This window comes from Eleutherodactylus coqui, chromosome 3 (assembly GCF_035609145.1).
Source record: "Eleutherodactylus coqui strain aEleCoq1 chromosome 3, aEleCoq1.hap1, whole genome shotgun sequence".
NCBI lineage: Eukaryota > Metazoa > Chordata > Amphibia > Anura > Eleutherodactylidae > Eleutherodactylus > Eleutherodactylus coqui.
The window spans coordinates 199853592-199997770 of record NC_089839.1 but is presented as its reverse complement, the minus strand read 5'-3'; the positions used below and the strand labels follow the sequence as shown (position 1 = coordinate 199997770).

The following is a 144179-nucleotide window of genomic DNA, read 5'->3' as shown; positions in this document are numbered from 1 at the left end:
GTCATTACAAGTCCAGCCTTCTAGCCTGTTTCCGATGATACAGACTTTGACCTAATTTAAGAACTGGGTCTTGTCAGTTGTTTTGGAACAGTGTCTTTCCATCAATAGGCATGTTCTTATTAATGTATAACAACATGGAGTTATCTCAGTAGGCGCTACCACTTTCTGGTCCCTTGTATACCTGATAACGGCCCGCTACGGTCACCACCTTATCTGGTAGCCCCTCTTATCATTATCAATTTAAATGATATATTAAAATTCTGTATTTGAGTCATTCTAATTACTTAAGCAAATTGCGCTAATCCCATAGGCAATTAATTTTGTGGTTGTTTTGTATGGTTGTCTGTCATTTTGTGTCCGTTTAGGTCGGAACCATCCTGCCTTAGCAGTATTGGTTTTTTATCATTAATATTAATAAAGGTTATATTTTAGTTTCAGGCACTTTCAGTGACAAATAGTTTAAATTGCTCGAAGAGGCTTGGTTGTCACAGTGATTAGCATCTAGTTTATACAAATCAATAGACATTTTACGCTAATTAATCATCATTTCTACTACAAAACCCCCCTTGAAATGTCTAGTCTCTAACTTTCCCTGGTAATTTTTACAGTCTTCTCCGGTTGACCCTCCTCGGCAACCCAAATCTAGGCAGGCCCTTTGAGCAAACCAAGGCAAGCTCTCCGAGCCAACCATGGGTCTTTCACATCCCTTGTGACTGGACCACAGCTAGCCCAGTGGTCCTCCGCAGTCACCGACTCGTAATTTCAAGGAGGGTGATTTGACCCTATAACTGGAGTGCTTTGTAGGTTAGATTTATTGTCTTCAAGGGGGTGTAGGACTTGTCCACCCCTTCTGGGGATGCATCAAGCAAACTCATCGTGGGAGCGTTTTTTTTTCCATCAGCAGTTTCACAGCTCTTCCTGACACAGAGCATAACATAGCATGCTAAAACGGCAAAAAATAATCAGTACACATGAAACAGCGACGCCTATCTGGGCCAGGATCCTTTGCCACCCACTCATCCATGTAAAGTACTGGTCCCAGGGGTCAGTTATCCCTGAGTTTCTTCTTAGTTCTTCCAATAGTGCGGTCAGCTTCTTAATGGCAACTGTGATTTTACCTGTGGGTCCCGTGTTGCCTGGGATGTAGGTACAACAAGTTTCCTGTATCATCTTACAGACACCCCCCTTGGCCGCCCTATGGCGTCAATGTACACGTGTAGATCAAAACTACCGCCAGGAGCCTCTGTTCTCACTCTATAGTAACTATTGAGGGTAACCTCATTATCCTCAACACTGTCTGACAGGATGTGGAGGAGCATAAGAGCTTTTGCAAAGGCACACTCCCTGTCCAAGTCCAATTACCTTCCAGGTGGGTCCTCAACCTCATGTCCCCACAAAGTCAGTAAACATCTCCTAAGGACTGGACCTGGTTCTGCGTCCGTTCCCCTCCTAGTGTACTGTAGGAAGAGCAATACCCATTGGTGAGTTCCCCAAAAATCTCCATTCACCCTACCTGTTTGCATAGCAGGTGTAGTTTCCGGGGGAAGACAGTAATGCTCTCCCAGGGGCAAGGCACTTGAGTAGTTAGAGTATTCCTATTTACACTTCTCACAAGTAGTGTAATTAGTGGAGGTGTTAGTGAAGAGACTAAGGAAACACTCTTCAGCATATACAGGGAGATTTAGGGGGACCGTCCCCAAGTGTGGTCGGGAACTACTGCACACGAAACAGACTTGTTGCTCTTGTTAGCATTGTACCTCATCGACTCCAACCAGAGATTCTGGTCAGAGTAGCCAGTGTCTACTGTCATGGTGTCCTCAAAGGTAGGGTCAGCTATGGCCGTCATGTCCTCCAAAGTCTTTATTTTAGGGTGTAGGGGGTTAATTAAGGGCATGGGGCTAGGTGAAGGCTTCCTTTCGGGAGCATCTACCATATCCCTTATAGCCCCAGTCTTCTCCCAAGACGTTATCAGTGATGCAAACATATTGTATTCCCAGGTATATTAGTCATATAATAAGCTGGACTGGGCTGGATCTGGCCCACGGTGGGAACCACAGTACAATAGTCGAAGGAATATGTGGCTACTTAAGTGTTAGATGAGTTATACAAGAAGGTAACTGTACCCTCATATTCCTTCGACCAAGGATTCCAGTTGCCACCCTCCTCTCTCACTAGCCCCAACAAGAGTAATGTCCACAGCATGACTAAGCCTGGTCTCCCGGATCTGAGGCTTCCTTACAGTGTGAAGCATGGATCCAAATGGGTCTTCCGGCTAGTTTCACAGCTGTGGCAGTAGTCAGAAGCACCTGGTAGGGACCATCAAATCGAGGCTCAAGAGGGTGCTTCCTGAGGAACCTCTTGACATACACCCAATCCCCAGACTGTAAGATATGTGTCCCAGTGTCTGCCTCTGGGTCTGGAAGAGAATACCTGTGCATAGACTTTGGTTAGTGCTTTGGCAAGGGAAATCACATACTTAGTCAATACATCAGATTGCAATTGTAACTGCTAGGGATAGTAGCAACCTAGCCTTGGGGCTGACCCAAACAGAATCTCGTAGGGAGATGATCCCCCCTGGATGTATATCTAACACTGAATAGGGCTATTGGGAGACAGTCTGTCCAGGGTAGCCCTATTTCCTGCGTAATTTTAAGCATCTTGCTTTTTAGCGTGCCATTAAGTCTCTCCACCTTTTCACTACTCTATGGGCGGTAGGGTGTGTAAAAGGCTTGGGATACACCCAGAGCAGACATGATATGTTGCATTATTTCACCTGCGAAGTTTGTACCTCTGTCTGACTCAATCACTTCTGGTACCCCATATTTGTAGATTACCTCATTCATGAGTTTCTTTGTGGTCACCTACTCATTTACCTTGGTAACAGGGTAGGCCTCCAACCTGAAAAGACATCAACAACAACAAGCACATATTCATACTTCCCAACAAGTGGGAGCTGAATGTAGTCAATTTGCAATCCCTGAAATGGGTAGAGTGGTCTAGGCAAGTGTCTTTGGGGCACCTTTACCTTCTGTCCTGAGTCACCTATGGCACAGATCATGCCAGTTTGGACAGAGAACCCAGGAGTCACCCATCCTCGTTCAAGCGTTGATGTCATTTCTGCTTTTATTAGGTGCATCTTTCCGTGCATCAGCTGGGCCATTATGGGATACAAGAACCGTGGTAGGCAAGTACTGTTGACTGTTTGCCATACGTTGTCCTGTTTCTGCTGCTCCCATTTTTAGTCCATTTATCCTTTCCTTCCTTGCTGGCTTGTAACTGTAAATTCCTTAGCATATTAATGTCCAAATTTTTGTCAATGTCCAAGTTTTTGCCTGTGACTCGTGCTGTCATTATTTTCTTTTCTTCTTTCTTCCATGGCTTCAGGGCCGCTGCCTTTGCTGTGCTGTAGGTGAGGGCGTTGCCTCTTGCTTCCTTATTAGGTAGAAGTGGGGCCTCCATGAAACTCTGTACTGCTGCACCATTCTTAATTGGTTGTCCTTCTGAGGTAAGAAACTGTCTGGCCTTCCATATTGGGCCGTAATCATGAGCTATGCCAAATGCATACCGGGAATCAGTGTAAGTGGTTGCCCTCATACCTTTCGCCACTCTACATGCCTCAGGGAGGCCTTCAGTTTCATTTCTTGTGCTGAGACATGTGGAGGCAGAGCTTCTGCTTCTAGAACATCTTGTTGTGTGACCACTGCATATCCGATGTGGAGTCGTCAATCCTCACCCTGGTACATCTACAAAAAGCTCAAAATATGCATTGTCAACAGGGGGTTCCAGTAACTGTTTGCATACCTGCAGTTTCTTGCTGCATCAGTACTAAATAATCATGTTGATGTTCTATTTCAAATAGATCAAAATCTTGTAGCAAAATGTTTTCCTTTAAAAAAACAAAACAAAAAACAATAGCTGATCTACAATACCTAGATCATCTATGCCCTAGATCACCTATGCCTCCCCCCCTTTTGAACCAGGATACTTAATTAAAAAAAAAGAGTAGCCAGGTTCAGGTATTACAACGTTAAAAATAGATGCCAGGAGGCACAAAAAAACCACATTGTAAGTCAAGATGACATTGTATGCAGCAAAATTGTTAAGGTGACATTGTATGCGGATGAAGTGACATCCTACTCTGAGCGATTAAGTCCCACTTTCTCAAACAAAAACAAAGACTACTTTTGGCAAATTGCGTGAAAAACCCCATGTGGGGTTTTGAACATTGTAAACGCGGCAAGTCCAGCAGGGATGTAGTCCACACAAAGGCTGTTACGGTGTACTACCCTTGATAGGCCAGCCCGGGTGCCCTAGCTCTCACCCACAACCCCTGTCCTTGCCTGCTTGCCTCCACTCCTGGCTAAACCAAGGCGGGCAACTGGGCGGCGGTCGCTACTCTCACTGGGGACTGAAAAGGGACGCTGGCGAACCTGGATAGAAAGGGTAGAATACTGACAAAAAAGACAGATGAAAATAACCAACACGAACAGTATACTAAGCAGAGCAGAGGCAGATGGAAAAACCTGGCGGACAATAGCAAAGTATGCAGACGAGATGACAGAAGCAGGAGACCAACAGAGGCAAACTAGCTAGCACACTGAGGGAAACCAATAACTGGCAGTGATTGCCAGTCTCTGCCCAACCTTTAAACAACAGCCTCCGCCCAGGGGCGGAGAGAGGGAGACAGCCAACTCCCAACAGAAACTCCCTCACCGAAGGGACAAAAGGTTTCAATAATGACTTATGAAAAACCCTCCATGTAGCTGGCAAATCAAGTTCATAAGCAAGCGGATTTACTACTCGCATGATGACAAAGAAACCCACGTAACGCCGCACCAGTTTCAAAGACGGAACCCTCAATTTGAGATTTCATTATATTTTGATAAATATACCTTCTGTTCCATCCTGTAAGGTTCAGATACTGACAGACTCCTCCCACTACGCAACTGCATATGAGCCCCCATTGCTTCCAGGTTCTTCTGTACTTGTTTCAATACCCCCTGCAGTGCATCTGTGGTGACATCAGTTGCAGGACAGGCCGACGGAGTAGAAATAGCTGTAAGGAAGCGAGGATGCTGACTATATACGCAAAAGAATGGAGATACCCCAGTGGAAGAACAAGTGCGGTTGTTTAGTGCAAACTCTGCCAACTGCAGGAATTCTGCCCATTGATGAGCCTTTTCACTAGCAAACAACCGTAAATATTGCACTAAATCCTGGTTCTTCTGCTTAGTCTGACCATTAGTCTGCGGGTGGAATGCTGACGAGAAGGAAAGCGACGTTCCCAGGTTTCTACAGAAGGCTCACCAAAATTGTGCAACAAACTCAACACCGTGATCAGATACAATGTTCTCGGGAACCCCATGTAGAGAAATGATTTCTTTTACAAAAATCTTGGAAAATTCTATTGCAGAAGGTAGCTTCTTTAATACCACGAAATGTGCCATCTTTAAGAAACGGTCTACAACAACTAGAATGGTGCTGAACTTCTGAGACTCAGGTAGATTGGTGTTAAAATCTGTCGATAAATGCGACCACGGACGAAAAGGCACCGGCAATGGTCTCAGAGGCCCCTCCAGAGGACGTCGACGACTCTTACCACATGTACAGACAGAGCTTCCCTTAACTAAGTTGCAGATCTCCCAAGACATGCCTGGCCACTAGTAGTGTCTAGTACAAAGATCCAGAGTCCCCTGAGCACCCGGATGGCCTGTGAGAACAGATGAGTGAGACTCTTCAATGACTCAAGGTCTCTGGCACAAACCATCTGCCCTCCGGCACCCCCGAGGGAGCGTCCAGCTGACAATTTTGTAGATGAGGAATGAGATCAGATTCTACAGCTGCCACCATCACCCCAGGTGCCAAGATATTCTCGGGAGCCATTGTCTCACTTTCCGGCGAACCGAAACTCTGTGAGAGGGCGTCTGCCTTCACGTTCTTCTTCCCTGGAATAAATGTAACGACGAGGTTAAAGGGGTGGTCTCGCGAAACCAAGTGGGGTTATACACTTCCGTATGGCCATATTAATGCACTTTGTAATGTACATTGTGCATTAAATATGAGCCATACAGAAGTTATTCCACTTACCTGCTCCGTTGCTAGCGTCCTCGTCTCCATGGTTCCGTCTAAATTCGCTGGCAGCTTGCTTTTTTAGACGCGCTTGCGCAGTCCGGTCTTCTCCATTCAGCACGAGCCGCTTCAGTGTGCTCCCCGCTACAGCTCTTCTGCGCATGCGCAGACGAGCTGTCACTGCTCGGGAGTGCGCTGGAGCGGCCATTCTGTACCTTCCTCTGTTAGAGGAAGGTGCAGAAACTGGAGCTGCCCAGCGGAGAAGACCAGCCCAGCCCAGCCGCCCCGAGAAGCCTCCCAGGTAAGTGATGGGTCGGGGGGGGGGCTGCCGCTGCGCCGGGCTGCGCCGGGGGGGGCTGCCGCTGCGCCGGGCTGCGCCGGGGGGGGCTGCCGCTGCGCCGGGCTGCGCCGGGGGGGCTGTCGCTAGGCCGGGGGGGCTGCCGCTGCGCCGGGGGAGCTAGCGCTAGGCCGGGGGAGCTAGCGCTAGGCCGGGGGAGCTAGCGCTAGGCCGGGGGGGCTGTCGCTGCGATGGGGGGGGCTGTCGCTAGGCCGGGGGGGGCTGTCGCTAGGCCGGGGGGGCTGTCGCTAGGCCGGGGGAGCTAGCGCTAGGCCGGGGGGGCTGTCGCTGCGATGGGGGGGGCTGTCGCTAGGCCGGGGGGGCTGTCGCTAGGCCGGGGGAGCTAGCGCTAGGCCGGGGGGGCTGTCGCTGCGCCGGGGGAGCTAGCGCTAGGCCGGGGGGGCTGTCGCTGCGCCGGGGGAACTAGCGCTGGGGAGCCGGGGGCTAGCGCCGGTTACCTGCTGTCTGGTCGGCGGCTGCGGGGCGTCTGGTCGGCGGCTGCGATGCGTCCGGTTGCCATGGAGACACAGCTGGCGGCGTCTCGGGAGCGCGCACGTCGGGCTGCAGCGAGCGACTGGGAAAGAGCCGGCGGCCATCTTGAGGAAACTTTTATAACTTGCTGAAACGCTGGAACGGTAAGTACGAACCAGCTAGAAATGTCATTTACAGGGGGGCTTAGTTATGTATGCTTAATGGGGGGGACTGGGCAAAAAAAAAAATTAACTGCTTCCTCGAGACATCTCCTTTAAGCCTGGCAAAAAACAACGCCCATCTGTCCTGACGAGCCGTGAGTCTCTCAGCATTGGTGAGATATACCAAGTTTTTATGATCAGTATACACGGTAATGGGATGTCTTACCCCCTCAAGATGGTGACGCCACTCTTCTAGAGACCACTTAATCGCCAATAACTCACGATTGCCCACATTGTAGTTATGCTCTGCCGAACTGAACGTCCACAAGAATGCACATGGACTATACCCAGGTCTCCCGCTGACTTCCTGAGAGAATACAGCCCCCAGCCCCACCTCAGACGCATCGACCTCAATGAAGAGCAGTCGCTGCGCGTCAGGCTGTACTAGCACCGGGGCAGCAGTAAACACCCTTTTGAGACGACTAAAAGCCTCTAGGGCCTCAGGCAACCATCTTACCAAGTCGGCACCCTTCATAGTAAGATCGCTCAGGGGTTGAGCTATAACAAAATAATTCTTAATTAATCTACGGTAGAAATTTGCGAAACCTAAAAACCGCTGGAGAGCTTTCAGGTTATCTGGTCTGACCCATTGGGAGATTGCTGCCACTTTTATCAGACTCCATTTGATATCCGTGGGTGAAATCACATAACCAAGGAAAGACACTTGTTTAGTACCAAAAGTGCATTTCTCCAACTTGACAAAAAGTTGATACTCATGCAAACAGGTCAGAACCAACCTCAGGTGCAGCACACGTGAGTCCCAGTCTGGGGAGTACACCAGAAAGTCATCAAGATATATGACCAAAAATACCCCCAGGAAGTCATGGAAGACCGCGTTCATAAATCCCTGGAACACAGTGGGGGCATTACAAAATCCGAAGGGCATGACTAAACATTCAAAATGTCTGAACGAGGTGTTGAAAGCGGTCTTCCACTCATCTCCATTTCGGATGCGTGCATTTCTCCAACTTGACAAAAAGTTGATACTCATGCAAACAGGTCAGAACCAACCTCAGGTGCAGCACACGTGAGTCCCAGTCTGGGGAGTACACCATAAAGTCATCAAGATATATGACCAAAAATACCCCCAGGAAGTCATGGAAGACCACGTTCATAAATCCCTGGAACACAGTGGGGGCATTACAAAATCCGAAGGGCATGACTAAACATTCAAAATGTCTGAACGAGGTGTTGAAAGCGGTCTTCCACTCATCTCCATTTCGGATGCGAAGTAAATTGTAAGCCCCCCTCAAGTCCAATTTGGAAAACCAGTGGGCCCCTACCACCTGATTCAGTAAGTCAGGAATCAGGGGCAAGGAGCACTGGTTCTTCACTGTAATTTTATTCAAAGCCTGATAATCCACACAAGGCCTCAATGCCCCATCCTTCTTATCTACAAAGAAGAGACCTGCTTAGGGATAGGGAGGTTAACATTTGGAAATCAGTTCACACAGGCAGATTAACGTAAAGCAATCTTACTGTGCTCTGTAGATATTGTGCCCACTGATTCTGTCTGTTAATCTCCCGCTCTCTCTTATCCAGGCCACTGCGGATCACAGCCTACTCGCCCACCCAGGAACGCCACTGTTTTGGATATGAATTTCTCCGGCAGGTTCTGGGGTATTTCTATAGCCTCCTAATTGCAAAACTGTGATATACGCGCGTAATAAGAATTCAGACTGAGACACATGTCCAGTGTGAAGCTTAAAGAGAGTTCTGCCCAGTTACAAGTGGGTGAGTCTCTTTTATTAAAAGACATAATACCTGCCCTTTATGGGTGTATAACATATGACATACGTAGTGTATGGAACTTGGGCTAAAACACACACATATATATATATATATATATATATATATATATATATATATATACACATATCCTTTCATCATTCCACTGTCCAGCAATTGCTGCAACAAATTATACCGCTATCAGCCTCTGTAGAGTCGAATCACTACAGCTGTGCAATACATCTAGTTTATACAAATCAATAGACATTTTACGCTAATTAATCATCATTTCTACTACACCCCTAGCCCCCACTCAGATTAGATACACTCCCCCCTCCCCACAACACTCGGATTAGATACTCTACCCCCCTCCCCCATACTCAGATTAGATACACTACCCCCCCCCCCCCACAAACTCCGATTAGATACACTACCCCTCACTCGGATTAGATACACTATCCCTCCCCCCACGGATTAGATACACTACACCTCACTTGGATTAGATACACTACCCCTCACTCGGATTAGATACACTACCCTTCCCTCCACATGGATTAGATACACTACCTCTCACTCAGATTAGATACACTACCACTCCCCCCATGGATTAGATACACTATCCCTCACTTGGATTAGATACACTACCCCCAATGGATTAGATACACTACCCCTTACTCGTATTAGATACACCACCCCTTCCCCCACAGATTAGATACACTACCGCCCATGGATTAGATACACTACCTTCCCCCCAGATTAGATAACTACCCCTCACTCATATTAGATACACTACCCCTCACTTGGATTATATACACTGCCCCTCCCCCACACACTGATTAGATACACTACCCCCCCATACTCGGATTAGATTCACTAACCCTCCCCAACACACATGGATTAGATACACTACTCCTCACTTAGATTAGGTACACTACCCCTCACTCGGATTATATACACTACCCCTCCCACCCCCACACACATGGATTAGATACACTACCCCTCACTCGGATTAGATAAACTACCCCTCCCCCACACGTATTAGATACACCACTCCTCACTCGGATTAGATAAACTACCCCTCACTCAGATTAGATACACTACCCTAACCCTCCCACTTGGATTAGCTACACTACCCCTCCGCCCCACACGGATAAGATACACTACCCATACCTCCCTCCCCACTTGGATTAGCTGCACTACCCATACCCTCATCCCCACTTGGATTAGATGTACTACCCAAACCCCCCTCCCCACTCAGATTAGATATACTACCCCTCCCCCCACTTGCATTAGACACACTACCCCTTCCCCCATGAATTAGATACACTACCCCTCACTCAGAAAAGATACACTACCCCTCACCCCCCACTGGGATTAGATATACTATCCCCCCCCCCCTTCAGATTAGATAGACTACCCCTCACTTGGGTTAGATACACTATTTTCCCTCCACACACGGATTAGAAACACTAATGTGAAAAGTCACTCAGCTATGTAGCAAAGCTCTGCTGTCACATTGGAGAGAAGCCACGGTAGTAATACAGGCCCCCAATGTTTTCACCAGTAGTAATAGCGACCCCCAATAGTTACCTCAGTAGTAGGAGTGATCCCCAACAGTTGCCTCATTAGTAATAGTGACCCCAATATTTGCCCCAGTAGTAATAGTGACCCCCAATAGTTGCCCCAGTAGTAATAGTGACCCCCAATTGTTGCCCCAGTAGTAATAGTGACCCCCATTGTTGCCCCAGTAGTAATAGTGACCCCCCATTGTTGCCCCAGTAGTAATAGTGACCCCCAATAGTTGCCCCAGTAGTAATAGTGACCCCCAATTGTTGCCCCAGTAGTAATAGTGACCCCCAATAGTTGAACCAGAAGTAATAGTGACCCCCCAATAGTTGCCCCATGGTGGAATACATGCCAAATTGATTGCTGGGAAAACTAAACCACACCTCCTCCATAGCCACCAATACAGATAGGAGGAAAAGGAGGTAGTTTAAGAACTATACATAACTATAGCTCCTGTATTTAATCAAACTGTGCCTAATAAAGGAGGTTTTATCCTCTGAAACGCGTTGCATCTTTGTTTCCTGTATGCTACTTATACAAAAAAAATGGCATTAATGTATTACCGCGGATCTGGAGTTTAAAATGCAACATCAACGGTGTGTTTAAGGTGCACTTGGATTTTAGATGGGTTCACTATTTTGATGCCCCCCTATGAAGTAAGTTTGAAGAACCTATCATTCCCTTTTGTCAGCAATAAACCCCACTTGAACCCCATAGAGAAGCTTTGGTGGGATGTGAAGAAGGCAGCTGCAGCACAGAAACCCAAGACTATTAGTGACCTGGAGGCCATTGTCCATGAGGAACGGGGTAAGATTCCTCAGGCTGCCAGAAGCTGCCATCCGGTGATGCATCACGTCTGCAGGAGGTCATAACAGCAGAAGGGGCGTCACTAAGTACTAAAGACGCTTGTCATGAAGGGGGGAAGAATTCTGATACTGCAAGAGTCAGTAAAAGTGGCATTTGTGGTGAATTTGGAGAAATTGCTTTGTGTGCAGCTATTTAAATTGTCGTACTGTTGACTTTACAAAGGTGCCACATGTGCAGTGGCACAGAGTGCTTCATTTTATCATTACTAGAAGGGGCAGCACTGACTCTGATCACCTGGGCACCCAGAGCTTGCTATCCCCCGGTTCCACACTTGTTGCTGAGCCTGTGGGAAGGCAATTCTACATTCTCTAATACTGTATATAGATTGGACACTGTATGATACAGTCACTTATACACTGCATGACTGTATTTGCACAGTATGGTGCACTAAAATGGGGAGAATCAACAGAGAGTTCTACACGGAACAGCAACATAAAGCTCACCCTGGTGGTCCTTGTGGTGGTAAGAGGTTAGTTCTGATGAATAAGACACATCATATCATCTTATCAGCTTTCCTGCCAAGAACAAGTCCAACTAATGAATAAGGTTTCTGGAGAAATTCAGGGAACATTTGGGAGAGTGTATAAGTTCCTTCAGAAGATTTGATAATGAATTATTTTCTTCAAAATGCATCATCACTCCGGGGTGTTTCTGCTCCTTTGTGCTGCCTGCAGTCTACTTCAGGCTTTCTCCGATGACGGTGAGTACATTGCATCTGACTTCAGGATGACAATTTATAGAAATATGGTTTCATGTGATAATGTATTTTAGCTCTAGGAGAATGCGCATCTACTTGTTGGAGGAGATTGATATGTAGATAGTGCATAGAGTGCAGCACATTTATTGTATTTTACATCATTTTAAGCCTCCTTACATGTCTAGTGAATTCTGCTAAATTCTCATATACATATAAAGTGCTGTGGAACAAGTTGGCGCTATACAAATAAATTATTATTATTATATACTAAAAGTGTAGGGTCCATATGTACCCAGTGGAAGCCCAAAGAGTGTATTCTTCTCATCCATTGGTTTGGAATATGTCATTATAGCTCTTTAAGTAAATCATAGTTTGCTACACTGTCCTATAAGTCAGATAATTGATCTTCCCTGTAATTTACCGCAAAATCGCGATTTTAACATTACAAGTCCTATAGACCCTTGCAGAAAAAAAACGCTGCGAATTTCGCAGTGAAAAAAAAATCCTTCCCTTTATAAATGGGAGTGATGCAAAAAAGGAATAGACCAAATCATACTAGATGATTGCTGATGAATCGTTCAGAGAGTGCAGAGATTTATTAATGCTATTGCACTGGTTTTCTGGTATAATCGGGTGGAACATATGGGCTCACTCACACGGGTGTATATGTCCTGCATATTTTTTACACACGTAAAATACACAGCAAATACATATGCACATTTGTATTTTCTGCATATGTAAAATCCCCATAGCCTGAAATGGTGCATATTACAAACAGAAATGAAATAATTGCAGGTGTGTATGGCCCAATAGAAATCAACGGTCTTCTAGCATCACAGATTACACGCGTAAAAAATCTATGCGTAATATGCAGGTGACATACGCTCGTGTGAGCCCTGTGGCAAACATTTTTGTTTCTGTCCAAAGTGTCCTAGCTTTCAAGTTGTACTAAATTGAACTTGGTTATGAAAACTAAACAGAATTTTCTAATAGTCATGCAACCTGTGGTATAATGTTATTGGTAAAGTGTCACCCAGCTTTCCGTGTCAACTTGCCATCATTCTGGACTAGGGGAAGCTGGGTTGAACTCCTCAATATTCATTACCCCCTCCTTCACATCTGCAGGGACATTTAATGCACATTTGTCCCAGGAAATTATTTATCCTGATGGCAAGGAAGTTAGCCAGTGACAAGGGAATGTTAATTAGCCCCTGCTCACCAAACTGGTATTTCTTAGAGATGTTCTGGCACAATGACTTGCTAGTGTTCTTATCAAAGGAGAATTTTATATTGGGTCATCCAAAGGCCCCAGCTCAACATCAGGTACATCAGTGTAGCCAATCATCTATCTCCTTCCATGTTTGGTATCTTATATTAAATTTTGCACAATGTCTTATTTTCGGGAGGGGGGGGTGTCTTATAATACTTAGCTAACAGACGGCATTCGGGTCCCTTGCGCTGGTCTCTGTTGCAGGCTGCCATGTCCTCCGGCATGCTGACAGTGCATTACTTCCTGATAGCAGGGCTTGAATACCCCGCCTGCAGCAAGCTAATGCTCTCATTGGTTAATCCAGCACCGCGTCAGACACTCAGACACGGCACTCAATTTACCAATCACAGCCATTCATTGAATGACATCATTGAATGGCTGGGATTTGTTAATCGAGCACTGGCTCTGATTGGCTGATGCGGCGCTGGATTAACCAATCAGAGCATTAGCTTGCTGGAGATGGGGTATTCAAGCCCCGCTACCAGGGAGTAATGCTCTGCTGATGTTCAGGAGAGCACGTCAGCCTGCAGCAGCACTGCAGCCCGGCTGGTAGGTGAGTATTGCTTTTTTTCGCTTTCCATGTAAGCTAGCTATGGCTTATTTTCAGGGGGAGGGCTTATATTTCGAACCCCCCACCCCCCAAAAATCAGGGTAGGGCCAATGAATGGGGAAACACGGTAGTGATTAAGCCAATAATCTACATACCAAATAACAGCATTATAATCACTGACTTTATAAGGGCACAATCACATCAACAGACACAGGTAGTTCAATTATCCCTGCAGAACAACAAAAATAATTATTTTATGGGATTAAGAATATAGCACTATGTGGGGGGAAGACACAGGGACCATGGGATGCAGGAGGGTGCAGAGTGCCTCGGAGCACCCGATGGAGCTAGAGAAGGGACGTCTGGAGCAGTTCTTTTGCCAGACATCAGACCCGGCTGGCGGCCCCATGAGATCCAAGATGGCGCCGACAGGAGAAGAAGGAGCGTGGGGTGGCTGTGTGGATGAAGCGGAGCTGACAGGTGCAGAGGGCGGGGCTCAATGGAGTGGAAAAGCCAGGGGTCCAGGGAGGAAGAGGCTGTCTTGGGCTCCACAATAGATATGCCTGATAGACTGTTACCATGCAGCGCGGCACGGGGTACCGCGGTCGACGCACGTCGCTCCGGCGTCGGCTCCGGTGGCCTGGAGCCCTGTGTCGGGGTTATCCCAGCGGCTTTGGGTGGCCGGTGGGCGGCGGCGTGGGCGTGTCCGCCCGTAGGGTGCCGCCCGCACTCCTCCGTTCTTCTTATACAGCAGTGGGTGGAGTGGCCTCCTCCCACTCTCCGCCCCTGGGCGGAGCCTTGTGGTTAAAAGACTGGCAGTGAATTGAGCTCACTGCCAGTTATTGGCTCTGCGTGCACCTAGCCAGTCTGTCTGTGGTTATCCTCAGCCAGTCCCTAGTTGCCGGTCAGCTCCTTTTGGTTCCCTACTGCTCTGTCTGTTCTTGTTGGTTCTGTTGGCCTCTAGTCTAGTCTGGCTCAGTCTGCACTAGTTGCTATCCAGTATCCTTCCAGTTTGCCTGTGAGCTCCATCTCCAGCCTTGTAAGTTTTGTTGGTCTGTTCCATCTGCCTCCCCTGTCGGCACTCTGTTCCCCCCATTAGGTAGCTTCCTTCTTGTCAATCGCCAGGTCCCTAGCCAGGGCAGGGACCGTCGTTCAGTTGTCCGCCTGGGGTTAGCCAGGGCCGAGGCAAGTAGGCAGGGACAGTGGGGTGCGGGAAGATCAGGGCACCCCACCTGGCGCTCGGGGGGCAGAGTGCCGTAACATAATAACTGGCCCTTAAAATACTGTTTTTCTTTTCATGGCGGCTATCAGCGCCCTGGCAAACCAGCTGCAAGACCTGGTGCCGGTGATCCGGGACTTGTCAGCTCGCATAGTGGCCCAGGAGCAGTGGGCGTTGTCGCAGGGGCAGAACGCCTTTACCAGCCCCGAACCCAAGTGCCCTCTTCCCGAGGTGTTCTCTGGGGAGAGGAACAAGTTTTTCGTTTTTCAACAGGCGTGTCGCCTGTTTTTTCGGATGCATCCCCGTTCTTCCGGCTCGGAGGCCCAGAGAGTCGGGCTTATAATGTCCCTGCTGCGGGGCTCTGCCCAGACCTGGGCCTTTTCCATTCCCGAGGGTTCCCCCTCCCTGCAGTCGGTGGACTCCTTTTTTCAGGAACTCGGGGGTATCTTCGATGAACCGGACCGAGTGGGGTTGGCGGTTTCGCGGTTGCTGGTGCTGCATCAGGGGCCGCTTTGTGTGGAGGATTATTGCTCCAATTTCAGACGCTATGCGGGTGATACTGCATGGAACGATAGTGCCCTGAAAGACGTTTTTCTGCAAGGTCTCTCGGACGCGGTCAAAGAACTGTTGATCTCCCATCCCGTTCCCGGGTCCTTAAAGGAGGCTATGGAGCTAGCGGTGAAGGCAGATAGGAGGCTCAGGGCTGGGAAGCAAGATAGACCGACCCGTAGAGTCAGGGAGGTCGTTTGTCCTGTTCCCTCCTCTTCCGTACCAGTCTCTGTTCCCGAACCTAAGGAACTGGACCCGCTGGACCCCAAGGAGCGACGCCGGGTTCGGTTATTGCATCATCTCTGCCTCTACTGCGGGAAAGCTGGACATCGGGTGATAACCTGCCCCCTGAGGCCTCAGCGTCCACAGTCTGAATCGGCAGAAAGACCCAAGTCCTAGGCGATTGCAGGGAGGATCGCCTAGGACCACAGGTACGTCCTAGACTTCTGGTATCCTGCCAGGTTAGATTCCGGAACGTCTCCCGCCCAGGGCAGGCTTTTATTGATTCCGGAGCAGCCGCTAACCTGATAAGCATGTGTCTCGTTGAGCCCCTGAGGGCTGAATTTGTGGCGCTGAAGACGCCAATTCGTTTTGCTAGCATTGATGCTACCCCTCTTGCTTCGGGCTTGGTACGATGGAGGACCCCAGTTTTACAACTCACGGTGGGGGGTCGCCACTCGGAAGGTCTATCATTCCTGGTGATGGAGAAAATGTCGGTAGACATGGTACTAGGGATGCCGTGGCTGGCGTTGCACAACCCCCAATTTGATTGGACCACTGGGGAGCTAACCCAGTGGGGGCCGTCCTGCCATAGCCATCGTGCTCCCCTTCCTCCCTGCTCAGTCGACACCGCACTCAGTCCCCGAGGTCTCACTTCCCTTCACACCTCGTCCGCCGGTCCTGCTGCTGATGTCGCCACCGATGCACTGCAGGGGGGATGGAAGAAAGTGGTGGTGTCTCGTATGCAGTTGCGTAGTGGGGAGAGTCTGTCGGTATCTGAGCCGTACAGGGTGGGACAGAAGGGGTACCGGTCCTCTGGAAATCGCAAAAGGAGGGGTCGCAGGGGGTTCCATAAGTCGTTGTCGAAACTTGCTGTCCCTTCTTGTCAGTCGCCAGGTCCCTAGCCAGGGCAGGGACTGTCGTCCAGTTGTCCGCCTGGGGTTAGCCAGGGCCGAGGCAAGTAGGCAGGGACAGTGGGGTTCGGGAAGATCAGGGCACCCCACCTGGCGCTCGGAGGGCAGAGTGCCGTAACATAGACAGTGCAGGAAACACAGCCCTTTGCAGCAGCATTCCCAGGCTGACAGGCAGTTAACCCTTGATCAGCCAGCCTCCTATACTGGTCATGAGTGGGTCTGCCCCCCCCCCTCCTCCCTCTGGACAGTGCAGGAGTAGTGCAGAGGATATCAGCCACAATTAGGTGCCTTATGAACTGGGCAGGAAAAGCAGCCCAATGCAGTAGCGTCCTCATGCTGAGGGGCAATTAAACCCTGACCAGCCCGCCTCATATTCTGGGGAGGTGGCAGATTGTTCCCCCTCTGGAGAGTGCTGTGGCAGTGATGGGGCCCTCAATCAGAATAATGTTCTGCCCAGACAGTCCTAGACACTCGATCAGAATAATGTTCCGCCCAGACAGTCCCAAACACCAGAAAGAAGGGGCGACTATCAAGCTCTTGCCACGGGTCCCACTGACAGCGAGGATTGGGGCTGGAAGGCTCACCTGTGATCTCTGCCCACGAAAGGAGAGTTAGACAGCTCTCTCCATAAATTAGAGATGTCCCGCAGGAGAGATATTTCAGCCCTGCAAAAAGACATTATACATGTGGGTCAACATCTCTCCGAAGTGGAGGAAGTTCAGGAAAACCTACTTGAGTCGGTGGAATCCCACAGAAAGGTCATATAGGAGCAGTCTTCACAAATATCAGAATTGTTCATGCACTTGGACGACCTGGAGAACCACCATAGGAAGAATAACCTACATATCAGAGGCCAGTCTTGGGCCCGCAAATTCTTTAACAACATCCTACAGAGACCTCCTGACAATCCAATTGAAATTGATAGAATTTACCGCACACTGGGCCCAAGGTCCCCTGACCCTGCGAGGCCCCGCGACATTGTATGCAAGATCCATTTTCTCAGGAGAAAGAACTAATCATGCTCAGAGACAGAGAGTTAGAGAACTTATCCTACCAGGATGCCCCCATTCTTAACCTTCAAGATTTGTTTCGCCGCACTCTTCAACTCTGAAGATCCCTTAAGCCACTTCTTTGAGAGAAAGGGACATCCAATATCAATGGGGGTATCCCTTCCAACTGCAGGCTCACAAGGGCAATAAAACGGCCATCTTTAGGTCACTTTGAGACATGCGGGGCTTTCTGGGATCCTTCACGCTTCCGATGGTCACACTTCCAGACTGGCCTGGCCGGAATGGAGCACTGGTTCCGGCTCTAGGCCTGATGTGGCGGAGAGCCGGCGGAGAAGTTAAGCGCTGAACTCCAGCTTTCTAACTTGCTTTATTGCAAAGTCCTCCATTTGTCTCGGTCATATCCGTTTGGTTTGGTTCTAGTTTATTGTTCCTTTTAGGATATTTACGATGTTGAACCCCAAATGTAAGGTCAAAGCACTGCGTCGGTGCTGCCTAAAATTATATCAACCATTCTATATTATGTAGCTGGGGCCGCTGGACTAGCCGCCGTGCCTTTGGTTCCCTCCACCCTCCCATAGGTGTAGCAGCTAGTGCGCTGCTGGGAAAGGTTATTTAATTTAATGTGTTCTGCTCTTATTGGAGGTTTTAAGCCACAAGAAGTTATGGTTTTCCCCTCTTTACCTCCTTCTCTGCCTTTTCTTCTTTCCCTTCAAATCGGGGGAGGGGGGGTTATGGGTCCTATTGTACGCACGTCCTGCTTATACACTAATGGCCAATGTGACCTTATGCACTTACAACATAAAGGGCCTTAAAGGGGTTTTGTCATTAAAAGAAAAATTATCTAAACTTACCTATTCCTTCCCTGTCTGTCCCCTTATCACATCTTCTCCTGGTTGAGCTTCTCCAGTGCCCCAGGTCAGCTCACTGCAGGCTGGGACCAGCTTGTTATGAAGGCTGCTTTATCACAAACTCCTTCCTGCTGGGTCAGTGAAGGTCACATCCCTGTGCTGTAGCTTCACTGCCTAGGAAGGAATTGTAATCTATTTCAGAGATAGCTCGCATGAGCAATCTCTGAAGAAGATAGGCAGTCCTCCTGCTGGCCTGTGAGCTGTGACATAACGTACATTGGCAGACTGCCAACCTAATGTACGTAACCTCAGAGGAAGGAGCAGAATCAGGCAGCTGCAGCTGAAGTGAGCACCGGACTGCAGGAGACAGAAGAAGATAAGGGAGGTGAGGATCTGGTAAATAGACTGATGGGGGAGGAATAGATAAGTATAGCATTTTTCTTTTTTAGTGACAGAACCCCTTTAATACTCCAGAGAAGAGAAACCAGATCCTATATAATTTACAAAAGAAGAGAATCATGGTGGCTATGCTACAGGAGACTCACGGCTGATAGTGTTCCACGTATGTAATCCAGATTTTACACCACCTGGTTTCAAAGTACACATCCATTCAAGAAGGCTGGAGGGGTCTCCGTGGCACTACACGTCACTCCAACACATAGTGGTCGATTATGCTGTTGACACACTGGGGAGATACATTAAGAGGATAATACCGGTTTTCCTGTGTAATGGGAGGCCCTTAAGTGCGTCCTAAAGGGTATTTTTATTTCTCATGGGACTCGTCTCAAGAAGGATAGATCTAAGTTGAATAGACTCCTCAAAGAGTTGCACATCAAAGAAACCTTAAATAAGAGATATCCCACAGATCCCACAAAAGCAGAAATCTCCACATTACCACATCAAATTCTATCAATATTAAATCAGAAGTCAATGGGTTACAGAGATAGAATGCACAGAAGCATTTTTGAGTATGGGCACAAATGTGGGAGGTGGTTGGCTAGGACCTTACATCCCAGAGCTTCTCTGACACATATCCTCAAGATTCAGACTCAAAAAGCGGGAGTTGTGCGCTTGACCTCGGATATTCTCGAGGTATTTCATACCTGTTATAGGGGCCTATATAATATTAAACAGAAGCCCTTGCTGGGGAATGGGTCGGAGGATAACAGGATTGAGGCCTACCTCGACAATAGTGCTCCTAATTCAGTAGAATTTGAGGAGTCGCTGGATCTAGAGGGGGACTTCACAGTTTCCGAAATAACAGAAATAATAAAGAAACTTAAGGTGGGGAAGAGCCCGGGCCTGAATGGGTTCACTTCAAATTTCTATAAACTATTTAAAGAGTTATCCCCGTTAATTCTTAGGGCCTTCAACGCGATAGCCAGAGGGTGCGCGTTACCGGCTCAGGCCGTACAGGCCCTTTTGGTAGTATTACCCAAGCCAGGGAAAGACGCCACGGTTTGTGGGAACTATCGACCCTTTTTGCTTATAAATCTACATATAAAGTTATTTGTCAAATTGTTAGCGAATAGACTACAACCTTTTATACCGAGACTGATACATAGAGATCAGGTGGGGCTTGTCCCAGGGAGAGAGGGTAGGGACAACATGATAAAATCTATGTCCTTGGTGTCGAAGGCCAGGGGTGAGGTGTCCCCGCTTTGTCTCATGGCGGTTGATGCCGAGAAAGCCTTTGACAGAGTAAGATGGAGGTTTTTGGAGTTTGCTCTGCAGAGGGTGGGGTTGGGGACCTGAATGAGGGAATGGATAATGGCGCTGTATACAAACCCTTCAGCTCGGGTCAGGGTCAATGGATTCCTGTCGGATACGTTTACCATTCAAAACGCAACAAGACAGGGCTGCCCATTATCACCCTTATTATATATCTTAACAATGAAAACTTTGGCCAACGCCATCAGAAAGAATGACTCCATCCGAGGCACGCGGGTAGGTCATACGGATCATAAAATATCACTATTCGCAGATGACCTTCTCCTCTACCTGTCCTGTTTGAGGGTGGGGATCGCGGTCCTGATGCAGGAATTTAATAGATTTAATACATTTAGCGAAGTCAGCAACTTCAAGATTAACATGCAAAAAACTGAACGTTACCCTCCCAAAGTCTGAGGAGCGGCTTATACAGGGCCAGTTCCCTTTCAGATGGCAAGATACCTCTATTAAATATCTAGTCCAACTCCTGGTGGTTCCATCACAAGCGTTTGCCCTTAAAATTTTAAACCATTTTTGTCAAATTTAGAAAAAGATTTAAATAAATGAAGCCCACTTTTTTTTCTTGCATTGGTAGAATCAATTCGATTAAAATAGACACTCTTCCAAGATTCCTGTATTTATGCTAGGCATTCCCCATCAGACTAAACAGACCCTACTTGAAGCATATCTGCTCCCTGATCACCAGATTTATCTGCAGAGGCCGCAGACCTAGACTAAAATATAGCATGCCTACTAGGGCCAAGGAGTCAGGAGGTCTTGGTATGCCAGACTTTTCCATATACTATAAATCCAATATAGCAAATTGTGTTTTGAACCTTCTCAAATATCATGAATCTAAATTATGGGTCGAAATCGAATTGCGACTTAGACCCCAGGCTTACACAGGGGTTGTTTTGGATTCCGGGGGATCTGCTTAGGGACTTCCCTGGTTTATCTCCCCTACTTACCAATTGGTAGATGCCTGGGCGGGCTTCGCTGTAAAGAGCTCACTGGTGTCGGTCCCGGGTCCTCGCACGCCACTGCTGGCTAATCCACAATTCAAAGCCTTTGAGCAAAATGGGTCCTTGCTGCTTACGCCCATGATCCCTTTTCTGTGCTTGAAAGACATGGTGGGTCAATTGGGGTTAAAATCATTAGCAGAATTCTTTGTAGAATCCCGCCCCCACCTGGAGTGTGGATAATTTATTTACAGTTGAGGGGCTCGGTGGATTCCCTGATACCCGGGTCTGGTCTGACCAAAGCTCTTACTCCTTTTGAGGTTATCTGCATGTCCTCGAACTCTACCAGACACTTATTTTCACTCCTTTACAGGATGCTGCTGGACTGGGAGGTGGGGGACGGCCCCCCGGGCTATGTGCTGACATGGGAGAAAGAGGTGGGAAGACATTTTCCTTTGGTGACCTGGCAAAAGGCCTTTACCCTAACACATAAGGGGACAGCATACTCCAGGTTACAGGAACTTAATTTCAAGATCTTGCCCCATTGGTACAGGACCCCGGATACACAAGATGTTTCCTCAGTCCTCCCCCACATGCTGGCGTTGTCCCAATAGCAGGGGAAGTATGCTCCATATTTGGTGGGAGTGCCGTCCTGTGGCTGCACTGTGGGCAGACATAGTGAGGCTATGCAATGATATATGTGACCTATCTGTGGTCCTTACCTTCGAGATGGCTGTACTATTCATGTTCCTGAGATCCGTTACAAGCGTAAAGAAAGGCGTGTTGCATTTCTTTATCCAGGCGGTTCGACAGGTAATCCCGAGATTCTGGCGTTCCAGCTTGCACCCCTCCAGGGTCCATTGGATGGAGGCGGTCAACACTTTAGCCCGGTATTAGGAGATGAGGGCTGATGAGGACATGGCCAAAGCAGGCTTTTATGCAGTTTGGCAGCCTTGGCTTGATTTTAGGACAACCGCTAGAGCTGGGGAATGGGTATCCTCAGGCTCAAATATGACATAGTTTCCTTACCCTCCCTCTTCTCCTTTACTACTTGGGGTGTTTGATGCTCTCTGTGTGGGGGTAGTTGGGGATTGTGATCCCCTTTGTCATTACTTGGTTTATATCTCACCAGGCCAGTATTTTGTGACAATAAAGAGCAATTTCACATATATGTTAAAGAGATTCATCTCGGACCCTCTCAAAACCCTCTCCCTTTTCTCTGTCCTTCCATCCCCTGGTCTAAAAGTCGTGATTATTTTCTTTCTTTTTTTTCCCCTCTCTTTTGGGTTTGTTTTTTTTGTTTTTTGTCTCTTCATTTTTCTGTTTCCTATTTTATTTTAGTTTTCTTTGGTTAGTTCTGATATATTTTATTGAAAAAGTTGGATGGAATTTGTTCTATATTTGTAGGGACTGAGGGCTGTATATCTATAGTGCGAGGAAGCTATGCTAATGTCATGGTTATGTATGCACTGTTTACAGACCCTCACTCTATTATTATTTGTACACTGTGTAATCTATTCAAATAAAAACTTTTTGAATGAAGAATATAGCCCTGCGTAGTATAAACATACCCATTTAGTGAACTGAATTCCCGCTCTTAACACCCCAACAAACCTTTTGTATTACTTCCTCAGGGAGATGTGTGCTTGACTATCCTGAGCTACCTTTAATTTCACCAAATTTTAAACTGTTTTCAGTTGCATTGTGTTTGATCTCAGGTTACAATTTGGCTTCCAACGGAATCACCTCGCAGTCCAGCCTCTATGAGACTATTGGAGCTTCTGAAAATGCCATAGATGGCTCCCCCAGTGCCGACCACATGTCTGGACATTGCACTCATACCAAGTTGGACATAGAGCCCTGGTGGATGGTGGACCTCATGAACACCTTCAACGTCACCAAAGTGAAAATTACAAATCGAGGTGATTGTTGTTCAAAGAGGCTAGACGGAGCAGAAATTCGAATTGGAAATTTTCCAGAAAATGGCGGAACTCGGAATCCCACGTAAGAGCAATTGTCCTGGTAGTATGTAAACGTCATAGGAGAGTCCAAGGATTCAGATAATGTCAGCTCCACCTTTCTCACAGATGTGCCAAGATAGAATCACTGGGTCCTGGTAAGGAGGAGGAATACATTTGCAGGATGGTGGGTCAATATGTAACAATCACAATCCCGGGGAGAGCTGAGTACCTGACTCTGTGTGAGGTGAAGGTCTATGGCACTATCGTTTCAGAAGGGTATGCAGGTAAGAAATGATTGCATATGTCCAACATCAAGGTTCCAGAATTTAAGGATTATATGATGACTCTCCAGATTTAAAGGGATTATCCACTTTTAAACTATTGTTGGCCTACCCTCAGGATAGATAATCAATAGTAAATTGGCTGTGGTCCATTGCCTGAAACCCATGCTGATCAGCTGTTCGCCAGGCCGTACGCTTTCAGATACTTTTTGCAACTTGTCTTAAAATGGGGCATTCCTTCTTGGAAAATGCAGTGTGGCGAAAATGCAACATTGTGCACCAAAGATTGTACCAATTTTTTGCCTAAACTAAACAAACTAATAGGTGGTATAATGTTCAGCTCAACAATCTATATATTCAACAGATTTTTCTGATAAATCTGATAAATCTGGCACATTTTTAGACTATCTAGTCTAAGTTTTCAGTGTCTTACTATTAGGAAAGAATAGTAAACCTGCTCCATTCTGTCTTTCTGCAGCCACCACAAGGGGAGGCTCAGTACTACGTACAGATATTTACAGCAACCAATAGGGGGAACTCATTGTATGTAGATATATACAGCCACCACTAGGGGGAGCTCACTACATACAGATCTATACAGCCATCACTAGCGGGAGCTCTCTGTATACAGATCTACACAGCCACCATTATGGTGAACTAACTGCATAGAGATTATCCATTGATATAGGGAGCTCAGCAACTACAGATACACTCTATGGAGAAAAGTATTTGGACACTTCAAAAAAGCAGCAAATATGCAAATATGAGTTTGCTGAACAGTGGGAAGGGCATGGGTAAAATAAAAAAACAACTCTCATTTTGTAATAACCAGTCATTCATCCGATCGAGCACTTGTGGGACGAACTGGAGCGACGGGTACGACGCCCACGCCCATCTTCATAACAATCTCTTCTCACAGCCTTGTACGAAGAAGGGCGCGCTATTCCTGCCCAGACTTACAGAGAACTTGTGGGAAGTATGCCTCGACGTGTTACCACTGTAATACAAGCAAAAGGAGGGCCGACACCTTGCTAAATAGAGTGATTAGGCACTTTTTTCTGAAAACCATACAGTGTCCAAATACTTATGTCCATATAGTGTATATACCGCCACCACTAAGGAGAGCTCACCACATACAGTTATATACTGTCACCACTAGAGAGAGCTCACTACATGCAGATGTATACAGCCACCACTAGGGGAAGCTCAACTACTTACTTTATACTGAGATAATATTCAGTTCTGTGTGTATACAGTGAACTGCTTCTAGGTGTGGCTGCAGGTAGGAAGGATCCTACCATGTTATTCTTTGTGCAGAGGATTCACAGCCATCACTGAATGGCTGTGAATGATCGAACGTCAGCTCTGATTGACTGGCACTCGATCCAGTCACAAATCTCGCTTGCTGGAGGTGGGGTATTTAAAGCCCCATCACCAGAAAGAAAGTGATATGTCAGCGCAGGGCACACGGCAGCCTGTCGCAGCGCTGGAGGCCGACGCGAGGGACTCAGACGTCGCCGGCTAGGTGAGTATTAATGTTTTTTTACCCATGTAGTTTAGCTGGGGCTTATTTTCGGGGGTGGCTTATATTTCAAGCCTCCCCCAATAATCATGGTAAGGCTTATTTTTGGGGTAGGGTTTTTTTTGGGAAAGCACAGTAAAAATCAATACTATAATAGTCTCAGGTAGGTTCCACCTAGTGGCAGCTACAGGCAGCCACGACTTATCATTAAACTGTATGTCTAAAGGCCCTTTAACACAGCATGATTATTGTTCAGATTCTCATTGGATCATAAGAATCTGAACCATTAAGTGTAAATGCTGCCAGCGACTGAATAATGAATGAAAATTTCTTAGCTTATCTTTCCTAATTCAGTTTATGCAGGCATGAAAATCAAACAATGATCGGCCTGTGTGTACAGACAGCCATTCATCTGTGATCCACTGGCTGTTTAATGTGAATGGTGGGAGGCGGCCAGAGCAATTATCAGCTCGCTCTGCCTCCGTTCACTGAGCGATCATAGCTTCTGCATGAAAGCATATGAGCAATAATGACTGGGACTGACTACTAAAGGATCTGACAATCATCCTGTGTAAGGACCCTAACACAGACACTGATCCTTTAGGGAGTCTAGGACCCCACTCAGAGCTACTGACCATCCGTCAATTTCTAGGCGCTCGCTGGAAATAGGGGACTTTTCCCCGTATCTGTAAAAAAATCATAACTGGTCCAGGATCGTTTTTGAAGCTGGAGGATCATGGGCCAATTATTATAAATTTCATTGTTCTACAGGTCACAGCAAATGCTACTAGCGTGTATGTATATATTCTGCGCTAATGAAATGTAAATGTATAATTTATATCTTTTATAGGTTTTTTTATACTTGCCCCTATAAAATGTCGACAGCCTGTGGTTTTTGGATAAACTGGGAAGAAAAAAATTAAAAATCAGATTGGCAACTCTGACGCACTGTCACATAAGAGAGCAGCTGTATTATAAAGGAGACGTACAGCGATACCATGTCCGTTATAACCTGCCTTTTAAAATTTATAACTGTAGTCATAGCTGTTTTTCCCTTTTTTTCCACAAAGACAAACTCAAAAAACATCTGCAACTACTTTCATGGCAAAACAACAGACTAGAAACACAATTTTCCAGCTGTATCTTGTGACCTGTAATGAAGCGGCTACAGTCACGGCGACGCTGTCTCAACCATCCTTCAACAAGAGAGTTCATGTTCACAAAGACAGTAGTAGCCTGGTAAACCGGGACCATTGGCATACTGCTAGGGGTTGCAATGGCAACTGGACCCCTTAACAAACGGGGGTCTGTGGACCCCCTGACAGATGCTGTCTCACCGCTGCGGCCTGTGAACCGGCACTCAGGAAGGGGGTGAGGGCCATTACCAGGCTGCAGACTCCCTGGGCACGGACTCCTCCCACTGAGAGACTGCAGTTGTGATTGGTCCTAACTGCAGTCTATTACTGCACTTCCGGACGCGTGATTGGTCCGGCTGGCAGTGCACTGACCAATCACATGGCCAGCAGTGTCGGGGTACGTAGGAGTATGGAGGAGGTGACAAGTACTGTAATCGGTCCCTCTCCCCCCCTCTTTCCCTCTGCCTCTATCTATCTATCTATCTATCTATGGCAGGTATAAGTTCAAAAACACATGTGATATTTAGTAGTGTATGCAGTTTCTTAAAAATGCATATGATCTTTGAATACCGCATGCAGGTTTTTTAATGCGTTTTTATTAATTGTGGTTCAAAAGAACAACAAGAAACATGAACACACTCTAAGGCTACTTTCACACATGCATTCGGAAAATGCAGCTCAAAATCCGGCATTTTTACCGCAATTTCGAGCTGCGTTTTTGAAAGCATGGCACAGCATTTAATGAACCCCATCATTGTGGTGGGTAAGGGGGTGCATTAAAAAAACATGAAAATAGAACAGACAGCTCTAGAAAAGTGCAACGTTAGAAACACCACTTTCAAGCTCAGGTCGGAGTAATCCCATTAAAATCAATGGGAGCATTGTACCGCGGTTAGCACGGTGCTTAGAGGACAGCGTTAATAGCAGTAAAAAGCAGTATGTGTGTGGCCCAAGGGGTAGAAATACATTTTTTTATGTAGTGTAGGAAATGCATCATGTTTGGAAAGAATACGCCAAGAAGCTAGCTCTTGTATGGAAATTGCTACAATTAGTACGAGCAATTAGTTCATGGATTGGCCAAGTCACTTTAGCTGCGAGTCCACTTCAAGGGTCCTCGTTGTCTTGCGTTCCTACTCTAATGAGACAACTAACCCAGGATACCTGCCTGGAAGCAGGGCGATTGCTGATAGGGACAGCCCCGCACTGGAACCTAAGGACCTAACTTGCCCTAGATGATAAATGCTCCATGCAGCACAGGACACAGTTCATACTAACACAGAGCAACAAGCAAGAATGCAGACACAAGGGAATGAGGAAAACAACCTTCTCCAAGCCACATGCACAGACACCTCATATCCAGCCACATACACAGAAGATACAGAAGACTGCTCACACTGCAGGAGGGAAACCAGAAGACACTGACAAAGGAGCTGGTACATATAAGCAACAGACCTGTGAGATTGGCTGACTAGAGCAACCTACACCCAGCCAGCTCAATCAACCCCACCCATGGAGCTGTGCTGCTAGAAACACTGTGGTACAACAGATCCCAGCCAGCACAACCCTTACAGCAGCTGTATGCAGCACGCTTTAGGTATGGGTACAGGGGGAAGTTGGGGCCGCAAGCTGAACTTTTGCACCTGGGCTCCTGAGCCTTTAGTTATACCCCTGAGCTGGACTACATATGTATGATCGGTGAGAAGGATGTCACTTCCAAGGTGATATTGGTGACATCTGATGTGGCCATATCTGTATTTGAATTCAATACTTACAGTTTTAGCTCTGACGCCATGACCTGTCTACCACAAGAAGAACTGGGTAATGAATACTATATAACTACTCCTGGAGGAACTGTAAACAGCAAACAATTTGTAGTGGTCACTGGGTTTGAAGATGAAGTCCAAGTTCACATCACAGTCTCCGGATCCATCACATATAAAGGGAAATCCTACAAAACTGGAGGATCATTCACATTATTGCTGGTAGGACAACAAGTCATTCAGTTTCAAAGTTCTGATGACCTCACAGGAACCAAAATCTCATCCTCAGCCCTGATGGCTGTATTTGCTGATCATTCCGGCTTTACTGGGATCAACAATGCATGTGCCACCCTTTTTGAACAGCTCCACCCTGTGAAGCACTGGGGAGAAGTCTTTGCTGTGTTCCCATTCTTTTCCAATACTAAAGATGTCATCATTATAGTTGGAGGAAGTCCTGATAGCCTTGTGACTATTGATAGCCTAAAATGTATCATCCAGCATGGTCTACAGGAAGATGGCCATGTCTGGATCACTGTAGAGAAAATCCTGCTCATGAATGCCACCAAACCTGAAGAAAGTATGATGGCAGCATAAACGGTGATATTTCAAAAAAGGTATTCCTTTTATTTCTTCCACAAATGGTTACAACGTTTCGACTTACGTCTTTGTCAACTTGACAAAGACGTAAGTCGAAACGTTGTAACCATTTGTGGAAGAAATAAAAGGAATACCTTTTTTGAAATAGCACCGTTTATGCTGCCATCATACTTTCTTCATCTTGGAACCTACGGATCTGGCCGGATCAGGAACTTTACAGGTGGCTATGCATGTATGGTCCATCCCTTATGGGTATATGGAAGTGTGTTGCTGACATATCTTTATATATTGAAATGCCACCAAACCTGTTATGGTCTCATATTTACTCCAAGAAACAAAATCAACTGATCCAAAATATGATCCCTTCGTTACTAATGTCCCACCATCATTACTGGGAATGAGATATTACAGGTTTGTGACACAGTCCTTCTACGACAACTTCATCATCATAAGTTTTTACCCAACAACTCTGAAAGAATTCAATTGGTTTAGAGGATGCCAAGTCTTATTGGGTAAAACTGAAGGCCAACATGCCCATGTTCTGAGAAGATGTAATTCCTTTTCATGTTCACAATTATATTCCTTTAGATTATATATATATATAAAGCTGAAAGCCCTCACTGACTCACTGACTGACTGACTCACTGACTGACTGACTGACTGACTCGCCAAAAGTTCTCCAACTTCCCAATATCGTAGAAACATGAATTTTGGCACGAGCATAGATTATCTCCAAAATAGGAAAAGTAATTGGGTCCCAACTCGATTATTCAATTCTAGCGCAAAAGAATTGGCGTTGAAATTTTACGTACATAATCTAAATCTCTCACTTCCCAATGTCCTAGAAACTTAAAACTTGGCACGGGCATTGAATATGTCATAAATAGGAAAAGTTAATGGGTCCCAACTTGATTATTCAATTCTATGCGCAAAAGATTTAGCGCCCAAATTTTACGTACGGAATCTAATTCTTTCACTTCCCGGTGTCATAGAAACTCGAAATTTGGCACGGGCATTAATTATGTCATAAATAGGAAAAGCTAATGGGTTCCAACTCGATTATTCAATTCTATGCGCAAAAGAATTAGCGTCAAAATTTTACGTACAGAATGTATTTTTCTCACAATTCAGTGTCATAGAAACGTGAAATTTGGCACGAGCATTGATTATGTCCTAAATAGGAAAAGCTAATGGGTCCCAACTTGATTTTTCAATTCTATGCGCAAAAGAATTAGCGTTCAAATTTTACATACGGAATGTAATTTTCTCACATAGAAACTTAAAATTTGGCACGAGCATTGATTATGTCATAAATAGGAAAAGCTAATGGGTCCCAACTCGATTATTCAATTCTATGCGCAAAAGAATTAGCATCAAAATTTTACGTACGGAATGTATTTTTCTCACTTTCCAGTGTCATAGAAACGTGAAATTTGGCACGAGCATTGATTTTGTCATAAATAGGAAAAGCTAATTGGTCCCAACTCCATTTTTCAATTCTATGCGCAAAAGAATTAGCGTTCAAATTTTACATACGGAATGTAATTTCTCACATAGAAACTTAAAATTTGGCACGGGCATTGATTATGTCATAAATAGGAAAAGCTAATGGGTCCCAACTCGATTATTCAATTCTATGTGCAAAAGAATTAGCGTCCACATTTTACGTACGGAATGTATTTTTCTCACTTTCCAGTGTCATAGAGACGTGAAATTTGGCACGAGCATTGATTATGTCATAAATAGGAAAAGCTAATGGGTCCCAACTCCATTATTCATTTCTATGTGCAAAAGAATTAGCGTCAAAATTTTACGCACGCAATGTATTTTTCTCACTTTCCAGTGTCATAGAAACGTAAAATTTGGCACGAGCATTGATTATGTCATAAATAGGAAAAGCTAATGGGTTCCAACTCCATTATTCAATTCTATGCGCAAAATAATTAGCGTCCAAATTTTACGTACGGAATGTAATTTTCTCACTTTCCGGTGTCATAGAAACGTGAAATTTGGAACGAGCATTGATTATGTCATAAATAGGAAAAGCTAATGGGTCCCAACTCCATTATTCAATTCTATGCGCAAAATAATTAGCGTCCAAATTTTACGTACGGAATGTAATTTTCTCACATAGAAGCTTAAAATTTGGCACGGGCATTGATTATGTCATAAATAGGAAAAGCTAATGGGTCCCAACTCGATTATTCAATTCTATGCGCAAAAGAATTAGCGTCCAAATTTTATGTACGTAATGTAATTTTCTCACTTTCCAGTGTCATAGAAACGTGAAATTTGGCACGAGCATTGATTATGTCATAAATAGGAAAAGCTAATTGGTCCTACCTCGAATATTCAATTCTAGCGCAAAAGAATTAGCGTCCAAATTTTACGTACGGAATGTAATTTTCTCACTTTCCGTTGTCATAGAAATGTGAAATTTGGCACGAGCATTGATTATGTCATAAATAGGAAAAGCTAATGGATCCCACCTCGATTGTTCAATTCTAAGCGCAAATGAATTAGCGTCCACATTTTACATATGGAATCTAATTCTCTCACTTCCTGATGTCATTTTATATAAAGGAAACGTCGCATGGTTACCTCCCGTGGTGTTTCCTGGGTAACACAGAGAACTATGCAAAATGGTGAACATATGTTTTTCCGGTAGCTCTAAAGTAACCACGACTTCATAAGATTTCCATGTGAACACCAGATAAACACCAGTACCAAATTAACTCGGGCGAAGCCGGGTATATCAGCTAGTATATATATATGTATGTATATATATATATATAAATTTTTTTTTTTTTTAAGAAGATCATATATGTGATATATATGAATGTCTGAATTCGTCTTCACTATGGTGTCTCTAGTGGCTAGGGGAAAATATCAGTATTCTAAAATAGATTCCCAGGATTCTAATATTAATGACTTATCATAAGATTGGTCATTAAAGGGGTTGTCCCGCTGGTAAATTTCTTTTTTAAGCATCTAGTCTTGATCTAAAACAACAAAAGAAACCATACTCAATCATCTCTTTTTTTTCCCCTAGTAAGCAGCACTACGGCTCCCATGGATCTTCCGGTCTGTCTTTACAGTGGCGGTCAGGAAACCGCTGCAGCCAATTAGAGGCTGCAGTACCGGTATCTATTCTCCTAGCATCAGCGATTACACCCAGGGTGCCATGATACCAAGACTTCAGGATAGTGACAATTCAGCCAATGATTGGCTGTAGTGGTCACCTGACTTTGGCTACTTACCAAGGTGGGAAGGTGGGGGGAGATAGAGGTGAGTATTGCTTCTTTCAGGTCATATCCAGCTTTTTAACTTTTTTTTATAGTGGGACAACCCTTTTAATTTCTGATCATTGGGGGCCACAGCACCATAGTTTTTTCATTCAGCTGAACAGCAGGGGTTGCAGGTATTAATGATGATTCTAAAGATAGGTTCTGAATATCTGATCATTGAGGACCCCAGCGCCACAGTCTTTTCAAACAGCTGATCAGGATAATCCCTATTTGGAAGAAAGATGCCCTGATAATAAGCTAATCACATGTGTCCTGCTACTAGGATCACCAGCGATCAGCTGTAATCCGTGAGAAAATCTGGCAACACATTTTCAATTTTGCAACAGCGCCACCACAGAAGAAATGAAGCACTGCACAGTGTCCATTAAATCGTTGCACTGTTTGGGTGTCTTTCAAAGCACAAGATATTCTTTGTAGCCATTTTCTGCCTAATAGTTGAGGGTCTTGAACTAGAGACTTGTACATGAAATTTTTTTTAAACCAACCCCCATAGACTATGACGGCTGACTAAAGAGGGGACAGGGATTCAGAGCTGTATGTGAGCTTAAAGAACTTCCACTCCTCATACAACATATTAGCAATAGAGATGAGCGAGTGTACTCGGTAAAGGCAATTGCTCGAGCGAGCATTGCCTTTATCGAGTACCTGCCCGCTCGAGATGAAACGTTCGGGTGCCGGCGCGGGGGAGCGGTGAGTAGAGGCTGTCAGCAGGAGGGAGCGGGGGGGAGAGAGGGAGAGAGAGATCTCCCCTCCGTTCCGCCCCGCTCATCCCCGCAGCTCGCTGCCCGCCGCTGGCACCCGAACGTTTCATCTCGAGTGGGCAGGTACTCGATAAAGGCAATGCTCGCTCGAGCAATTGCCTTTACCGAGTATACTCGCTCATCTCTAATTAGCAACATCATTCTTTATGGTTAGTAATGTTCTTTTAAATGTTTCATCTTTTGCATTTTATTTCAGAGCCCGAATGTTCGATCCGTTGCCTTCCGGATATTGCTGAATATATTTTACCATACAGCCTGGTATCCGATGCCAACTTAGATGCGCTTAATATTCATCTGAAAGATCCTCTGTGCCGAGCAAAAAAGGAGAAGGATCATTATCTCATCAGAATACCGTATACCAGATGTGGCTCCAACGTCCTGGTGGGTTTTATAAGAGGAACCCATAAAAAACTGATAGCAGTACTGGTCTGCATGTAGCTAGATGCTTCCTATTTCAATCTTAGAGGCCAAATAACACCTGGGAAGTTTTCATATCTTTGGTCGATAGAATAACAGAAATAAGCATTAACTGCAGCGTTTAACCCCTTGAGTGGCACGCCGGAAATTTTCCGGGACGAGCTTCACTGCCCATAGCAAAATAGCCTGGAAGATTTCCGGGCTATGTATCACTATGGGAGCTGCAGAGTACAATGCCACAAGCTGTGGCATTGTGCTCTGTCTGCACAGTCCCACACAGAATCAGTGCAGGACTTTGAAAAACAGAAGCAGGAAGATATTGATGATCTGCCGGCAATCTCCTGCTTCTGAATTCAAACTCCTGCACTGGTTTGTTTACAGGATGCCATAGAGACCATCGGCTTGTCAGAAGCAAGCCGATGGTCTCTGTGGCAGGGAGAGCTGGTGCTTGGCTGTCAGAGGACAACCAGGCACCAGCTCTTACAGCAGAGAACAGAGAAAACCTCCGATCTCTGCTGTGTTAACCCTTTACATGCTGCAGTCTATGTGACTGCAGCATGTAAAGGGCTGTCACCATTGGACTCCCGGAATGTGATCAGGGGGTCCTGATGGGTCTCTGTGAAAGTCCCCGAAAGGGACAAAAAAAAGGTTTTAAAAATTATTAAAAAAATAAAAACAAAAACACTTGTCTCCCTTTACTTTGTAAAAAATAAAAATAAAATTACACATGTGGTATCCCTGCATCATAATGACCCAGAGAAGGAAGTTAGTACATTATTTAACCCCTTAATGACATGGCCCCCCTTTTTTCCCCCCATTTCTTTTTTTCCTCCCCCCGTTTAAAAAATCATAACTCCTTTATTTATTTATCCACGTCGCTGTATGAGAGCTTGTTTTTTGCAAGGCAAGTTGTATTTGTCAATCGTGCTATTTAAAGTACCATATAATGTACTGAAAAACTTTTACAAAATTCTAAGTGGAGTAAAATGAAAAAAAAAATGACATTCCGCCATCTTTAAGTGCGTTTTGTTTCTACAGCACACAAACTGCAACAAAAATGACATGATAACTTTATTCCATGGGTCAGTACGATTACTACGATACCAAAATTGTATAGTTTTTTTTTGCTGTAGTACTTTTTTTCAAAGACATTTAATTTTTAAAAATTATTTTCTGCGTGCAATAACTTTTTTTTTTTTTAGTTGAGCAAGGGCTCATTTTTTGTGAGATGTACTGTAGTTTACATTAGTACTAATTCGGAATACATACGACTTTTCGATCACTTTTTATTGCATTTTTTCTGTAAGACAGGGTGACTGAAAAAGTACATTTGTGGCATTCTTTTTTTTTTTTCGGACTACGTTCACCGTGCGGGGTAAATAATACGCTACTTTGATAGATCGGACATTTACGGATGCGGCAATATAAAATATGTATTTTTCTTTTATGATTTAGATTTTTTTTATTATAGATATGGCAAAAGGGGGGTGATTTAAACTTTTATTACTTTTTCTTTTTTTAAAGTGTGAAAAAGAAAAAAACTATTACAATTTGGTATTGGCGTAATCGTACTTGCCTGTAGAATTACTTTAATATATTATTTATGCTGCCCAGAGAATGCAGTGAAAAATAAAAATAAAAAACTTACCAGAATTACAGATTTTGATAATCTGGCCCCTAGAAAAAATGAAATAAAAAGCCATCAAAATTTTACATGTTCCAAAAAAGTAGATGAATGAAGACTAGAGTTATAAACAAGCCCTTCTAGAGCTCTGGCAATGGAAAAATAAAATGAATACGGCTCTTGGAATGTGGCGACACAAAAGCAAACCTTTAAGAAAAAAAATGTTTTAAAATGTACAAAAATAGCAAAACATTAAAAAACTGTATGAACTTGGTATCGTGTTGTCTCAGAGAATAATGATATCACACTATTTATTCTGCACGCCGAACGCCGTAAAAATGAAATCCAAAATACAAGTGGAGGAATTTCTTTTTTTCCCCCCCAATCTCCCTACAATTTTTTTTTACAAAAGTTATTCAATACATTGTATATACCCCAAAATGATGCCATCAAAAAGTACAACTTGTCCCGCAAGAAACAAGCCCTCATATGGCCGTGTCAATGGAAAAATGAAAAAGTTATGGCTCTTGGAACGCGACTGCAAAATTAGTTGAAATTAAATGATTAGACCATTTAAAAAACCTTCCCTGGTGGGTCTGACAGGGTGGGAAGAAACCCGCCACTCAAGGGGCTAAGAGGATAAATGACCATAATTGGAGGTTAACCACAACCAGCCATTGCAGGCACCTGTCAGCTATTTAAAACCGTTGATAGCTGTCAGGTAGGCACAGGCTAGGCTCACGAGTACATATATGTCCTTGGACTGAAAGAAGTTAAAGTGTTATTTTTCAGGCAGGATGTTCTAGAGCAGAAGGAGCTGAGCAAGTTGATATATAATTCTGCAGGGAAAAATCAGTTTAAAGGCTCGTGTCTACGGATGGGTTTGAATTGCGTAATCCGCGTGGTGTACCCGCACTGATAATCCACAGTTCAAACCACACATAGACAATCATGAGCACCCGCAGCTTAATTAAAGCATGCAGATTTGTTTTGCGGACCTTCACGTCCGGAAAACAAATTGCAGCATGCTCTATTTTGCCGCGGAAGCCGTCCGATCTGCGGCATACCTGCAACTGTCACTTCAGACGTGCCGTGAATCCCGCAGGAAATCTCTACTGCGCATGTGTGGGGCTGTGCCGGAATGGTAAGTATTGTCCTCATGCTGCGGGCACGGTGGGATTCCGTGGCAGGACTCCTGCCCACGGAACCCGACCTGCCCGTGGACATGAGGCCTAACTCAAAATGTACAGCTCTCTTTGTTCACTCTGTCTGTAAGTGCAGTGGGCGGTCCTACCCTATAACTGACAGCTTCAGTGGTTAAGACTCCACCCCCTGGACTCATAGACCCAGAATGAACAGGAATTACACCAATAAACAACAAATTCTACTGCATCTTTGCCCACACAATTATAAATTAACCTGCTCAGCTCCTTCTGCTCTATCACATGCTTCTGATAAGGATTATGACCAGTGTGTCAGGTTTACATTAGGCCTTTTCCGCACGGGCAATAGCAATTTGGATGCGAGAAATTCGCATCGCTGTCACTGTTATGTCCTTGCGATTTTCTCGCATAAATTCTAACATCGCATCGCATGTGGTCCCAATCAGGCAGAGTTTTCTCACATAGCATAGCATGCATGTCACTAGTGGCTGCTATGCGATGCTAGAAAAACTCAGACTCCATGGGGAAACATGGGCTACAAAAAAATCGCAAATCGCGTCAGTATAGAGCATGCCTTGATTTTCTAACCTCGCTATCTCGCATGCTACAAAACATCGCATGTGTGGAAGAATCCATAGGAAAGCATGGGCTCTACAAACACACGATTTCTCATACTCTTGCAATGCAAGAAAATGGTCCATGTGGAAGAGGCCTTAAACTCATAAAAAAGCGATTACATAATTGTAGATTACCTATATATAAAGGACATAAATGCTGACCCTTTTACTTCCTGTTTACTTCTATATTCTCCACTATTTGTTCTCTGCAGCACGAGGATGGGAAAACCTTCTATGCTAACACCATCTACGGCACTATCCCTGATACTGATGTCCATCGTATTGAGATCCCAGTGAAATGTGAGATGGAGAGTAATAAGACCCTGGAATTGATAATTAACCCTAAAGTAAAGAATTCAATCTGTAAGAGTTATTATAACATCTCAATGAGACTCTACCAGAGCGACAGCTTCACGGAGCCGATTACACAGTATCCTCATGAGATCGATCTACACAGTAATCTACATGTGGAGCTTGAGGTGGAGTCAGAAGATGAGCAGCTGCAGATATTCATAGAAACCTTCATTGCTTCTCCTTCATTAGAGGAAACAAATAGGAAATACAAAGTCATCAGCCAAGGGTGAGTAACCAGTGACTCTTACATTAAGGCCTCCTTAACACGGGCGACACGGCATCGCCGTGAGAAAATCCCAGTGATATCGCATCGTTAGTCCGTGCGATATTGCTGCGTCTTCTCGCGGCAATACCGCAATTTTGTAGAGCTACAAAGTCGCATGTGATGCTACAAAGTCATAGTAACATAGTTTGTAAGGCCGAAGACAATGTCCATCTAGTCCAGCCTGTTTACCCTCCTGTTTTTGTTGATCCAGAGGAAGGCAAAAAACCCCAAGAGCAGAAGCCAATTAGCCCTTTTGAGGGAAAAATTCCTTCCCGACTCCCAAATGGCAATCATACTAATCCCTGGATCAACCCCTAATAGTTCCTACCTGCCTGTATACCCGGATTAACAATTAACCTAGGATTTATATCATGTAATATCCTTCCTCTCCAGAAAGACATCAAGTCCCCTTTTAAACTGCTCTATGGATTTTGCCATCACCACATCCTCAGGCAGAGAGTTCCACAGTCTCACTGCTCTTACAGTTAAAAACCCCCTTCTGTGTTGGTGATGAAACCTGCTTTCCTCTAAACGTAGAGGATGCCCTCTTGTTACCGTCGTGGTCCTTGGTGTAAACAGATCATGGAAGAGATCCTTGTATTGTCCCCTTATGTATTTATACATGGTTATTTGATCACCCCTAAACCGTCTTTTTTCTAGAGTAAATAATCCCAATTTGGATAGCCTCTCTGGGTATTGCAGTCCCTTCATTTCATGTATTAGTTTAGTTGCTCGTCTTTGAACCCCCTCCAGTACTGTAACATCTTTCCTGAGCATCGGTGACCAGAACTGTGCGCAGTATTCCATGTGAGGCCTGACAAGTGCCTTATATAATGGAAGGATAATGTTCTCGTCCTTCACCCCTATGCCTCTTTTAATGCACCCCAAGACTTTATTAACCTTTGCAGCAGCTGACTGGCATTGGTTACTCCAGTTTAGTCTATAATACACTAGTACCCCCAGGTCTTTTTCCATATCACTTTTCCCTAGCAGTACCCCATTTAGTGTATATTGGTGACATCCGTTTCTCCTGCCCATGTGCATAACCTTACATTTTTCAACATTAAAGGGGTGGTCTCGCGAAACCAAGTGGGGTTATACACTTCCGTATGGCCATATTAATGCACTTTGTAATGTACATTGTGCATTAAATATGAGCCATACAGAAGTTATTCCACTTACCTGCTCCGTTGCTAGCGTCCTCGTCTCCATGGTTCCGTCTAAATTCGCTGGCAGCTTGCTTTTTTAGACGCGCTTGCGCAGTCCGGTCTTCTCCATTCAGCACGAGCCGCTTCAGTGTGCTCCCCGCTACAGCTCTTCTGCGCATGCGCAGACGAGCTGTCACTGCTCGGGAGTGCGCTGGAGCGGCCATTCTGTACCTTCCTCTGTTAGAGGAAGGTGCAGAAACTGGAGCTGCCCAGCGGAGAAGACCAGCCCAGCCCAGCCGCCCCGAGAAGCCTCCCAGGTAAGTGATGGGTCGGGGGGGGGGCTGCCGCTGCGCCGGGCTGCGCCGGGGGGGGGCTGCCGCTGCGCCGGGCTGCGCCGGGGGGGCTGTCGCTAGGCCGGGGGGGCTGCCGCTGTGCCGGGGGAGCTAGCGCTAGGCCGGGGGAGCTAGCGCTAGGCCGGGGGAGCTAGCGCTAGGCCGGGGGAGCTAGCGCTAGGCCGGGGGGGCTGTCGCTGCGATGGGGGGGGCTGTCGCTAGGCCGGGGGGGGCTGTCGCTAGGCCGGGGGGGCTGTCGCTAGGCCGGGGGAGCTAGCGCTAGGCCGGGGGGGCTGTCGCTGCGATGGGGGGGGCTGTCGCTAGGCCGGGGGGGCTGTCGCTAGGCCGGGGGAGCTAGCGCTAGGCCGGGGGGGCTGTCGCTGCGCCGGGGGAGCTAGCGCTAGGCCGGGGGGGCTGTCGCTGCGCTGGGGAGCCGGGGGCTAGCGCCGGTTACCTGCTGTCTGGTCGGCGGCTGCGGGGCGTCTGGTCGGCGGCTGCGATGCGTCCGGTTGCCATGGAGACACAGCTGGCGGCGTCTCGGGAGCGCGCACGTCGGGCTGCAGCGAGCGACTGGGAAAGAGCCGGCGGCCATCTTGAGGAAACTTTTATAACTTGCTGAAACGCTGGAACGGTAAGTACGAACCAGCTAGAAATGTCATTTACAGGGGGGCTTAGTTATGTATGCTTAATGGGGGGGACTGGGCAAAAAAAAAAATTAACTGCTTCCTCGAGACATCTCCTTTAAATTTCATTTGCCATTTTTCTGCCCAAGCCCCCAGCTTATCTAGGTCCGTTTGTAGCCGTACATTGTCCTCCGTTGCATTGATTATATTTAGAGATGAGCGAACGTGCTCGGCCACGACCCTTTTTCACCCGAATACCGCGATTTTCGAGTACTTCCGTACTCGGGCGAAAAAATTTGGGGGTCGCCGTGGCGGCGCGGGGGGTTGCAGCGGGGAGTGGGGGGGAGAGGGAGAGAGAGAGGGCTCCCCCCTGTTCCCCGCTGCTACCCCCCACGCCGCCACGGCGACCCTCGCCCCCCGGCGCACCTGAGTACTTTTCACCCGAGTAGTGTAGTACTCGAAAATCGCGGTGCTCGATTGCGAAATCGCCCTTACCGAGTACGTTCGCTCATCTCTAATTATATTGTATATTTTATGTCATCTGCAAATATTGATATTTTACTGTGCAGCCCCTCTATCAGGTCGTTAATAAATATATTGAACAGAATGGGGCCTAATACTGAACCCTGTGGCACCCCGCTAGCAATGGTGGCCCAATCAGAGTATGAACCATTTATTACCACCCTCTGCTTTCTATCATTGAGCCAATTCTTTACCCAAATACAAAGGTTTTCACCCAATCCGAGCCGTCTCATTTTATACATCAGCCTATTATGAGGCACGGTGTCAAATGCTTTAGAGAAGTCCAGATATACCAGATCAATAGACTCTCCCAGGTCCAGCCTAGAGCTTACTTCATCATAGAAGCTAATCAGATTGGTCTGACATGATCGACCTTTCATGAATCCATGCTGGTGAGGAGTTAGTCCATTGTTCTCCTTGAGGTACTCTTCGATGGCATTTCTCAGAAACCCCTCGAATATTTTTCCCGTTATTGAAGTGAGGCTTTGTAGCATTACATTACATGCGAGGATTTTCGAGGGGGTGGGGGTGGGGGGCTTGAAATATAAGCCCCACCCTGAAAATAAGCTGTAGCTGAAGAAATATATATATTTTTTAAAGTATACATCATTTCTCCCGCACTGTCCGGGGCGCCGCCGCAGCTTCTCCCTGGGTCCTGGCACTGTTTCTCTTCTTCATCTTTTGGCCAGGGATTGAAAAATTTCCGCCACCTGAAAGTTCTGGCTGTGATTGACTGACAGATTTTGTGTCGGGTTGTTGCATGCTACAAAACATTGCATGTGTGAAGTATCCCATTGGAACCCATGGGCTTCTCATATATGCGATTTGTAGCATTGTAGCAACGCGACAAAATTGTGCGACTTTGTCGCCCGTGTGAAGGAGGCCTTAAGGGCATAAAGTTTACCTCCTGTGCTCTTAGATTCTTATATTTAGAGCTCTTGTGGAGCCTCAAAGCTCAGCTGTTTGTGCTGCAGAACTCTCCTTTCTAATTCACTAAGACTACATTTGTATCTCATCTGTCATTGTACAGACACCCCGGTCATGGTCACTTTCTTTGCAAATCTGCTAGCTCACATTGTACTTGTCACTCTTCTGCTTTCTCCTCTCAGCACATTTAGGCCGCCTGTCCATGAGCGATTCTTCATTGCATTATCTGCGGCGATACTACGCACGCGGGTAACGCTTGAAACTCTTTCCATAGGATAGCTATTGAAAGCGCAGCACGATGTACACAAGTGGAAAAAAACGCGATTTTCCGTTTGTGTATAAAAATCGCGGCATGCCGTGATTTTACACGATGAACCTATCACAACGGCCGGGTCGATTCCGACTGCGAAATATTGCAGTGGAATCAGACCCCACGTCCCCCAGAGACTCTATACTCAACTCTCCGGATCGTGGCGAGAGTCTCGGCTGGCACGCATGTGCAGTGCGGGGCATGACGCACTGGCGTAGGGCTGTGACACGGATTCTCACGGTACTTCTCTGCGGAAGTATCACGGGATGGACAGCTTCCATTGACTGCAATGGAAGGCGTCCGTGTGATTTTTCGCACTGAATAGAACATGCTGCGTTTCTCCTCCGCGAGCGTCTGTGGAATTCGGACCAATGATAGATTCATCAGGAAATTCGTGGTGACTTTAAGCATCCTCCCTCGGCTGAAATCTGCTTGCGGTAAAACGCAATGCCCGTGGACAGGCGGCCTTATGGTGAGGATGGTGGGAAAAGGTAGACAGTTACATTAAAGGGGTGGTCTCATGAATACAACATCTGTCTATATGCTTTTAGACAGAAGGGTTAGAGAGATGATGACTATTCTCACTGCATCTGTATTGTACAAGCCTTTCAGAATGATACTTCAATATGGGAAATGTAATAGAAATGTCCTTGTTATATTCTCAGGTGCCAGGTAGACTCCACCTTACGAGTTCACCCGGTGACAGATCGGCGCCTGCAGCGCTTCAGTTTTCATGCATTTAAGTTTGATAATTTCCGCGAAGTCTATCTCTTCTGTAACGTCATCATCTGTCACAACTCAACCTCCCCGAATCGCTGCACTCAAGAATGTATCCCCTCAAGACGGAGACGAGAAGTCCACACCTCAAAGGAACAAGTAGACAGCGCCAGATTATCTCAGGGGCCCCTTGTGTTTGTATCTGGTAAGTAGATGTGATACTTTGGTATTAATATTATGAGAATTTAAATGATGGAGAAGAAGTAATTACAATATTTCAATATATAAGTAGGACAGCACCTTCAGAAGGATGTAAGATGAAAAAAAGGGAAGAGGACTTAACTGACGCAAGCGGAGAGGTCCCTAGAGATTCGGGGGTGGGCAGGGGGCGGGGAGCGGCATGGGAGAGCGGGGAGGAACGGAGGGGAGATCTCCCTCTTTTCCCTGCTCCCCGACGCAACTCACCTGTCAGCCGCAGGGCCCCCGAATCTTTAGGGACGAGCGGGGAGATACTCGGCTAAGGCACATTACTCGAGCGAGCAGTGCCTTAGTGAGTATACTCGCTCATCTCTACCGCTAGCACCTAGAGTCCTGGCATATTCTATGATGATTATCCCTACGTCCCACCGAGCATCTGTAACCTCGGAGAGAAGCAAAAGAAAATCCCACGTTCAAAGAAGATGGGTGGAATACATAGTGGTTTGTGAGAATACTGATATGCAGAGAAATGACGTACATGGAGAGGAAGGGGTTAATCAGATCAGCCAAACCCATTCCTTAAGGCCAAATAGTTTTAGTGGGAGCAGTGCCCAGAAAGTTCAGAAAAGGTATTTCCCAAACATAACTTTATTATTCAGACAAACACCAATCTTATGCAATGCATAGATGCCCTTTTTCAAGCCTATGTCCGTCAAAGCACGTTGCATAAGATTGGTGTTTGTCTGAATATTAAAGCTATGTTTGGGAAATACCTTTTCTGGACTTTCTGGGCATTGCTCCCACTAAGACTAGTTGATCTTAAGGAAGGGGTTTGGCTGACCCGATTAACCCCTTCCTCTCCATGTATGTCATTTCTCTACATGTCAATATCCCTACGAGTGCGGAGATTTTTTTTATTATTTTTGTAATAATATGTAACATGCAGTCAGTTTTGGGATCTAGAATTTTTTTTAAAACGTAGAAATGTACACATTTGTTGGACTTGTATCTGAATCCTTTAGTCATATGCTCAGAACTACCCTTACGTACAATTCATAAAACAAGCCATACAATACCCCTAGGGCAGAGGCATAACTAGAAGCTCTTGGGCCCCGATGCAAAATCTGTAACAGGGCCCCTTATCTGCCATGTACTATTTATAATACTAGTGTGTCTTCTTATGTGATGGAGGGGCCTTTGGGCCCCCTAAGGCTCCAGGGCCCGGTAGCGACTGCTACCCCTGCAGCCCCTATAGCTACGCCCCTGCCCTAGGGTGCCTAAGCAATAGTGCCACACAGTATCCAAGTATCACTTCAATGCAAAGCCCACATGTTAGTGTCATTGTATTCAAATCAGATGTGTATACTTCCTAGTCAGTGACTAAAGATCAGCTGGCAGAGTCATTTCAGTTTGCATTGCCAATTCATGCCCGTTTGTATGAGGATCTGATCTGATAATAGATATAGATTAGATAGTTGTTTTGCTAGTGATGGAGCTGTGCTCTGCAGTCGTGTGTCATTTGTGTCATAAATGATGACCTTAAAGGGGTTTTCCAAGACATTGAACAAGTTATAAGGGCTTAAAATGATGAAAAATTCAGTACTGACTTGGCGGTTCCCCATCCAGAGCTGCAACCCTGGTGCCCGCTGCATAGAAGCTGGAAGAAGTGACATGATCCCTCACAGGCTTCACCGGTCATAGAAGAGTCACTGCTGAAGCTTGTGAGTGGCTGAGTGGTCACATGCACAATGAATGGGACGTGACAATCCGTCGCTTCTTCCGGGTTCCATGCAGCAGGGCTGCAGAGCTGGATGGAGAGCCACCAGGATAGGTACGTATTCAATTCTTTTATATTTTAAGGGATTTTACCCACTAGCGTTTTTTAACGCTGCGATATCGCTGTGTTTTTTTATGCAAATGTCAATGGGACTTTCTAATGTTAAAATCGCATCGCACAAACTAGCGATTTTTGTGCGATGCAATTTTAACATTAGAAAGTCCCATTGAAAAAAATCACAGCGATATCACAGCATTAAAAAAAACGCTAGTGGGTAAAAACTTTAAGGCCTCATAATTTTTTCTGTCTTGGAAAACCCCTTTAATTCCTTTGTAAATTGATGTTGGTGTTTTCTGTCTTCCGTAGAGGAGAAACCCGCACATGGTGGCAGCTCTACCCTGGCATCAGTTTTGTCGGTGGTCCTGTGTGTTACGGTGATTTCGGCAGTGCTGGGTTTGGTGGTTCAGAAAGAATATTATAGAAGACAACAGCGAGTCCTGTTACAGAGCAGCAGCGACTGTTCCTGAAGAAATCATCCAGCTCATATCTGTATATTCTAGTTGTTAGTGCCCTTTTTTTAGTTATAGTATTATATACAATATATTGGCACTTACATTTTATATGTAGATTTTATAAAGCCATATAGGCTAGTTTTTTTGTCAAGTTTATTACTGATCTGGCAGATCACAATGCAATAAAGTCTGTATGATATAAGTAAAAGCAGCTCACTGTGTAAGTGGTTCATATGAGAAATCATAAATTGCTGCAGATTGATTACTATGTCAGTAATTTGTAATGTTTTATGTATCAGGATCCAGTACTCCTGTCTTGTATCTCCACAACACAGTCATGCAGATGTACCTCAAAACACCTCTACATAAAGATCATTTCATGTGCGCTCCTTTTGTACACCTATGAAACCACCTATGCTTTTTAAAAGGTGATTAATTGGACATTTACAGTCACTTTGTTAACCATCCAGGGCTGAGCATACCTCTAAAATCAAAGGTTTATGGGTGATCGGTCTGGTGGGTGTACCAGAACGTCCATGGAGGCCTGCGTGCATCCCCAAACACTGTCCTACTCTTTGCTTATGTCAGTATCGCCACAGTCTATGTCTCCTGCATGTGTCGCAAGCAATTAAATCAGCGAATGCGCACTTCCTCTGTCTCTAGTTCTGGGCAGACTCATGAAATCAATTGCGCATGTGCCGATTACATTGCACTCATTGATTGAACGAGATGATAACCACGGCAACTATTTAGAGGGAACAGTTTAATTACTGAATTAGCATCATAACCTTGTTCACTTTCATTGTTTTGTTCATAAATAAACATTGTATATTTTTGTTACTCCATCTGCTGGATCGTATCTTGAATCTGCATCACAACACTATCTACGGCTACACACACAGTTGTGGGAGATGACTATGAGATGTTCGGCATTTTGTGTTTTTTCTGTTGTTAGCTGTGAAGATGTTAAGATGGGGGAAGGCAACATCCCCCACAAGATTTGAAGGAGCAGTGTATTGTGTCCAAAACACAGGTAAAACCAGTTTTGACCAGCAGTGGAAAACTTAGACAAGGCTCCAGTTACAGTCGCATTGCCAAAAGGAATGTGTTAACCCCTTCCCGCTCCAGGACGTACCGGTACGTCCTGGGAGCCTGGTACTTCCCGCAACAGGACGTACCGGTACGTCCTGGGGATAGCGCGGGATCACATAAGATTCCGCGCTATCCCGCAGCGGGAGCCGGCTGTCAGTCACAGCCGGCGTCCCGCTGCAACTGCGGGGGGGGCATATGAGATGCGCCCCCTTGCTGTTAACCCCTTCCCTGCAGCGATCTAAGTAGATCGCGGCAGGGAAAGAGTTCACAGAGGGATCGCGCTCCCTCTGTGTCTCCGGCCAGCTCTCGCGATGTCATCGCGAGAGCCCGGCCTGTCACCATGGCAACAGGATGCCCGACACTGGCGTCCTGTATTGCCTGTGCCTATAATCGCTAAGGCATGGCAGGGCAATAGCTCTGCCATGCCTTATGACAGCGATCATAGGCACAGTGCTGCAAGTCCCTCAGAGGGACACAAATAGTGTAAAAAAAAAAAGAAAAGAAAAGTGTAAAAAAAAGAAAAATGTAAAAAAAATGTAAAAAAAAACCCCTTTTTTATGCTTTTTCTAATATTAGCATAAAAAAGGGGAAAAAAAATTAAAACCCCACATATTGGGTATTGACACGTCCGTAATGATGTGTACAAAAAGTTGAACATGCTTTTTATTTTGTACGACAAAATACGTAAAAAAAACCGCTAAAAAACAGAGGCAAAATGCTAATTTTTAGCATTTTGCCTCACAAAAAATGGAATAAAAGTGATCAAAAAAGCCGTACATTCCCCAAAATGGTACCAATAAAAACTACAGCTTGTCTCCCAAAAAATAAGCCCTTATAGAGCTCCGTACATAGAAAAATAAAAAGGTTACAGGACTTTGAATGCAGCTATAGAGAAAAAAAAAAGATTTCCAAAAAAAAGGGGGTTTTATTGCAAAAAAGTGTAAAAACCTAAAAAAATATAACAATTTTGGTATCGTTGTTACCGTACCGACCTGCAGAAAAAATTTAGTGTGTCATTTTTGCTGCATGATTAACGCTGTAAAAAAAAAGAAAAAGAAATCTATGGCAGAATTGATGCGTTTTCTCTCCCTGTTATCATAAAAAAAAAAATTTTTACGATATTGTCTATGTACCCAAAAGTGGCACCGATAAAAACTACAGCTTGCCACGCAAAAAACAAGCCCTTATACGGCCGCGTCCACGGAAAAATAAAAAAGTTATGGCTTTTGAAAAATGGAGATGGAAAAATACCAAAAAAATCGCTTGGTCCTCAACGCCAAAATAGGCCGTGTCATTAAGCGGTTAAAGGACAGGAAATGGTTGTAGAGAAACAGGAAGTATCTCCTTTGGACAACAAGTCAAGAATGAATAGAGCATGATCAAGGGAAGCTCCTCCTCGGTAAATGAGCTCACAGCTACCTCACAAATATCCCCCTATGAGAATGACCTATCAGCCCACAAAATGCTGTAACTGGACCCTGAATGACCAAACTTCCTGAGTTTGAAACCTTCTATAAACTTTTACCTGCTAAATAAAAGGGAGATCCTTTTTGGTGTACACAATGTAGATGTGTGTTCATTGGGGGGTCTCCGGGCCTGTACATTAATCAAATCTAATATGGCACCCACAGTATATCGAATAGCGAAAATTGCACTAACATACTGATGAAAGAAAAGAGCTTGGAGCTGCAGGAAGACCATCCACGGTCCCCTTTTTAGTGCCAACACTAACCTGGGTTAGGGTTCTCTCACACCTGTGTTGGGGATACCGCTGTCCTGCTCCATTCAGGGAGCAGGAAAGGGGCTGAACAGTTCTGTCTCTGAATGGAACCAAACAGTACTAGACAGACCTTATTGATTATAATGGGGACTACGAACTTTCCGCCTAGCTGCCGGGATTTTGAATGGAAGGAAGAGAGCTGCATGCAGCACCTTTTTCTTCCAGTATTTGCAGTTGGGTCTGTGACAGAACTTCTGGCTGGAGGTTTTGGTGCAGATTTGAAACCACCCTTAACCCTTTGCAATCCAATTTTGGATTCAGGGTTTCCTAGGGGTTTTTCTCTTTCTGCCATTATACAATGGCTCCATCTACTGGCTAGAACCAGTACTGCAGTATGGGACATGCAGCAGAGGCCCCCGACAACAGAGTGGCCAATAATATACAGTAAAAATATCCTGCCGGACGTCTTCCGACATTGGAGCTGTACGGCCTTCAATCAGATTGTCTGAAGACGTCAGACAGTGGATTGGAAAGGGTTAATATCCCATTTGGAACTGACAAGATTTTTGTTGATAATCTGTTATTACTTTTTTTTGTTTGGCTGGAACCATCTGCTTTATTATCTACTGACATAAATTAGTGAATTTACCAACAAAACCAGATTTCCAGAGAAATGTAGCCAATCTTGACTCTTCTCTTTATTTTTGCTCAGATTGTAACGCCCCAATGAATTTACTGCATGTATGGCGAGAGGCTTAGACTTTGTCACGGTGACACCACACTCTAGTTTGGATACTCCGGATGATATGTCGCAGAAACAACGGAGATGAGTCCAGTTTATTTTAGTAATCTGAGAGTGAGCAGATTTACTAACTTTGGTAGTTTGCAACAATAGGTTAATTTACAATCCTTTGAAAATTTATTTCTAGTAATCAAGAATGCAGTAATAAACAAGCAAGATACAGTAATGTTGAATTGATGATACTCTAACTTCAATGCTCTCTGTCTCTCTTATTTTTCCTGAAGATTGATTTACTAGACAATTTCTCCACTATTGAACTTAGATGAAACAATTTAGTTAAAATTGACTGTAAGGTTTTTTAAAGCAGAGGGTCAAGTGAATGTATGGCTAATCCTGGCTTGGGGTTCACTGGGTAGCTATAACTCACTGTTGGATACAGATGAGCCGCAGAAAGGATCTTCTGTTTTCTCTGCTGTGGGATGCCAAGGGTGTGGGTTGGCCACCACACTCTATGTTGGGAAAACGATAACTCGATGAACTACTCCTCCTCTCCGACCACATAACTACAACCTCTCTTCCTTCACACCTGGCTGAGTCTGATTAACTGCTCTACGTCACTTCCTTTTATAACTTCTCTCTCTCCCGCACTCTTGCATAAGGCCTTGTATCTTTGCTTCCCGCCCTTGAGTTCTCCACCAGTAAAATTAAACCTGACTGTCAGCCAATGGGAGACCAGCTGACATCAAGGTTGAGCTCTATGGATAGAGCAGAAGGGGAGACACAGAGTCTTTCCCACAGACAGCACCCTCTGGATCCAGAGACAGCATCCAGAGAGGTGAGACAGGACAAGCGTACCGTTGTGTGTTCTGTAGGACCTGCTGGGCCACTACAGATCCACCCTACTTAAAAACACAGCATCCCTCAGCTGTACTGAGCTGCGAGGGGCAGAAAGTTGTGCCTACCAAGTATGTGTGACAGTACATAAGTTGAGGATTTTGTTAGTTTAGTGGTTTGGTTGGGTAAGGACGGAATCCTAACTCCCAGCTTGCTATGGGGCACTTACGTAGCTCTTCTCCCCAAAAGCACAAAGAAAATGCATTACATTTGATGCAATAAAGACATAAGAAATGTACCGTATGGTAGACAACCCGTAAGGAAGGGAATTATTATGGTTAAGTAACAAACACGGCATAACATTACTCTAGAGTCCTGTTCAAGGTTTAGCATGTATATCCTGGAAGAAAACATGCAACAACAACAGCTTGATTCTTGGCAAACCTTCTGTTGATGTTATGACAGTCGCTAGGATGTGTAATCGTCCATAGGAAACATAATGAGTCCACAATGCGATGGTGCGGTGCACTAATACAAGTGTCTTTGGAAATATGGTAGAAAAATGTGAGCAACAACAATAGACAACAAAACTTTTAGCAAACTGCAAGTAGTCCCTTGAGGCACATATTTTAAATGTTGCAATAACTTTTAAACTTGGACACTCTGAGTAGTCTCTCAGGGCAATGAGCTTGGTTACGGAAAATGTTGCAATAAATAAAGGTATTTTCTGAATCCATAAGATTGATAAACCAAAGCTTGTAGAATAAGTCTATTCCAGAAATCTTGGTGGTGGTTGGCCCCGTGTGGACCAGGTGGATCTTCTTAGGCCTGTAGACAACGCTGGTAATCTTCTTCTAGGAGTTGGTCTTGGAGAAGCTGGTGTGGATGAATTGGATGAAGTGGAGGAACTCGGGGGTGAAGGACTTGAAGGTGAGGGACATGGCAATATTTCTGTGGAATTGGGTGGTGGTGCTTGATATACTAGATGTGAGAATGGATTGAAGTACCAGAACCAATTGATTTTCCAGACTGAATGGAGATGGACATTCTTGGGCTGATTGGGGAGTAGATTCAGAGGTTTCCTCTTCCTCTTCTCCTGAATCTGTAGGTGAAGCAGGTTGGGCGCGGCAAATTTTAAGACGGCTACGGTAGACAACTTGGATCTTTCCATCAGGATTAGCTATACGGTAAAGTCCTTTTTCTGGCGATTTGGCTGTGATGATTGTAAAGGGGTAAGTTCCCAGTGGGTATCTAATTTTCTGATCCGGTGTTCTTTCTTCAGCCAGACCCGGTCTCCAATTTGCAGGTCTGACGCGTGAGCATGCTTGTCGAAATCACAAACTTGTTTTTCTCTTTTCTCTTCTAAGCGGGTGTCGACAATGTCTTGGGTTTCTTTGAGTCGTCTTTGGTGGTTCTGGATCCAGTCAGATTTTGGCATTAGGTTGTAATCATCAGTTACTTGGATTCCTAATTTTAGATCTGAGGACAATCTTCCCTGGCAGCCAAACATCAAATACAGATGGTCCCCGACTTGCGAACAGGTTCCGTTCCAGGAGCCTGTTCGCAAGTCGATTTTTTCGCAAGTCGAACAAATGCTTGTATGGAGCAGGATCGCGGGTGGACAGCGGTATTTAAAGTGTTAACAGTTCTGACGAGTGGCGCGGCTCGTCGGAACTGCTGCCGCCGGGTGCCCGCTGTAAGAAACAGCCTGCACCCGACGTTCAGGGGGCCCGTACAGTGTCCCACGATGAGATCGCGGGACGCTGTGTGGTTGCTAGGCAGCCGGGGACCTCCTGAAAGGCCCCAGGGCTGCCTATGCAGAGTGCCAATCAAGCACACGGCTTGATAGGCACTCTGCATAGACAGCCCTAGGGCCTTTCAGGAGGTCCCCAGGTGCCTAGCAGCCGTGATCTGACCGGGCAGGCTTCTATCAGGCTTTATAGAAGCCTGCCTGGTCCCTGCACAGTATGATGTAATGCCATAGCATTACATCATACTGTGCAGAACAGATAGTTCGTATCTAGCGAAATTCGTAAATCGAATGTTCGCAAGTCAGGGACTATCTGTAATAGGGAGTGTATCCAGTGGAGCAATGTGGGGTGTTGTTGTAGGTGTAGATTAAGTCTGGTAATAATGTGGGCCAATATTTTCTCTAGTTGGGATTGTTCTGAGCAACTCTAGCATGGTCTGATTGGCTTTTTCACACAGTTAATTTCTTTGATGGTGATAAGTGGTGGTACGGAGCTTCTTACAATCATAGGTGGCACAAGTTGGGACTCGACTTGGTCGGGACATCCATAACTGAGGATGAAATGCTTCCAAAGATGGCAGCAGTGCTTCTGGCGGTGACAGGGACAGCAACTGTAAATTTGGTGTAGTGATCAATTAACGTGAGTACATAGCTATACCTGGACTTACTGGTTTCTACTTTTAGATTGTCGATGGCGAGGATTTCCAAGGGCTTGGTCGTAATGATGGGATGTAATGGGGCTCTTTGGTCATGTTGGGCTCTTCTTTTGATTTTGCAGGCTGTGCATTCCTGACACCATTTTTCTATATCATCTCTCATGCCAATCCAATAAAAGCGCTGGCAGATCACAGCTTCAGTTTTATGGATTCCAAAGTGTCCGGATCGATCATGGTAGGCAAGGAGTACTTGGTTGGCATCTCTGTGGGGTATTACTATTTGTGCAAGAACTTCCAGCTTGAAAGAACTGTAGTTTTGATAATTTCTCTCAGCGCCCTTTAGTGAGCGACTGGCATAAGCAACTACCCTTTCCTTGCCCTCTTGCACATGGCTAAGTACTGCGCCTAAGCCTTTAAAGCTTGCATCTGTATAGAGGTTGAATGGGAGCGTATAATCAGGATAGGCAAGAATGGGGGGAGTAGTTAGTTTCTCTTTTAGGACCAGGAAGGCCTGCTCTTGCTCTTCTTCCAAGTTTATAGCGATGAGCCTACTGAAAGTCTCTTTTGGATGCCCAGCAAAACTTCTTCTGTTCAAATTTGGGGATTAAGCGTCTGTAATACCCCACAAACCCTAGAAAGCTTCTGACATCTTTTAAGGTTTTGGAAGTAGGCCAATTTTTAACAGCGCTCATCCTATCAGGATCTGGGTATACCCTCTCAGCACTGACAATGTGTCCGAGATAGCGCACTTTAGTTTGTAACAGATGACATTTAGAGGGCTTTATTTTCAAGCCATGATCAATGAGAATCTGAAACACTTCACTGAGGTGTTGGGTATGCTCTTCATAGGTTTTGGAGTAAATGATTACGTCATCTAAAATCAAAATTCGTATGTATGATTGCGGGTTTGTTCAATGCAATTTTGTTTGTCATTTAAAATGCATTTCACTGTACTTTTAAAGCTTTTACAGCTCCCACTAGTGGTACACAACAGAGTAGATGTCAGGTCAGCGGATTTGGACCTGCTGTGCCACACTTGTTTGGATTTGGACCAAGTCCAGAGGCCACACCTAAGTTTTCAACCTTTAACCTCATCAGTTGGGATCTGGACTTCAATGCAGGGTCGCCAGGCCTTTTTTCTGGAAGTGGTCCCAGTAGGGCAGTTGACATTACAATAGACAAATGCGTGAGACCCGAGAGTGTGAATGAAGGTGCAGTCATATCAATCAGGGTTGAAGTGGGCTGCATAACATCACAGAACAGGTTCAGCACAGTACAAGCCAGAGATCAAGACAGACAACAGATAGGAGAGTGGTCAATGGAACAAGACGAGGTCAGGAGCAGAGAATGCATCAAAGTCAGGAATAGCTAAAATAAGAAACCACAAAGTCAGAATAGACAGGATAGCACTTACGATGTACTACAAGAGCAAAAATAGGCACCTTACTTAGGGAGAGGTCCCTTATATAGTGAGTGATACCTCAAGCTTTACTGCAGAAGATTTATATATATATTTATACCCAGGACTGTGACTGTAACAAGAGGGCATCCTCTACATCTAGAGGAAAGAAGGTTTGCACACCAACATAGAAGGGGGTTCTTTACAGTGAGAGCAGTGAAACTATGGAACTCTTAGCCTGAGGACGTGATGATGGCAATCTCGACAAAAGAGTTTCAGAAGGGCCTGGATATCTTTCTTGAGTGTTATAATTGCTAATTACTTCAGAATGGCTGTTGATTCAGAGATTATTCTGATTGCCAGACTTGGAGTCGTGGAGGAATTTTTTCCCCTTAAGGCCTCATGTCCACGGGGAAATTTGGATCTGCACGGATTCCCCATGCAGAATCCCGCAGCGGGTCCCTCCTTTCCCGGAGACATGAGGCCACAAAATCAGAAATACTCCCCTCCGTTGCGGCCAGATCTTCTTTCTTCAGCCTGGTGGATGTGCTCGGCAAGCCCGGCAGCATGCCGCGCACACGCGCCATGCACACTTTTTTTTGAATGCCTGCTTTCCTGTGGTCTCGTGGCACAGCAGAGATATAGCTGCGGATGTGCTGCGGGACCGGACAGCTTCCGTGGGCTTCACTAGAAGCCGCGAGAGACCCGCACTAAAATGAAGCATGCCGTGGGTGTTTTCCCGCACATGTAATCCGCACCTCAGGGGAAAATGACATCCGCAGGTATTTAATTACCTGCTTGTGTCCAATGCATCCCTATGAGGCGCAGATCACACATGCGGGTGATCCACTGTGGATATTTCCCCGTGGACATGAGGCCTAAATGCATGAAATCGTCTTCATACTCTGTCTTCATTTCCTTACAATCTAAGGTGTGTGCCAGCCCTAAGGGCCTCATGTCCACGGGCATAATTGGATTGCAGAATCTGGGTGGGTCACCCGTGCGGATGATCCGCAGTTCATTATGCCCATAGACTATTATTGGGCATCCGCAGGTATTTAAATACTTGCGGATGTCATTCTTTTCCCCAGCGCGCGGATCGCACACACGGGAAAAAATGCAGCATGCTCCATTTTTTGCAATTTTCCAGCACAGACGGCTTCCGCAGTCAATGGAAGCCGTCCAGATCCGCGGCACCTCTGCAACTGACAATGCGGACATGCCACGGTTGACGGGAAAGCAGGAGTTTTAAAAAAGTAATAAAAGCAGGCATAGTGCATGCGTATGGCAACCGCCGGCATCCCGAGTGCATCCGCCGTGCAGAAGAAAGAAGATCTGGCCGCAATGGAGGAAAGCCCCACAGCATCTGGACAAGTGAGAGTCATGTGTTTTTTGGCCTCATGTCTGCGGACCGAGTGAATCTACTGCGGGATTCTGCACGGGAAAACCGTGCGGGCCCGTGGACATGAGTCCTAAGGAGTGTGGGCATGTATGTGTTGCTAGCAGAAGCAGAAGCGAGGAGAAGGATGTGCGTCTTGACAACCAGCGATTGAAGGAGAGGGAAACTGACAACATGGCCATGAGCTATAACAATAGAATCCTATAAATATTGTTTTTTGACATGTATATTCCCCTGTAATTTGAATATTTATACACATAGGTACATTTATTATACTTTTGTGTTTGAGATGTAATTTCTGTGACATTTAGTGTAACTTCCCATTTTTTTTGTAGTAGAAACTGTACTGCACTAGTCTTGGGAAGACTGTAGTATCTGTTACAGATATACGGATTGTGGATACACTGGAACAACCAACCAAGCCTAGATAGGACCTGAAGTAGTTGGCAGCTGACTCCTCAGATAGAGGGACTGTTGGCAGGAAAAGGGAGACTGACTCTTGGCTGCAGACAGAATAGAAGACTCGTACCTACCAGTAAGGCGATCGCCCCAATAAGGGTGGCCCTGCGCTGGAACCTTAGGTTTGACTATCCCTGATGGGGTAGCAAATGTAGGAACTGGCAGCAGATAGAGGAGCACACACATGCAGGAAAGAGCAAGGGCAAACCATAAACAGGTATGGGAACTGACAAAAAACAAACATACAGACAGATGCAGAGCTCAGACAGCAAAAACAGAATCTGGACACAAACTAAGAACTACAGACAGGACTCAGACTGCATATACAGAACTCAGAGAGCAGGGACAGAACTGAGACTGCAGAGACAGAACTGAAATAAGGAATACAGACAAAACTCAAACAAAAGCAGGTGATCAAAGAAAGCAGAGTGTCAGAAACTACACAGAAAGGCAGTTCAATTAATAAATGGAATGAGAGGACTGGAATACCCAAATCAAAATTGGGATTATTCACCCTGGAAAAAAGACAGTAAAGACACACCAATTCTGAGGCAAAGGTGAAGTTCCACAGCTCAGCTTAAATAGTGGAATAATGTCTATTCAACTCCACAGGTGAGCTGAGAGACAGAGAACTGGTTACCCTCTCAGTGCTGGACGAAAGTAGACAGGTTGAGCAGAGAAGCTTGCAGCTGCCTGAAACCGCATGAGAGTGGCAGAAGCGAGTAGTGACCTTACAGTATCAGTAAAGTGCACTAAGAAAATTACCCACATGTTTACCAGATAACCAGATGTAACCCAATACAAGTATAGATGTAGAGTTAGTGTTACATAGTGTTTGTGGATCCACTGTGTCATTCTGCCGAGTGGAACCACCCACCAGGATAGACAGCTGACACCAAGGTGAAGGTTGAGCAAATGCGGGTACTCAGTACAAAGAATGAGAAGGGGCCTTACCCTGAACACAAATGGACTAGATATCCCTGTCCTGGAGATACTCCTGAAGGTGGAGAGATCCAGGCCGCCATTCCTAACTCTGACTCCTAGACCTCCCTACCTACCTGGTGAGGATGAGAATCCAGAGTCAGATGTACCAAGCCACGCGGATATGCAGGAGTGGATGTAAGCTGGAAACCGGAGCCAGTCCTGTACAGAAATCACAGATATTGGGAATAGAAAGAACCAGCAGCAAACACACAGGGAACTGGGAACACAAAGACATACTATAAACTAGTAAAGGATACACTAAGAATCATATATAGACAGGATAGCTGCACCAGCAGCTTGCATACAGTCACCCAGGGAATGAACAACAACACCAAGCATCGTGGGTAAGATCTGGAGGGTTTGAATAGGAAGCTGATTATGAATCCCCACAGGCTGGGCAGAGGAGCTAGACACAGTAACCTTGTGAATGCTGAAAGAAACAGAAGCAGACTCAGGAGACAGGACGACGCCTTGGTCTGCTGGACTGGTGACCACCCATTCCCCCAACAGTAATTCAGGGACCATAAAACTATCACTCCCTTATCAGTTTACCTAAAAAAGTTTGTGTTTCTGTTGCAGTATTCTTTTAAGTGCAAACCAATCATATTCATGTCTGTGCCTTGTCATAGGTATGTGTGTCATAAGTGTGTATAAATATGGATAACTATGTGGATCTATTTCATTTAAGCCTGAAGAAGAACCCTGCATTGGTTTGGAAGCTTGCATTAACATAATGTATTTTTGTTAGCCATTAAAAGGTATCATATCTACAAGATTACGTGGTTTCCCTTGCTGGGAATAATCACACTTTGCTCTACTGGCTAACACGGTACCAAACCTTTGTTTTCATTGTACCTAATGGAGGACACCAGAATGTACCGTACAAGAATGGGACTGAAACATCTTCTGAACAAGTTGGCACAACTGGACAGCGACATTTTCTTTTTAACCAGATGCAAGAAGGAACATTTAATTCTCAAAGGACTTTGCCTGAAGAATCCCACTCTGCACACTTACAATACCCATTATGCACAACGTCTTTGCTAAAGGACTTCTGAGAGACTGCGGAACCACCTTATCCATGTCTTCTACAGCAACAAGAATAAGGCCCTTGTGAAGATACAAGCTTTAAGGAATACACTTACAGAGGACGTGAACCTGGAAGGGAAACATTTAATATCAATATGCAGGAAAGAAGGACCATCTAGGCCCTTAAGAGCAACAACGAGACCACCATTAAGCTTGCAGATAAGGGTGGTGCTATAGTTCTCATGAATACATTGGACTACAAGAAAGAAGCAGACAGTCACCTCTACTGCCACCAAGTGGTTGATACTGGTATTAATAGCATAAAAGCTGCACCAGCATAACAACTGAAATATAAAAGTAAGAAATCATAATTCCTACAACAAAAACAAGCGTTATACGCACCACCGTGTAAAAGCGCTACAACAAAACTTACAAGTCAAGAAGATCCCGGCTTATTGAAAGAATGCCATCTCCTTAATGCACCTTTAGCCTCACGCGGCTCTGTTAGGTGGCCAATACCGCCAAGTGGACCTCAAAACACACTCCGTTCAAATCCTAAGCAAGATAACCTACAACTTATTTACTTCTAAACCGCAACCATGCGCCCCGTGCAAACTAGAATGGGGAAAAACACCCAAACCTCGCAACATCATACCAAAAAATCAGTGAAAACACAAGATACCCCCAGCTCCTCTGACGAGAACTCCCGCTCATCACTAGAGGGCTCTCAAACCCCATCACAAACAAACAGCGAAGAACCCAACCAAGACTCCCTAAAGAACTCAACACCTACTCTTCCGGAAAATTTCCTAATTCAAATAGAGTCACTACTACAAAAAGAACTGTCCAAAACTTCGTCAGAAATTACGACTAAACTCTCCGGCGAAATCCGAGAACTCAGTCAAAGGACAATTGCTCTTGAGGATAGGATGGACAATGCTACCATAGTTCTTGAATCCCACGAGAAAGAAGTTGAACAACTCCATGACGAAATTCAGTTCTTACACGATAAACTAGAGGACGTAGAAAACAGAGCCCGGCAAGATTACATCCGTGTCCGTGGAGTCCCCAAATCGATAAAAGATCTCCAATCAACAATGACAGCATTATTCCAAGAACTCTGCCCCAGTATTCCAATCGACCGTTTAGAGTTCGATAGAGTACACAGAGCCCTGAGGGCACCAAACCCAAACGGACCCCCCAGAGATATAGTGCTTAAACTCCACTACCACCGCATTAAGGAACAGCTGATGCGCGCCGCTCGTTCTTCCCACAAATTATCCTTCCAAGGATTCGACTACCAGCTATTCCCCGACCTGGCCCCATCTACCTTATCAAAAAGAAAAGCACTAAAACCATATCTACTAATTCTACAACGCGAAAAAATTCAGTATAGATGGGGTTTTCCGTTCAAGCTAACGTTCTCATATCAAGACAAGGTGCACACAATCTCATCCCCGGATGGAGCCCGGCGATGTTTTAAAGACCTGAACATCCAACAACCTCCACCCCAACCGAATTCCACAGAAGCATCACCTGCACCCACTCCGTCCCCAAGACCCACTTCTGGAAATAAGAAAAACGACGCAACTACCACCTGAGAAACCCGCAGCCCTTCAAAGAGGAAGCGGTAAAAGAAAATAACAAGACCACAACAAGCCGAAATAACCCATACCCTCCCCCCCTTTTTTATTTATTTATTTTATTATTATTTTTTATGATATTTTTTTTTTATTATTTTATTTTATTTTTTATTTTATTTTATATATATTTTTTTCTCTCTTTCTTTCCCACTATTATTACCATTTATCCCCTCTCTTCTCCCTTCCATTTACATAGTAACATAACTCTCCCTGCACCCCACCCCCTAACCTCCAACGAGGTCCACTTGATCCCTCTTTACCAAGAACGCTTATTCCATAACCCACCCAATCTCAGAGCTGACATGGCGTCAATTCTGACAACCACCTGGGTAACATGAGACTCTTTTGGCATACTGCCACCAAAGAAACAAAGCTTACAATTCTCAAAAAATTCAACAGTTGGCCACTACCTGCTTGTCCCTTCCCTTCCATTCCTACCCCCCTCCACCAACCCTCCCCCCCATGGGGTGGAGGCTCTGAGACAGCTTTAACATCGCATAAATCTCACCATTTGCCATGGACTTAAAAATAATATCCCACAATGTCCAAGGATTTAACTCCCCTCAGAAACGCTCAAAGGCATTCCGATACTATAAGAGTAAGCGAGCAGACATCGTCTGCCTACAGGAGACCCATTTTTCCGTCAATTCGGCACCACGCTATCTATCCCCACAGTACCCAATATTCTATTCAGCAAATGCACCGACCAAAACCAAAGGAGTAACTATTTGCTTTAGTAGATCAGTTCCTTTCTCACATACCTCGACAATTGCAGACCCCGACGGTCGTTACCTAATACTGACGGGTTCCATCCAGGATGTCCCGACAACTATAGTTTCCTATTATGCCCCAAATTCGAGACAAATCCAATTTTTCACGAAACTATTTGAAATAGTAGAAAACGCTAAAATAGGCACTGTAATTCTCTGCGGAGATTCAAATTGTATTGTTGACCTGGATCTGGACAGGAACCCCACCACCCTCCCAGCCCATTCTCCGCTACCCCAACACTCCATTTCTTATCATTTTAAATCCCTTCTACAACAAAACCACTTGGTGGACATCTGGCGGGAAATAAACCCAACCACAAGGGACTATACACACTTCTCAGCCCCACACTCACTTTACAGAAGAATAAACCACATCCTAGTCCCCGATACATTTGTACCCCAAATACCGCACTCAATAATACTATCAGTCCCATGGTCTGATCACAGCCCAATGTCCATAACTTGTAATTCCCTAATGTCCAAACCCACAAATACATCCTGGATTCTTAATGACTCCCTCATCTCAATGCCCGAAATAATAAACTTACTAAAACCACAAATGGAAGAGTACTTCCAAATAAATAGTCCATCCGCCTCTTCTCCTGTCTCCCTTTGGGAGGCCCACAAAGTAGTCATCCGAGGCCACTCAATACAAATAGCAGCACGACGTAAACGAGAACGCCTGGCACAACAACAAAAACTGGAACAACAAGTTACTCAACTAGAAGAAACCGCCAAAAAGCACCCAACTAAAAAAAATCTCCAGGCATTATCACGTGCCAAATCTGAATTGGACCTCTGCCTCACTGATATTATAGAAAGAAAACTACGCTGGTCTCGCCAACGTTTCTACATCCTTAATAACAAACCCACCACGCCACTAGCACGCAGACTACGTCCACTTCAAGATACAAGCTCATTTTACAAAATACGTACAAATCAAAACACAATAACAGCCAACCCCCTTACCATAACACGGGAGTTCCAAAAATTCTTAACGAAGCTTTACTCCCAACAACGCACTATTCCACAAGAGGAAGTCAATTCCTACCTCCAGGAAATACCCTTCCCCAGATTAAAGCCCGCAACACTCGAACTCCTAGCTTCCGAAATCACCCAAGAAGAAGTGACAAGCGTCATCAAAACACTCAAGAACAATAAACGACCAGGCCCAGATGGCTTCTCAGCCCCCTACTATAAGAAATTCTCCTCAATCCTAACCCCTCACCTAGTAAACTACTTCAATACAATAAAAGAAGACAACCACATAGGCCAAACGGCCTTACTAGCCTCAATATCCATGATACCGAAACCAGACAAAGACCCACTAGACATACAAAACTACCGCCCCATATCTTTAATAAACGTCGACGTAAAACTTCTTACTAAAATCTTGGCAGAACGCCTGAACACAGCACTCCCAGCATTGATAGGAAAAGACAAAGTAGGATTTGTCCCAGGCCGACAAGCCCCTGACGGTATCAGAAGAATAACCCATCTTACTCACCTCTGTAAGTCTAGGAAAATCCCAGCAATCCTCCTATCTCTCGACATAAACAAAGCTTTCGACACCCTAAGTTGGGACTTCCTATTTTCGGTCCTTGAGCACTGGGGGCTCCCGGACGGGTTCCTCTCCTGGATCTGGACATTATATACTCACCCTAAAGCCTCTGTTCGTTACCAAGGCTTTTGCTCGGACACATTCCCGATCCGCCGGGGGACTCGCCAGGGATGCCCACTATCCCCACTGCTCTTTATCATGGCCATGGAGCCCCTAGCCATCAAAATTCGAAACAACCCGAACATAAAAAGGAGTCGAAATCGCCTCAGCCCAACACAAACTTTCAATGTTCGTAGACGACTTACTTATGCTCATAACCTCCCCTCACATCTCCCTACCCAACATAATGGGAGAATTGTCCAGATTCGGGTCAACATCGGGACTAACCATCAACCAAACAAAGTCAAAAGCGTATAATCTTACACTTCCCCCTGAAACTATAAATACACTCCAGAGGAACTTCCCCTTTCAATGGGCAACGGGCTCCCTGGGCTACCTGGGCATACAATTAACAAATGACTATGCAACTTTGTATAGCCAAAACTACATCCCTCTCCTCCGTAAGATAAGAGTACTTCTGTAAAGTTGGAGTCGCTATCACATATCTTGGATAGGAAGAATTAACGCCTTAAAAATGACGCTCCTTCCTAAACTACTATACTTTTTTCGAGCACTCCCGATTAGAGTACCCGCACATCTGCTAAAAACCCTCCAACTAATATCCCTCCGATTTGTCTGGAACGGAACGATCCCAAGAGTATCGCGATCCACCCTTTTTAGACATAGACGGAGAGGAGGCCTTGGAGTCCCTAACTACCAAAAATATTATCAGTCTGCCCAGGTGGCCCAGATGGCTCTTCTACACTCCTCTCACAACACCCCACTATGGGTATCCTTAGAAGCTACGGAAATACATCCTCTAACAATAGATTCCTTACTATGGACTCCACCCAAACATAGACCCATAATCAACAACCCGATTATTAATCACTCTCTCCACATATGGGATTCCATAAAATACTCGGGGAAATTAATATCTCCCCATCTTCCCCTTGCACCTTTATTGCGCAATCCTATGTTTTTACCAGGCAAAGAATCGCCATTACCCCGGATCGCGTAGCCCACGCCGTCCCCGGACGATCCCCCAACTGCTTCCGCGGATGCTCAACCCCAGGAGATATGCTTCATACCTGGTGGACCTGCCCCCGAGTAAAGAGACTTTGGATTAGAGTCTATTCTCTAATACACTCAGTCACAAGCCACAATATTCGTAAAGATCCTTGGGAGGCTCTCCTAAACAAACGCATAGACAACATCCCGTCTGACTCTAGAAAACTAATATCATTTTTCTTCCTAGCCACAAAGCAAGTAATTGCTCATTCATGGCGAAAAGCCTCACTAGACATCACTGAAGTCAAACGTAGACTAGACTGGTACCTAACGAACGAAAAACTAACCTCCATCTTGGCTGACAAACACGAAAATGTTTTTAAAAATATGGTCCCCATGGTTAGACTACTCATTCCCTTCACAAAACAACAGATTTTTTACCTCTCTATAGGGGACAGAAGAAAATATCAAATGAAATTTAAAACATAACGACCACGCGAACCGAAGCTGTCTCTGGTAGCGTCCACCCCATGGGAAACTCCCAAGAAGTCTCAGACACACACCCCTCCACTATTTCCCCTCATTACCTACCTCCCATACCCATCCAACCCCTTCTATAAAACCAAGTTGGGCCCTGGCCAGGCCGATTATTTCAAATGCTATTTCTCTTAATTAACAGTTTAAAGTTAAGACTGAGCTGGAATACTACAGGAGAGCACCATTCAGAAGGCTCATTTGAATGTATCCCCTCAGTCAATTCTATTTCTCTGTAGACTGTGATTATAAAAAATGAATATGACTGTTCAATTAACCTGTAAAATGTCTACCATTTTGTTGTAAAACCTGAAAATCTTAAATAAAACATAAGTATTAAAAAAAAAGAAAGAAGCAGACAGACAGCTGACAGACACCAAATATTACACCAAGCTGGATCAAGACCCGACTCAAAAATATGTGAGGGGATTGAGAAAGGTCATCAGAAGTATGTCTGTGGGCTTCGCAAAATGTCTGGACTTAATACCGGAGAACGCCAGGGTTGGAACATTCTACATGCTTCCACAACTACACAAAGCTGGCAACCCAGAGAGGCCAATTATCTCAGGTGTGGGAACCCTTACTGAAGGAATCTCAGAATTGGTGGAAGGTGTCCTCAAACCACTGGTGAGAAACTACACAAAGCTGGCAACCCAGAGAGCCCAATTATCTCAGGTGTGGGAACCCTTACTGAAGGAATCTCAGAATTGGTGGAAGGTGTCCTCAAACCACTGGTGAGAAACACACCCAGCTACTTGCAAGACACCACGAACCTACTGAACAAACCATAGGTTCCCTCCCTGATGGCACCATCTTGGCCACAATAGACGTGGAATCCTTGTATTCCAACATCCCACAGGAAGATGGACTGACCGCCTGCCAGGCAAACCTTGAGACCAATAGGGTTGCCTCCGAATCCGTGTTACAACTCACAAGATTCATCCTCACACACAATTATTTTTCCTTTAGCAAAGAGATATTTCTGCAACTCACTGGAACAGCCATGGGCAGTGAAATGGCACTGCAATATGCCAACCTTTTCAAAGCAAAACTGGAGGGTGACTTTCTGGCCTCCTGCTCCAGCAAACCACTGGCCTAGTTCTGCTACATTGATGTCATCATAATCACCAACACCGAACAAGAACTAATAAAATTCCATGAGAGATTTAATGCATTCCACCCACCATAAACCTGACATTAAGCTGTTCGTATATCGAAATCAACTTTTTGGACACCACCATAAAAAATTCAAACAACTCAATGCAGACATCCCTATACCAAAAACTGACTGATCGGCCCACATACCTCAGATGAGACAGCTTCCACCCTACACACATCAAAAAGTCCATTGTCTACAGCCAGGCCATCAGATACAACCGGATCTGCTCCAACCCAACAGACAGAGAGGAACATCTATACCATCTTAAAAGGACATTTGTAAATCAGGGATACCATCCCACCTCAATTGATGACCAAATCACCAGAGCCACCAAGATACCCAGGAATCAACTACTCCGATACACAGAGAAGGAAAGAAACAATCGTGTACCTCTAGAAGTGACCTACAATCAGAAGCTAGGGGTACTAAGGAAAACCACAAAGAAACTCTACCATACCCTACACAAGGGTGACCATCGGAAAACCATATTCCCGGACGCTCCGCTTCTGTGTTAAAAGCAACCTCCAAACCTGAGGAACCATATAATCAGGAGTGCATTGCCCTCTGACATACAAATAGGAATGTATTTCTGTTATGTAAAGAGCTGCAAGACCTGCTCACATCTACTGATGACAGACAGGATGCATATCCCCAACACACAGCAGGATTATAAGATCCCCGGGACATTCACATGTTCCACGTCTGATGCTATGTACCTGATCATGTGCAGTAAATGTCCTGTTGGGGGCCTTTATGTTGGAGAAACAGGACAAAAACTGAAAGCCAGGATGAGATATTATCGCCATACAATTCTAGAGCTAAAGACAAAATTTCCTGTGGCTGAGCACTTTTCTAGTCATGGACACAACATGGAAGATATGAGAGTTATGACATTAAAGGGTGTTTTCAAGTCACAAAGCCATAGAAAAATTTGGGAATATAAATTTATAACAACTTTTGATACTTTCAATGAAGGATTAAATTCTTCCCAGAGAATTTGTGCGTGAATGGGAGGTATGAGACATCTATAGCACAGATAAAACTGCTGGCCTGGTCCTTTCCCCCAACAGTAATTAAGGGACCATAAAACTTTCTCTCCCTTATCAGTGTCTAGTTATAAATGTTTGTGTTTCTATTGCAGTATTCCTGGCCTGGTGACCACCGCCCAACAGTAAGGCCTCCTTCCCACGAGCGTGACGGGCTCCGCCGCGTAATATTACGCAGTGAAGCCCGTCACGGCGCCCCCCAGAGCCCCTATACTTACCTGCGGGAGATAGCGTGAAAACGCTTCCCCGCCCACCGCCGTTGCGTCGTGTGACACGCCCACCGCGTCACGTGACGCGCCGGCCGCGTCAAATGACGCTGCGGCGGTAGGTGGGGAAGCGTTTTTTCACGCTATCTCCCGCTGGTTACAGCGGGAGATAGCGTGAACGGACGGCTTCCATTGACTGCAATGGAAGCCGTCAGCGTGTACAGCCCGTCCTCACCCGCAGCAAATAGAGCATGCTGCGGGTGAGGACGGGAGAAATCGCGGTGCGCAATTCCGCGGTGGAATTACGCATCGTGAGCATTGTGCTATTAGGTTCAATAGAACCTAATAGCAGGGGGCCATGCAGCGGATTTTTGCCGCGAATTTACGCGGCGTAAATCCGTTCGTGGGAAGGAGGCCTAATTAAGGGACCATAAAACTTACTCCCTTATCAGTGTCTAGTTTAAAATGTTTGTATTTCTGTTGCAGTATTCCTTTAAGTGCAAACCTATCACATCCAAGTCTGTGCCTTCTCATAAGTGTGTATAAATATACATGCGTCTTCGAATCTATTTCATTTAAGCCTGAATAAGAACCCTGCGTTGGTTCAGAAGTTCGCTTTAACATCATGTATTTTTGTTAGCCTTTAGGGCTCATGTCCACGGGCAAAATATGATTTAAGATCCGCAGCGGATCTCCCGCATGCGGATCCGCATCCCATAGGGATGCATTGACCACCCGCGGGTAGATAAATACCCGCGGATCGTCAATAAAAGGGATTTAAAAAAAAATGGAGCATGGAAAAATCCGGACCATGCTCCATTTTCGTGCGGGTCTCCCGCGGGGACGGCTCCCGCGGGCTTCTATTGAAGCCTATGGAAGCCGTCCGGATCCGCGGGAGACCTAAAATAGGAATTTAAAGTATTTACCATCCGGCGCGGGCGGGGAAGGTCAGCTGTTCCTCACGGCCGCATCTTCCTTGCTTCGGCTCGGCGGATGTGCCCGGCGCATGCGGGCGGCACGTCGGCGACGTGCCGGCGACGTGCCGCCGGCGTCAGGAATTCATCCGCCGGCCGAAAATGAAGATCCGGCCGTGAGGAACAGCTGATCTTCTCCGCCCGCGCCGGATGGTAAATACTTTTAAATTCTTATTTTCGGCGCTCATGTCCGCGGGGCAGGAGGGACCCGCTGCAGATTCTACATGGAGAATCTGCAGCGGATCTGATTTTCCCCGTGGACATGAGGCCTTAAAAAGTATCATATGTACAAGATTACATGGTTTCTCGTGCTGGTAACGATCACATTTTGCTCTGCTGACTAACATGGTACCAAATCTTTGTTTTTGTTATACACTGGTATGTATTAGATGCTGGCATATACTCCTACATAGCTACTCCTGGCTTAGGGCGACACCCCGCTTGTCTTCTGCAACCTCCACTGGCAGCGCAAGGTGATCGCTCATCTTGAGCGATCATCTTGCGCTGTAAATGACACAATGATTATTGCTCAAAAGTGGGCACGAAAAGGCAGAGTGGAGTGGCCGAGCAGTGAGTGGAGAAGGCAGAGCGCTGGGACAGTGATAGGTAACGGAAGAGGAGTCTGACAGCGCCACGGATGCTGCAGCAGCGTAACTGGGAGCTTACATGGGTGGTGAGCGAAGGGCTGGCGGCTGGAAAGAACACCAGGGAGGCCAGCCAAAGAAATTGTGGGCATTGTTTGTGGGGGTGCTGTTTGTCTCCACTCATTTTTCTGGTGGGCACAAGATACACCAGTACCCTATCAATGATGCCCGATAGTTGAGGGCCCACGTACAGTATGTACAATGCCAACCAGCAACTTCAAGTTACCATTCTGATGTTCCAAACCAGAAATCACGTCTACAAAGGGTTTTGTTTTACCAGCGCAGACCTCTAAACTATGGCATCTACAGGCGGAATGTAATACATCTCATTGGGCTATAATAGTGGAGGTTCCCATACATATTGGCCAGTCACCAGTCTCCCCTCCTGACAGTAGAAAGAAGGATTGGGCATGTTGGAATTCAACATGCCCGATTCTTTGCCCCCACATTCACTGGTCTCTCCATATGACTATGCATACCTAGAGACCTGTCAGTCAATGGCAGGGGTTGGGGAAAGTTGGAGAGAGCACTTTATATATAACTATTAATTTGCCACAGCAGACTCTCCTCCGACCATGATTCTGTTCAAAAATCACCCATTCTTCCCTATGGGAAGAAAAAACAAAATAAAAAAAACTCCATCACTTTGCACTTGCACATAGATGTGATTTTTTATTTTTACTATTGAAACACGGGCTTTTCACACACCTGACAATCTCATGTAAGAATGCATTGCATTGAAAAATCGCAGGTTTTCAAGTACAATGTAGGTCAGAGTTTCTCGGACTGATATTGCACTCGCCCGTATGGATGCATCCTTAACCAGAGATGCTGCTACATCCCAGAAGTGTGCTGGCGCAGATTGTCTGACACCTTACACACCAGTTATATATAGTAGAGTGATGTCATCAGCTTTTTGCAAAAAAGGATTTTGGCTGGAATCTGCCAGAGCTGTTGCATAGCAATGAGTAACGCTAGTCTGTCCTTAACCCCTTTTCTCCACAGGACGTAAGGGTACGTCCTGGCAGAAGGGTTCTTCACGCAACTGGGCGTACCCTTACATCATCGGGATAGCGGCAGATCATAAGAGATCTCGCGCTATCCAGCAGCAGGAACCAGCTGTCACTGATAGCTTGCTTCCTGCTGCAACAGCGGGGGTGCATCGGAGATGCGACCCCCGCTGTTAACCCCTTCTCTGTTGAGATCTATGTAGATCGCGGCACGGGAAGGGTTCACAGACGGAGCGGGCTCCCACTGTGACGTCAGCGGGCTCTCACGATGTAATCACAGAGACCCCGGCAGGTTGCCATGGTAACAGGACGCTACCTGCAGGCGTCCTGTATTACCATTGCTTATGATCACTGTAATAAGCGATAAGGCATTGCAGAGGAGAGAAGTCTTGCAATGCCTTATCATAGCGATCATCGGTGCTATGTTGTAAGTCTCGCAGAGGGACACAAATTGTGTTGAAAAATGATGAAAATAATGTACAAAAAATAAAAATGTAAAAAAAACCGCCTTTTTTGTGCTTTTATTCATATTAGCACGTAACAACGTGTACAATAAGTAACACATTTTTTATCCTGCACGGCAAAAAGCGTTAAAAAAAACGCTAAAAAACTGAGACAAAATGCTAATTTTTAGCATTTTGCCTCACCAAAAATACAATAAAAGTGATCAAAAAAGCCGCATGTACTCCAAAATGGTACCAATAAAGCTACAGTTCGTCTCGCAAAAAATAAGCCCTCACAGAACTCCATCCATGGAAAAATATTAAAAAGTTAAAGGACTTTGAATGCAGCGATTTAGAAAAAAAAAGAGTTCCAAAAAAAGGGTTTTTATTGCAGAAAAGGGAAAAAACCTAAAAAAAAAAACGCTGAAAAAATGTATTGTATCATTTATGCTGCATATTTAACACTTTAAAAAAGTTGATGCGTTTTCTCTTTTTACAATCATAAAAAAAAATAATAAAAGTTTTACAATATAGTCTATGTTCCCAAAAATGGCACCAATAAAAACTACAGTTCACTACACAAAAAACAAGCCTTTATACGGCCGCGTCGACGGAAAAATAAAAAAATTATGGCTTTTGAAAAATGGAGATTAAAATCCGCCAAAAATCGTTGTGTCCTTAAGCCCAAAATCTGGTTAAGTTGGCGTGTTTTGTGATTATAAGGTCATGTGTGGTACATTGGACTATTGCGATTTTGTCTGCCCTTCGTGTTCTAAATGCATAAGCATTGGTCTTTTTATGGTGTTTTAGACTGATTTTATGGTACAGTTTTTCAATGTAGAGACTGCCTCGTAGGCGTGAGGGGACTTAGAAGGACAGGTGATGCTCCTCTGGGAAATTTGGCATGCAAGTGGGAGATGTTGCAATGCCTTGGCAGCATCACCTATTAGAAGGTGGCTTTCCCAGAAGTCAATGTCCCACCTTTTAACAGGACTGGGTGTATAAACCAAAACCAGTCTTCTCCAGAAGGAAAAACTAACCATGTGTAGATGGGTTTTTGCCACTCATCAGTGTTCAGTAGGTTTCTGGCTGAGTGAAAGGCCTATGATGGGGTTGGGAAGGGTACAGAAGCCTACTGTACACTGCCAAGGAGCAAAAACACAGTCTATCTCACCTGCCGGTTTTGTGTCCCCTTTCATCCATCCAAGATGGCAGATGCAATCTTCAGACTATGTAATCCCCATAGTAATACTAAACATAATAAAGGGAAACAACCCTAATCACAAATAAAGTCTGTGTATAAATATAAGCTACACCAAACCGCTAAGGCCTCATGTCCACAGAACACAGATTCTGTGCAGGGAATGCCACACTGCCATGGGCGGTGAGCCCTGCTTACCTGCATTTCCCTGGCAGCAGCATCCGCATTGATCCCTCCACTTCCGGGTCTGCTGTACTGTGCATGGTCCCCACGGCTCGCTGTTGAACATGCGTAGTACAGTTTTTGTTTTTTTGTACAATTTCCTGCCTTCCCGCGGATCAGCGGCACATTCGCAGTGTCAGCTGCAGGTGAGGTGCAGATTGGACGGTTTCCATTGACTTCAATGGAAGCCATGTGTGCCGGATCCGCAGAAAAATGGAGCATGCTGCGATATGTTTTCCGGTCCGCAAATAAAATCTGCATGTTTTAATCCATTTGTGGTCGCCCATGCATCACTATGGGCGGCTTGATTTGCGGATCTCCGCAAATGAAACCCGCCCGTGGACATTGGGCCTAAGTCCATCACACAAGACACGGGCATTAGAAATAGAATTTTATTAGAACTCAAGATTGCTAAAAAAATTTTTAAAAACATTCTGTGAACCTGTTTATCTGGACACTGCATATATCTAGTAAATATTACTTTTAGACAAGCCAATACATTGGCATAAAATATATAGGAGTAGTCAGTCCTTATGTATGCAATAATTCAATCCCAATATGTACAAAGAAAATAAGGAAGACAGCAAATATATCAGTAGTGTGTGCCTGCACCCCGAAGCACATTTCACCACCTGCCTTCTCAAGGGGGCCAACCTTTTTCTACAAAATTTTCCACTCCATGTGGGTGAGGTTTTTTTTCATGCTCTCCTCCATATGCCTTGTGCTGTAGACTGCGGATTTTCCACAGCAAATTTCACAGCATTTACGCCTTGTGTGAAAGCACCGTTACACTGCAAGTTCTCATCCTCTGCACGACGGATCCGACACAGGGACATGACTTCCATTACAAGAGATGCCATAACGCCGATGTGAACAGCGCCCCCCTTTTTTTTCTGTTCCCAACACTCCAGATTTGAGCTCTCACAGACACAGAAGCCGCTTTGCTTACACTTCTAGTATCTTCACATTACATCTTGGAACCTCTAACCTCATCTCAGCTACTGGTAAGGAAGACGACAGCGGCTTTCATCCGCAACCACAAGACGAATAACAATGCATGACCACTATTAATAGGCTTTAAGCGAAAATGGAAACCTTAGCGGCAACGAGGTGTTGAGATCTAGTTATTAGTTTTGTAGGGATTAAAGGAGATGTCCCGCGCCGAAACGGGTTTTTTTTTTTTTAAACCCCCCCCCCGTTCGGCGCGAGACAACCCCGATGCAGGGACGTACAGAAAGCTCACCGGAGCGCTTACCTTAATCCCGGCGCTCCGGTGACTTCTATACTTACCTGTGAAGATGGCCGCCGGGATCCTCTGCATCCGTGGACCGCAGCTCTTCTGTGCGGTCCACTGCCGATTCCAGCCTCCTGATTGGCTGGAATCGGCACGTGACGGGGCGGAGCTACACGGAGCTACACGGAGCCCCATAGAGAACAGGAGAAGACCTGGACTGCGCAAGCGCGGCTAATTTGGCCATCGGAGGGCGAAAATTAGTCGGCACCATGGAGACGAGGACGCCAGCAACGGAGCAGGTAAGTAAAAAACTTTTTATAACTTCTGTATGGCTCATAATTAATGCACAATGTACATTACAAAGTGCATTATTATGGCCATACAGAAGTGTATAGACCCACTTGCTGCCTCGGGACATCTCCTTTAAGTCGATTTCCCTCAAATCCCTATGATTACTGTATGTTTAGGAGGCAGTGGTGCGTCCAGAAGAGTACAAGATCTCTGTGGTGTCGGAGGTCTTGATAAAGATAAGCCAAGTAAAGAAAAAAAGCAAAAAGTTCTCGCGCTCCTCAGGTACGGGATTAGGTTATACTCAATGACCAGTGGATTTGAGTTATTATTAACCTAATTTAATAAAGCTTATATCATACAATGCGTTTCAGCGTATAAGAACGCCTTTTTTAAAGTATTCATACAGCAGTTCACAATACTACACTTATATATAGTCGTAGTGTGCTCACATTCCAACCTGCAACAGATGCCGGTAGAATGACGTAATTAAATGGGAGGAGGAATCGCCTCTCGGTGTGGTCACATGGAGCGGTACGTAGAGCGCTACGATGAATGGTGTGTGGAACGCTGCGTGCGTTCCAATTCGGAACCTCTTGTTAGATGTACCGGTGTGCGTTTCCTGGTATAGGCAGGATGACGTCACAGCTATATGTTAATTTGTCGTGACCTTTGTTTAAATGAATTCATTAGATAGTCTTTGCCGAAGCTGTGTTGGAGAACAAACCCAGAGGCATCAAAATTCCGAGAATAGTAAAAACAATAGGTCTCTCTATATATTATTTCATATACAGGCGGCTATTGGGTCGGCTATCTTGTACCGTAACCAAAAATAATTGCATTTCATACTATTGATATTAAAAAGTATAAAACAAGTATATACACCATAAAAACACTGGATTACTATTTGTATATTATATATTTTATGGTTAATATGACCATATAAAGTGCATTGATGAATAGCTAAGCGCTGCCTGTAATTGGCCGAGCGCTCAGATAATCAGCACAGCCCTTCAGGAAGCCGAAATTTTTAAATTCCCGCCTGCTGAAAGTGCTGGACAGCAGTGCAGGGGAGCCAGCCGGAGCATGCCCTGTGCGACGGAGAGGTGAGTAAAGATTTTTTTAACCAGTTAGGGATGATTTTCAGGGAAGAGCTTATATTTCAAGCCCTTTCCCGAAAATCATGCTGTGGGGGTTGCCACAAAACCACTGCTTTCAATGGGGCCGGCAGCAGCGCTAACCCCATTGAAAGCAATGGGATAGCATCCTGGACTTCTGCCACAGCTATGACACCTGTGGCAGAGGAATCCTTCATCCCCGTGGTCCTTGCGTGGATTAAGGAAACTCCTCCCACAGCTGTCACAGCTGTGGCAGAAGTACCTAATATTCTCCCTATGTTTTCAATGGGGCTAGCGCTACCGCTGCTGGCCCCATTGAAAATACTGAGCGATATCGCAGATTTCTTCTCTGTGATGCAAAGCTCTGCTGAAACATCGCAAATGAGTATGGAACCATTGAAAATCATTGGTTTCATAATCATCGCTGTCGCATCGCAGAGAAAAAAAAAAATCGCAAGTGGGTGTCCACCCTAAGGGGCCCACGGAGCACAGTTTGGGAACCGCTACTCTAGATGTAGAGGATGCCCTCTTGTTACCAACGCAGTCCTGGGTATAAACAGATCATGGGAGAGATCCTTGTATCGTCCCCTAATGTATTTACACATAGTTATTTAATCGCCCCTTAGCCGTCTTTTCTCCAGGGTGAATAATCCGAGTTTTGTTAGCCTCTCTGGGTATTCCAGTCCTCCCATTCTGTTTATTAATTTAGTTGCCCTTCTTGCCCCCTCAAGTGCTCCAACATCTTTCCTGAGCACCAGTGACCAGAACTATACACAGTATTCCACGTGAGGCCTGACAAGTGCCTTATATAGTGGAAGTATAATGTTCTCATCCCTCGCCCCTATACCTCTTTTAATGCACCCCGATACTTTATTTGCTTTCGCAGCAGCTGTCTGGCATTGGTTGCTCCAGTTAACGCTACAATCCACTAGTACCCCCAGGTCTTTTTCCATATCACTTTTCCCTAGCAGTACCCCATTTAGTGTATATTGGTGACATCCGTTTTTCCTGCCCATGTGCATAATCTTACACTTATTAATACTGAACTTCAGGTGACATTTTTCTACCCAAGCCCCCAGCTTATCTAGGTCCATTTGCAGCCTACATGGCGATGGGTCGGTGATATCCTGGAGCTTCTTTGCTTCATTTGGAACCAAAAACCTGTAGCAAGATGGATTTCATCAAGTATCAGGAAATCCTAGAAGAAAACGTCATGCTGTCTGTGAGGAAGCTGAAGCTTGGGAATCATTTAACCCTCCAACAGGACAGTAATCCCAAGCAGACCTCAAAGTCAACCAAGACTTGCTATCAGAAGAAGTCCTGGAAGATCTGGAGTGGCCATCACAGTCAGCTGACTTCAACCCCACTCCAAGAAATCTAGGGTTACTATTTCCAAATATTACAGCAGAAACAGAAGATCCCTATAAAAACCTAAACTTTATTAACACTCAATTAAAAAGGGTCCCATAAGCAAGCATAGATCTATTATAACAGCAAAAGGGGCTCTAGTAAGTATTAAAGGCACTTGTCATGTAGGTGGGGTGGGGGCGATAATTCTGAGGCTGCAGGAGTCAGTTAAAGTAGTATTTTGCAGTGAATTTGGAGAAACCACTTATTATATTACTTGTGATAGAATTTGGCAGAATTTGGCAGAGGAGATTGAGTAATTTTGATTGCAGCTGTGTCAGATTATGTTGTCATTCTGGAAATTCTGGAAAAGTTTTGAGAACATTTGGGTATATATATAAGTTCCTTGAGAAGATTTGGTAATAGTTGTACCTGAGTATTCGGGATGGATCATCACTCCACGATGTTTCTTCTCCTTTGTGGTGCCTGCAGTATACTTCAGGCTTTCTCCGATGCCGGTGAGTACATTTCATCTGACTTCAGGGTGACAATTTATAGAAATATGGTTCCATGTGATGATGTATTACAGCTCTAGCAGAATGTGCATCTACTTGTTGGAGGAGATTGATTTGTACATAGTGCAGAGAGTGCACCACATTTATTGTGTTTTACATATCTAGTGAATTCCGCATATACTAAAAGTGTAAAGCCCATATGTACCCAATGAAAGCCCAAAGACTGTGTTTTTGTTATCTGTTGGGCTGGAATGCATCCGTATATTCATTGTATACAAAATCATAGCTTACTGCACTTTCCTATACAGTCAGACAATCTATTTTCCCTGTAAGGCCCCCTGTCCAAGGCAGAGGCAGAATATCGCTAGCGATATTCCGCCGCGGGAGAACCCTGACAGGTCTCTAATAGATGGGCTCACTGCGGAGAATTGCAGCAATCACAGCATGCCGCGATTTAAATCCCATGAGCAGAGAATTGCTATGATTCTCCGCTCGTGGACGCTGGCGCTGCGCTTTCCATAGCAACGCTATGGAAAGCTTTGCAGAGCATGATCAGCAGGCGATTTATCGCCCGCAGATCATCTTCCATGGACAGGCAGCCTTATACTTCCATTATTAGAATCCTTCCCTTTATAAATGGGAGTAATGCAATAACAGAATAGACCAAATCATACTAGATGATTGTAGATAAATGGTTCGGAGGGGGTGGAGATTTATTAATGATACTGTACCGGTTTTCTGGTATAATTGTGTAAAACATAAGGGCTCACTCACACAGACGTATGTGTCCCGTGCACTTTTATGCATGTTAAATATGCAGTACACAGCAAATATGCATCTATCTATCTATCTATCATCTATATGCACGTAAAACACGCAGCACACAGCAAATACACGTGTATGTGTATTTGTTGCATATGTTAAATCCCCTTTGGCTATACTGGTATGTATTACGCATGTAATATACACTAAAATAGGACATGCTGTGTTTTTAATCACATATGTAATATGCTCACGTGAGCCCTATGGTAAACCTGAAATCACAGAGGTGAGGAAAAAGAAAAAAAAAAAAACACATTCACTGAAAAAGCCAAAAATACAATACCTGAAGGTCTGCAAAGCAGACACGGTCGCCATAGGCACGATCGCCATAAGGCAGGCACAATCGCCACCGGCACAATTGCTGTAGGGCAGGCGCAATGGCCTTAAGCCCTGAAGATATGTAGTCAGCCAGACAATAATGTGTGGAGGAGCAGCTTGTTCCTGGCAGGCTAATATGCAGTCACCCACTCAACCCAGCCCAAATTGGGGAGGAGTGACTGCATATACTAATAGCCTGCACATGTGAACGATACCAAAGATGTCAGCCATAGATGGGTGGTGGCCCACCATACAGGATATCAACCCTGGCTGATATGACAGCGGGTTGCCCTGTATCTCTATGGTAAACCTGTGTTTTTGCCTTAAAGGGTCCTGGCTTTCAAGTTTTACTAAATTCAACTTGGTTAATGAAAATTTTCTAACTTCACTGAATTCCCTAATTGTCATGCACCTGAAGTGGCCCAGAGTTTGGGGTCCCTCCAGCACTTATTTGTATGTATATCTGTATTATTTGGGTATGTCTCATGTCACTGTATGTAGTGTTGAATGGAACAGTTGACGGAGCATTTTTGTTTTTTTCCATTTTCGTTTTTTCCTCCTTCTGTTTAAAAATCGCAACTCCTTTATTTATCCATTGACATAGTTATATGAGGGCTTGTTTTTTGCGGGATGAGTTGTATTTTTCAATGGTGCTATTTATTGCACCTTATAATGTACTGGAAAACGTTTTAAAAATTCTAAGTGGAGAGAAATGGAAAAAAACAGACATTCTTCCATCTTTCTGTGAGTCCTGTTTCTACGGTGTACAAACTGCAGCAAAAATGACATGATAACTTTATTCTATGGGTCAGTACGATTACTACGATACCAAACGTATATATTTTTTTGCTGTACTACTTGTATTTTTTTTTTTTAAGATATTTAATTTTTTTTATATTATTTTCTGTCTCCATTTTCTACGAACAATAACTTTTTTATTTTCTGTTGACATAGTTGTGTGAAGGCTCATTTTGTGCGGGACGTCCTGTTGGATCTATATGACTTTTTGATTGTTTTTTATTACATTTATTCTTGGAGACAAGGTGACCAAAAAAGCGCATTACGGGCGTTCTTTTTTTTCTTTCTTCAGACGACGTTCACCGTGCGAGGTAAATAATACGTTACTTTGATACATTAAACTTTTATGAACGTGGTGATATCAAATGCGTATTTTTGCTTTATTATTTAGATTTTTTTATTATAGATATGACAAAAGTTTTTTTTTGGAACTTTTATTACGTTTTTTTTAATAATTAGTAAAGCTTTATTGCTTTTATTTGTACATTTTGCTTTAGTCCCCAGGGGAGACCACAACTAGTGATGCTCTGATCGCTCCTGCAGTATGATGTAATGCTATAGCAATAGCCCCACTCCCATCCAACCCCCTACTAGCAAAAAAGGACGCAGACTTTGGATTGGATTGAATTGGCTACAGCCGCCATTTTATTAGCAAACTGTACAAACATAAGGCAAACCATGTTAAATATAAAGATATATCCACCACACAACCCCCAGGCTTGAAGGCACCACTAATAACCACAGATGGTTCTATTTCGTTATTTATGCTGTAGAAAGGGCCCATGTGAAGATTTTCTCACTTGTGCACGACAATGTTTATTCTCTCGGGTTAAAGGGGTGGTCTCGCGAAACCAAGTGGGGTTATACACTTCCGTATGACCATATTAATGCACTTTGTAATGTACATTGTGCATTAAATATGAGCCATACAGAAGTTATTCCACTTACCTGCTCCGTTGCTAGCGTCCTCGTCTCCATGGTTCCGTCTAAATTCGCTGGCAGCTTGCTTTTTTAGACGCGCTTGCGCAGTCCGGTCTTCTCTATTCAGCACGAGCCGCTTCAGTGTGCTCCCCGCTACAGCTCTTCTGCGCATGCGCAGACGAGCTGTCACTGCTCGGGAGCGCGCTGCAGCGGCCATTCTGCACCTTCCTCTGTTAGAGGAAGGTGCAGAAACTGGAGCTGCCCAGCGGAGAAGCCCAGCCCAGCAGCCCCGAGAAGCGTCCCAGGTAAGTGATGGGTCGGGGGGGAACTAGCGCTGCGCCGGGGGAACTAGCGCTGCGCCGGGGGGAGGGCTGCAGCTGTGATGGGGGAACTAGCGCTAGGCCGGGGAGGGGCTGCCGCTAGGCCGGGGGGGCTGCCGCTAGGCCGGGGGAACTAGCGCTGGGCTCCGGGGCCTTCACCTGGGCTGAGGGTCTAGCGCTGGGGAGCCGGGGGCTAGCGCCGGTTACCTGCTGCCTGGCGGTGGGCGTCTGGTCGGCGGCTGCGGGGCGTCTGGTCGGCGGCTGCGATGCGTCCGGTTGCCATGGAGACACAGCTGGCGGCGTCTCGGGAGCGCGCACGTCGGGCTGCAGCGAGCGACGGGGAAAGAGCCGGCGGCCATCTTGAGAAAACTTTTATAAGTTGCTGAAACGCTGGAACGGTAAGTACAAACCAGCTAGAAATGTCATTTACAGGGGGGCTTAGTAATGTGTACTTAATGGGGGGGACTGGGCAAAAAAAAAATTTAACTGCTTCCTCGAGACATCTCCTTTAATATCTACATGCCCGAATGAATATTAATGCACTCGAGCGAAGCCCCACCCCTTCTTCCAAGTTGAATTAGTGTCCATCTTTGAGATATAAAGAATTGTAGCTGGGTCATCAAACTTAGCACAGGAGAGATAACACATAAGGAGCAACAGTGAGTACGGCTCGGTATCCATTATAGTGGACTATAGCCAACAGATGACTGGATGTGACATGACGTCAGCCGCTTAATATACAGAGCAGCCTGAACAACGATGCCCTTATGTCTGGGAAGCGGTCAGTGGAGTCTGCCTGGAGCTGTTAATGGACCGTGGAGGACTGTGTGGCCCATTAATTGAGAAGAACAGATTCTGGATGAGGATGAGTCCTCGTTCACACAAGCGACATGGCATTGCTGCGAGAAACCCACAGCGATATCACATTGCTGACCCGTGCGACAGGGGCATACCTAAGGGCTCAGGGGCCCGGGTGCAAAAGTTCAGCTCGGGGCCCCCCCTTGGACCTCCACTCCACACTCCCCCATACCCATACCTAGATCGTGCTGCATACATGATCTGCCCCTCGGCATAATTTTTCCAAACATGACACATTTCCTGCACATGAACATTTGTTTGTAGCTCCGCAGGCCACTCTCACACACACGGCTTTTTACTGCTATTAGCGTGGTGTCCCGAGCGCCGTACTAACCGCGGTACAACACTCCCAGAGATTTTAATGAGCTTACTTAAACCTGCGCTCGAACACGGTGTTTCTAACGCTGTGATTTTCGAGAGCTGTCTGTTCTATTTTTGCGTTGTCGTGGTTTTTAACATACCTCCTCACAACGATTGGGGGGGAGCATTAAAAAGCGCCGTCAGACGCTGTAAGCTGTGTTCAAAAATGCTGCTCGAAATCCTGGTAAAAATGCCACGATTTCAAGCTGCGTGTTCTGAACACGTGTCTATCTATCTATCTATATACTATCTATCTATCTATCCCATATCTATCTATATACTATCTATCCCATATCTATCTATATACTATCTATCCCATATCTATCTATATACTAGCTATCTGAAGATAGATAGTATATAGATAGTTGGATGGATGGATAGATAGATAGTAGATAGATAGATAGCAGAAAGACAGTAGATAGATAGTATATCGATAGATAGATAGATAGATAGATAGATAGTATATAGATAGATAGTATATATAGATAGCAGATAGATAGATAGTATATAGATAGCAGATAGATAGTATATAGATAGATATGAGATAGATAGGAGATAGATAGATAGGAGATAGATATGAGGTAGATAGATAGATATGAGATAGATATGAGGTAGATAGATAGATAGAGAGATAGATATGAGGTAGATAGATATGAGATAGATAGATATGAGATAGATAGATAGATAGAAGCTAGGCTAGGATATAGAAAGATAGATACAAGTATATAGATAGTATATAGATAAAGGAGGGAGACAGACAGACACACACATATGCACTTACCCCAGGGCCCGGTCCACGTCTCCTTCATGTGACAGCAGCAGAAAGCCAGCAACTCAGAAGCTTCCCGTTCAGCAGGAAGCAGGGGGCAGCACATGATCACTGTCATGTGACTTCTTCCCTCCTCCCCTGCCGTCCCATGTGACTTTCTCCATCCTTCCCTGCCGGCCCATGTGAGTACCTCCCTCCTCCTCCCTGCTCTGCCGAGCCTTCCTCTCATGCTGGCCGTTCCGACTGCCGCATGATGAGACTTTTGCTGCAGTCAGAACGGCCAGCGTTTAATGCACTAAATGTGCATGTTGGTATTGCAAAGGGCCGCCTCGGGGCCCCCTGAGCGCACGGGCCGGGTCGCCATGGCGACCCCAGCACCCCCTGACGCTACGCCTATGCCGTGCGATATCGCTGCTATTTCTCACAGTGATACCGCGACTTTGTAGCACCACATTCGAGGATTTTCGGGGAATGGTGTGGGAGATTAAAATATAAGCCCTACCCAGAAAATAAGCCGCAGCTGAAGAAAAAAATAAGTATACATCACTTCTTCCACACTGTCCAGGGCACTGCTGCAGCTTTTTCTCGGTCCCCGTCACTGTTTCTCTTCATCATCTTCTGGCCAGGGATTGAAAATCCTCGACTCCTGGGAGCCCTGGCTGTAATTGGCTGATGCTTAGCCAATCAAAGCCAGCACTCAATGAATGGCTATAATTGGTTCAATCACAGCCACTCATTGAGCGCTGGCTGTGATTGACTAAGTGCCAGCCAATCACAGCCAGTGCTTCTAGAATGCAGGAATTTTTCAATTCCCAGAAGATGAAAAAAAAAGTGCCGGGACCCAGGGAGAACCTGCTATGGCATCGGAGAATGCTTCTAAGGTGATGTATGTGTATTTTTTTTATTTTTCCTGCAGCCAGGGCTTAGATTAAAGATTTGACAGTAGGATTTCCTACTGTCAAAGTTGCATTGCACCGCACGTAAACTGCGTTTTTGTGCGATGCGATGCAACAGAGAGGAAGGCTCCATAGTGAAACATGGGCTACAAAACCTCATGAGTCGCGTGCATATCGCCTGACCCACGAGGTTTTTGTGTTGGGTTGTGGCATGTATGCAGTAACCCATAGGAAAGCATGGACTTCTCATACATGCAATTTGTAGCATTGAAGCAATGCTACAAAATCGTGCGACTTTGTCAGCCGTGTGAACGAGGCCTGAAGGACATAGTTTTGGAGGATGCAGCTGCAAATTTAGACTAATAACAAGGTGACCTGCATGCGGTTGAGGCGTACCTCCCGCCAGCTATGAGTAAGTGGGGCCCCGGGATATCGGTGTGCTTAACATAGAGAAGTTATGATGGTTTACAGGCCTGAAAAAAGGGGAAAGGACTAAGATCAAACAAATTGGGTTTGATTCTTTTCCACAAGTAGTGAAATGTAGGTGGAACGTTTGGAGAAGGTTTGTGTTTAATGAAATATGTGTAAGGCTGGATTCACACGAACGTATACCGACTCGGTTTTCACGCCGAGCCGATATATGTCGTCCTCATCTGCAGGGGGGTGGGGTGGGGGTGGAAGAGCCAGGAGCAGTAACTGAGCTCCCCACCCCCTCTCCGCCCCTCTACACTATTTGCAATGAAAGGAGGCAGAAAGGGGGCGCGAAAACCGAGCCAATATACACTCGTGTGAATTCAGCCTAACAGTGAGGGAAGCAGCCTGATGCAATGAGTAAAGGGAGGTGAGGAAAAGTAATGTAAGGCTAGTTTCACACGGGCAATCGTGATTTTTGCCTTGAGGAAATTGCGTCAAAATTATATCTTTGTTCACTGAAATTTTTGAGCGTCAGCGATGTTTTTTTTTTTTAGAATAATATCGCATCGCTTCTGTGATTTCTTTTATCGCAAAAGTTAATGGGACTTTCTAATGTTAAAATCGCACGCATGTTAGTTGTGTTGCAATACGATAAAAAGCAGGCTCCATAGGGAAACATGGGAGATTAAAAAAAAAAAAATCGCACATTACAGTAAGGGCTCCTGCACACTTGCGTTTTCCTTGTGCATTTTTTTCACGCGATATCGCTGCATTTTTTTCAACGCGAATGTCAATGGGACTTTCTACTGTTAAAAACGCATTGTACAAAAATTGAAGTGCATGCTCCTCAGGGTAATTTATGCAAATAAGGAAGATGGAACAATACCTCTGCAGAGCCACCTCTTGGATGGCATCATTCCTTCAGATCAATCTATGACTTTTTAACAAGTCTGTAAAACAATGATTGGGAATAGGAAAACAAGCCAGAAAACCATATACAGACAGCTGTTTCGGAGCATTTGCCCCTCATCAGTGTGCAGTAGGTTTCTTGCTTGGCTCGTGAGAGGCCTGTAACGTGGGTCAAATAGGTGGCTTCTGGAGATATTGTTCCATCCTCCTTATTTGCTTAAATTACCCAGAAGAGCATGCGGTGTCTTATAAGTCTCCTCACTCACCTCTCAGGTGTCTTCTCACACCCCTTCTGGGTGCTCTCCTTGGTGAGAAATGATGCCTCCCAATCCACACTTACCGCCTAGGTGTCTCACACTTTTTGGGTGCTCTCCTTAAGGAGAGATAACACCCCTCTTGACCCACATTACAAGCCTCTAGGCAGCCAAGCCAGTGTTATGTAAGTGGATTAGGATACACTGTGTTGCCCAACCAGCAGAGGGATCAAACCAGAAGGGCTGACAGCTGAAGACGTGACTTGGAATGTGAAGGTGACCAGGGGATCTAGCGCTATGCTGGTAGCAGGTGGTGGAAAGTCCCTGCCAATAAACAGCAAAGAATTCGCCCTGACAAGGGGGCCCTATGCGGAAACCTGGGCGCTCTTTAACCCTGTCATGACTAGTCACCAGGTAGCCAGGAACTGGATATCACTAAGGAGTGAGCGGGCAAGTTCAGGTCTAATCTGGAAGCACCGAGCAAACAGAAGACTAAGCACCAACTAGAAACACAGGAACAGCAGCGGCATCTGCGACAGGTGTATTCATGAGAGGGCTCATACAATAACACCGCAGCACGGGCTGTCAGGTCTGAGGCATCTATCTAGTGGTTAAGAGATGACAAACACTCTGCAGCTGGGTGGGAGAGGCAGAACCAATTTAACCATGGATGTGCTGGAAAAAGGTAAACACAGATTCAGCAAGAAACCTACTGAATGCTCATGAGGGGCAATCACCCCAAAACAGTTCTGTCTGCCTGTAACCACCAATGGAGGGAGCCTAGGGGTTTACTGCATACTGTTTATACGTAGAAAACAATATTATAATAGTCTCCAGTAAGTTCCTCCTATCGGCAGTTACAGGCAGCCAGGACTTATCATTCTAATGTATGCCAGACTGCCCTTTTACACAAATTATCGTTCAGATTCTTGTTGAATCATGCGAATCTGAACAATAATCGTGTAGTTTAAATGCTGCCAGCTACCGATTGATGAATGATAATGTGTTCACTTATCATTCGTCTTTAAGTTTGTGCAGGCATAAAAATCAAACAATGATTGGTCTGTGTAAATAGGTAGTCACTCGTTTCTGGACATACAATAAGGCCCTTTTCCCAGTCTCTGTGAAAAATGTGAAGGTTCCAGGATAATTTTTGAAGCTGGAGGACCATAGGCAGATTATTGTGATAGTAATTATCATAATTGTATAGGTCACATTAAATGCTGCTAAGATAGATAGATAGATAGTGTTAGGTCTAGTACACAGAGGCATTGTCCTGCCTCCTGAGTCAGCTTCTGTTTCTTCCAGCATCCACAGGTTACTATGTCTGGCTCCTACACCCAGCTGGTGGTTATATGCAATTATCCTCCTATTTAACCTCCCCAGACATTTCCTAGAATGCTTGGTGGTGTTGCGTATTCCTTCCATGGCTGCATCTGAGCTGCTGCGACTGCAACTATCCTGGTTGGATCTAGTTCTTTGTGTGTGCTTTTGCTGTATGATATTGTGTTTCTGTTTGAATCCAGCTTTCTGTCTGTGTTGCTGCTGGTCATTGCAGCTTGACCATTGTCAATCTCCTGTGTCTGTTACCGCTGTATAGGATCACGTCCTGCTGTTACTACACGTTCATTCTTCAGTCCTCCATAACTGCTCAGCTCAGTGCAACTGAACCTGGATCCCTGTCTTCACCAGGTAGGAAGGGACGACTAGGAGTTAGGGATAGGCAAGGTGGCCTAGACCTTCCCTTCTTCAGGGGTACCTCCAGATGAGGGTTAATTAGCCCATCCTAGTTCAGGATGAGGTCTGTTCTCAGCCATTGCACCGAGTCTTAGTGTTTGCGCAGTTTCCTTCCCGCAGTCAGCTGTCCGTCCTGCCGGGTGGTCTCAGTAGGATAACATAGTAGATGCACAACCGCATCATAACAATCAGATAGATAGATACGAGATAGACAGATACATAAAAAGATAGATCTGAGATAGATAGACATGAGATAGGTGGATATGAGATAGATAGATATTAAGTGGTCAAGAGAATTTGGGGGGGCGCCAAGATAAACTTTTGCACCCGGGCCTATGAGCCTTTAGCTATGCCCCTATATATGAGATAGATATATTGATATATATGTGGCCATGGACTGCAGGGATGGAGCATGCACCAACTATGGTAACCCTCTCCAAGACAGAAGACCAGTGTTCGAATCCCCAGTGTACCATAAACATGTTCCCTAAATCTATAATCATCAAGTGGATTAACCACAAAAAAATAAATAAATAAAAATATATATATATATATATGTGTGTGTAAAAAAACAAGCAGTGACATAAATATATGAAGATATAAAATAAATATATTAAAAAAAATTGCAATATATTACACAAACATCAATCATTGAATCATTGATTCAATCATAAATTTTGGCCACCAAAAATGCAATACCTGATAAGGTGTAGAGCAGGCACAATCACCATAAGGCCGGCACAATGGCCGTACGGTAGGCACAATGTCCGTAGACCCTAACAATATGCAGCAAGCCAGAGTATAAACCAGAGGAGCTAAATTGTCCACTGCAGACTTATATGCAGTCACCCAGTCAACCCAGCCCAGATTGAGGAGGAGCAATTGTAGACAACCTAATCTGCAATGTAAACGATACCACAGAAGCCAGCCAATAGATGGGTGCGTCCCACAATACAGGCTTACAACTCACACTGACATGGCAGTGGGTTCTCCTGTATCTCAACAGTGGGCGACACTGGCTGACATCTTGGGCTTCCCCAGAAATCTATAGCAAACTGCATAAGGGAAATATTGATACACACTAATAAAATGTGAGTGTTAGTTTAGCATTTTGGTCATGAATCAGACCTCGAGTCTGGTGTTAAATTTGAATAAAAAGAAGCATAACCTTTAAAAGTAAAAATTGAGGAGAATGGGAGGGGTGGCACATTCTGCAGAGGGACATTGGTACATGCAGTCTGGGGAGAGTCTAACGCTCCTCTATGTGTATATATATTTTATTCCTCTGTTCCTCTGAAGTAAACACGACTACATTAAATTTTCCATGCGAATAACAGGTAAGCACCTGTACCAAATTAACTCGGTTAAAGCTGGGTATATCAGCTAGTACATATATATAGATACCACTATTGTGAACTAACATGTATAATTTATATATATTTTTTATAATTCATTATGGTTTTCCACTGTGTCCGTACAAAATGTCAGCGGTTTTTTGGATGAGCTGGTAAAAAAAATTTAAAAGTCAGATTGACAACTCTGACCCACTGTCACATAAGAGAGCTGCAGTATTATGAAGGGGCCATACAGCAATACCATTGTCCGTTATTACCTGCCTTTTATAATTTATAACTGTATTCATAGATTTTCTTTTTCCCTTTTTCTACCAGGACAAATGCAAACAAAATTTGCAACTGCTTTCATGACAAACTTCAATGAAAGCTCAAATGCAATATTCCAGTTGTATCTTGTGACCTGTGATAAAGTGGCTACAGTCACGGTGACGGTGTCTCAACCATTCTTCAACAAAACGGTCCATGTTCACAAGGACAGTAGTAGCCTGGTGACCCTAGACCAAAAGTATATGATTTCCGAGAAGGATGTCACTTCTAAAGTAATATTGGTGACATCTGATGTGGCCATATCTGTATTTGCATTTAGCACTATAGAAACCACTGCTGACGCCATGACCTGTCTACCACAAGAAGACCTTGGTAATGAATACTATATAATTACTCCTAAGGGCAGTGGAAAGAGCAGGCAATTTGCAGTGGCCAATGGATTTGAAGATGAAGTCCAAGTTCACATAACAGTCTCCGGATCCATCACATATAAGGGGAAATCCTACCAAACTGGAGACTCATTCACATTATTGCTGGGAAAACAACAAGTCATTCAGTTTCAAAGTTCTGATGATCTCACAGGAACCAAAATCTCATCCTCAGCCCTGGTAGCCGTATTTGCTGGTCATATATGTTTTTCAGGGATTGGCTCTTATTGTGACACCCTTGTTGAACAGGTTCATCCTGTAGAGAACTGGGGAGAAGTCTTTGCAGTGTTCCCATTCTTTACCCATACTAAGGATATCATCACTATAGTTGGAGGAAATTCTGATACCCTTGTGACTATTCAAAGCTCCAAACCTGCCACCCAGCATAGACTACAGGAAGGCGGCCATGTCCGAATCTCTATAGACAATATCCTAATCATCAATGCCACCAAACCTGTTATGGTCTCATATTTACTCCAAGAATCAAACTCAACTGGTATAAAATACGATCCTTTCATCACCAATGTCCCACCATCATTACTGGGAAGGAGATATTACAAGTTTGTGACACAGTCTTATTACAGCAACTTTATCCTCATTGTTTCTCAAGCAACTTCAGACTCAAAGTTCTACCTGGATGGAAAACCACTAAGTTCTTATCCAACAACTATGAAAGAATTCAATGGATTTAGAGGATGGCAAGTCTCATTGGGTAAAACTGAGGGGCAGCATGAGATATACCACGAGACGTCCACATTCACACTTTACGTTTTTGGCACTGAAAGATCAGTGTCCTATGGATATTCAGTGGGGAAGGGTGCACTATGTCCAGGTGAGAGACATTTTATACTATAAGGGTATAAAAACTGTATTCTTCAAAGCAGCATATTGTGAACAGGAAAAGGTTGCCTGGTCTCGTTAAACTAATATGAGGAGACTGATGTACATATTATAAAAAAGTAGGAGATCTAGAGATAAAAACGGTCCACCAGAACAGATTTAGTTTCCCCCAATATGCCCATTCATTATATCTAGGCCAATTTGCACCATCATGCTCCTTAAAGATGTTCTTTTTTTTATCATCAGACACAATTTTTTTAGATTGAACATATTTTTGAATATAAGATGATTAAAGATGAGCGAGCAGGCTTTTCCGAGCTTGCTACTCGTTCGGGTATTAGGGTACTCAAGATACTCACTACTCAAGACGAACACCACGTGGTACACGAGTCAATTTCATTTCCCTTCCCCGCATGTTTAGTGCCATTTTCTAGCCAATAAACATGCGGGGAAGGCATTACCACTTCCTGCTGTGACGTGCCAGCCCTCTCCCCCCACAGTAGTAAGTGGCTGGGCCGATCAGGTGACTGCCGAGTACTTAAACTGGTCCTGCCCGCAGCTCGCCTCAGACGCATGCTGGCAGAGGTTAGGGAAAGTGATAAGGCTTATACAGGGATAGTGTTTGCATAGGATCCTGTCATCAAGAACCCCAACGGTCTTTCTTGGGGCTACTCCTCATCGTGTGCTTTACTGTTGTGGCTGGCTGGGAGCAGTAGTGCACCCCTTTTTTTTTTAAAGCATCTAGGCCTGTGCAGAGCATTATAGCTGCACCATTTTCAGTCTGCAGTGCATTACGCAGAGTTTTGGGGAAAGAGCTGCTGAGATAGGGAAACTTTTACAGTTGGGATCCACTCTACAAGAACCCCAATGGTCCTTCTTAGGGCTACTCCTCACCGTGTACATTATAGTTGTGGCTGGCTGGGAGCAGAAGTGCACCCTTTTTTTTTTTTTTTTAAAGCATCTAGCCCTGTGCAGAGCCTTTCAGTTATACCGTTTTCAGTCTGCAGTGCATTAGACAGAGGTATCACTGCTAAACAGTACTCTTATATTTCTTAGGCCACCGCAAAGCCTTTCAGTTATACCATTCTATGTCTGCAGTGCATTACGCAGAGTTTAGGGAAAGAGCTGCTGAGATAGGGAAACTTTTACAGTCGGGATCCACTCTACAAGAACCCCAACGGTCCTTCTTACGGCTACTCCTCACCGTGTACATTATAGTTGTGGCTGGCTGGGAGCAGAAGTGCACCCTTTTTTTTTTTTTTTTAAAGCATCTAGCCCTGTGCAGAGCCTTTCAGTTATACCGTTCTCAGTCTGCAGTGCATTACACAGAGGTCTCACCGCAAAACAGTATTCTAATATTTCCTGGGCCACTGCAAACCATTTCAGTTATACTGTTATCAGTCTGCTGGGCATTATGCAAAGTTTAGGGAAAGAGCTGCTAAGATAGGGAAAGTTTTACAGTTGGGATCCTCTCTATAAGAGCCGCAACGGTCCTTCCTAGAGCTACTCCTCACCGTGTGCATTATAGTTGTGGCTGGCTGGGAGCAGTAGTGCACCCCCCATTTTTTTTTTTAAAGCATCTAGCCCTGTGCAGAGTCCTTCAGTTATACAGCTCTCAGTCTGCAGTGCATTAGACAGAGGTCTCACCGTGAAACAGTATTCTAATATTTCCTAGGCCACTGCAAAATATTTCAGCACTGCCACTGTGCAGAGCGTCTCACAATACCCTTGCCTTGGGGGGTTGAGATAGCCGCAGTTACCAGCACTATCCACTGGCTTTAGAGTCTTCTCGCACTCCATACAGCCTCTTTTATCTACAAGTAAGAGAATAGAACTAAAAAACTGGCAGTGGAAAAGGCAAAACACTCCAGGTTAAAGCAAATAGGAAGTGACCAAAGGTTTGGGAAACTTCTCCTTTTATTTAATAAAGTATGTGATCAGCTGAGGAGTGGGCATGGATGGCAGACATCTGCCAGGTCCTCGGAAACTTTGAGGAGTCTACTCAAATGGTGAGCGGCGATACGGCCATCATTAGCATTGCCATCCCGCTGCTTTGCCTGCTGAGAAGTTCGCTGCTAGGCATAAAGGCCGACACATTGCGGTTAGAACAGGAAACAGGGGATGACAGTATGTCGGTTGATAGCCAGACCACCCTCATGTCTATATCTCAGCGCATTTTGGAGGAGGAGTATGAGGAGGGGGAAGAGACAGCTGGGCACACTGCAGAGGGTACCCATGCTGCTTGCCTCTCATCTGTTCAGCGTGTATGGGCTGAAGAGGAGGTGGAGGATCCTGAAAGTCATCCTCCTAGTGAGGACAGCAGTGTGTTGCATACTGGGACCCTGGCGCACATGGCTGACTTCATATTAGGCTGCCTTTCTGTGACCCTCACATTAGATGCATTCTGGCCAACACGGATTACTGGGTATGCACCCTTCTAGACCCACGGTATAAGGAGAACCTTTCCACTCTCATTCCCGAAGAGGAAAGGGGTACAAGAGTTATTCAATACCACAGGGCCCTGGTGGAAAATGTGATGCTAAAGTTCCCATCTGACAGCACTAGTGGCAGAAGACGCAGTTCAGAGGGCCAACTAGCAGGGGAGGTGCAGGGATCAGGCAGCATGTCCAGCGCAGGCAGGGGAACACTCTCCAAGGCCTTTGCCAGTTTTATGGCTCCCCAGCAAGACTGTGTCACCGCTCCCCAGTCAAGGCTGAGTCGGAGGGAGTACATAGCCGATCATACCACCATCCTCCATGACACCTCTGCTCCATATAACTATTGGGTGTCAAAACTGGACATGTGGCACGAACTTGCGCTGTACGCCCTGGAGGTGCTGGCCTGCCCTGCCGCTAGTGTCTTTTCAGAGAGGGTGTTTAGTGCAACTGGGGGGGATCATCACAGATAAGCATATCCGCCTGTCAACTGACAGCGCCGACATGCTTACACTCATAAAGATGAACAAAGACTGGATTTCCCCAGATTTCTCTTCCCCAAATAGAAGCAGCGGATCCCAAAGATTCTTTTAGCTGCAACAGGAGAAATATGCATCCTCTCACTAACCCCCAAAAAGGGGAGAAGTAGCTTGGTCTATCCCTTTCTGAACTTAATCCTCCTCCTCCTCCTAAATCAGCATGTCATCACGCTGAACTGCCAATTTTTCTGCGGCCCAAAAGGCTCTGTTAAAACCAATGTTTTCAGAGGGCTGCCTCCAGGCTGTGTTACAAATAAAGCAAGCCAATTTTTTTCAGGTGTTCGCCTATGCTCTTGCTACAGAAATGTTTCCGGGGTCCGCCCATACTCTTGCTACTGAAAGGTTTGAGGGGTCCTCCTATACTCTTGCAACAGAAAAGTTACAGGGGTTTGCCCATAGTCTTGCTACACAAATGTTTTGGCCGTTCGCCTTTACTCTGGCAACAGAAAAGTTACAGGGGTTTGCCCATAGTCTTGCTACAGAAATGTTTTGGGGGTTCGCCTTTACTCTTGCAACAGAAAAGTTTCTGGGGTCTGCCTATACACTTGCTACTATGAGGTTTGGGGGGTCTGCCTATACACTTGCTACTGAAAGGTTTGAGGGGTTCGCCTATACACTTGCTGCTAAAAGGTTGGAGGGGACCGCCTATACACTTGCTACTAAAAGATTTGAGGTGTTCGCCTATACTCTTGCAACAGAAAAGTTTCTGGGGTCTGCCTATACACTTGCTACTAAGAGGTTTGGGGGTCCACCTATACACTTACTACTGAAAGGTTTGAAGGGTTCACCTATACACTTGCTACTAAAAGGTTTGAGGGGTTCGCCTATACTCTTGCAACAGAAATGTTTCAGGGGTCCGCCTATACTGTGGGTGCACAAAGGTTTCCAACATCGGTGTTCAGCTGTCTGGCACAAAAAAACTGAATGACTTGGGCAGAAGTGTGGGCCGAGGTCCTGGGCGGGGTGAAACTGAGCCATGTATGGGCACTCTGGTTTCTTCATGTGTAATACTGTCTTTGAGTTTCATGGACTCGCCTATGTTTTGGGTGCACAAAGACTTCCCATTGCGTTGTTTTACCTATCTGGCACAAATACACTGACTGACTAGGGCAGAAGTGTGGGCCAAGGTCCTGGGTGCGGTGAAACTCTGCCATGTTTGGGCACTCTGTTTTCTTCCTGTTTAAAACTGTCCGTGGTTTCCAGGGGCCCGCCTATGCTGTGGTGCACAAAGACTTCCCATTGCATTGTTTTACCTGTCTTGCACAAATAAACTGACTGACTAGGGCAGACGTGTGGGCCAAGGTCCTGGGTGGGGTGAAACTCTGCCATGATTGGGCACTCTCTTTTCTTTCTGTTTAATACTCTCTGTGGGTTCCAGGGGCCCGCCTATGCTGTGGGTGCACAAAGATTTCCCATTGCGGTGTTTTAGCTATCTGCCACAAATACACTGACTGACTTGGGTAGGGCACAGAAGGCTTTCCCATTGCGTTGTTCAGCTATCTGACACCTACAGAAACTGAATTGTGTGGGGACACATGGATTTCCCATTGCTATGTAACTCGTGGCACCTTGGGTCACACAAGGTGGAGGCTGGGACCGAGCCTGACCCTGGGCCTGCTGAAGTGCTTTTTTCACACAGAGTATTGCGGGTCCTACCTTGGCCATGGTTTCTCGAGCTTATTATGCCACCTCCTCCTCCTGCTTGGGGTCTGGGGATCTGCGGTGGTCGACATCTATTATCTCTCGTGCTACAAATTACCACAGTTATCTGAGATACTGGATTGGAGCATTCACAGGAAGTGTAACTGATTTCATGAGACTTTCACAGGGTCACTGTATACCAATCTTTGATGTTAAGATGCGCTGCTGCATTGTGGAGATGTGTAGAAGTGCTGGCACCTGAGTCCCCTTTATGCCCTCATTTGCGTCTCCTGATAATTTTGTGACAGAGGTGGCACGGAATTGGACTGATGATCGTACGTCAATTTATCATCCATTCCCATTAGCATTGTGGGCTATCGCCAACACTTTCAAACGGGGTCGCTACCTGGCCCTGCCAACCCTTTGCAGTGTGTCTCCAGTTCCTCCTTCTTATCGCAGACGCACTTATAAATTGACATGAGGGTGGTGTGGTTATGAAGCGAGCGTGTGGCATGAGGGCACCTGAATGCTGCGCAGGGAAAATTTTGTGTGCGGTGTGGATGCAGGGTTGTGCGGGGGGTTGGACAGCAAGGCCAGCATGTAACCCAGGAGAAGAGGCAGCGGTGTCACCCGCAGACAGTGATTGTCCTTGGTTGCAGCTAGTGTGGTGCTTAGCTAAGATGTGCCAGCGTGTATGCCTTGCTGCTTATGGTCTGTCCCAAGTAAATTTTTAGGGGGGTGACCGCCAGGCTCTTGCCCACATTTTGGCTTAATAGTGGGGCCTGGGAGCCTCAGATGCAGCCATGCATGCTGCCCCTCCTCTTCCCTATCCATTTCTGTGGTATTTCCATGACATTCTGATATTTTCAGGTGTTTCACAAATCATCACCTATGCGGAGCATCGGTCCCATACAAAAATGCTTAAGTCTCCCATTGACTTTAATGGGGTTCGTTATTTGAAACGAGCTCTCCAGCATTATGAAAAGTTCGACTCGAGTACCGAGCACCCAAGCATTTTGGTGCTTGCTCATCTCTAAAGATGATATATGAATGTCTAAAGTCATCTTCACTATTTTATCTCTAGCGACTAGAAGACATCTGTATTCATAAATAGGTTTCCAGGATTCCAATATTAATAATAATAATCTTGTGTTATGTGTAGCGCCATATTATTTCGCCGGATTAAGAATTGGTCATTAATGGGGTCGTCCCACATAACATTTTTTTAAGCAGTTAGCCTTGATCTAAAACAACAAAAGAAGCAATACTCATCTCTTTCTCCCTGGTAAGCAGCAGGACGGCTCCCGCTGCTCTCCCGGTCTGTATCATCAATGTCCATTCTTCTAACATCAGCATTCACACCTTGGTTGCCATGATGCTAGGAATTCAGGACAGTGATGATTTAGCCTCTGATTATCTACAATGGTCACCTAACATCCGCTGCTTACCAGAATAGGGGAAGGAAGGGGAGGAGTGAGTATTATTTTTTCAATTCTTTTAGGTCATAGGCAGCTGTTTATTTTTTCTTTTTTTTTATAGTGAGGCAACTCCTTTAAGCGATCATTGGGGAACTGCAGCACTATAGTCTCTATATCTGGACCCTCCAAAATTGTTTATAACCATCTTAAATGTTATGTCTCCAGTGTGCATGCTCTGTGCAAATTGTCTTGTCTAAAGTTATGTGTATTGCACAGCTGCAGTATGTAAGAGGTTAATGTCTGTGAATGTCTGGAAAATGTAACAATTTGTGATGTCACGTGAGCATGAGTGATATATGTGAATGCAAGGCTCAAAAGGAAAGAGAATCTTCTGGACTAAGTTGGGTTAAGTTGGAGAGTGAGTGCCGGCCACATGGGGGTACCTTCAACCCTCATGTAGTGAAGCATGGAAGAGGAAGAGAAGTATCCTGGAGGTCTATTCCCAGGACCCCTACCATAAAAGAGAGTGTGAGTGCAGAAGAAGGAGAAAAAGGAGTCCGCTGTGCAGGGTCTAGAATCCTACAGAAGTGAGTGTTCTCCTTCTCTGGATTGTGTGTGTCCAGGAGCAGAGTCATACAGATAATTGGACTGTAGGCCCGGTGTCATCCTGTGTTTCCTCTCTGACCTCTTCAATTGTTTTTCTGCGCTGGTGTGTGACGTTATCTACTAATTGTAAGCCAGTGTCAAGATATTTATTGCAAGTAGAGTTCCAGTTGTTGACCATTTGCAGCAACTGAGTGTTATCAAGCTGACTCATGTGTGGACTTTCTTATTTCCCGTTGGATATCCCACGGAGCAAGAAATGGTGGCATCACCAGTGACAAAACTCTACAAGTCCACAACACAATTTATTCAGGTAACCGCTGCACCAGAGTTGCCTGGAGAGGCCTGTCAGGGCCTTGGCCAAGGGTCACATGCGTCCATCAGGGGAGGAGTTGGTAGTGCCACTATGACAACCCAAAACAACGCCATCTCTTCAGTGGTGCGCTTTGTGCCTCGGTCGCTGAAGTTGCAGATATTGATGGTGATTCTATGGAAAGGTCAGCAATATCTGATCATTGGACCGCAGCACCATAAAATTTTCATATAGTTGATCAACAGGGGTTGCAGGTATATTGATGGTGATCCTGTGGCTAGATCATCAATATTGGAATCCTTTAAACCCCCTTTAAGAGAAAAGGGTTTTATCTTAGCATAATCTCTTTTAGGAAGAAAGATCCCCTGATAATAAGCTAATCACGGGTGTCCTTCTGCTAGGATTTCCAGCGATCAACTGTAATCTATGAAAGAATCTGGCAACAAGTTTTCAATTTTGCAGCAGCGCCACCACAGGTTAAATGAAGCACTGCACAATGCCCATTAAAATCCGTGGGCTGTTTGGAGTTCTTCAGAGTGCAAGAAATTCAACGTAGCCATTTTTTGCCTAATGGATGACAGTCTTGAAATATAGTCTTGTATGGGAAAATTCATTTTCTAAACCAACTTCCATAGACTATGATGGCCGACATAAAATGGGTCGGGGATTAAGGCTGGGGTCATACGGGACATATTTCCAGCGGAAATCTTGCGGTTTTGCCGCACCGAAAAAACGTGAGATTTCTGCCGGGAAGGTGCTGCTTCAAAACAGCACTTAGCCGCGGGTTTTGGAGCGGCCTGGCCACATGCTTTTCCATTGTGGCCAGCACTCCCATAGAGGAGGGTGCGGCCGCAACAGAAAAAAAAAGAATGGACATGCTGCGGCCCGGGAATACGCAAAGCAGCGCCAGCTTCTGCCGGCTTTGCTGCAACAGATTCGCCGTCCAGTGTGGATGAGATTTTTGACAAATCTCATCCACATGGCTGGCCAATCCAGGCATTAGTGGCCTCAGACGGATTTGCAGCCAAATTCCAGACAGAATTTCCGTGGCAAATCCGCAATGTGTGAACCCAGCCTTAGAGTTGTACATGAGACTAACAAACCTCCACTCCTCATACAATATATCATCAACACCATTCTTTATGGTTAGTAATGCTCTTAAATATGTTTCATCTTTTGCATTCATTTCAGGACCAACACAGGAGCCCGAATGTTCGATTCGTTGCCTTCCGGATATTGCTGAATATATTTTACCACACAGCCTGGTATCCGATGCTGACTTAGATGTACTCAATATTCACCTGAAAGATCCCCTGTGTCGAGCAAAAAAGGAGAAGGATCATTATCTCATCAGAATACCATATACCAGATGTGGCTCCAAAGTCCTGGTGGGTTTTATAAGAGGAGAATTCCAAATATGACGAACCTATACAAAACTAACAGCTGTACCGGTCTGCATGCCCATAGATACTTCCTATTCTAGTCTTAGAGGTCAATCTTAACCCCTTAACGACTGCCCCATCGGGAAACTACGTCCTCAGAAAGTGGGCTTTAATCCTAGAGGACGTAGTTTTATGCATCCTCTTTGGATTAATGCCCACTTGCCTGAGGACGTGACAGCTCCATGCTGTCGGTGCCTGCAGGTAGCCGACAGCATGGAGCTGTCATCCCAGGATGCGGGCAGTCCCCCCCCCCCCGGTATTGCGATCGGCGCTAACCAATGGATAGCGCCGATCGCAAAAAAGTAAATAAAACTGTCAAAAAAGTTAGTTACTCAGCTGCCCTGATGGATCGGATCCACCAGGGCAGCTGAAATTACTTACCCGGCTTGTCGGCGGTGTCTCACGAAGATCTCGTCCTCCCGGACCCGCCGGCGGCCTTCTACACATGCACGCCAGACGATGACGTCACGCGCATGTGCAGAAGCCCGGGAGCCCCCGGCAAATTTAAAATCTCCTAGCTCCTGGCTCCTGAAGGTAGCCGGGAGCCAGGAGGTGTTACCGCTGTGAGCGGTCCCCGGGCCCGCGATCGCCGCTATCCATTGGATAGAGGCGATCACGAAAAAGTTGAAAAAGTAAAAAAAAAGTAAAGTTTCACCTCCCCTCATGGATCGGATCCATGAGGGGAGGTGAAAATACTCACCCCCGGTCCTCTGCGATGTCCCGATGTCCCGGGACCTGAAATCCCCGTCTGCGCATGCGCGCCCAATGATTGACATCGGGCGCGTGCACAGAGGGGCTCGAGCCCCGGGAAATTCAAAATTCCTCTGCTCTCGGCTGCCATGTGTAGCCAAGAGCAGAGGGATGTCACCAGGGACATAATCACTGTCATCCAATGGATGACAGTGATCATGTAAAGTAAAAAAAAAGTGCAAAAAGTTAAAAAATAAAGTTTAAAAAAGTTTTAAAAAGTTTTAAAAACTTGCGTTTCATCTCCCCTCACGGATCATATCCGTGAGGGAGGATGAAATGATGTACCTAAGGCCCGCGGATTTATCCGTGGACCTTACCCCAGCTTCTGCGCATGCCGCCGTCGCCACAATGGCAGGCGCATGCGCAAAAGCTGTGATAATTTAAAATCTCCCTGCTCCTGGCTACAAAACTTAGCCGAGAGCTTGGAGATTTCACGGGGGGCCGCAGTGAGCGGTTCCTGATCACGTGTTCGCCGTTATCCAATGGATAATGGCGATCAAGTAAAAGTAAAAAAAAGGTGAAGGTTCATCTCCCCCCACCGATGCGATCGGTGAGAGGAGATGAAACTTTTTACCGGAGGCCTGCGTATTTGAACCCCAACGCGATCTTCTTCCGTGAACTTTCCCGGATTCTGCGCATGCGACCGCCGGCAAAACACCGGACACATGCGCAGGAGTCGGGTAGCCCAAGAAATGTAAAATCTCCTTGCTCCCAGCGACCAACGGTCGCCGAGAGCCTGGAGCAGTGACGGGTGGCCTCGTTGGGCAGTCCCCGGTCACGTGATAAAAAGGTAGAGATCTACCTTAGGTCGGTCTCACATGACCAGATAGGAATTACGGATTTCGCATGCTTTGGATCTGCGGTAATACGCAGATCAATCGCATTGGATTACACTATTCCGCTCACATTAGCGGGTCGGAATTGCGTAATCCACTCGCAGAAAAGAGAACGCAGCAGGTTCTATTTTACCGCGGCTATCCGCAACATAGAGCCCATTGTGCTTCATGGTCGCGGATATACCCGCAGCTTATACGCAACTACCTTGCATACGGGCTGCGGGTACCCGTGTCATCGCTAAGCGACGGTGCGGGAAATACAAACAAAAAAAAAAGTACTGCGAATGACCGCCTGTGTGAGTAGGCAGTTATGCGCAGTACATTACGCAGCCGTACGCAGGGTCACAGCCGGACTCCCAGCTGGGATCCGCTGCGGGCCTCCGCAAGCGGATTCCACCTACGGCCATGTGAGCCCGGTGTTATTAAGACCGCTACCTGTAATACGCAATTTACAAGAAACCCCAGGAACGTTCGCCTTCCTGCAGTTCCAGGAGCAGCTTGTTGAGCATCTTCTGTGTGAGACCGCCGCACCTCATCAAGCTTACGGAGACTCACAGTGCGCCACTTTTTACACCCCATACCCGCCACTGAGGTCACGAAATACCCCCAAAAAGCATGAGAGGAGGGGGGATACACGGTTTTATTGCCCCATGTACCAATCCCAACCAGCCTCCGTAATTACCCCTGTCTTTGGAAATATTACACAGTTCACATTATTACTTTTATCTAAGATTTGGGGAACGCCGAAAAGGGCACGGAGGGTGGAGGGGTGGGGATATTTTTTTAAGGTGTCAATTTTTATTCCGTACAAGTGGGCAATGGGGCCTGTAATTTATTCAGTTGTGCCCTGCAATCCAACGGGTGTTCCCTCCATTATAGGCCTTGCCATGTTTCCTGTAAGTAGATTAGGGCCACAATGGGTATGTTTTTGAACACGGGACAAACGGGGGTATCCATTTTGGGGTGAACGTCTTCATTCCTATGTACACTGTACAAAAAAAACAGTTTTTAAATTGACAAAATTGCCAAAAAAATGAAAATCGTAATTTTTTCCTTCTGCTTTGCTTAGATTTATTCAAATACTGTTGGGTCAAAATACGCAATACACCCCTAGATGAATTCGCTAAGGGGTCTAGTTTTTAAAATGGGGTCATTTGTGGGGTTTCTCTATCGTTTTGGACGCTCAATGGCTCTATAAGTGGGCAATGGGGCCTGGAATTTATTCTGTTGTACCCTGAAATCCAACGGGTGCTCCATCCATTATAGGGCTAGCCATGTGTCCTTTAAGTAGATTAAGGCCACAATGGGTATCTTTCTGAACACGGGACAAACGGGGGAATCCATTTTGGGGTGAAAGTCTTCATTCCTATGTGTGCTGTACAAAAAAAACTGTTTTTAAATTGCCAACAACTGCCAAAAAAATGAAAATTGTAATTTTTTTTCCTACTGCTTTGCTTAGATTTATTCAAAAATTGTAGTGTAAAAATACACAGTACACCCCTAGATAAATTTGTTAGGGGGTCTAGTTTTCAAAATGGGGTCATTTGTGGGGGTTCTCTGTCGTTTTGGCCGCTTAAGGGCTCTACAAGTGGGCAATGGGGCCTAAATCCCCTTCATGCTAAATTTCTGTTCTGAAACCCACCGACTACTCCTTTCATTTTGGGTCCCGTTGTGCATCCAGACAAAAGATTAGGGCCACAATGGGAATGTTTCTGAACACGGGAGAAACGGGGGTATCCATTTTGGGGGGCAAGGCTTCATTCATGTGTGTGCTGTACAAAAAAAGCTGTTTTTAAAATGACAGAATTGACAAAAAAACGAAAATCACAATTTTTTCCTTTTGCTTGGCTTGAATTCATTCAAAAACTGTGGGGTCAAAATGGGCAGTACACCCCTAGATAAATTCGTTAAGGGGTCTAGTTTTCAAAATGGGGTCACTTGTGGGGGTTCCCTTTGGTTTTGGCCGCTCAAGAGCTCTACAAAAGTGCTATGGGGCCTAAAACGCCTTCAAGCAAAATTTATGTTCTGAAAAACACCGACTACTCCTTTCGTTTTGGGCCCCTTGTGCATCCAGCCATAAGATTAGGGCCACAATGGGTATGTCTCTGGACACGGGAGAAACAGGAGTATCCATTTTGGGGTGCAAGGCTTCATTCATGTGTGTGCTGTACAAAAACAGCTGTTTTTAAAATGACAGAATTGACAAAAAAACGAAAATCACAATTTTTTCCTTTTGCTTGGCTTGAATTCATTCAAAAACTGTGGGGTCAAAATGGGCATTACACCCCTAGATAAATTCGTTAAGGGGTCTAGTTTTCAAAATGGGGTCACTTGTGGGGGCTCTCTTTGGTTTTGGCCGCTCAAGAGCTCTACAAAAGTGCTATGGGGCCTAAAACGCCTTCAAGCAAAATTTATGTTCTGAAAGACACCGACTACTCCTTTCATTTTGGGTCCCGTTGTGCATCCAGACATAAGATTAGGGCCACAATGGGTATGTTTCTGAACACGGGAGAAACGGGGGTATCCATTTTGGTGTGTAAATCCTCATTTTCATGGGCTCTATAGGAAAAAAATATGTCTTTAAAATGACATATTTGCAAAAATATGAAATTTTATTTTTTCTCCTCTAAATTGAATTAATTCCTGAAAAAAACTGGTGGGGTCAAAATACTCATGACACCCCTCGGTGAATACATTAAGAGGTGTAGTTTTTAAAATGGGGTCATTTGGGGGGGGGGTATCTATTATTCTGACACTTATGAGCCTTTGCAAACTTGGTTTGGTGCAGGAAAACAAAATGTTCCTCAAAATGCTGAAAAGTAATGTTAAATTTGTACGTCCTCTAAATGGTTAAAAAAAACACAAAAGTTTTTCAAGTGTGCATTCAGAATAAAGTAAACAGATGGAAATATGTATCTTATCAAAAATTTGTACAGTATGTTTGGACATATTTGAGCTATTACGGTTGAAAATGTAAAGAAAATGAAAATTTTTTCAAAAATTTTCCAATATTGGTACTTTTAATTAATATACACAAATTATATCGGTCTCTTTTTACAACCTAAATGAAGTACAACATGTGGCGAAAAAACAATGTCAGAATCACTGGGATATGTAAAGCCTTTACGGAGTTATGCTACGTTGAACGACACATGTCAGATTTCCAAAATTTGGCTCCGTCACTAAGGCGCAAACAGGCTTCGTCACTAAGGGGTTAAATAACACCTGGAAAGTGTTCATACCAAGAAAATACACAAACCTCATCTGCTACATATTTTTCTTTGGCTGATACAATCAGAAAATTAAGCATTGTGGCATTTAAGAGGTTAAATGACTATAATTGGAGGTTAATTCAAAATGTACATGTAGTGTCCCAGAACAACATCTTGGTCCCCTCCATAATTGTCATACATGTATTGTCTTTTGTGGATGCACTGTGAAAATCTGTCATGTCAAATTTTTGTATGTGTGTTGCACAGCTGCAGCGCATGAAGGGTAAACCCCCCTTAAGAGTGCATTCCCACGAACGTATATTGGCTCGGTTTTCACGCCGAGCCGATATACGTCGTCCTCATGTGCAGGGGGGGGGGGGGGAGGATGGAAGAGCCAGGAGCAGGAACTGAGCTCCTGCCCCATCTCTGCCTCCTCTCCACCCCTCTGCACTATTTGCAATGAAAGGAGGTGGGGCGGGGGCAGGGCTAAGTTCTGAGAATTAGCCCCGCCCTGCCTCTCCCCATTGCAAATAGTGCAGAGGGGCAGAGAGGGGGCGGGAGCACAGTTCCTGCCCCTGGCTCTTCCATCTTCCCCCCCTGCACACGAGGACAACGTATATTGGCACGGCGTGAAAACCGAGCCGATATACGTTAGTGGGAATGCACCCTAAATCACTGCCTGTCAGCTCTAGCAGCTGAATGTATCTTTCCTACTGTGTCATGTGGTACAAGTGAGGTTATAAAAGTGAGTGTCTGAAAGCGGGAAAGGGTTGTTGATGATCAACCATCTGCCCATGCTTTCGGAGGACCCACAGTAATGCAGGGAAGCACCTTTGGCTTTCCTGTATCGAAAATAGAGAAGGAGAGGCTCCCTATGTAGGAGCTGAGGATCTTCCGCAATCCGTTGGAGAGACCGCAGGGGCACAGGAAGACACCTCTATTTTATTTGTGTCTAATATGGAGGAGAAGGAGAGACAGCCCTATCGCATGTGAAAGGCATGGGAAAATGAGTTAGTTATCAAATTCCCCAGAGTGAGAGCAACCCCCAAGTAATTCTGTATAGAGCAACCCACCATACCAGGTACCGGTTCACACCACAGGCATCTTTTTCCTATGTGGCCGTCTGCCATTAGGATCACCACACAGAGGTACGTAATAGTGACACCCAAGCGGATAATGTGCGGGGTACATCTAGGCTAGGTCGTCTTCTTAAGTTATTTTTTCCACCAGAGTGTATGTGGAGTGATTCCTGCATTTTATCTCCTCTGGCGTATACTTAATTTCCAGGACCGGTGACATATAGATAACGTGGACTATAGGGCTGTATTGTTCCTGTGTAATTTTTGCCTCCCGACCTCTGAGCTTTTGCCTGTAACTACTACAAGTGAATGATACCTGTAACTACCTGTTATACAAAGATTAATGCAAGTAAAGTTTTACCGGGCCTCATCCGTTCCTGAGGACCCAAGGTACGATACAGAAGTCTCTGTGTTAGTACTCTACCGCATAGATTTACGGTGTGTGGGAACGGTGGCTTCACAAACTTAACAACTACTACCCCCCTCATCCTGAGGACTACTGGCCCTATCCTCTGCTGCAGTAACTCCCTCTGCGACCAGGATTTGGTAAGTGCCACCATGACAGGTCCACGCACTACACCCTCCCTGCAGTATTCCACGAGTGACTATTGCAGAACTTAGCGTCCCTATCCCAGGACGTTACATACAGATCTCTTTGTTCACTCTGTCTGTAAGTCCAGTGGGCGGTCCTACTCTATAACTGACAGCTGACAGTGGTTAAGACTCCACCCCCTGGATTCATAAACCCAGAATGAACAAGAAATACAACAATAAATATCAAGTTCTGCTACATATTCCCCCATATAATAATATATTAATCTCCTCAGCTACGTCTGCTCTATCACATGCTTTTGATGAGGATCATGACTAGTGTAAAGGGTTTACATTAGGCTAAAATAACATAATTGTAGATTACCTATATATGGAGAACATAAATTCTGACATTTTTACCCTATTATCTGATGTTTTCTCATATATTATCTACTATTTGTTCTCTGCAGTATGAGGATGGGAAAACCTTCTATGCTAACACCATCTACGGCACTATCCCTGATACTGATGTCCATCGTATTGAAATCCCAGTGAAATGTGAGATGGAGAGTAATAAGACCCTGGAATTGATAATTAACCCTAAAGTAAAGAATTCAATCTGTAAGGGTTATTATAACATCTCAATGAGACTCTACCAGAGCGACAGCTTCACGGAGCCGATTACACAGTATCCTCATGAGATCGTTCTACACAGCAATCTACATGTGGAGCTTGAGGTGGAGTCAGAAGATAAAGAGCTGCAGATATTCATAGAAAGACTAATTGCTTCCCCTTCATTAGAGGAAACAAATAGGAAATATAAAGTCATCCAGAATGGGTGAGAAACCAGTGATTCTTAAAGTTTGTCATTTTACAGATACAGTGGAGCTACACCCCGGTCACGGTGACTTTCTGTAATTGTCTGCTAGCTCACATTGCACTTGCCACTCTTCTGCTTTTTCCTGTTAGTACATTTATGCTGAGGATGGTGGTGAAAAGTAGACAGTTACATTAAAGGGGTGGTCTCATAAATATAACATCTGTCTATATGCCCTTTGAGGACATACAGATGTCATAGAAGCTCCCTGAAATGAGATAGAAGGGTTAGATAGATGTTGCCTATTCTCACTCCATATATGTTGTACAAACCTTTCAGAATAATACTTCAATATGGGAAATATAATAGAAATGTCTTTGTTCTATTCTCAGGTGCCAGGTAGACTCCACCCTACGAGTTCACCCGGTGACAGATCGGCGCCTGCAGCGCTTCAGTTTTCATGCATTTAAGTTTGAGAATTTCCACGATGTTTACCTCTCCTGTAACGTCATCATCTGTCACAACTCAACCTCCCCGAATCGCTGCACTCAAGGATGTATCTCCTCAAGACAGAGACGTGATATCAGCACCTCGAAGGAACAAGTAGACAGCGCCAGATTATCTCAGGGGCCCCTTGTGTTTGTATCTGGTAAGTAGATGTGATACTTTGGTATTAATATTATGAGAATTTAAATGATGGAGAAGAAGTAATTACAATAAGTCAGAGGTATGTGACATTCAGTCAGTTTTGGGATCTAGAATTTTTGTAAAATCACAGAAAGTGATGAACAGATGAAAAAAATCACAGAAAATGCTCATATATTTATTGACATACTGATAGAGGGGGGCAGGCATATACACTACTTATCCCCCAACATGCAGACAGCCGGACTGCTAAACGGAGGAGCAAGTAACATATATGAAGGAGAATGATGAGCAGCCACACGCACACGCTGCTTATATCGAGGGGGGCGGCTACTTAATGTCCTCCTGCACAAAAGAGTAAATACAGGGTGTCGGGCCACATGGTATGTGTAGTGCACCATGCAGGCTTACAAGCTATTAATGTGCTACCCCAGCGTTCATGTTGGGGGATACGTGGTGTATATACTTGCCCTCTTGTATAAGTATATTAGTAAGTATATGGCGATTTCCCTAATATGTAGAAATGTACGCATTTGTTAGTCTTTGGCCATGTCACTGAATATTTTACTCACACGTCCAGAACTATCCTTACATGCAATTGACAAAATAAGCTAGACAATACCAAAATAATAGCTATATAGAGTGCCGTTATAATGCTGCTATGGTGCAGTATAATAGTATTGTACAGTGAAAAAATAACAATAATACCGCCATATGGTGCTTAAATAATAGTAACATACTGCTCCTTAATGATAGTGAATGCACTATTTAAATAATACTGAACCTCAAATTTCATTTAAAAGCCATCTTTTGAGTGATAATCGTTGTGTATAATTGTGCCCATCTTTCACTTTTCTGCCAAACGATAATTTTCAGTTCGGCATAAAATCCATCGTTCGGCAGAAGAGCTGATAAGAAGGACCGCACGCTGTGTTCTGCCCATGGAGCGCTGATTACATTGTGTCAGCTGTCAGTCCCATGGCAGAACAAAGGGAATGTATTCAGAGAACAGACCACTCGCTGTTCTCTGAATATAGATCCCGGCGGCTCACGCGCTACTAATTGGTACAAATAGGCATTAGTACCAATTAGCAGTTTATGCAAAATGACCGCTCAAAAGCCATATTTTGAATGTTCATCTTTGGGTGTAAATGGGTCTTTATGCCCTAAGGTTGTTAGTGTCATTGTACTCATATCAGATGTGTATATTTCCTCTTCAGTGACTACAGATCAGCTGGCAGAGCAATTTCAATTTGCATTGCAAAATCATGTCCATTTGTACAGGGGTCAGATTTGGTAATAGATGAAATAGTTCATTCCCTAATGATGCAGCTGCGCTCTGCAGATGAGTATCATATACATCCTAAATGATGACTTTAAAGGGTTTTACAGGACAATAAAAAAGTTATAAGGGCTAAAAATGAAGAAAAATGGAATACTCACCTATCCTGGCAGTCATTGTGCACATGACCCCTCACAGGCTTCACCTGCCATAGAAGTGTCACCCCTTCTATGGCACATGACATTTCTTCCAGGTTCCGTGCAGCAGGCATCGGGGCTGCAGCGCTGGACGGGAAGCCACCAGGATAGGGGAGCATTTAATTTTTTCTTTATTTTAAGCCCTTAGAACTTTTTCTGTCCTGGAAAACCCCTTTAATTCCTTTGTAAATTGATGTTGGTGTTTTCTGTCTTCCGTAGAGGAGAAGCCCGCACATGGTGACAGCTCTACCCTGGCATCAGTTTTGTCGGTGGCCCTGTGTGTTACGGTGATTTCGGCAGTGCTGGGTTTGGTGGTTCAGAAAGAATATTATAGAAGACAACAGCGAGTCCTGTTACAGAGCAGCAGTGACTGTTCCTGAAGAAATCATCCAGCTCATATCTGTATATTCTAGTTGTCATTGCCTTCTTTAATTTCTTGTATTGTATACAATATATTAGCACTGAGATATTATATGGAGACTTTATAAAGCTATAAAAGCTTTCTTTTGTTTTTTTAAATCCTGTTTATTACTAATCTGGCAGATCACAATGCAATAAAGTCTGTATGATATAAGTAAAAGCAGCTCACTGTGTAAGTGGTTCATATGAGAAATCATAAATTGCTGCAGATTGATTACTTACTATGTCAGTAGTTTGTAATGTTTTATGTATCTCCACAACGCACTCATGCAGACGTACCTCAAAACACCTCTATTTGTCCCCACAGTAACCACCCATTAGTTTGACCCTTTTCGACTACATTATAGAAGCCTCTTGCTATATCTTCTCAGTATCAAAAGTCCCGAAATGAGAGGAAAGTAGCTTCATGCAAAAACAGAAATACAGGCAGCGTAAGAGTCAGTTCAAGGTACATAAAGATCATTTCATATGCGCTCCTTTTTTACACTTATTAAACCGCCTATGCTGTTTAAAGCCGGATTTAGACACAACGATTATTGCTCAAAAGATGTCTTTTGAGCGATAATCATTGTGTGCATTTACAGCTCAAAGTGATCGCTTAAACGTTGAGCGATCACTTTGCACTCCGAGCGGGGTATGCAGTGGACAAGCAGGGCCGCTTGTCTTCTGTATCCAGCTGTTCTCTGCTCATAGCGCCCAGCTGGTATACAGCTGAGCGCTCCAAGCGGAGTATGCAGAAGACAAGCGGGGCCGCTCCGAGCGGGGTATGAGGAGCACAGCTGGACTGCTGTGTTCTTCATACCTCACCTGTGTTCAGGGAGCGGGATACAGCTGAAACAATAGTATCATCTGTATCTCGCTGTGAACTCCAGATAAGGCTGATCGATCTCTTTCAGCATGCTGAAAGAGAACAATCAGTGATTCGTTAACGAAAACTGCACGATGTCAGTGTAGTTAGACTAAACCATTTTTGCTCAAAAGACGGCTTTGAGCGATTTTTGAGCGAGAATTGTTGTCTAAATCAGCCTTAAAAGATCTTAAAATGGGCATTTACATAGTCACTTTGTTAACCATCCAGGGCTGGGCATACCTCTAAAATCAAAGGGTTGGTCTGCCAGAACGTCCATGGAAGCCTGTGTGCCTCACCCAAACACCGTCCTACTCTGTGCTTATGTCAGCATCGCCACAGTCCATGTCTCCTGCATGTGCTGCAAGCAATGAAATCAGCACATGTGCAGCTCATCTGTCTTTTTTCCTGCGCAGATTCATGAAATCAACTGTGCATTTGCCAATCACGTTACACGCGTTGATAGCATTAGATGCTGACCGGGGCGACTATTTAGAGGGAACAGTTTAATTACTGAATTAGCATCATAACCTTGTTCACTTTTATTCTTTCGTTTATAAATAAACATTGTATATTTTTGTTACTCCATCTGCTGAATCATATCTTGTATCTGCATCACAACACCATCTACTGCTACACACACACTGATGGAAGAAAAGTGCTCGGAGCTGCAGGAAGACCGTCCACGGCCCTTTTCAGTGCCAACACTAATCTGGGTTAGGGTTCCTTCACACCTGTGTTGGGGATACTGCTCTCCTGCTCCGTTCAGGAAAGGGACTGAACAGTTCTGTCTCTGGACGGAACCAAACAGCACTGTACAGACCTCCTTGACTAAAATGGGGTCCGACCACTTTCCGCCCAGCTGCCCGGATTTTGGATGGAAAAAAAAAAAGCTGCATGCAAAGAGCTTCCAGTATTTGCAGTTGGGTCTGTGACAGAACGTCTGGCTGGAGGTTTTGATGTAGATGTGAAACCACCCTTAATATCCCATTTGGAACTGAAAACATTTTTGTTGATACTTTGTTATTACTTTTTTTGTTTGGCTGGAACCATCTGCTTTATCATCTACTCACATAATTTAGTAAATTTACCAACAGAACCAGATTTCCAGAGAAATTTAGCAACTCTTCACTCTTCTCTTTAATTTTAATCAGATATCCAACTTTCAGATGGTTTGAATTTATTTTGTCTCAACTTGATCCAAGCTGTGGTGAAGTGAGCGGCATGATGTGCTTGTTTGTATCTGAGTATAAGGCCAAGATGTTTTTGATTGTATGAAGCTGTTACTTTCACAAGCTTTCACTTTCACAGTCTACGGCTTTATTCCCACAGGCGCATATACAGCGCATTCTCATGCCCGAGCGTATATATGCTACCCATGTGAAGCATTGGTTCGCAATGCATTCGCTTACATGGGCGATTATACGGTACGTAAATACGCCGGTGGCATGAAAAATACATTTACGGGGCCAGCGCATATGCGCTCAGCCAAAACATAGTTCTGGAACTATGTTTTGGCCAATATACGCCGGCAGGTCCCATAGACCCCTAAGGGAGCAGGAAAAGAGAAGGGAGGGGGAGGCATTTTTGCAATGCTGCAAAAAGCTTACAGGTGTCTCTATATAGGCACTGGAAGGCATCACAAGGATTTTGGCAGAGCGATAGTTTTCCAGGGTGCGGAAAAATATAAAAAAGTTAAAGGACTTTGAAAGCAGCGATTTAGAAAAAAAAGATTTCCAAAAAAAAGGGTTTTTATTGCAGAAAAGTGAAAAAAGCTAAAAAAAGGAAAAAAAAAGCGCAGAAAAAATGTATTGTATCATTTATGCTGCATAATTAACGCTTTAAAAAAAAAATCTATGGCAGAATTGATGCGTTACCTCTTTTTGCAATCATAAAAAAAAATAATAAAAGTTTTACAATATAGTCTATGTTCCCAAAAATGGCACCAATAAAAACTACAGTTCACTACGCAAAAAACAAGCCCTCATACGGCCACATCGACGGAAAAATAAAAAAATTATGGCTTTTGAAAAATGGAGATTAAAATCTGCAAAAATCGTTGCATCCTTAAGCCCAAAATCTGGTTAAGTTGGCGTGTTTTGTGATTATAATGTCATGTTTGGTACATTGGACTATTGCCATTTTGTCTGCTCTTCGTGTTCTAAATGCATAAGCATTGGTCTTTTTATGCTGTTTTAGACTGATTTTATGGTACAGTTTTTCAATCTAGAGACTGCCTTGTAGGCGTGAGGAGAATTAGAAGGACAGGTGATGCTCCTCTGGGAAATTTGGCGTACAAGTGGGAGATGTTGCAATGCCTTGGCAGCACCATCTATTAGAAGGTGGCTTTCCCAGAAGTCAATGTCCGACCTTTTAACAGGACTGGGTGCATAAACCAAAACCAGTCTTCTCCAGAAGGAAAAACTAACCATGTGTAGACAGGTTTTTGCCCCTCATCAGTGTTCAATAGGTTTCTGGCTGAGTGAAAGGCCTATGATGGGGTTGGGAAGGGTACAGAAGCCTACTGTACACTGCCAAGGAGCAAAAACACAGTCTATCTCACCTGCCAGTTTTGTGTCCCCTTTCATCCATCCAAGATGGCAGATGCAATCTTCAGACTATGTAATCCCCATAGTAATACTAAACATAATAAAGGGAAACAACCCTAATCACAAATAAAGTCTGTGTATAAATATAAGCTACACCAAACCGCTAAGGCCTCATGTCCACAGAACACAGATTCTGTGCAGGGAATGCCACACTGCCATGGGCGGTGAGCCCTGCTTACCTGCATTTCCCTGGCAGCAGCATCCGCATGGATCCCTCCACTTCCGGGTCTGCTGTACTGTGCATGGTCCCCACGGCTCGCTGTTGAACATGCGTAGTACAGTTTTTGTTTTTTTGTACAATTTCCTGCCTTTCCGCGGATCAGCGGCACATTCGCAGTGTCAGCTGCAGGTGAGGTGCAGATTGGACGGTTTCCATTGACTTCAATGGAAGCCATGTGTGCCGGATCAGCAGAAAAATGGAGCATGCTGCGATTAGAGATGAGCGAACGCGTTCGTCCGAGCTTGATATTCGTGCGAATATTAGGGTGTTCGGGATGTTCGTTATTCGTGACGAACACCATGCGGTGTTCTGGTTACTTTCACTTCCTTCCCTGAGACGTTAGCGCGCTTTTCTGGCCAATTGAAAGACAGGGAAGGCATTACAACTTCCCCCTGCAACGTTTAAGCCCTATACCACCCCCCTGCTGTGAGTGGCTGGCGAGATCAGGTGTTCGCCTAATATAAAAGTCGGCCCCTCCCGCGGCTCGCCTCAGATGCGGTGTGAGTTAGATGAGGGACAGTGCTGTTTATACCGGAGCTGCTGTAGGGAAAGAATTGGTAGTTAGTGTAGGCTTCAAGACCCCCCAAAGGTCCTTATTAGGGCCACTGATAGCTGTGTGTTGGCTGCTGTTAGCAGTGGGATTTTTTTTTTCTCAAAATCGCCTCTGCAGACCGTTGCACCTGGCATTAGGGACAGAAGTGCTGCATAGGCAGGGAGAGTGTTAGGAGTGAGTGTAGCCTTCAAGAACCTCAACGGTCCTTTCTAGGGCCATATTTATCCGTGTGCAGTACTGTCCAGGCTGCTGTTGGCTGTGCTGCATTTTTTTTGGGCTTCTCAAAATCGCCTCTGCAGAGCATTCCACCCTCCATTGATACTGCAGGGAAAGAATTGTATAGGCAGGGCCACAACACAGTTATTATTCATAGAATATACGCAGTGCTGCCTGTTGGTGGGAAAAAACTGAAAACAAATCTATTTGTCCAGCCTCTGTCCGTCCTTACGGGCGGTGGACACGTGTGAGCTGCGTGAAAAACATTGCTAAATCATACGCAGCCAGCTACGCTTTACTGCTGGGTTCGCCATTTGCTTTCCTTAATTGGGAAAAAAAATACCTGCTCTCCAAGAGTTATAATAACTCTGCTACCCTCACGTTCTGTGACACATAAGCAGGGACACAGCGCAGTTATTAAACTTCTCAGGTTCATTGAATATACGCAGTGCTGCCTGTTGGTGGGAAAAAACTGAAAAGAAATCTATTTGTCCAGCCTGTGTCCGTCCTTACGGGCGGTGGACACGTGTGAGCTGCGTGAAAAACATTGCTAAATCATACGCAGCCAGCTACGCTTTACTGCTGGCTTCGCCATTTGCTTTCCTTAATTGGGAAAAAAAATACCTGCTCTCCAAGAGTTATAATAACTCTGCTACCCTCACGTTCTGTGACACATAAGCAGGGACACAGCGCAGTTATTAAACTTCGCAGGTTCATTGAATATACGCAGTGCTGCCTGTTGGTGGGAAAAAACTGAAAAGAAATCTATTTGTCCAGCCTGTGTCCGTCCTTACGGGCGGTGGAGACGTGTGAGCTGCGTGAAAAACATTGCTAAATCATACGCACCCAGCTACGCTTTACTGCTGGCTTCGCCATTTGCTTTCCTTAATTGGGAAAAAAAATACCTGCTCTGCCACAGTTAATAACTCTGCTACCCTCACGTTCTGTGACACATAAGCAGGGACACAGCACAGTTATTAAACTTCGCAGGTTCATTGAATATACGCAGTGCTGCCTGTTGGTGGGAAAAAACTGAAAAGAAATCTATTTGTCCAGCCTGTGTCCGTCCTTACGCCTGTGGAGACGTGTGAGCTGCGTGAAAAACATTGCTAAATCATACGCAGCCAGCTACGCTTTACTGCTGGGTTCGCCATTTGCTTTCCTTAATTGGGAAAAAAAATACCTGCTCTCCAAGAGTTATAATAACTCTGCTACCCTCACGTTCTGTGACACATAAGCAGGGACACAGCGCAGTTATTAAACTTCTCAGGTTCATTGAATATACGCAGTGCTGCCTGTTGGTGGGAAAAAAACTGAAAAGAAATCTATTTGTCCAGCCTGTGTCCGTCCTTACGCCTGTGGAGACGTGTGAGCTGCGTGAAAAACATTGCTAAATCATACGCAGCCAGCTACGCTTTACTGCTGGGTTCGCCATTTGCTTTCCTTAATTGGGAAAAAAAATACCTGCTCTGCCACAGTTAATAACTCTGCTACCCTCACGTTCTGTGACACATAAGCAGGGACACAGCACAGTTATTAAACTTCTCAGGTTCATTGAATATACGCAGTGCTGCCTGTTGGTGGGAAAAAACTGAAAAGAAATCTATTTGTCCAGCCTGTGTCCGTCCTTACGCCTGTGGAGACGTGTGAGCTGCGTGAAAAACATTGCTAAATCATACGCAGCCAGCTACGCTTTACTGCTGGGTTCGCCATTTGCTTTCCTTAATTGGGAAAAAAAATACCTGCTCTGCCACAGTTAATAACTCTGCTACCCTCACGTTCTGTGACACATAAGCAGGGACACAGCACAGTTATTAAACTTCTCAGGTTCATTGAATATACGCAGTGCTGCCTGTTGGTGGGAAAAAACTGAAAAGAAATCTATTTGTCCAGCCTGTGTCCGTCCTTACGCCTGTGGAGACGTGTGAGCTGCGTGAAAAACATTGCTAAATCATACGCAGCCAGCTACGCTTTACTGCTGGGTTCGCCATTTGCTTTCCTTAATTGGGAAAAAAAATACCTGCTCTCCAAGAGTTATAATAACTCTGCTACCCTCACGTTCTGTGACACATAAGCAGGGACACAGCACAGTTATTAAACTTCTCAGGTTCATTGAATATACGCAGTGCTGCCTGTTGGTGGGAAAAAACTGAAAAGAAATCTATTTGTCCAGCCTGTGTCCGTCCTTACGCCTGTGGAGACGTGTGAGCTGCGTGAAAAACATTGCTAAATCATACGCAGCCAGCTACGCTTTACTGCTGGGTTCGCCATTTGCTTTCCTTAATTGGGAAAAAAAATACCTGCTCTGCCACAGTTAATAACTCTGCTACCCTCACGTTCTGTGACACATAAGCAGGGACACAGCACAGTTATTAAACTTAGATTATTCATTCACTAGAGGCAGTGGGGCCTTTCGTTTTCCAAAAAGGGCAAAAATTATATTTGGCCTGCAGTCTTGCGCCAATTTATTTCCTGCCTGGGAAATCTAATCACTGGTAATACAGCATGCTGAGGGGTAGGGGTAAGCCTAGAGGACGTGGACGTGGACGTGGCCGAGGACGCGGAGGGCCAAGTCAGGGTGTGGGCACAGGCCAAGCTCCTGATCCAGGTGTGTCGCAGCCGACTGCTGCGCGATTAGGAGAGAGGCACGTTTCTGGCGTCCCCACATTCATCGCCCAATTAATGGGTCCACGCGGGAGACGGTTATTAGAAAATGAGCAGTGTGAGCAGGTCCTGTCCTGGATGGCAGAAAGTGCTTCGAGCAACCTATCGTCTACCCGCAGTTCTGCGCCGTCCACTGCTGCCAATCCGAATCCTCTGTCTGCTGCTCCTCCTTCCTCCCAGCCTCCTCACTCCACTACAATAACACCTGCTCAGGAGCGGGAACACTCCCAGGAACTGTTCTCGGGCCCCTGCTTAGATTGGGCAGCAGCGGTTCCTCTCCCACCAGAGGAGTTTATCGTCACTGATGCCCAACCATTCGAAAGTTCCCGGGGTCCGGGGGAAGAGGCTGGGGACTTCCGCCAACTGTCTCAACAACTTTCTGTGGAGGACGATGACGATCAGACACAGTTGTCTTGCAGTGAGGTAGTAGTAAGGGCAGTAAGTCCGAGGGAGCAGCGCACAGAGGATTCGGAGGAAGAGCAGCAGGACGATGAGGTGACTGACCCCACCTGGTGTGCAACGCTTACTCAGGAGGACAGGTCTTCAGAGGGGGAGTCAAGGGCATCAGCAGGGCAGGTTGCAAGAGGCAGTGCGGTGGCCAGGGGTAGAGGCAGGGCCAGACCGAATAATCCACCAAGTGTTTCCCAAAGCGCCCCCTCGCGCCATGCCACCCTGCAGAGGCCGAGGTGCTCTAAGGTCTGGCAGTTTTTCACAGAGACGCCTGACGACCGACGAACAGTGGTGTGCAACCTTTGTTGCGCAAAGCTCAGCCGGGGAGCCAACACCAACAGCCTCACCACCACCAGCATGCGCAGACATATGATGGCCAAGCACCCCACAAGGTGGGATGAAGGCCGTTCACCGCCTCCGGTTTGCACCCCTGCCTCTCCCCCTGTGCCCCAACCTGCCACTGAGATGCAACCCCCCTCTCAGGACACAGGCACTACCGCCTCATGGCCTGCACCCACACCCTCATCTCCGCTGTCCTCGGCCCCATCCAGCAGTGTAGTTCAGCGCACCGTTCAGCCGTCGCTTGCGCAAGTGTTCGAGCGCAAGCGCAAGTACGCCGCCACGCACCCGCACGCTCAAACGTTAACCGTCCGCATCGCAAAATTCATCAGCCTTGAGATGCTGCCGTATAGGGTTGTGGAAACGGAGTCCTTCAAAAGTATCATGGAGGCGGCGGCCCCGCGCTACTCAGTTCCCAGTCGCCACTACTTTTCCCGATGTGCCGTCCCAGCCCTGCACGACCACGTCTCCCGCAACATTGTGCGCGCCCTCACCAACGCGGTTACTGCCACGGTCCACTTAACTACGGACACGTGGACAAGCACAGGCGGGCAGGGCCACTACATCTCCCTGACGGCACATTGGGTGAATTTAGTGGAGGCTGGGACAGAGTCAGAGCCTGGGACCGCTCACGTCCTACCCACCCCCAGAATTGCGGGCCCCAGCTCGGTGCTGGTATCTGCGGAGGTGTATGCTTCCTCCACTAAAGCACCCTCCTCCTCCTCCTCCTCCTCTGTCTCACAATCAAGATGTGTTAGCAGCAGCATGTCGCCAGCAGTCGGTGTCGCGCGGTGTGGCAGCACAGCGGTGGGCAAGCGTCAGCAGGCCGTGCTGAAACTACTCAGCTTAGGCGATAAGAGGCACACGGCCCACGAACTGCTGCAGGGTCTGACACAGCAGACCGACCGCTGGCTTGCGCCGCTGAGCCTCCAACCGGGCATGGTCGTGTGTGACAACGGCCGTAACCTGGTGGCGGCTCTGCAGCTCGGCAGCCTCACGCACGTGCCATGCCTGGCCCACGTCTTTAATTTGGTGGTTCAGCGCTTTCTGAAAAGCTACCCACGCTTGTCAGACCTGCTCGTAAAGGCGCGCCGGCTCTGCGCACATTTCCGCAAGTCCCACACGGACGCTGCCACCCTGCGCACCCTGCAACATCACTTTAAGCTGCCAGTGCACCGACTGCTGTGCGACGTGCCCACACGGTGGAACTCTACGCTCCACATGTTGGCCAGGCTCTATGAACAGCGTAGAGCTATAGTCGAATACCAACTCCAACATGGGCGGCGCAGTGGGAGTCAGCCTCCTCAATTCCTTTCAGAAGAGTGGGCCTGGTTGGCAGACATCTGCCATGTCCTTGGTAATTTTGAGGAGTCTACCCAGGTGGTGAGCGGCGATGCTACAATCATTAGCGTCACCATTCCTCTGCTATGCATCTTGAGAAATTCCCTGCAAACCATAAAGGCAGCTGCTTTGCGCTCGGAAACGGGGGCGGGGGAAGACAGTATGCCGCTGGATAGTCAGGGCACCCTCCTGTCTATTTCTCAGCGCGTACAGGAGGAGGAGGAGGAGCATGAGGAGGATGAGGAGGAGGGGGAAGAGACAGCTTGGCCCGCTGCTGACGGTACACCGGCTGATTGCCTGTCATCCTTTCAGCGTGTATGGCCTGAGGAGGAGGAGGAGGAGGAGGAGGAGGATCCTGAAAGTGATCTTCCTAGTGAAGACAGCCATGTGTTGCGTACAGGTACCCTGGCACACATGGCTGACTTCATGTTAGGATGCCTTTCTCGTGACCCTCGCGTTGCACGCATTCTGGCCACTACGGATTACTGGGTGTACACACTGCTCGATCCACGGTATAAGGAGAACCTGCCCACTCTGATTCCCGAAGAGGAAAGGGGTTCGAGAGTGTTGCTATACCACAGGACCCTTGCGGACAAGCTGATGGTAAAATTCCCAGCCGACAGCGCTAGTGGCAGAAGGCGCAGTTCCGAGGGCCATGTTGCAGGGGATGTGCGTAGATCGAGCAGCATGTACATCCCAGGCAGTGCAACAGTCTTTAAGGGCCTGGCCAGCTTTATGGCTCCCCACCAAGACTGTGTCACCGCTCCCCAGTCACGGCTGAGTCGGCGGGAGCACTGCAAAAGGATGGTGAGGGAGTACGTAGCGGATCGCACGACCATCCTTGGTGACGCCTCTGCCCCCTACAACTACTGGGTGTCGAAGCTGGACACGTGGCCTGAACTAGCCCTGTATGCCCTTGAGGTGCTTGCTTGTCCTGCGGCTAGCGTGTTGTCGGAGAGGGTGTTTAGTGCGGCTGGGGGAATCATCACAGATAAGCGTAGCCGCTTGTCAACCGACAGTGCCGACAGGCTAACACTCATCAAGATGAACAAAGGCTGGATTTCGCCAGACTTCTGTTCTCCACCAGCGGACAGCAGCGATACGTAAGCAATACGTAGGCTGCACCCGCGGATGGAAGCTACGTTCTCTCTCACCATCCAAAACGGGGACATTTCTGCTTCATCAATCTGTGTCTAATATTCCTCCTCCTCCTCCTCCTGCTCCTCCTCCTGAAACCTCACGTAATCACGCTGAACGGGCAATTTTTCTTAGGGCCACAAGGCTCACTCAAATAATTTTTCGGAACAATTTTTATAAGTTTCAATGCGCTTAAAAGCATTGGAACTTTAACTTGAACCAATTTTTCGTTACACTGGGCTGCCTCCAGGCCTAGTTACCACTTAAGCCACATTAACCAAAGCGATTAATGGGTTTCACCTGCCCTCTTGGCTGGCCATGGCCAATTTTTGGGATGTACATTAGTACTGTTGATACAGCAATTTTTGTGGGCCCTCGCCTACAGTGTAATCAAATTAATTTTTAGCCCACCTGCATTACAGCTGACGTTACCTCAGCTGTGTTGGGCAATGCAATGGGATATTTTTGTGTACCGCCGGTGGGTTCCAGGGAGCCACCCATGCTGTAGGTGCACACTGAGTTTTTAATACTTCTGTACACTTCTAAAGAACCAGTCTGACTGGGGCATGCAGTGTGGGCCGAAGCCCACCTGTATTACGCACGACATTACTACCTCAGCTGTGTTGGGCAATGCAATGGGATATTTCTATGTACCGCCGGTGGCTTCCTGGCACCCACCCAGGCAGTGGGTCCACAGGGAGTTAAACCTACATGTGTCCACTTGTAAAGAACCCCAGTCTGACTGGGGCATGCAGTGTGGGCCGAAGCCCACCTGCATTAACCCTTTCCAGTCCACTGTGTGACCTGTGAAGACATTAGGGTTTAAGGCTGTACAGCTCCGTTGTTGGTAGACGTCCGTCGGGGTTCTCTTACTGTATATTGCCAGCCTCTCTGCTGTCGGAGCCTATCCTACGTGTCAGCTCATGCAGTACTGGCTTTAGCCAGCATATAGCGCCGTTGTATAACAGCAGAAAAAGAGTAAGCCCCCTAGGAAAACCATATACAAATTGGATTGGAAAGGGTTAAGCACAACATTACTACCTCAGCTGTGTTGGGCAATGCAATGGGATATTTCTATGTACCGCCGGTGGCTTCCTGGCACCCACCCATGCTGTAGGTGCACACGGAGTTTTTACTACATCTGTACACTTATAAAGAACCCCAGTCAGACTGGGGCATGCAGTGTGGGCCGAAGCCCACCTGCATTAAGCACGACATTACTACCTCAGCTGTGTTGGGCAATGCAATGGGATATTTCTGTGTACCGCCAGTGGGTTCCAGGGAGCCACCCATGCTGTGGGTCGACAGGGACTTCACAATAGGGAGTTGTACCTGCCTGTGTCTATGAATTAAAAAGCCCGGTCTGACTGGGGCATGCAGACACCTTGACAGAATGAATAGTGTGTGGCACATAGGTTCCCCATTGCTATGCCCACGTGTGCAGCTCCTGATGGCGGTGGCACAGGATTCTATTTCTCATTGCTTCTGTACAGCATTGTGGGCTATCGCTCCGCCACTTTTAAAGAGGGTCGCTGCCTAGCCGTGCCAACCTCTGCAGTGTGTGCCTGCGGTCCCTCGTCATGGCAGACGCAATTCTAAATAGACATGAGCGTGGTGTGGCATGAGGGCAGCTGAAGGCTGCGCAGGGACACTTTGGTGTGCGCTGTGGGGGGGAGGGGGGGCGGTTGGGCAGCATGTAACCCAGGAGAAGTGTCAGTGGAGTGTCATGCAGGCAGTGATTGTGCTTTGTTGGAGGTAGTGTGGTGCTTAGCAAAGGTATGCCATGCTAATGAGGGCTTTTCAGAAGTAAAAGTTGTTGGGAGGGGGGGGGGGCCCACTCTTGCCGGTATTGTGGCTTAATAGTGGGACCTGGGAACTTGAGATGCAGCCCAACATGTAGCCCCTCGCCTGCCCTATCCGTCACTGTGTCATTCCCATCACTTTCCTGAATTGCCCAGATTTTCACACATGAAAACCTTAGCGAGCATCGGCGAAATACAAAAATGTTCTGGTCGCCCATTGACTTCAATGGGGTTCGTTGTTCGAAACGAACCCTCGAGCATCACGGGAAGTTCGTTACGAATAACGAACACCCGAACATTTTGGTGTTCGCTCATCTCTAGCTGCGATATGTTTTCCGGTCCGCAAATAAAATCTGCATGTTTTAATCCATTTGTGGTCGCCCATACATCACTATGGGCGGCTTGATTTGCGGATCTCCGCAAATGAAACCCGCCCGTGGACATTGGGCCTAAGTCCATCACACAAGACACGGGCATTAGAAATAGAATTTTATTAGAACTCAAGATTGCTAAAAAAAATTTTAAAAACATTCTGTGAACCTGTTTATCTGGACACTGCATATATCTAGTAAATATTACTTTTAGACAAGCCAATACATTGGCATAAAATATATAGGAGTAGTCAGTCCTTATGTATGCAATAATTCAATCCCAATATGTACAAAGAAAATAAGGAAGACAGCAAATATATCAGTAGTGTGTGCCTGCACCCCGAAGCACATTTCACCACCTGCCTTCTCAAGAGGGCCAACCTTTTTCTACAAAATTTTCCGCTCCATGTGGGTGAGGTTTTTTTTTCATCCTCTCCTCCATATGCCTTGTGCTGTAGACTGCGGATTTTCCACAGCAAATTTCACTGCAGAAATTTCACAGCATTTACGCCTTGTGTGAAAGCACCTTTACACTGCAAGTTCTCTTCCTCTGCACGACGGATCCGACACAGGGTCATGACTTCCATTACAAGAGATGCCATAACGCCGATGTGAACAGCGTCCCCCTTTTTTTTCTGTTCCCAACACTCCAGATTTGAGCTCTCACAGACACAGAAGCCGCTTTGCTTACACTTCTAGTATCTTCACATTACATCTTGGAACCTCTAACCTCATCTCAGCTACTGGTAAGGAAGACGACAGCGGCTTTCATCCGCAACCACAAGACGAATAACAATGCATGACCACTATTAATAGGCTTTAAGCGAAAATGGAAACCTTAGCGGCAACGAGGTGTTGAGATCTAGTTATTAGTTTTGTAGGGATTAAGTCGATTTCCCTCAAATCCCTATGATTACTGTATGTTTAGGAGGCAGTGGTGCGTCCAGAAGAGTACAAGATCTCTGTGGTGTCGGAGGTCTTGATAAAGATAAGCCAAGTAAAGAAAAAAAGCAAAAAGTTCTCGCGCTCCTCGGGTACGGGATTAGGTTATACTCAATGACCAGTGGATTTGAGTTATTATTAACCTAATTTAATAAAGCTTATATCATACAATGCGTTTCAGCATATAAGAACGCCTTTTTTAAAGTATTCATACAGCAGTTCACAATACTACACTTATATATAGTCGTAGTGTGCTCACATTCCAACCTGCACCAGATGCCGGTAGAATGACGTAATTAAATGGGAGGAGAAATCGCCTCTCGGTGTGGTCACATGGAGCAGTACGTAGAGCGCTACGATTAATGGTGTGTGGAACGCTGCGTGCGTTCCAATTCGGAACCTCTTGTTAGATGTACCGGTGTGCGTTTCCTCGTATAGGCAGGATGACGTCACAGCTATATGTTAATTTGCCGTGACCTTTCCTTAAATGAATTCATTGGATAGTCTTTGCCATAGCTGTGGTGGGGAACAAACCCAGAGACACCAAAATTCAGAAAATAGTAAAAACAATAGGTTTCTATATATATTATTTCATATATGGGTGGCTATTGGGGCGGGAATGTCTTGTACGGTAACCAAAAATAATTGCATTTCATACTATAGATATTAAAAAGTCTAAAACAAGTATATACACCATAAAAAACACTGGATTATTTTTTGTATATTATATATTTTATGGTCCATATAAAGTGCATTGATGAATAGCTAAGCGCTGCCTGTAATTGGCTGAGCGCTCAGCCAATCAGCACAGCCCTTTCAGGAAGTGGGTATTTTTAAATCCCAGCCTGCTGAAAGTGCTGGACAGCAGTGCAGGGGAGCCAGCCAGGGCATTCCCTGTGCGGCGGAGAGGTGAGTAAGGATTTTTTTTTAACCAGTTAGGGATGATTTTCAGGGAAGAGCTTATATTTCAAGCCCTTTCCCGATAATCATGCTGTGGGGGTTGCCACAAAACCACTGCTTTCAATGGGGCCGGCAGCAGCGTCGACCCCATTGAAAGCAATGGGATAGCATCCTGGACTTCTGCCACAGCTGTGACACCTGTGGCAGAGGAATCCTTCATCCCCGTGGTTCTCGCGTGGATTAAGGAAACTCCTCCCACAGCTGTCACAGCTGTGGCAGAAGTACCTAATATTCTCCTTATGTTTTCAATGGGGCTAGCGCTATTGCTGCTGGCCCCATTGAAAATACTGAGCGATATCGCAGATTTCTTCTCTGCGATGCAAAGCTCTGCTGAAACATCGCAAATGAGTATGAAACCGTTGAAAATCATTGGTTTCATAATCATCGCTGTCGCATCGCAGAGAAAAAAAAATCGCAAGTGGGTGTCCACCCTAAGGGGTCCACAGAGCACAGTTTGGGAACTGCTACTCTAGATGTAGAGGATGCCCTCTTGTTACCGTCGCAGTCCAGGGTATAAACAGATCATGGGAGAGATCCTTGTATTGTCCCCTCTTGTATTTATACATAGTTATTTGATCGCCCCTTAGCCGTCTTTTCTCCAGGGTGAATAATCCGAGTTTTGTTAGCCTCTCTGGGTACTCCAGTCCTCCCATTCTGTTTATTAATTTAGTAGCCCTTCTTGCCCCCTCAAGTGCTCCAACATCTTTCCTGAGCACCAGTGACCAGAACTATACACAGTATTCCATGTGAGGCCTGACAAGTGCCTTATATAGTGGAAGTATAATGTTCTCGTCCCTCGCCCCTATACCTCTTTTAATGCACCCCAAGACTTTATTTGCTTTCGCAGCAGCTGTCTGGCATTGGTTGCTCCAGTTAACGCTACAATCCACTAGTACCCCCAGGTCTTTTTCCATATCACTTTTCCCTAGCAGTACCCCATTTAGTGTATATTGGTGATATCCGTTTCTCCTGCCCATGTGCATAACCTTACACTTATCAATACTGAACTTCAGGTGACATTTTTCTACCCAAGTCCCCAGCTTATCTATGTCCATTTGCAGCCTACATGGCGATGGGTCGGTGATGTTCTGGGGCTTTTTTGCTTCATTTGGAACCAAAAACCTGCAGCAAGATGGATTTCATCAAGTATCAGGAAATCCTAGAAGAAAACGTCATGCCATCTGTGAGGAAGCTGAAGCTTGGGCATCATTTAACCCTCCAACAGGACAGTAATCCCAAGCAGACCTCAAAGTCAACCAAGACTTGCTATCAGAAGAAGTCCTGGAAGATCTGGAGTGGCTGTCACAGTCAGCTGACTTGAACCCCACTCCAAGAAATCTAGGGTTACTATTTCTAAATATTACAGCAGAAACAGAAGATCCCTATAAAAACGTAAACTTTATTAATACTCAATTAAAAGAGGTCCCATAAGCAAGCAAAGATCTATTATAACAGCAAAAGGGGCTCTAGTAAGCATTAAAGGCACTTGTCATGTAGGTGGGGCGGGGGGGGGGGGATAATTCTGAGGCTGCAGGAGTTAGTTTAAGTAGTATTTTGCAGTGAATTTGGAAAAACCGCTTATCATATTACTTGTGATAGAATTTGGAAGAATTTGGCAGAGGAGATTGAATAATTTCGATTGCAGCTGTGTCAGATTATGTTGTCATTCTGGAAATTCTGGAAAATTTTTGAGAACATTTGGGAATGTATATAAGTTCCTTGAGAAGATTTGGTAATAGTTGTACCTGTGTCTTCGGGATGGATCGTCACTCCACGATGTTTCTGCTCCTTTGTGCTGTCTGCAGTCTATTTCAGGCTTTCTCCGATGCCGGTGAGTACATTTCATCTGACTTCACGATGACAATTTATAGAAATATGGTTCCATGTGATGGTGTATTACAGCTCTAGGAGAATGTGCATCTACTTGTTGGAGGAGATTGATTTGTACATAGTGCAGAGAGTGCACCACATTTATTGTGTTTTACATCATTTTAAGCCGCGTTACATATCTAGTGAATTCCGCATATACTAAAAGTGTAAAGCCCATATGTACCCAATGAAAGCCCAAAGACTGTGTTTTTGTTACCTGTTGGGCTGGAATGCATCAGTATATTCATTGTATACAAAATCATAGCTTACTGCACTTTCCTATACAGTCAGACAATCTATTTTCCCTGTAAGGCCCCCTGTCCAAGGCCGAGGCAGAATATCGCTAGCGATATTTCGCCGCGAGGGAGGAGGGGGAAGCCCTGACAGGTCTCTGAGATTAGCCTATCTAATAGATAGGCTCACTGCTGAGAATTGCAGCAATCACAGCATGCCGCGATTTAAATCCCATGAGCAGAGAATTGCTATGATTCTCCGCTCGTGGACGCTGGCGCTGCGCTTTCCATAGCAACGCTATGGAAAGCTTTGCAGAGCATGATCAGCAGGCGATTTATCGCCCGCAGATCATCTCCCATGGACAGGCAGCCTTATACTTCCATTATTAGAATCCTTCCCTTTATAAATGGGAATAATGCAATAGCAGAATAGACCAAATCATACTAGATGATTGTAGATAAATGGTTCGGAGGGGGTGGAGATTTATTAATGATATTGTATCAGTTTTCTGGTATAATTGTGTAAAACATAAGGGCTCACTCACACAGACGTATGTGTCCCGTGCACTTTTATGCATGTTAAATATGCAGTACACAGCAATATGCATTTTCCTATCTATCTCATATCTCTCTATCTCTCTCCCTCTCTCATATCTATCTATCTCTCTCCCTCTCTCATATCTATCTCTCTTTCTCTCTCTCATATCTCTCTATCTTTCTCCCTCTCTCATATCTATCTATCTCTCTATCTATCTCTCTCATATCTATCTATCTCTCTATAGCTCTCTCTCATATCTATCTATCCATCTATCTCTCTCTCATATCTATCTATCTATCTATCCATCTATCTATCTCTCATATCTATCTATCTCATATCTCTCTCTCTCATATCTATCTATCTATCTATCTCTCTCATATTTATCTATCTATCTCTCTCATATTTATCTAGCTATCTCATATCTATCTATCTGTCTCTCATATCTATCTATCTATCTCATATCTATCTATCTATCTATCTATCTATCTATCTATCTATCTATCTATCTATCTATCTATCTATCTATCTATCTCATATCTATCTCTCTCTCTCTCTCATATCTATCTATCTCTCTCATATTTATCTCTCTCTCTCATATTTATCTATCTATCTATCTATCTCATATCTATCTATCTCATATCTATCTATCTCATATCTATCTATCTCTCATATCTATCTATCTCTCTCTCTCTCTCATATCTATCTCTCTCTCTCATATCTATCTCTCATATCTATCTCTCTGTCTCATATCTATCTATTTCTCTATCATCTATCTGCACGTAAAACACGCAGCACACAGCAAATACATGTGCATGCGTATTTGTTGCATATGTTAAATCCCCATAGGCTATACTGGTGTGTATTACATGTGTAATATACAATAAAATAGGACATGCTATGTTTTTAATCACATATGTAATATGCTCGCGTGAGCCCTATGGTAAACCTGTGTTTTTGCCTTAACCCCTTGAGTGGCGGGTTTCCTACCACCCTGTTGTACCCACCAAGGCAGGTTTTTTAACCCCTTGAGTGGCACGGCCGGAAATTTTCCGGGACGAGCTCCACTGCCCATAGTTATATAACCCAGAAGATTTCAGGGCTATGTATCGCTATGGGAGCTGCAGAGCACGATGCCATAAGCTGTGACATTGTGCTCTGCCTAAACAGACCCAGAGAGAACAAAGCAAGGACTTTAAAAAACAAGCAGGAAGATATTGCCGATCTAAGTCCTGCTTTGTTTACAGGTTGCCATAGAGACCATCAGCTTGTCAGAAGCAAACCGATGGTCTCTGTGGCAGGGAGAGCTGGTGCTTGGCTGTCAGAGGACAGCCAGGCACCAGCTCTTACAGCAGAGATCAGAGCAAACCTTTTTTTTTAAAATAATTAGTAAAACTTTATTGCTTTTTTGTGCGATGCGATGCAACAGAGAGGAAGGCTCCATAGTGAAACATGGGCTACAAAACCTCATGAGTCGCGTGCATATCACCGGACCCGCGAGGTTTTTGTGTTGAGTTGTGGCATGTATGCAGTAACCCATAGGAAAGCATGGACTTCTCATACATGCAATTTGTAGCATACAAAATCGTGCGACTTTGTCGCCCGTGTGAACGAGGCATGAAGGACATAATTTTGGAGGATGCAGCTGCAAATTTAGACTAATAACAAGGTGACCTGCATGCGGTTGAGGCGTACCTCCCGCCAGCTATAAGTAAGTGGGGCCCCGGGATATCGCTGTGCTTAACATAGAGAAGTTATGATGGGTTACAGGCCTGAAAAAAGGGGAAAGGACTAAGATCGAACAAATTGGGTTTGATTCATTCCCAAAAGTTGTGAAATGTAGGTGGAACGTTTGGAGAAGGTTTGTGTTTGATGAAATATGTGTAACAGTGAGGGAAGTAGCCTGATGCAATGAGTAAAGGGAGGTGAGGAAAAGTAATGTAAGGCTAGTTTCACACGGGCAATCGTGATTTTTGCCTTGAGGAAATTGCGTCAAAATTGTATCTTTGTTCACTGAAATTTTTGAGCGTCAGCGATGGGTTTTTTAGAATAATATCGCATCGCTTCTGTGATTTCTTTTATTGCAAAAGTTAATGGGACTTTCTAATGTTAAAATCGCACGCATGTTAGTTGTGCTGCAATACGATAAAAAGGAGGCTCCATAGGGAAACATGGGAGATAAAAAAAAAATAAAAAATCGCACATTACAGTAAGGGCTCCTGCACACTTGCGTTTTCCTTGTGCATTTTTTTTCACGCGATATCCCTGCATTTTTTTAACGTGAATGTCAATGGGACTTTCTAATGTTAAAAACGCATTGCACAAAAATTGCAAGTGCATGCTCCTCAGGGTGCATCCTCCTTATTTGCATAAATTACCCAGAAGAGCATGCAGTGTCTTATAAGTCTCCTCACTCACCTCTCAGGTGTCTTCTCACACCCCTTCTGGGTGCACCCGCCTGGGTGCAGGCAAGTTCAGGTCTAATCTGGAAGCACCGAGCAAACCGAAGACTAAGCACCAACTAGAAACACAGGAACAGCAGGGGCATCTGCGACAGGTGTATTCATGAGAGGGCTCATACAATAACACTGCAGCACGGGCTGTCAGGTCTGAGGCATATTTATAGTGGTTAAGAGATGACAAACACTCTGTAGCTGGGTGGGAGAGGCAGAACCAATTTAACCATGGATGTGCTGGAAAAAGGTAAACACAGATTCAGCGAGAAACCTACTGCATGCTCATGAGGGGCAATCACCCCAAAACAGTTCTGTCTGCCTGTAACCACCAATGGAGGGAGCTTAGGGGTTTACTGCATACCGTTTATAGGTAGAAAACAATATTATAATAGTCTCCAGTAAGTTCCTCCTATCGGCAGTTACAGGCAGCCAGGACTTATCATTCTAATGTATGCCAGACTGCCCTTTTACACGAATTATCGTTCAGATTCTTGTTGAATCATGCGAATCTGAACAATAATCGTGTAGTTTAAATGCTGCCAGTGACTGGTTGAAGAATGATAATTTGTTCACTTATCATTCGTCTTTAAGTTTGTGCAGGCATAAAAATCAAACAATGATTGGTCTGTGTAAATAGGTAGTCACTCGTTTCTGGACATACAATAAGGCCCTTTTCCCAGTCTCTGTGAAAAATGTGAAGGTTCCAGGATAATTTTTAAAGCTGGAGGACCATAGGCAGATTGTTGTGATAGTAATTATCATAATTGTATAGGTCACATTAAATGCTGCTAAGATAGATAGATAGATAGATAGATAGATAGATAGATAGATAGATAGATAGTGTTAGGTCTAGTACACAGAGGCATTGTCCTGCCTCCTGAGTCAGCTTCTATTTCTTCCTGCATCCACAGGTTACTATGTCTGGCTCCTCCACCCAGCTGGTGGTTATATGCAATTATCCTCCTATTTAACCTCCCCAGACATTTCCTAGAATGCTTGGTGGTGTTGCGTATTCCTTCCATGGCTGCATCTGAGCTGCTGCAACTGCAACTATCCTGGTTGCATCTAGTTCTTTGTGTGTGCTTTTGCTGTATGATATTGTGTTTTTGTTTGAATCCAGCTTTCTGTCTGTGTTGCTGCTGGTCAATGCAGCTTGTCCATTGTCTATCTCCTGTGTCTGTTACCGCTGTATAGGATCATGTCCTGCTGTTACTACATGTTCACTCTTCAGTCCTCCATAATTGCTCAGCTCGGTGCAACTGAGCCTGGATCCCTGTCTTCACCAGGTAGGAAGGGACGACTAGGAGTTAGGGATAGGCAAGGTGGCCTGGGCCTTCCCTTCTTCAGGGGTACCTCCAGATGAGGGTTATTTAGCCCATCCTAGTTCAGGATGAGGTCTGTTCTCAGCCATTGCACCGAGTCTTAGTGTTTTCGCAGTTTCCTTCCCGGAGTCTGCTGTCCGTCCTGCCGGGTGGTCTCAGTAGGATGACATAGTAGATGCACAACCGCATCATAACAATGAGATAGATAGAGACGAGATAGACAGATACATAAAAAGATAGATCTGAGATAGATAGACAATAGATAGGTGGATATGAGATAGATATTAAGTGGTCAAGAGAAGTTGGGGGGAGGGGTGGGATGCCAAGATAAACCTTTGCACCCTGGCCTATGAGCCTTTAGCTATGCCCCTATATATGAGATAGATATATTGATATATATGTGGCCATGGACTGCAGGGATGGAGCATGCACCAACTAAGGTAACCCTCTCCAAGAAAGAAGACCAGTGTTCGAATCCCCAGTGTACCATAAACATGTTCCCTTAATCTATAATCATCAAGTGGATTAACAAAAAAAAAAATATATATACTGTGTATATATATATATATATATATATATATATATATATATATATATGTAAAAAAACAAGCAGTGACACATAAATATATGAAGATATAAAATAAATATGTTTTAAAAAATTACAATATATTACACAAACATCAATCATTGAATCATTGATTCAATCATAAATTTTGGCCACCAAAGATGCAATACCTGATAAGGTGTAGAGCCGGCAGAATCGCCGCTAAGCAGGCACAATCACCATAAGGCCGGCACAATGGCTGTAGGGTAGACACAATGTCCGTAGACCCTAACAATATGCAGCAAGCCAGACTATAAACCGGAGGAGCTAAATTGTCCACTGCACACTTATATGCAGTCACCCAGTCAACCCAGCCCAGATTGGGGAGGAGCGATTGTAGACAACCTAATCTGCAATATGAACGATACCACAGAAGCCAGCCAATAGATGGGTGCGTCCCACAATACAGGCTTACAACTCACACTGACATGGCAGTGGGTTCCCCTGTATCTCAACAGTGGGTGACACTGGCTGACATGTTGGGCTTCCCCAGAAATCTATAGCAAACTGCATAAAGGAAATATTGATACACACTGATGACCCACTGTCACATAAGAGAGCTGCAGTATTATGAAGGGGCCATACAGCGATACCATTGTCTGTTATAACTTGCCTTTTATAATTTATAACTCTATTCATAGATTTTCTTTTTCCCTTTTTCTACCAGGACAAATGCAAACAAAATTTGCAACTGCTTTCATGACAAACTACAACCAAAGCTCAAATGCAATATTCCAGTTGTATCTTGTGACCTGTGATAAAGCGGCTACAGTCTCGGTGACGGTGTCTCAACCATTCTTCAACAAGACGGTCCATGTTCACAAGGACAGTAGTAGCCTGGTGACCCTAGACCAAAAGTATATGATTACTGAGAAGGATGTCACTTCTAAAGTAATATTGGTGACATCTGATGTGGCCATATCTGTATTTGCATTTAGCACTAGCAAACACGTTTCTGATGCCATGACCTGTCTACCACAAGAAGACCTGGGTAAGGAATACTATATAATTACTCCTGAGGGCAGTGGAAAGAGCAAACAATTTGCAGTGGCCAATGGATTTGAAGATGAAGTCCAAGTTCACATCACAGTCTCCGGATCCATCACATATAAGGGGAAATCCTACAAAACTGGAGACTCATTCACATTATTGCTGGGAAAACAACAAGTCGTTCAGTTTCAAAGTTCTGATGACCTCACAGGAACCAAAATCTCATCCTCAGCCCCGGTAGCCGTATTTGCTGGTCATACATGTTTTACAGGGATTGGCTCTTATTGTGACACCCTTATTGAACAGGTTCATCCTGTGGAGAACTGGGGAGAAGTCTTTACAGTGTTCCCATTCTTTACCCATACTAAAGATATCATCACTATAGTTGGCGGAAATTCTGATACCCTTGTGACTATTCATAGCTCCAAACCTGCCACCCAGCATAGACTACAGGAAGGCGGCCATGTCCAAATCACTGTAGACAATATCCTGCTCATCAATGCCACCAAACCTATTATGGTCTCATATTTATTCCAAGAATCTAGCTCAGCTGGTAAACAATATAAATATGATCCTTTCATCACCACTGTTCCACCATCATTACTGGGAAGGAGATATTACAAGTTTGTGACACAGTCTCGCTATGACAACTTTATCCTCATTGTTTCTCAAACATCTTCAGACTCAAAGTTCTACCTGGATGGAAAACTACTAAGTTCTTACCCAACAACTATGAAAGAATTCAATGAATTTAGAGGATGGCAAGTCTCATTGGGTAAAACTGAGGGGCAGCATGAGATATACCACGAGACCTCCACATTCACACTTTATGTTTTTGGTACTGAATCTGATATCTCCTATGGATATTCAGTGGGGAAGAGTGCACTATGTCCAGGTGAGAGACATTTTATACTATAAGGGTGTAAAAACTGTATTCTTCAAAGCAGCATATTGTGAACAGGAAAAGGTTGCCTGGTCTCGTTAAACTAATATGAGGAGACTGATGTACATACTATAGAAAAGTAGGAGATCTAGAGATAAAAACGGTCCACCAGAACAGATTTAGTTTCCCCCAATATGCCCATTCATTATATCTAGGCCAATTTGCACCCTTATGTTCCTTAAAGATGTTCTTTTTTTATCATCAGACACAATTTTTTTAGATTGAACATATTTTTGAATATAAGATGATTAGAGATGAGCGAGTATGCTCTTCCGAGCTTGCTACTCGTTCGGGTATTAGGGTACTCGAGATGCTCATTACTCGAGACTAGAGATGAGCGAGCATACTCGTCCGAGCTTGATACTCGTTCGAGTATTAGGGTGTTCGAGATGCTCGTTACTCGTAACGAGTACCACGCGGTGTTCGGGTTACTTTCATTTTCTTCCCTGAGAAATTTGCGCGCTTTTCTGGCCAATAGAAAGACAGGGAAGGCATTACAACTTCCCCCTGCGACGTTCAAGCCCTATACCACCCCCCTACAGTGAGTGGCTGGCGAGATTAGGTGTCACCCGAGTATTAAAATCTGTCCCTCCCGCGGCTCGCCACAGATGCATTCAGACATAGTTCAGGGAAAGTGCTGTTGGTGCCGGAGCTGCTATAGGGAGAGCTTTAGGAGTATTTTAGGCTTCAAGAACCCCAACGGTCCTTCTTAGGCCATAGAAATCGCAGATCGCACCTATGTGCGATCTGCGATTTCTGTTCTCTTCTCTATATGCGCTCAATGGGGCCGGCGGCAGCAGCGCCGACCCCATTGAGAACATATAGAAGACAAATCATTCTTCTCTGCCACAGCTGTAACAGCTAACGATGTTAGCCCATTGAATTCAATGGAGCCAGCAATACAGCCGACTCCATTGAAAGCAATGGGCTGCTGACGATCGCGGGATGAATTGTCGAGAAGGGCTTAAATATATAAGCCCTTCCCTGCAATTCATCCAGAAATGTGTTACAATAAAAATCATTACTCACTTCTCCTGGCGTTCTGCGGTGCTCCTGCAGGCTGTCGCTCCCTCCTGGTCCCCGGCAGAGCATTGCTTTCTCTACAAAGGGCTTTAAATCCCCGCCTCCAGAAACACATGTGCCTTCAGCCAATCACAGCCAATGACAATGATGTCATTGAATGGCTGTGATTGGCTGTGGTTCTGGAGGCGGGGATTTCAAGCCTTTCGTAGAGAAAGCAATAGTCTGCCGGGAACCAGGAGGGAGCAAGAGCCTGCAAACACCAGGAGGGAGTGACAGCCTGCAGGAGCGCCGCAGATCGTCTGAAGAAGTAAGTAATGCTTTTTATTCTTTGCTTCACTGTATTGCCGGCGTATAAGGTGACAGTTGGGGGGTCGTCTTATACGCACCGTCGCCTTATACGCCGGTATATATTTTTATTTTTACACATTTCTGGATGAATTGCAGGGAAGGGGTTATATATTTAACCCCTTCCCGACAATTCACCCCGCGCACGCCGGCAGCCCATTGCTTTCAATGGAGCGGCTGTATTGCAGCTCCATTGAATTCAATGGGCAAACATCATTCTCTGCTACAGCTGTTACAGCTATGGCAGAGGAGAACGATCTTTACGCTGACAGTGCGGGGGGGGGGCCCACTCTTGCCGCTATTGTGGCTTAATAGTGGGACCTGGGAACTTGAGATGCAGCCCACCATGTAGCCCCTCGCCTGCCCTATCCGTCACTGTGTCGTTCCCATCACTTTGTAGAATTGCCCAGATTTTCACACATGAAAACCTTAGCGAGCATCGGCGAAATACAAAAATGCTCCGGTCGCCCATTGACTTCAATGGGGTTCGTTACTCGAAACGAACCCTCGAGCATCGCGGGAATTTCGTTCCGAGTAACGAGCACCCGAGCATTTGGGTGCTCGCTCATCTCTAATCAGTATTCATAAATAGATTTCCATGATTCCAATAATAATAATCTTGTGTTATGTGTAGCGCCATATTATTCTGCCGGATTAAGAATTGGTCATTAACCCCTTGAGTGGCACGCCCGGAAAATTTCCTTGGACAAGCTCCACTGCTCATAGCAACATAGCCCGGAAGATTTCCGGGCTATGTATCACTATGGGAGCTGCAGAGCACAATGCCACAAGCTGTGACAGTGTGCTCTGCCTGCACAGACCCACACAGAGCAGTGCAAGGGCTTTGAAAAACCAGCAGAAGATATTGCCGACATGTCGGCAACCTCCTGCTTTGTTTACAGGTTGCCATAGAGACCATCGGCTTGTCAGAAGCAAGCCGATGGTCTCTGTGGCAGGGAGAGCTGGTTGTTAGCTGTCAGAGGACAGCTAGGTACCTGCTCTTACAGCAGAGATCAGAGAAAACCTCCGATCTCTGCTGTGTTAACCCTTTACATGCTGCAGTCTATGTGACTGCAGCATGTAAAGGGCTGTCACTGCAGCATGTAAAGGGCTGTCACCATCGGACCCCTGGAATGTGATCAGGGGTCCTGATGGGTCCCTGTGGAAGTCCCCTAAAGGGACAAAAAAAAAAAAATTAAAAAAAAAGTAAAAAAATTATTAAAAAAAATTAAAAAAACACTTGTCTCCCTTTACTTTCTAAAAAATCAAAAATACAATCACACATGTGGTATCTGTGTGCGTCGTAATGACCCAGAGAAGGAAGTTAATACATTATTTAACCCCTTAATGACATGGCCCCTTTTTTCTTTTTTCCCCATTTCTTTTTTTCCTCCCCCCTGTTTAAAAAAATCACAACTTGTCCCGCAAAAAACAAGCCCTCATATGGCCGTGTCAATGGAAAAATGAAAAAGTTATGGCTCTTGAGACGCAACTGCAAAACTAGTTGAAATTCAATGATTAGACCATTTTAAAAAACCTGCCCTGGTGGGCACGACAGGGTGGTAGGAAACCTGCCACTAAAGGGGTTAAAGGGGTCGCCCCACACAACATTTTTTTAAGCAGTTAGCCTTGATCTAAAACAAGAAAAGAAGCAATACTAATCTCTTTCTCCCCAGTAAGCAGCATGACGGCTCCCACTGCTCTCCCAGTCTGTATCATCAATGTTCATTCTTCTAACATCAGCATTCACACCTTGGTTGCCATGATGCCAGGAATTAAGGACAGTGATGATAATCAGCCTCTGATTAGCTACAATGGTCACCTAACATCCGCTGTTTACCAGAATAGGGGAAGGAAGGGGAGGAGTGAGTATTATTTTTTTCTATTCTTTTAGGTCATAGCCAGATGTTTATTTTTTCTTTTTTTTATAGTGGGGCAACTCCTTTAAGCGATCATTGGAGGACTGCAGCACTATAGTCTCTATATCTGGACCCTCCATAATTGTTTATAACTAGAGATGAGCAAGCATACTCGTCCAAGCTTGATGCTCGTTCGAGTATTAGGGTGCTCGAGATGCTTGTTACTCGAGACGAGCACCTCGCGGTACTCGTCTCGATTAAACGAGCACTGACCATTGAATTCAATGGAGCCAGCAATACAGCCAGCTACATTGAAAGCAATGGGCTGCCGGCGAGCGCGGGATGAATTTTCGGGAAGGGCTTAAAAATATAAGCCCTTCCCTGAAATTCATCCAGAAATGTGTAAAAAGTTAAAAAAAAAATATACTCACCTTGTCCCGGCAGACGGAGTTCAGCCGCGGCCGGCAGTTCTCCTGAACTGCTTTGAGTAGTATTCAGCAGCCGGGGATTTAAAATCCCCGCCTGCTGAATGAGCTGCCTCTGATTGGTCACAGCCTCACCAATCAGAGGCAGCTCTCACTTACCCATTCATGAATGGGTGAGTGAGTGCGGCCTCTAATTGGCTCAGCGCAGGGACCAATCAGGGGCAGCTCTCAGCTGTCATTCAGCTGAGAGCTGCCCCTGATTGGTCCCTGCGCTGAGCCAATCAGAGGCAGCACTCACTCACCCATTCATGAATTCATGAATGGGTGAGTGAGAGCTGCCTCTGATTGGTGAGGCTGTGACCAATCAGAGGCTGCTCATTCAGCAGGCGGGGATTTTAAATCCCCACCTGCTGAATACTACAGAAAGCAGTTCAGGAGAACTGCCGGCCAGACGCAGCTGAACTCCGGCTGCAGCGGAAAGGTGAGTATACATTTTTTTTTTATTTTTACACATTTTAGGATGATTTTCAGGTAAGGGCTTATATTTTTAAGTCCTTGCCGAAAATTCATCCCGCGCTCGCCGGCAGCCCATTGCTTTCAATGGAGCCAGCTGTATTGCCGGCTCCATTGAATTCAATGGGCTAACATCGTTCTTCTCTGCCACAGCTGTTACAGCTGTGGCAGAGGAGAACGATCTTTATGCTGACAGTGCGGGGGGTGGGGGGGTCTCACTCTTGCCACTATTGTGGCTTAATAGTGAGACCTCAGAGCCCGAAATGCAGCCCTGCATGTTGCTCCTCGCCTGCCCTATCCATTTCTGTGTTTTTTACATGACTTTGGTGATTTGCTAAGATTTTCACAAATGAAAACCTTAGCGGAGCACCAGTCATATACAAAAATGCTCGAGTCGCCCATTGACTTCAATGGGGTTCGTTACTCGAAACGAACTCTCGAGCATCACTGAAAGTTCGACTCGAGTAACGAGCACTCGAGCATTTTGGTGCTCGCTCATCTCTATTTATAAGCATCTTAAATGTCATGTCTTCAGTGTGGATGCTCTGTGCAAATTGTCTCGTCAAAATGTATGTGTATTGCACAGCTGCAGCATGTAAGAGGTTAATGTCCGTGAATGTCTGGAAAATGTAAAAATTTTTGATGTCACATGAGCATGAGTGATATATGTGAATGCAAGGTGCAAAAGGAGAGAGAGTCTTCTGGACTAAGGTGTGTTAAGTTGGAGAGTGAGTGCGCCCCATCGGGGTACCTTCAACCCTCATGTGGTGAAGCATGGAAGAGGAAGAGAAGTATCCTGGAGGTCTATTCCCAGGACCCCTACCATAACATAGAGTGAGAGTGCAGAAGAAGGAGAAAAAGGAGTCCGCTGTGCAGGGTCTAGAATCCTACAAAAGTGAGTGTTCAGTGGAGTGTTCACCTCCTCTGGATTGTGTGTGTCCAGGAGCAGAGTCATACAGATAATTGGACTGTAGGCCCGGTGTCATCCTGTGTTTCCTCTCTGACCTCTTCAATTGTTTTCCTGCGCTGGTGTATGACGTTATCTACTAATTGTAAGCCAGTGTCAAGATATTTATTGCAAGTAGAGTTCCGGTTGTTGACCATTCGCAGCAACTGAGTGTTATCAAGCTAACTCATGTGTTGGATATCCCATGGAGCAAGGAATGGTGGCGTCACCAGTGACAAAACTCTACAAGTCCACAACACAATTTATTCAAGTAACCGCTGCACCAGAGTTGCCTGGAGAGGCCTGTCAGGGGAGGAGTTGGTAGTGCCACCATGACAACCCAAAACAACGCCATCTCTTCAGTGGTGCGCTTTGTGCCTCGGTCGCTGCAGTTGCAGATATTAATGATGATTCTATGGAAAGGTCAGCAATATCTTATCATTGGACCGCAACACCATAATATTTTCATATAGCTGATCAACAGGGGTTGCAGATATATTGATGGTGATGCTGTGGCTAGATCATCAGTATTGGAATCCTTTAAACCCCCTTTAAGAGAAAAGGGTTTTATCTTAGCATAATCTCTTTTTGAAAGAAAGATCCCCTGATAATAAGCTAATCACGGGTGTCCTTCTGCTAGGATTTCCAGCGATCAACTATAATCGATGAAAGAATCTGGCAACAAGTTTTCAATTTTGCAGCAGCGCCACCACTGGTTAAATGAAGCACTGCACAATGCCCATTAAAATCAGTGGGCTGTTCGGAGTTCTTCAGAGTGCAAGAAATTCAGCGTGGCCATTTTTTGCCTAAAAGATGATGGTCTTGAAAAATAGTCTGGTATATGGAAAATTCATTTTCTAAACCAACTTCCATAGACTATGATGGTCAACATAAGAGGGGTCGGGGATTAAGGCTGGGGTCACACGGGACATATTTCCAGCGGAAATCTTGCGGTTTTGCGCAGCACTTAGCCGCGGGTTTTGGAGTGGCCTGGCCGCATGCTCTTCCATTGTGGCCAGCACTCCCATAGAGAAAAAAAAAAGAATGGACATGCTGCCGTACGGGAATACGCACAGCAGCGTCAACTTCTGCTGGCTTTGCCGCAACGGATTCGCCGTCCGGTGTGGATGAGATTTTTGACAAATCTTGTCCACATGGCTGGCCAATCCAGGCATTAGCGGACGCAGGCGGATTTGCTGCGGCCAAATTCCGGACAGAATTTCCGTGGCTAATCCACCCTGTGTGAACCCAGCCTTAGAGTTGTACATGAGACTAACAAACCTCCACTCCTCATACAATATATCATCAACACCATTCTTTCTGGTTAGTAATGCTCTTAAAGATGTTTCATCTTTTGCATTCATTTCAGGACCAACACAGGAGCCCGAATGTTCGATCCGTTGCCTTCCGGATATTGCTGAATATATTTTACCACACAGCCTGGTATCTGATGCTGACTTAGATGTACTCAATATTCACCTGAAAGATCCTCTGTGTCGAGCAAAAAAGGAGAAAGATCATTATCTCATCAGAATACCGTATACCAGATGTGGCTCCAACGTCCTGGTGGGTTTTATAGGAGGAGAATTCCAAATATGACAAACCTATACAAAACTAACAGCTGTACCGGTCTGCATGCCCATAGATACTTCCTATTCTAGTCTTAGAGGTCAATCTTAAATAACACCTGGAAAGTGTTCATACCAAGAAAATACACAAACATCATTTGTTACATATTTTTCTTTGGCTGATTCAGTCACAAAATTAAGCATTAATTGCGGCATTTAAGAGGTTAAATGGCTATAATTGGAGGCTAATTTAAAATGTACATGTAGTGTCCCAGAACAACATCTTGGTCCCCTCCATAATTGTCAAAAATGTATTGTCTTTTGTGGATGCACTGTGCAAATCTGTCATGTCAAAATTTTGTATGTGTATTGCACAGCTGCAGTGCCTGAAGGGTTAACTCCCCTAAAACCATTGCCTGTCAGTTCTAGCTACTAAATGTATTTTTCCTACTATGTCATGTGGTACAAGTGAGGTTATACAAGTGAGTGTCTGAGAGCGGGAAAGGGTTGTTGATGATCAACCATCTGCCCATGCTGTTGGAGGACCCACGTGATGCAGGGAAGCACCTTTAGCTTTCCTGTATTGAAAATGGAGAAGGAGAAGCTCCCTATGTAGGAGCTGAGGACTTCCCCTATCCGTTGGAGAGACCGCAGGGGCACAGGAAGACACCTCTGGTTTACTTGTGTCTAATATGGAGGAGAAGGAGAGACAGCCCTATGGCATGTGAAAGGCATGGGAAAATGAGTGAGTTACCAAATTCCCCAGAGTGAGAGCAACCCCCCAAGTAATTCTGTATAGAGCAACCCACCATACCAGGTACCGGTTCACAGCATAGGCATCTTTTTCCTATGTGGCCGTCCGCCATTAGGATCACCACACAGAGGTACGTAATAGTGACACCCAAGCGGATAATGTGCGGGGTACATCTAGGCTAGGTCGTCTTCTTAAGTTATTTTTTCCACCAGAGTGTATGTGGAGTGATTCCTGCATTTTTTCTCCTCTGGAGATATACTTAATTTACAGAACCGGTGACATATAGATAAAGTGGACTATAGGGCCGTATTGTTCCTGTGTAATTTTTGCCTCTCGAACTCTGAGCTTTTGCCTGTAACTACTACAAGTGAATGATATCTGTAACTACCTGTTATACAAAGATTAACCCCTTAAGTACCAGGTTGTTTTGTACCTTAAGGACCAGACACTTTTTCGGGATTTTACCCATGTGGCAGTTTCACTGCTCTATTTTTTTTCCTTCAGCTACCAAAATTATTTTTGCTACGTTTTTTTTTCCGTGACATATAGGACTATTTTTTAAATATCTTTTTCGCTGACTTTTTTTCCCGTTTTTTAGTTTTATTGGGGGCAAAATGCTAAAAAAAATGATTTTTATAACATTTATAGTTTTTTTTAAAAATTATTTTTATATTTACACTAAAATAAAGTATGGAAATGGGTTCCTCTATTTATTTCGGATGTTTTGATATATAGTATGTATGGTTTTGGTTTACAGGGCGCATACGGCGATGGTTTTTGTTGGCGTCTGCTTTGTGTTATTCTCTTTCTTATGTATGTATTGTTGTTTTATTCTGTTGTTATGTTTTACTTATGCATGTAATTGTGTTTTTTACTATCTATGTCCCCAATGACGTCATGTAAGACCTCTGGGGGACTTTCACTTTTTTTTTTTTTTTACTTTATTTGACACTTTCCCACTATAACTATGACGTCCATAGGTGCCCTAGTAAAGGAGATAGCAACCCCTGTGGTGACATTAGTCACCTGCAGAGCTGCCAGGGTCTAGTCTGACCCTCCAGCTCTGCAGTAGCAGGGAATCCTGGGAGGTCACATGACCCCCCCGAGGCTCCCGTAGTGAAAGTACTTCTTACTTTCACTTTGCCCATACAGTGCTCATTGAGCACTGTATATCGGGGAAGCAGAAGGCATGAAGGGTTAAAAACCCCTCCTGCCTTCTGCTTCGGGTTATCAGCTGTCACTAACAGCTGATAACCGGTTCCTGCCTCTGACTGATTGCAGAGGCAGGAGACTTAGAGCACCGCCGTATTTTTACTATCGGCGGTGCTCTAAGCCCAGGACCAGCCGCCGTATATATACAGTGGCTGGTCCTAAATGGGTTAATGCAAGTAAAGTTTTACCGGGCCTCATCCGTTCCTGAGGACCCGAGGTGCGATACACAAGTCTCTGTGTTGGTACTCTGCCGCATAGATTAACGGTGTGTGGGAACGGTGGCGTCACAAACTTGACAACTACCACCCGCCTAATCCTGAAGATTACTGGCCCTATCCTCTGGGACTAGGAGTTGGTAAGTGCCACCGTGACAGGTCCACGCACTACACCCTCCCTGCAGTATTCCACAAGTGACTATTACAGAACTTAGCATCCCTATCCCAGGACGTTACATACAGATCTCTTTGTTGACTCTGTCTGTAAGTCCAGTGGGCGGTCCTACTGTATAATTGACAGCTGACAGTGGTTAAGACTCCACCCCCTGGATTCATAAACCCAGAATGAAAAAGAAATACAACAATAAATATCAAGTTCTGCTACATATTCCCCCATACAATAATATATTAATCTGCTCAGTTACATCTGCTCTATCACATGCTTTTGATGAGGATCATGACTAGTGTAACGGTTTACATTAGGCTAAAAAAAAAAGCGATTACATAATTGTAAATTACCCATGTATGGAGAACATAAATTCTGACATTTTTACCCTATTATCTGCTGTTTTCTCATATACTGTATTCTCCACTATTTGTTCTTTGCAGCACGAGGATGGGAAAACCTTCTATACTAACACCATCTACGGCACTATCCCTGATACTGATGTCCATCGTATTGAGATCCCAGTGAGATGTGAGATGGAGAGTAATAAGACCCTGGAATTGATAATTAACCCTAAAGTAAAGAATTCAATCTGTAAGGGTTATTATAACATCTCAATGGGACTCTACCAGAGCGACAGCTTCACGGAGCCGATTACACAGTATCCTCATGAGATCGATCTACACAGTAATCTACATGTGGAGCTTGAGGTGGAGTCAGAAGATAAAGAGCTGCAGATATTCATAGAAAGACTAATTGCTTCCCCTTCATTAGAGGAAACAAATAGGAAATATAAAGTCATCCAGAATGGGTGAGAAACCAGTGATTCTTAAAGTTTGTCATTTTACAGATACAGTGGAGCTACACCCCGGTCATGGTCACTTTCTGTAATTGTCTGCTAGCTTACATTGCACTTGCCACTCTTCTGCTTTTTCCTGTTAGTACATTTATGCTGAGGATGGTGGTGAAAAGTAGACAGTGAGGGCTCGGTCACACAAGCGTTTTTTGGTCCGATCTGCAGACGCACTTGCGATCTGCAGATCTATAGACCCAATGCATCCCAATGGGAGCAGGCACATGTCCGTTTTTTATGCGGATGTGCGATAAATTATAGGACACAACGATTCGCAGAACATGCCTATCTGCGTTCTGTGAATCGTTGTGTTCTATATATGCGCTAAATGGGGCCGGCGGCAGCAGCGCCGACCCCATTGAGAACATATACTAAGATTGTTCTCCTCTGCCACAGCTGTGCCACAAGTGTGGCAGAGAAGAACAATGTTCTCCCATTGAAGTCAATGGAGCCGGCAATACATTGAATGACAGCTGAGAGCTGCCCCTGATGGTCCCTGCGCTCAGCCAATCAGAGGCAGCACTCACTCACCCATTCATGAATTCATGAATGGGTGAGTGAGAGCTGCCTCTGATTGGTGAGGGCTGTGACCAATCAGAGGCAGCCCATTCAGCAGGCGGGGATTTTAAATCCCCGCCTGCTGAATACTGCAGAGAGAAGTTCAGGAGAACTGCCGGCCGGACGCGGCTGAACTCCGACTGCAGGAAAAAGGTGAGTATACTTTTTTAAAATTTTTACACACTTTCAGGATGGTTTTCAGGGAAGGGTTTATATTTTAAGCCCTTCCCAGAAAATTAATGCACGGCTTGCCAGCTCCATTGACTTCAATGGGCGAACATCGGTGGCAGAGGATAGCGGGCAGTGCTGAGCCGCTTCGCTGAAAACGCTGCTAGGTGCCGATTTTTCAGCGAATCGTCGGCCCCGGTCACGCGATTTGCGGATGCGCATCCGTTATGCGATCTGCAAATCGTGCGAAAAAACGCCCGTTTGACTGAGGCCTTACATTAAAGGGGTGGTCTCATAAATATAACATCTGTCTATATGCCCTTTGAGGGCATACAGATGTCATAGAAGCCCCCTGAAATTAGATAAAAGGGTTAGATAGATGTTGCCTATTCTCACTCTATATATGTTGTACAAACCTTTCAGAATGATACTTCAATATGGGAAATATAATAGAAATGCCTTTGTTCTATTCTCAGGTGCCAGGTAGACTCCACCCTACGAGTTCACCCGGTGACAGATCGGCGCCTGCAGCGCTTCAGTTTTCATGCATTTAAGTTTGAGAATTTCCACGATGTTTACCTTTCCTGTAACGTCATCATCTGTCACAACTCAACCTCCCCGAATCGCTGCACTCAAGGATGTATCTCCTCAAGACAGAGACGTGATATCCGCACCTCGAAGGAACAAGTAGACAGCGCCAGATTATCTCAGGGGCCTCTTGTGTTTGTATCTGGTAAGTAGATGTGATACTTTGGTATTAATATTATGAGAATTTAAATGATGGAGAAGAAGTAATTACAATAAGACAGAAATATGTGATATGTAGTCAGTTTTGGGATCTAGAATTTTTGTAAAATCACAGAAAGCGATGAACAGATGAAAAAAATCACAGAAAATGCTCATATATTTATTGACATACTGATAGAGGGGGGCAGGCATATACACTACTTATCCCCCAACATGCAGACAGCTACACTGCTAAACGGAGGAGCAAGTAACATATATGAAGGAGAATGATGAGCAGCCACACACAAGCGCTGCTTATATCGAGGGGGGCGGCTACTTAATGTCCTCCTGCACAAAAGAGTAAATACAGGGTGTCGGGCCACATGGTATGTGTAGTGCACCATGCAGGCTTACAAGCTATTAATGTGCTACCCCAGCGTTCATGTTTGGGGATATGTGGTGTATATACTTGCCCTCTTGTATAAGTATATCAGTAAGTATATGGCGATTTCCCTAAAATGTAGAAATGTACACATTTGTTAGTCTTTGGCCGTGTCACTGAATATTTTACTCACACGTCCAGAACTATCCTTACATGCAATTGATAAAATAAGCTAGACAATACCAAAATAATAGCTATATAGAGTGCCGTTATAATGCTGCTATGGTGCAGTTAATAGTATTGTACAGTGAAAAAATAACAATACCGCCATATGGTGCTTAAATAATAGTAACATACAGCTCTTTAATGATAGTGAATGCACTATTTAAATAATACTGAACCTCAAATTTCACTCAAAAGCCATCTTTTGAGTGACAATCGTTGTGTATAATTGTGCCCATCTTTCACTTTTCTGCCAAACGATAATTTTCAGTTCGGCATAAAATCCATTGTTCGGCAGAAGAGCTGATAAGAAGGACCGCACGCTGTGTTCTGCCCATGGAGCGCTGATTACATTGTCTCACCTGTCAGTCCCATGGCAGAACAAAAGGAATGTATTCAGAGAACAGACCACTCGCTGTTCTCTGAATATAGATCCCGGCGGCTCACGCGCTTCTAATTGGTACTAATAGGTATTAGTACCAATTAGCAGTTTATGCAAAATGACCGCTCAAAAGCCATATTTTGAATGTTCATCTTTGTGTGTAAATGGGTCTTTATGCCCTAAGGTTGTTAGTGTCATTGTACTCATATCAGATGTGTATACCTCCTAGTCAGTGACTACAGATCAGCTGGCAGAGCAATTTCAATTTGCATTGCAAAATTATGTCCATTTGTACAGGGGTCAGATTTGATAATAGATGAAATAGTTTATTCCCTAATTATGCAGCTGCGCTCTGCAGATGAGTATCATATACATCGTAAATGATGACTTTAAAGGGTTTTACAGGACAATAAAAAAGTTATAAGGGCTAAAAATGAAGAACAATAGAATACTCCCCTATCCTGGCAGTCATTGTGCACATGACCCCTCACAGGCTTCGCCAGTCATAGAAGTGTCACCGCTTCTATGGCACATGACATTTCTTCCAGGTTCCGTGCAGCAGGCATCGGGGCTGCAGCGCTGGACGGGAAGCCACCAGGATAGGGGAGCATTTAATTTTTTCTTTATTTTAAGCCCTTAGAACTTTTTCTGTCCTGGAAAATCCCTTTAATTCCTTTATAAATTGATGTTGGTGTTTTCTGTCTTTCGTAGAGGAGAAGCCCACACATGGTGGCAGCTTTACCCTGACATCAGTTTTGTCGGTGGTCCTGTGTGTTACGGTGATTTCGGCAGTGCTGGGTTTGGTGGTTCAGAAAGAATATTATAGAAGACAACAGCGAGTCCTGTTACAGAGCAGCAGCGACTCTTCCTGAAGAAATCATCCAGCTCATATCTGTATATTCTAGTTGTCATTGCCTTCTTTAATTTCTAGTATTAGGGCGAGCACCCACTGGCGTTTGCGTTTTCCGCGGGAAAAAAACCGCAGCGTTTTCGCGGCGTTTTCGCGGCTTTTCCATTAATTTCCATGGAGAAAAATAAGGACACATATGCAACTGACAGTTCCTATGTTAAAAACGCAAACGCAACGCAAAAAAAACGCCAGTGGACAGGAACACATGTTATCTCTATGCCTGTGCAGGAAAAACGCAAAACGCAAAACGCAGGTAAAAAAACGCCAGTGGGTGCTCGCCCTTAGGGCGCCCACCCACTGGCGTTTGCGATTTTCGTGCGTGAAAAAGCCGCGTTTTCGCGGGAAAAAAACCGCCGCGTTTTCGTGGCGTTTTCGCGGCTTTTCCATTAATTTCCATTGACTTTCATGGGTGCATTAGGAGAAAAATAAGGACACATATGCAACTGACAGTTCCTATGTTAAAAAACACAACGCAACGCAAAACGCCAGTGGACAGGAGTACATTCAATTCTAATTGCTCTGCAGAAAAAACGCAAAACGCAAAGAAAAAAAAATCGCCAGTGGGTGGTTGCCCTTATATACAATATATTAGCACTGGGATATTATATGGAGACTTTATAAAGCCATAAAAGCTTTTTTGGGGTTTTTTAAATCCTGTTTATTACTAATCTGGCAGATCACAATGCAATAAAGTCTGTATGTTATAAGTAAAAGCAGCTCACTGTGTAAGTGGTTCATATGAGAAATCATAAATTGCTGCAGATTGATTACTTACTATGTCAGTAGTTTGTAATGTTTTATATATCTCCACAACGCACTCATGCAGACGTACCTCAAAACACCTCTATTTGTCCCCACAGTAACTCTAACCACTCATTAGTTTGACCCTTTTCGACTACATTATAGAAGCCTCTTGCTTAGAGATGAGCGAGCACCAAAATGCTCGGGTGCTCGTTACTCGGGACGAAAATTTCGTGATGCGCGAGGGTTCGTTTCGAATAACGAACCCCATTGAAGTCAATGGGCGCCCCGAGCATTCCTGTATATCGCCGATGCTCGCTAAGGTTTCCATTTGTGAAAATCTGGGCAATGCAAGAAAGTGATGGGAACGACACATCAACGGATAGGGCAGGCGAGGGGCTACATGTTGGGCTGCATCTCAAGTTCCCAGGTCCCACTATTAAGCCACAATAGCGGCAAGAGTGGGCCCCCCCCCTCCCAACAATTTTTACTTCTGAAAAGCCCTCATTAGCAATGCATACCTTAGCTAAGCACCACACTACCTCCAACAAAGCACAATCACTGCCTGCAGGAGACTCCGCTGCCACTTCTCCTGGGTTACATGCTGCCCCCCCCCCCCCCCCCGCACGACCCAGTGTCCACAGCACACACAAAAGTGTCCTTGCGCAGCCTTCAGCTGCCCTCATGCCACGCCACCCTCATGTCTATTTATAAGTGCGTCTGCCATGAGGAGGAACCGCAGGCACACACTGCAGAGAGTTGGCACGGCTAGGCAGCGACCCTCTTTAAAAGGGGCGGGGCGATAGCCCACAATGCTGTACAGAAGCAATGAGAAATATAATCCTGTGCCACCGCCATCAGGATCTGCACACGTGGGCATAGCAATGGGGAACCTATGTGCCACACACTATTCATTCTGTCAAGGTGTCTGCATGCCCCAGTCAGACCGCGGTTTTTTATAAATAGTCACAGGCAGGTACGACTCCGCAATGGGAATTCCGTGTGCACCCACAGCATGGGTGGCTCCCTGGAACCCACCGGCTGTACATAAATGTATCCCATTGCAGTGCCCTGGACAGCAGAGCTAACGTCAGATTAAATGCAGGTTGGCTTCGGCCCACACTGCATGCCCCAACCTGACTGGGGTTTTTAATTCATAGACACAGGCAGGTACAACTCCCTATTGTGAAGTCCCTGTGGACCGACAGCATGGGTGGGTGCCAGGAAGCCACCGGCGGCACATAAATAAATCCCATTGCAGTGCTCAGCACAGCTGAGGTAATGTCATGTTTAATGCAGGTGGGCTTCGACCCACACTGCATGCCCCAGTCAGAATGGGGTTCTTTAGAAGTGGACACATGCAGTTACAACTCCGTGTGGACCGACAGCATGGGTGGCTCCCTGGAACCCACCGGCGGTACCTAAATATATCCCATTGCAGTGCCCAGCACAGCTGAGGTAACGTCAGCTTTAATGCAGGTGGGCAAAAAATTAATTGGATTACACTGTAGGCGAGGGCCCCAAAAAATTGGTGTACCAACAGTACTAATGTACCATAGAAAAATTGCCCATGCCCAACCAAGAGGGCAGGTGAAACCCATTAATCGCTTTGGTTAATGTGGCTTAATTTGTAACTAGGCCTGGGGGCAGCCCAGTTAAAATAAAAATTGGTTCAGGTGCAAGTTTCAACGCTTTAATGAGCATTGAAACGTATAAAAATTGTTTGCAAAAATTGTATGACTGAGCCTTGTGGGCCTAAGAAAAATTGCCCGTTCGGCGTGATTACGTGAGGTTTCAGGAGGAGGAGCAGGAGGAGGAGGATGAATATTATACACAGATTGATGAAGCAAAAAAGTCCCCGTTTTTGATGGTGATAGAGAACGATGCTTCCATCCGCGGGTGCAGCCTACGTATTGCTTAGGTATCGCTGCTGTCCGCTGGTGGAGAAGAGAAGTCTGGGGAAATCCAGGCTTTGTTCATCTTGATGAGTGTAAGCCTGTCGGCACTGTCGGTTGACAGGCGGGTACGCTTATCCGTGATGATTCCCCCAGCCACACTAAACAACCTCTCTGACAAGACGCTAGCCGCAGGACAAGCAAGCACCTCCAGGGCATACAGCGCGAGTTCAGGCCACGTGTCCAGCTTTGACACCCAGTAGTTGTAGGGGGCAGAGGCGTCAACGAGGACGGTCGTGCGATCGGCTACGTACTCCCTCACCATCCTTTTACAGTGCTCCCGCCAACTCAGCCTTGACTGGGGAGCGGTGACACAGTCTTGCTGGGGAGCCATAAAGCTGGCAAAGGCCTTGGAGAATGTTCCCCTGCCTGCGCTGTACATGCTGCCTGATCTCTGCGCCTCCCCTGCTACCTGGCCCTCGGAACTGCGACCCTTCTGCCACTAGCGCTGTCGGATGGGAATTTTACCATCAGCTTGTCCGCCAGGGTCCTGTGGTATAGCATCATTCTCGAACCCCTTTCCTCTTTGGGAATGAGAGTGCAAAGGCTCTCCTTATACTGTGGGTCGAGCAGTGTGTACACCCAGTAATCCGTAGTGGCCAGAATGCGTGTAACGCGAGGGTCACGAGAAAGGCATCCTAACATGAAGTCAGCCATGTGTGCCAGGGTACCTGTACGCAACACATGGCTGTCCTCACTAGGAAGATCACTTTCAGGATCCTCCTCCTCAGGCCATACACGCTGAAAGGATGAGAGGCAAGCAGCATGGGTACCCTCAGCAGTGGGCCAAGCTGTCTCTTACCCCTCCTCCTCATGCTCCTCCCCCTCCTCCTCCTCCTCCTCAAAGCGCTGAGATATAGACATGAGGGTGCTCTGACTATCCAGCGACATACTGTCTTCCCCCGCCTCCGTTTCCGAGTGCAAAGCGTCTGCCTTTATGCTTTGCAGGGAACTTCTCAAGAGGCATAGCAGAGGAATGGTGATGCTAATGATTGCAGCATCCCCGCTCACCATCTGGGTAGACTCCTCAAAGTTTCCAAGGATCTGGCAGATGGCTGCCAACCAGGCCCACTCTTCTGTAAAGAATTGAGGAGGCTGACTCCCACTACGCCGCCCATGTTGGAGTTGGTATTCCACTATAGCTCTACGCTGCTCATAGAGTCTGGCCAACATGTGGAGCGTAGAGTTCCACCGTGTGGGCACGTCGCACAGCAGTCGGTGCACTGGCAGATTAAACCGATGTTGCAGGGTCCGCAGGGTGGCAGCGTCCGTCTTGGACTTGCGGAAATGTGCGCTGACGCA

General features: G+C 45.3%; 3 protein-coding genes across 3 annotated transcripts; all 3 read left to right on the top strand.

Moving 5' to 3' along the window:
• The first annotated feature begins 11880 nt into the window (after positions 1-11880).
• LOC136619939 (CUB and zona pellucida-like domain-containing protein 1) lies at positions 11881-44138 on the top strand. The gene is made up of 7 exons (XM_066594657.1): positions 11881-11959; positions 22923-23208; positions 23292-23449; positions 32727-32911; positions 36564-36931; positions 41498-41754; positions 43891-44138. The coding sequence occupies exons 1-7, from the start codon at positions 11887-11889 to the stop codon at positions 44049-44051; spliced, it is 1488 nt and encodes a 495-aa protein (XP_066450754.1). The 5' UTR covers positions 11881-11886; the 3' UTR covers positions 44052-44138.
• A 28897-nt stretch (positions 44139-73035) lies between these two features.
• Positions 73036-103714, top strand: LOC136619937 (IgGFc-binding protein-like). Its single transcript, XM_066594656.1, has 6 exons — positions 73036-73128; positions 84172-85383; positions 93532-93728; positions 100661-101028; positions 101400-101656; positions 103351-103714. Exons 1-6 carry the CDS (start codon positions 73056-73058, stop codon positions 103509-103511), a joined length of 2268 nt encoding a protein of 755 aa, XP_066450753.1. The 5' UTR covers positions 73036-73055; the 3' UTR covers positions 103512-103714.
• Positions 103715-119725: 16011 nt separating this feature from the next.
• LOC136621325 (IgGFc-binding protein-like) lies at positions 119726-140218 on the top strand. Its single transcript, XM_066596759.1, has 6 exons — positions 119726-119833; positions 125689-126906; positions 133435-133631; positions 136424-136791; positions 138036-138292; positions 139983-140218. Exons 1-6 carry the CDS (start codon positions 119761-119763, stop codon positions 140141-140143), a joined length of 2274 nt encoding a protein of 757 aa, XP_066452856.1. The 5' UTR covers positions 119726-119760; the 3' UTR covers positions 140144-140218.
• Positions 140219-144179: the final 3961 nt, after the last annotated feature.

What these genes read in the sequence shown, in the direction of transcription:
- LOC136619939 (XM_066594657.1), top strand. Translation starts at nt 11,887, where the DNA reads ATGCATCATCACTCCGGGGTGTTTCTGCTCCTTTGTGCTGCCTGCAGT. An exon ending in CGTTTCAGAAGGGTATGCAG is followed by an intron (nt 23,450 to 32,726) that starts GTAAGAAATGAT and finishes ATTTTATTTCAG; the next exon opens with AGCCCGAATGTTCGATCCGT. An exon ending in GCCCCTTGTGTTTGTATCTG is followed by an intron (nt 41,755 to 43,890) that starts GTAAGTAGATGT and finishes TGTCTTCCGTAG; the next exon opens with AGGAGAAACCCGCACATGGT.
- LOC136619937 (XM_066594656.1), top strand. Translation starts at nt 73,056, where the DNA reads ATGGATCATCACTCCACGATGTTTCTTCTCCTTTGTGGTGCCTGCAGT. An exon ending in GATGTGGCTCCAAAGTCCTG is followed by an intron (nt 93,729 to 100,660) that starts GTGGGTTTTATA and finishes TGTTCTCTGCAG; the next exon opens with TATGAGGATGGGAAAACCTT. An exon ending in GCCCCTTGTGTTTGTATCTG is followed by an intron (nt 101,657 to 103,350) that starts GTAAGTAGATGT and finishes TGTCTTCCGTAG; the next exon opens with AGGAGAAGCCCGCACATGGT.
- LOC136621325 (XM_066596759.1), top strand. Translation starts at nt 119,761, where the DNA reads ATGGATCGTCACTCCACGATGTTTCTGCTCCTTTGTGCTGTCTGCAGT. An exon ending in TCAGGCTTTCTCCGATGCCG is followed by an intron (nt 119,834 to 125,688) that starts GTGAGTACATTT and finishes TTTTTCTACCAG; the next exon opens with GACAAATGCAAACAAAATTT. An exon ending in GATGTGGCTCCAACGTCCTG is followed by an intron (nt 133,632 to 136,423) that starts GTGGGTTTTATA and finishes TGTTCTTTGCAG; the next exon opens with CACGAGGATGGGAAAACCTT.